This window comes from Daphnia pulicaria, chromosome 4, assembly GCF_021234035.1.
Source record: "Daphnia pulicaria isolate SC F1-1A chromosome 4, SC_F0-13Bv2, whole genome shotgun sequence".
In the NCBI taxonomy this organism is placed as follows: Eukaryota; Metazoa; Arthropoda; class Branchiopoda; order Diplostraca; family Daphniidae; genus Daphnia; species Daphnia pulicaria.
The window spans coordinates 20486570-20602085 of NC_060916.1; the positions used below are offsets into that span (position 1 = coordinate 20486570).

Sequence of the window (115516 nt, forward strand, 5' to 3'; positions counted from 1 at the left end):
CGTTATTACGTCTCTACTCTTTTTTCCTTTTTTTTTGTCTTCTGCGTCTCATAAAATATTTCTCGTTCCACCCGAGGTGATGCCAGCCAAGGGAGAAAATGCATATATAGAGGTCTAGAACAGCACCGGTCCTGTCCGAACTCAAAGAGTGTTGCTGCTGTGACGCGCATGTCCGTTGCGAGTGAATTCAACAAGAGGAAGGCGCAAAAGAGCCGAGGGACTTGTGCCAGCGCCCACGAGAAACACAGCAAACGGATGCGAGCCATCCGGACCGACTCTACTCGCACTCCCCGATTCTTGCTTCCGCATTACTGTGTACATGTAACTGTTTACGCGGAGCGCGATTAAATGTAACGGTGATACACGGCGAAACGTCGTCAGTTTGACCATCCAATCGTGAACGGAAGGCCGTCGGCTTTTCTTGTTTTCGTCGGTCGCGCGAGCAACAAGACGTGAAAAGCTGACACCACACCACATCTGCGACACCGAAAAGTCAGAGAAGCGAAGAAAAAGCCTTACCTCATTTGATTTGCAGTTGATTTCTCCCTCTTTTCGGGTTTGAAAATCGAGTTTTCCGGCGCCACAATCATGTACGGCATGCTACTAGAATCGGTACAACATTTTATTCAGGTGAGAAACAAGTTGCCTTATTGAATTCCCATGTGTCTGGTAGAAAAGAAAATAAAGAAAAGAAAACCCCCAAATCCACTCGGCATATCGGCGCGCACTTAAAATTGGTTTCAAATAGTATTTGGTTATTTCCGTGCAAAGCATCTAACTTGCTGGCAGAGAAGAATAAGAAAAAATCCACATGGCCGCTTGAGCCTCGTTCCAAGTTGAAGTGGTCCATATAACATTCGAAAATTCCGTCGGCCTTTTGCGGCCTTCCGCGCCCTTCCGGCGTGTTGGAAAAATTTCTCCCCTTCAAAACGTATTTGCCCGTCTCGCCTGTTTCTGAAACGCAGCTGGACGTGAAAGACGTTCGCGTTGGCTTTAATCAATTCCAAGTAGCTTCTCCGAGACGCTCACAAGTGGTAGCACAATAACAGCAACGGTTTCTCGTCCATTCTTTGTTGTCCGTCAGACTCGCTATCAGACCAAGAGACGATTGTTAGACGATGGTACACGGCCCGGCAAGATGTTGACGTCTGCTGGCGACGACGTCAGCACGGCGGTTACAAGACACCTTTTTTTTACATTTTACTAAGAGATTCATTCACGCTGTATTCATCCGCACGTGGTTTATCTCGAATGACAACCGTCCGCTCGATAAAGCTTCCCGGGGTAATCGTGTTTATCGGACTGTATGAATTCGCAGCAGATTCAGTTAGACATAGGTAAATGCATTTACGTAGTATATATGTCGATTTTTTTTTTGTTGCCCTGGGGAACGAATCAAGTTCCCTTTCACTCTGGACGATTCTGTGTATGTCCTCCACAATGGATCCAAGTCGACAGAAAAACTTGGCAGCCCACAAGTTTCTCGTTGTTATGTGTCTCACTCATATTGGTGCCTCATGTTTATTTATTTTATTTCGCCATTTTTTTTTGCTATGTGAGATTTGGACATGGTCAGCTCTTATTCAGGTTTCGATCTTTGTATTCTTATTTTTTTAATACGGATATATCACAGCCTGGAAATATGGGATCACCGTGTATAGCTTTTGTGATGACGTCAGACATTGGCAAGAGTCTGATTCCATTTTAGGGAAGTGCAAATAAAAAAAAATATGTTTTCCGTTATTATTATTGCGGACGGACAGTAGCAGAATACCAAATTTATAGAAGCAAAGAGCAGGAATCGCGAGCCGTGAAGAATACATATTACTGGATAGAACATTAGTCATGTATAAGTCGACCACTAAGGGATCGGAGCCAAAAGGTCGCTGCTGTCCAGGACTTTAAGAGAAATCCGATTAAAGAAACTGTAATAAACATTAAAGTTCAAGAATATTTAGAAAGAGGATTTGATGAGGACCTGTGCATAAATCATGTGGAGTGGACAGATCGTGATTCGGGACATGTTTCCGAGTTTACACATTTCCCCCCATAGTTCTTATTGGTTACGCTGTGTGCTTAGGCAAAGACTGTGCTGGGATTAGCGTCATTATTCCTCGCAGATGAAATCTTTTCCCTTTTGTTGCGTACATAAGAATAAAGGTCGTCTTGGAACCTTTATTCACGCTCACGCTCAGGGACCGTTTAGTCACGCTGCAAAGATTCGCGCATTCACTAACTACGTACGCACGCTTGTGGGTTCTGCGAATGGTGTATTTTAATTACCATCGGTTTCGCCCCATTCACAAACAACCCAACGCTTTTAACAAGAGGAAACAAAACAAACAAACCAATAAAAGATTTAAAAAAACAACAGAAGGAAAACAAACTAAACAGCAAACGCAGAGGAAACATAGTCTGAAAGGGTTTTCTTGTTTAAAACACAAAATCTCGTCGAAGTAGACGGCGATCTAATCGATATACAGCGGCGCCTGTTCTTTGCTTCGTTCACAACAGCAGTTATATGGTTCGCAACATTGTACCGGTAACGTTCTCGTCTCGATTTTTTTGCACTCGATTTTTCTCTTTCCCGTTTCACTTGATTGAATGTCCAAGGGAAGGATGACACTTTCCGTACAGATTAGATCCAACAATTGAGCTGTTTAGACGGGCATGGGATCTATTTTTCCCAGTTTCAGAAATAGATCAGCTCAAACGGGTATATACGCTACTGTGCATACAGCCTCATCGCATCAAATTCGAACGCAGATTTCCGTTCTCAAAAAGCATCCAATCTATATGTATTGCAAGTTTGATGATGCACAAGAGACGAGTTATAGGTTAGATCTAAAAAAACAACTTCTGTAAATGCCACATTTTTTATGTAACTTCTTTCTCTCTTCTCAAAAGGAACTAAAAGGTTCATTCTTGTTTTCTCGTTACCTTTTTTTCTATGATAGGATTGCGTTAGACTTTCGTGTAGAAAGAGGCTGGAGCTGGACATCCGTCTGCACACTGTAAGGCGTTTGGAGAATTAGATAGAATATTCCATCATGATATGTATCTATATAATGTGGATAAGAAAGAATTTTCTTTTCAGCTGTTATGACGTCAAAAGAGCCGTCGGAGAAAAAAAAAATAAAATAAGAAAACGGGGAAAAGAATATATATACCATATGAATCTCAGCAGTTGACTATGTATATATACCGTCGTTTGGTGCTGAGACGTGTGAGACCTGCGAAGTACAACTCGTTGGCGGAAAGTTGTGACGGCGCGAAGCATATGACGGGAACAGCGTCCCACCGGAATGGCTGTTTGATGTCCTGGTGACTGAAAAACAAAATAAGCGAGCCCATCATCTACACCATATATATGCAAAGTTCCTTCCCCAAAATCCTCTGTTATACGGGTACCGTTTCGTTTCCTTCGCTCATTGATGGATTGTCGATTCAAACGCTTGATAGTCCATGAAAAATAGAGCAGCTGCGTCCCCACCGTCTCGTCTATAATAGTTTATAAGTAACGAGATTGGGTAGGTACCGGGGTACTGGTCTCGTTGGAATTCCTTTTTTTTTCTTTTAAAAATCATATTGAAAGAAAAGACATGGCTTCTGTGTCACGGCAAACGTCGGACTGAAAATTGAATTATGTGTGAAGCGAAATGCCATGTACCCAGAAAACATCTTCAGCCCCAAAAGGCGCTTAGAAAACGTGTCACGTTTGCATGCGGATGAGAGGAACCAACCCAAAATAAGCCAAAGGATGAAATGAACAACGAAAACGTGACGCATTTTCTTAAAATAAAAAACAAAAAATAATGCGTGTTGTTTGCAAATTGAATTGCGTCTGTTCTTCAAATGCAAATGCCTTCGCAGTCTCGTACAGTTCAGTTCTGCAATTTTTTCTTTCGCAAAGTGGACTGGAATGAATTGCTCCGCCGTTTGAATCAACATTGCACTTAATTGCATCCGAATAGTTTCGCCTGTTTCTCCCATTTTCTCCGTCTTATCTTCACTCAATAAGCGCACACAATTACCGTTTAGATGTGCCGTTGGCGCTCGACGGGCGGTATATATGAGCGGAAGAAGAAGACAGACTGCTGCCGTCCACTTGATTGACAGCCTCATAGATTGCTAACTCGTCTAAACTGGTTTCCTCAAAATAATTTTTCTTCTTTCTTATTGAGCTATACGTTTTTTATACAAGATTTATCAGACATATAATGTGTTAGTCAGGTATAACAACGCCTTGAAAGCTGACAATATTGCCATATTTAATGAGACGATTCCGCACGACTCTTCAGCGGCAATCAATAACGAAAGGAATTCTCTCTACTGTTTATTCTTTTTTGGGATTATTGTTTTTTTCACTCTTGATAGTTGCTTAAACTATTTTCGGTTTATTTCGGCTGTGGTCCGTCCATGGGAATCGGAAGACCGCCAGATGCGTTGATGGGATAGTCGATAAATCGATCACGTCATTTGGCTTCAGACTTTGCTCGAGGATTCCATTTGCGTCCATCCTAATAAATATGGAAGGAGATCACAATCGCGTTCAGTAACGTGTCGTATATTTCCGCGTCGTCGTGAAACCCATTCCCGTCTAGGTGATAAAACTTAAACTTAAAGGATATTTTCGTCTATATGGTCACGGTCTTGAGTTCTTTCTCTCTCCAATCTCGAAGGCACTTTTGCTCGTAGTCGTTGAGCGCATAAATGATCCTGCCTTTTCTTTCTTTTCTTTTCTTTTTTTTCTGTAGCTCGAGTACGGCGAAGAGACATGGCTGGCCATCTTGGAGAGTGTCGGCTACCGGAACACTGTCTTCCGTACTCACCACATCTACCCGGATGAACTGATCATGAAACTGGCCGACGCTGCCGTCACGCTCGTCGCCAACGGCTCAACGCGGCAGGACTTTCTGCGTTTTTTCGGTCGCTGTTTCGTCCGCTACTTCAGCCACTATGGCTACGAGAAATTTATTAAAGTAAGACTTTCTCTCAGCCAACACTATCCTAACTCCAGCTGCCATTTGTATTGGCCTGAAATTGAAAAACAAATACTGAACAGCAGGGATCATTTTGTTTGGCTTACCGTACTTGTTTGCTCTCGAGTATAGCGGTGAATACGTTCAATATTGAATGAGCGTATACGAAGGGGAGAAAAGAAGAGCGGGTATGAGGCGAGTTTCTTCTTCATGCCAGCTTTCCACGCTTGCCGAGAAAAGAGGGAGACGACATCAAACGAACTGAAGTGATGTGTACCGTATAGAGGGAAATTGCGTCTTGTCGGTGGCCAGCTCTAATAGAATCTTCATTATTGGCAGCCAAGCCCCACGTCATCACTGGTCCATACATCCTTTCCTTTAAGCCGGCGAAATATATAAGACCTTTTCAACCGCTTATTACGATCGTGCCTTTTCTTGAATGCGTCCGCGTGTGAGACAGAAAGTTCAGTAACACGCCGAGTGCTGGGCGTTCTCCGAAAACGGACGGAGTCGACAGCCGAAGTAACAAGGTGCGGTCAGTTGTCGCTCTTGCTTTAATCGTTGATTGCAACTCAATAGACAAATTTAATTTCATTCCGACTCGCTAAAAGATTGAATTCGTCGGTGAATAGGGCGCCTGTCAAGGGTTGTGACACTAATGTATCCAGCAATGCCCCTGACAGATATTGATGGTGCACTCTAAAAAAGCTTCTGCTCCAGCCAATGCGAATTGACCGGGCGTGTATGGAGCTGGGCCGGGCGCGGGGTAACCGACAATATATACGTCTCGTTTGAGTTACGTGACCGATATCGGCGAATGCTCGTGGGAGCATATATATAGGATCGATGCCAAAACTATCCGGTGAAAAATAACGACGGCGATTTATATTGGAATCACCTTTCTCAAAAACAACGTCAAGTAGAAATAACAGGGAAGAGGGGGGGAGGAGAGAAAAAGTTGCGCAATTTGACGCGTCTTGCCTCGGCCAGATAACGCTCGATTTCCTCTTGTTTATGTCCTCCGTACGTTGTGTTTGTGTCTCTAAGGTCGGATGAGATTTTTGTTATTTGGTCGTTTCCGATGGCAAACTGTTGTCAACTCGCAACGGAAACATGAATCAAAGTATCGGGACGAGCTATTGTCCCGCGGAGACAGTTTCAAGCCGTTGCCATTTTTCTTTTTACTTTCAGGACATTGGGCCGGGATATTATTTATGGGCATAAAACGCGCTGATGTATAACTTTTCAGCGATTTACGGCAGGTCGTGAAAAACCTTAATCCACCAGCCAAAAACCGTTCGTTTGAAAAGCGCTGGAGTATAAAAAATATCGACATTAAAAACATAAAATTGCGCTGACGTCGAACCTATTCCAATTATTCCAGATTGAGCGACTTCACGTGGGAAAAGACTATAGAAATAAATGAAAGCTCTTTACTATTCTAATCTTATATAGGCTGCTGGGAGGCAGTATACAAAACCTATTAAGGCTATACGATAGTCTGCTGTCTAGATAGAGTACCCATTGACACATCAAGGGAATAAGACGAACTGCCATACCATCGAGAGGGACTTCATCGGGGATCAAAGTCTGTCCAATCTTTTCCTTGACGGTTTGCGTGCGCTCTAAGCAGATAGAGCGCTCTGCTCATCTTGATAGAGTACGTACCGTAGTAGTCCCGAAAGCCAAAAGATTTCCCGGCTTAATATACGACGGCTAGAATAGCTTTTAGCTATATATATAAAGGCAATAACAAGAGAACTCGGCAATAATAAAGCTTCGATAATATACTTGCCGTCTACGTATTTACTTATGGCGAGACGGGGGATATTTATCAATTGGAGTCTGTTGCTCCCTGTCCGTCTTTAATGACACTTTTATTGAGGACACCTTTACTGCCGAACTGATCGCCATTGGTCGCAGCAACCTGAGCACTGTCCCCATCAGCGAGCTTGTTAATACTGAATAACGACAATGGGTTCGGACGTTAATAGGTACTTCACGCCATGGCTTGGCACTTAACTGTTCTTTATTTATATTGGCGTCCGTTATTACTGTCCTGCAGAGTGGATGCGTAGAGAACACAATTAACCCGTCGGGATTTATGTCCAATTCGTTGCTCACAATCCTTGGCGAGTAGATTGCTTAGTACCCCCGTAACCCCCTAAGCTTGTTTTCTTTTATTTGCCATAATATGATGAGATCTTGCGAGCGAGCCCTTGTCATTTCATTTCGTTTGCGTTAGCTCGATTTTCTTCTTCTTCTTCTTTCCCGCGTACTTGCCCGCGTATCGCTATGCTATCGATTTCAGATAAGATCTCCTGGTTCGAAGTTGTTATCCGTTGTTCTAACTGTCGACTCTGTGTTACTACCGCGCAGTGACAATGCAGGAAGCCATTCAACTCCTTTTCCGCTGCCGTCCATCTCTATAAGTTGCGAGATATATTTAATTTCCTGCGTCCGTACATGCGGAAGCGAAAGATATAAAACAACATCAGCGAATTGAGGGTATAGTATAGTCACGACTCGCCCGGCGGGACGAGAAAAAAAAACCAATATCGCGAACCGGCCACCCCGTTATGTACCGCTGTGAATATGTAACCCACATGTCTTTCGATTGATCGAATTCATATATCCCCAGGTGAAAAAGTACTTAGAATGTACTTAAGTAATAATATGAGAAAACTCAAGTAATACTGAAGGATTTTGGGACAAGTACTATATATATATAGGATAAGTACTATAGGCTACCAGTGATATAGCAGTGTGTCTTTAGTAATATTGACATTGAAACAAAAAAAAAAAAATACGCCCACTTGGTGATACTTCTACTTTACTGGGTCCACTACAATAAAATGATAGTTTACTTAAATAAACTATCATTTTATTACAGTGCAAGGCAGTACTTTTTTACCTGGGTCACTTACGACCGTCCGGTGATTGGGAACACCCGCTCAGCTATATATAGCAAGATCTCTATCCAGTATATCGATTTGCCCATCAGTATAGTAGATCCTTGAATAACTCGTGCGTGCGTCTGTTCTTGACACTTTCTCAATCGATATTTACCATTGTCAGGAATCTTTTTTTTTTTATCGGGGGGTTTCCTACGGTACCTTCCCTTTTCTTTTAATCCGTGGATATATATTTGATCGTGAAGCCGTGTGCATATATCAAACGCCTTTCGTTTACTCGTACTGTACGCAGCAGTCAATGGATAGACGCTAGTAAGTCATGCAAATGGCAGGGGTCATGGCATTTGGATGTTGGTTCGTGACTTGTTCCTATATTTAATCGCTTGACTTGTTGTTTTGTTGTTTTTTTCTGTATCACCCTCATTAAACGCAGGTTTGTGGCCGCTACTTCTGTGACTTCCTGACCGGCATCGACAATATCCATTTGCAAATGAGATACATGTATCCGAAAATGGTTTCCCCCAGCATGTACATATCGCACGAAGATGCGGAGGGCGTCCTGCTTCACTACCGGACGACACGCAACGGCTTCTGCCCTTACTTAATTGGTAACGGCCAATAATTAGGTCACGCCTTGTCTCTTTGTGGAATATGTCTCAAGATTGATTGATCTCCGTCTGATATCTCTCGTCTCCTCGCATGTGAACGCAATTATTTTTACATTACGCACTCGGTGCCAACCGGGCGATTGATGGGATTGTCGACTCGAAACCCAAAAAGTTCCGGCTTACACTCTCCAAGATTGTATATAGTTACACATGAATGGTGCATGCCAAAATCCACCCCTAGGGAGCCCGCAACAGTAATTGGGCGTAATTCCAGTCATTCTTGGAAAGTGTAACTTTAACCGAGTCGACAATTTCTGGAATTGGCGATTGAAATAGTTTCACGATCGAATGTCAGGTCAGCTGCACCAGATAGCGCACGACTTCTACGGGATTCAATTGACGGTGGAGGAACTGACTAAAACGCCTTTCAACAAAGAGGAGGGTTATCAGTTTCGGTTCCGACTCAACTTCGATAACCGCGACTACATGACTGGTCGTTCGGCGTGCAACGGCAGTTTGGAGCTGGGCCGGATAAATATCTCCAGCCGCGGAAGCGCCGGCACAATGGCGTCCGAAAAAGCCCTGGCGTCGCTCTCCTCCAGCATCCTGATGCAGCTCTTTCCCTTCACCTTGGTTTTCCGTCCAGATCTCCAGATTATCGCGGTCGGCCGGCAATTGAAGCAAATGTTTCCAGACAATGCCCTTGTCGGCCAAGCGCTGCCTGATGTCGCCAGAGTACGCCGACCCAAGCTCCTTTTCACATGGGACAACGTAATGAATCGACTTTTCCTTGTCGAATTTGTCTTACTATTGGATTTCTTTTGGGTATTTTTAGTTGTACAGCCTCCAAAAAGTCTTGTGTGAAATGGAGTTACTGCCAGCGATCCGAACGGCAAAGAAAAACGCGCGCCACTTGGCTGCCTCCAAAGCGGATTCAAATGCGGTGGCCAATAAAGAAGCGAAAGAGGAAAATCGACGTCTTATGCTGCAGGGACAGTTACGCTATCTGTCGGACTGGAACGCAATGATTTTCCTTTGCAATCCTTTGTTAGTCCCGATTTATTCAAATAATAAAAAATACACACGGGAAAAACAAAAGTTCACTGTTTCCTACTAACCATTTTAAATATTTTTCTATGCGACTGCAGAATAAACAACTTGGAAGACATGGACGGAATGGGTTTGACAATTAACGATCTCAGCCTTCACGGACATGGCAGAGACATGGTGATGGCCGGATGGCAGCACAACTCACGGTCTGTATTCTTCCCTTTGGTACTTTGTATGCTGATCCGCACTGTTAACATAGTCGTCATTAACATGGTACAACCATTTTTTTTTTTAGGCTGGAAGATATGTACGAGCGGGCCGAAGAGCGATCGCAACAGCTCCAGCAAACGTACGAACTGCAAGACGAGTGGAAAAAACGCGGAGACAAACTTTTGTACTCCATGATCCCGCAATCGGTGGCCGACACTTTGCGTAGTGGCACCGACCCAGTTGACACATGTCAAGTAGGTAGAATATGGGATGGTTAATTGAATTAACTTGTTTGTATTTTTTTTAGAAATAATATGATTTTTCAAATCTTGACACAAAAAAAAACAAGAGTGTCAGAGGAATCCTTTGTGTAAGGATTCCGTATAATACATGAGCCCGAATAGGGGGTGTGTGACGTGCCTTTTGTGATACATCTAGGCATTCGAGAGCATCACAGTCTTGTTTGTAGAATTAGCCAACATCGACGAAATCACAGCCACTAATCCGATGGAAGCGGTCAGTTGCATGAACGCAGTTTTCTCGTGCTTTGATAACATTATCGACCAACATAACGTCTACAAGGTGGGTTTAATTTTTATACAGCCTAGCTATAGCCTACTTGAATAACTTAATTACGTCATCCAGACGTCATCTGCTTGTTGGGCGGATTAATTTCTAAAGCTCGTCTGATATGCAGGTGGAGACGGTGGGAAAGGTGTACATGGTCGTTGGCGGAGCGCCAGAAACAAACGAAACCCACGTCAAAGATGTTGCCATGGGTATATTACTCTTAGAATTATTACACACTTAAGTCCCGATTTCTAATTAAAACTTTGTGGATTCCAGTGGCCCTTAGTTTTCGGGACGAAATCGACAAAATGGTGAAAGATACTAAAATGTCTGTTCACATACGAATAGGTATGATTTGATTACTAGCAATTCCTTGCGTGGTTGGTACTAAATTTATAGTTGTGAACAACTTACTTAATTAACTTAATTATCATTTGAATCGCCAAGGTTTCCATACCGGTTCGGCGGTAGCCGGTGTAGTTGGAAAGAAAATGCCTCGTTATTGTTTTTTTGGAGACACAATCAACACTGCTGCACGAATGCAAACCACAAGCTTGGTATAGAATTTTACTAACGCGCTGAAAGATATCGGGCGACATCATATAATAGAAAGAAGAAATATTTAAACAATTGATTTTTTTTCTTTTATTTAATTACTATTTTCAGCCTGGGAAAATTCACATCTCTCAAAACTCCTTTTGTCGCTTGCACAACTTTAACGGATTTGTATTCGAGATGCGTGGGACGGTATTCGTCAAGGTACAGGGCACGGATACGTATACAAGCTTACGATTCCTGGACGAAAGTTGGTTCTCCGTACTTTTGTTTTCTATTCTCCAATTGGTCCCGCACGTTTGAAAGCGCACGACACAAACATGAGAACCGACTTTCAACGACGACTTTACCATACGATTATACTTGACTATACCTTATGCGTATATCCGCCTCTATGGTCGAATAAGTGGATATCAGATATTCATGGTCATATGGCACTGAATGCAACTGTGTCCACATATCAATAGATTGGCTTTGTTCGCACACTCGCTTTTAAATCTGGTATTTCACAAACAGATCATCGTTATTGGTTTATAACAAATCTACAGCTCTACTCTCTAATACTACATATTGCTTGAAAGTCTGCTGCATAAACTTTCTTCCAACTGCTGTTATCTTTTTCTTTTATGTCCTAGGGCAAAGGAGATATGAAGACTCACTGGTTGCTGAGATACGAAGCGCCCGATGGGAATTCGACATGAGCTTTCCGAGACTATCCCAGTACGGGTCCCTCCTCAATCATTCGTCCAAACGTCTCTGATCTGTAAACAAAATTAGAAAGATCGATCTCAAAAATTACTGGTCGGCCACACGTAGGCGTATAATTTGTGAACTATCACTGTTTAGCAGGCGCGTAAAACAAATATATATACTTTAATGTTATTGGCCTATGAGTATAGTGTCTATCCCCGAAAACAAATCAGGAAAAAGAGTCGCCACGAAAAGGCCACGAATAAGTGAAGGACTCAATATTTTAAAATATTTCATGTGTCACAACAAACAAAATTCTTGTAACATAGTTATTGTTCACTCGTCGCTTTGTGATCACTTCGCTGTCTAAGAACTATGGGATTGGCTATAAAAGTTACATTTGGATGATGATGTTGTTCTTGCAAATATATATAAGAACATTGGCTCTATATGCATCGCACAATACACAAAATAGTTTCATCCATCTTGACCGTTTCTTGAAAAGCTCCTTGGTTGAAGTGGCAACTGGCAACAAAAGCTGACTGCAATTCAAAAAGTTCCAAGTGCGCAACCAACGAGAGTACGTCTTCCTCCATATTTGGCGAGTTCATACTGGTTTCTGACACTATACTTTCTACTGACTGTGTCGATCAAAGGTCATTGGAAAGAAAAAAAAACATTGAACTTGACTCGCCCCATTTCTCTTTCCGCTTATTAGTAAAATATTTGGGTCGAGCATTCTTAGTGGAAAATCCAGCACGCACCAACGAGGGATCTTCGTTGAGTCAGTTGCCGTTTGAAAAATTGAACTTCACTCATAAATACCGCTTGTTTTCGAGAATTGTCGATAACACACAGTCAACGGAATGCAACGTAATTTCTACAATTCACCCGGAAAAATACCTCCTGTGCAAACTTGAAGAGACTGTTTCACCTTATGGGGTGGTCTATGGATTGGATGTTGTGTGGTGTTGCTTGCTACTGTTTTTAAAACGTTAAGCCAACGTCTACCGTCAGAAAAGTAAGACATTAAATTAAATATTTTCTTTTTTCTTTGCTGAGAAGGGAACTGCTCGTGTTACTGACGTCACTTGTATCCTTGTTGGGAAGACGTTCATTCGAGATGAAAAATAGAACGACGAGTATTATAGATCGACATATTTGCTGGGAATTTTTCATAGTGAAAACCAAATTAATTTAATTAGGTGATTTTTTTTCTTTTCTCCTTTATTTCAAATAATTCCCACAATTTAATAAGAATTCTCTATAACATAAATTCCGTGGGTTCTTACACTAATAACTTTAGCCGATACATCCATTCCTCTGCTGTGGGCCCCTTTCAATCAACAACCCACAGGCCACGGCTCTTCCGACGATCGAAGCGGATTTTCTTAGAAATATCTTCGGAAATATCCTCTTACAATGTAAGACGTAGAAATCGACTCAAAGGAGTTGCTAGAATTTTCAAAATAAAATAAAAATGTAGAATTTCCAAGTGGCGTCAACAACTTTCAGCTAGTACGCATGCTCGTAGGTAAGAGCTTGAAAGAAAGCAACAAATGGGGTTAGGGGTTAGGGTTCCGTATGGGACGTAAGGAAACCCATCCGTATAGTCCCAATAGCCTGCATAAGGGAAAAGTACGTCCGGTGCAGTGAACTTACAATTCCTCAGCTCCACAAGTTCTGAAATTCACTAGCCCAATTTCTCTGTTATTTTTTTTTTTTTAAATTTATTTCTCCCAAAGGTTTTATAGTTCAATTTTCGGTTATCACACAAACGAGTTATTTTCTATCTTCTTTCTATCGTCTCTAGGGTTCTAATATACACATCGTTTGGTTCGCAGCGCATCACATGTACGGACCTTAAGCATCAGCGACTATTCAAAATGTACGGAATCATTTTTGTGACCGTTGGATCTGTAATTCAGGTAAGGATTTTTTATCTTCATTTTATAGACTTTTTGAAATGATGCAGAGTTGTAACTAGGTTTAACTTAGTTTCAATTTCTCATGGAACTGTATGTATACGTATATCATGCGAGTGAAGGCGCATGTAAATTAAATTGAAATCTTCGAATGATCTTATTCATAGTTAGTAAGATATAATGCAATAAAAGAACAAAGAGATAAAGAACTGGAATTGCTCTTTCTCGTTATAAGTTTGTTAGACTTATAGCGAGAGCATATAGTGAGAACATATATAGCAATTGTTAAAAAAAGGAATTGGGTCCATTAGCGATAACGAACAAAGAAAGGCGTTTATAATGAGCCAAAATGTGATCTTAAATGTTACGAGACCCGACTATTATTCCAACATTTTTAAAAAATGTAACGCTACCCAATTAAATAAAATCTTTTGCAAATATAGGCTTCCCGTCTAAGTAATTTTATAAACTAATGCTACGTATTATGCTTTCACGAGGAAAAGTTAACAACGCGCTTCTTTCAACACTTTATCGGACTTCGCGGAGTAAAGCACTCAAGCCAAGACGATTCAGACACATGTTAATAATTAGACGCTTAACTCTAGTCCACCTATAATTGACCGAATAAACTGAGATCGTGAAGAAGCTGGAGATAGTGCTTGTTAAATTAAAAGTTTAGCCCGAAATAAGTAAATTTGTGCTTGCCGTCCGATTAATAATCAAACTTCTTTTTTATTATTCTTAGACGGAATATGGGAACGATGTTTGGTTCTCGCTCCTAGACAGAGTGGGCTATCGCAACACAACCTTTTGCACTCACAGTATCTATCCGGACGTAAATAACGATTCAAAGAAATGAGTGTCTTTTATTGATAAAATGAATACATGTTGGATTAGGACTTGGTTATGAAGCTGGCCAACGCTGCCGTGACAATAATCGCAAACGGTTGGACCGTGCAAGATTTCCTTGCTTACTTTGGCCGCTGTTTCATCCGTGCAGCTGGAACTTTCGGATACGAAAAGTTGATCAAAGTAAGTCGTAACTTTTTCTACTTCCGTCTTTTATGTGTGGGCCTGCAATTCGTTCCGTTCTGCGCAGTCACGCGTACACATAAAATTGGTTCCGGTTGTCTTAGTGGCTTAGCCGGCCCATTCCAGTAATTCGGTAATTCCGTGAAATGACATCAACAGGATGACATATTGGGCAATTTCTTGAAAGGGAAGTTTGAATACAAGATTAATGATGCCGACTTGAGCCGATTTCTGTTTTAGTGTTCACGTTCCCGAAGGCAGTAAACAATATGTGTACTTGCATGGCTCTAATCTGTGTATTTAATAGGTAAGTAAATGTGTAAACATTTTATAAGTAGCATGACTAGAAATCAATGGCTCAACCATAAAATGTTACCCTGACAGCGCACAGTATTTCGGATAATCTCATGTAATGACATTGTATCTTTCTAAGTGGAATGGGGAAGTATTAAATATTATTTCACTATTGCATCTGCTTCGTCCTATAAACCTCTAAACCGACTTAAGTATTTTTAATTTATTTCATTTTGGTCGGGCGTGTCCGCGCGGGCTAGCGTTGCCCATACAATTGAATGAAGTACAAATTAATATATAGTGTTGGGTGTGGGAGACTAGGATTTGATTCGAGAAGAAAAGAGAGTGGGGGCGCTGAAGGTGATACAGAGGAAGTGGGAAAGCACATCGTAGCAGTGTGCGGCGATGAGAAGGGAATAACAGTTCTAAGAAATGTAAGGATGTGCTAAGGATGCGTGGGTTTTGTACTAGAGATAAGAATAACCGATAATAAGCCCTCTGAGATGTCATTCAAACAATCGCAACACAGCACCGTTATAGTCTTATTGTATTTAACTTAAGATTTCGAAAATTTAATATTGTTTCTTAATTGTTTTAATGTAGAGATGCGGACGATTTTTTTGCGACTTTCTTTCCGCTATCGATACTGTTCATCTCCATATGAAGTACAGATATCCTAAAATGGATCATCCTTTTATTTACGTTTTGGAAGAAGATGCTGAAGGTGCTTTAATACATTACAGGACATCACGGTGCGGTTTTCCTCCATTTCTCTACGGTAATCGTTTTTTTTTTGTTCCCGTTGCGTTGCATAGGCTAATTTTTCTATCCTGAGAAAATTTTGAGTTAGATTCGGTTACGCTATTGCAGCGGCTGGCTTGCATGTTTTTCTTTACTTTGAACCACAACTTGTTGAACGTTGGAAGTTATTTAAATTCACCGCCATCTAAATAGATATTGACGACCGATGATGATTTCTTCAGGTTTATTACGTCAAGTTGCTGCAGATTTCTACGGCCTTCAACTTTCGATGGGCCATGTTCCAGATGAGCCATGTGGTAATAATGAAGGAGGCTACAAGTACCAAATCCGCCTCAACTTTGACAACGGTGATTACATGGCCTGCAAAGCGATTGAACGCGGTGCCAGTATGACACTAGTGCGGAAAGCAAACTTCCTCACCTCGACAACGGCCAACATTCAACAGGAATCGTTGCCTCAACTCTCCAGTTCCATTCTGCTGCAACTTTTCCCCTTCTGTCTGATTTTCCGTTCCGACTTAAAGATAATCGCTGCTGGCCATCAGTTAAAACAAATGTTTTTGTGGCGGATGTTGATCGGACAGATTCTGCCAGACGTTGCAAGATTGCGTCGTCCTAGATTAAACCTTACTTGGGACAACGTAAATCTATTTTTTTTCTCAAATTGATACTCCAATTTGTAGTTAAAGTTATATCTCCACTATTGATTTTGATATTTCTTTTGATTCAGTTGGTCACACTTCAGCGCGTCGCATGCGAACTCGAAATCATGCTGTCTAATAACACGGAAGAATATCAACTATCAAAGATTTATAAAACTGTGCCAGACGAACCGAAGTACGAACAGCCTCTCCGTCTTTTTCTTCGTGGAGAGATGCGTTACGTGAAGGATTGGCAAGCCATCATATATCTCTGCAATCCGCTGTAAGTACGATATCTGAAAGGATAAAACGATGGAAAAGAAAAGCAGTCAGTTATTGGTATCAGCTATATTAACGTATTCCCTAGAATTAACAACATCGATGACCTGTCAGAGGTGGGCCTTGCGCTCAGCGATCTTAGTTTGCACGGACATGGTCGCGAATTGGTGATGACGGGACAGCAGCATAGTTCCAGGTAAAATTGAACTATTGAATTGTATTTGAGAAAATCACACGTTAACTGTATTATTTTAAGGTTGGAAGATTTGTACGAACGAGCCGAAGAGAAAGCTAAAGAGCTACAGGTAACTCATGAACTCCTTGACGAGTGGAAGCGAAGAGGAGACGAGCTGCTTTATTCCATGATTCCCGAATCCATCGCCGAGAGTTTGCGACGAGGCAAAGAACCTGTTGATACTTGTGAAGTAAGGCTTCAAAGTTATCTTGTTAGCTTTGTAAACTTGTACCTTAAAGTTCGATGGAAGCTAGACAAACATTTCCACTTTCCGGAATTTCTGTCCCTTTAACGTCATTTAATTTGTTTTTCCAAATTAGGTTTTCGAATGTATCACCGTCTCTTTTGTCGAAATGACTAACATAGAGGACATCATGATAAAAAGTGCGCTAGAGGCTGTCAGCTGTATGAATTCCGTTTTCTCCGCACTGGACAAGATCGTTGACCATCAGCCTAATGTTTATAAAGTAAATTCACAATTCTCCAACAAAAGTGTTCACTCGTTAGTTTGTGAGTGTGATTAATGCAGGTGGAGACAATCGGAAATGTTTACATGGTCGTAGGAGGGGCACCGACAAGATGCGAGTCGCACGTCAAAGATATATTTTTAGGTACGTACATATGTGGTCATAAGTTCTTAAAAAAAACCTAAATTAGTTTTGATTTTACCCGTCTAGTTGCCCTTGAATTCCGTGATGCAATCAATGAACTATCTACAAAGGTTGGGATACCCGTCGAAATTCGCATAGGTTTGCTATAATTTGCTATTCACATCTCCATCAGTCATTCGTGATGAATATTGATAACAAATTATTTTTAGGTATTCATTCCGGTCCAGCGGTTGCTGGAGTTTTGGGAAGGAAAATGCCTCGCTATTGTTTTTTTGGCGACACTATCAACACTGCGGCTAGAATGCAAACAACCAGTTTGGTAAATAATAGTATTCAGCTATTGTGGCGTAGTAACGTTGTCGTGAATTAATTTTTTAATCGATTTTTAAATGTTGATCTAGCCGGGGAAAATTCACATTTCTAGTACAGTGTACAACCTGATGCAATGCTCTGCCGAATTCCTCTTTGAGAAGCGAGGGACCGTGATGATTAAGGTAATTCATTGCAAGTTATCAGACTTTTTTTTTTAATTTATCGTCAAAAACTTCTTATGGCAAAGAAAAAACTAATCTTTTTTTTTTGCTTCACTCGAATTCGATATTACACAGGGAAAAGGTGAAATGAAAACTTACTGGCTTTTGCAATACCAACCGCTTCCTTATCGTTAAAGGATAAGGTGCACACATGTACGGAAATCTGGATTAAATACAAAAAACAAAACAAAAAACAAAACGAACAAACATTTGACTAATGACTAGCAACGTACTGCTATACCAACTTCGTACCAGGAGAATTCAGGATTCGGGAAACATGTGAATGGGTTATTGAATTTTATTCCTTGTCGTTAATTGTCCCATAACCATTTGAAAATTGAATGATGTCATTTCAATTGCGTACTAACTAGAGGATGCTGGTGGTATCCGACCAGAAACAATAATGAACTGCAGCTGCATGAATATAGGCTATTATGCACAACACTGTCATTACAAAGTCTTTTACTCGTCTGTGTGTGTCTCAATCTGTGCATTTGTAGGTTTACCATTTACACGCTACGGCGCTGAGTTGGGCAAAATGTAGAGACTTTGTAGACTTTGTATTCCGGAACAATAACAACAGACAATAAAGTGTTGAATATTAACTAAATTGAGACTCACGTTTTTGTTCACTGTGATTACTTTTCTTTGTATTTTAGTTTGTAGCACAAGTAAGTTCGTGATTCGAACGTATTCAAGTAGCAGACTGAGTTACACACACAGAGAGAACACTCGATGAGAGAGAAGAGAGGGTAGGGAGGGAGTTGCCAGATTTACACAATTTAGGATTGACAACATAAATTCAACATCCCCACTCAAACCAAAATTGGGTGAACTGATATATCTTCCTTCTTAAGTCCTGGAAAAGCTGGACCAGCAAGCGCCTTCGTTCCGCAAGTTGTTCTTTGGTTCCGACGTGACTAACCACGATACTTCCATCCGTTTGTTGCTCACGAACATAATGATATCGTACGTCAGTATGTTTTGTGTGGCGATGAAATTCAGGATTGGACACCAACTTGAGTGCTCCTTGATTGTCGCCAAAGAATGCCGCAGGCTGCATTTTCGGGTTGCACTCCAACATCTCGAATCGGCGAAGAATCCGATTGGTGTATTGCTCCTGAGAAAGATGAATGACACGGCGGGTGCGATCCCTGTCAATTTTTAGGCCAATAAAGAAGTCTGCGTCCCGTGCTGTGATGTTTCGACGATAAACACACGGATCAGCCAAATTGTTCCTTATTCGGCGGCGACCTTCAAGTAGTGGTTGAAGCTGCCAAGTCTCGTTTAATCGTAGCGATTCCATCACCTCCTCCATCGCTGAAATCCATTTGGCAGATTCTGGGCATGAGATCGCCTCCTGGTACGTCTGTGGTTCAAAAATGTCGTCAGGAGCAACGTTCATAACAGTGTGGCTCAGAAAGTTTGGATCTTCAATTAGCCGATTTGGCTTCTTCCGAATGCGAGACGGTCTTTGAGGTGAGTCCACACTGGGTTCGAGATGGTGATCTCCAAGAAGCGGCTTTTCTGGCTGTTCAAATCCATGGAAGGGTTCCGCAATGATGTCAGAGTCACTTGCAGGTTGACCACACTGATCGTTGGACACGGTGGCACGTCCGTTGGATGCCTCGTAGGCATCCCCACCCACTCCAATTACAGAGACAGTTTCTAGGTCAGTGCGAGGGACAGCTATGGGAAGTAGTGAAGGTGCTTGAATACTTTCATTGAAGATGACATCCCTTGAGATTTTAATTTTTCCAGATGATGAACAGTTGGCGAAATGCATCAAATAGAGCTTTTTCTGCATCCTTGAGCCAGTGGCGACTATTTTTCCGTTTTTTCTTAGCTCCATGCCGTTTTTGTCGAACGTAGCTGTGGCTCCACGCTCCGTTGTGGCTCCAATTGAGAACAGGTTGGCTCCTAGATCTGGGACAAACAAGACGTTACGTAACAAACCATCATGCCATTCGCCATTTACTTTGGTCTTGATGATGACATTTCCAACTCCAGTTGCGTATAATGCTTCGTTGTTCTTTCCCACGCCTTTAATTGTTCGGTCACCACGATTGATGGGGGTGATTGACTGAAAGATAGATTTCTGATCACTCATATGCTCACTGGCACCCGAATCTGCATACCAGCATTCGTTGTTGAGTTGAAGATCTGCTGACTTGAAGGCATAATAATCAAAAACAGGTGCGGTTGTTTTCTCTTTTCTAGGTTGAGCCAGCATTGCTTCTTCACTTCCAGCATCTTGTCTTCCTTTGAGATAGGCCTCTTTTATCCAACAATCTTCTTCACGATGAGATGCTCTACGGTTAAGATTTCGGCAGTGACCACAGACAGGTTTAAGACGATCATGTGAAGAAAAATCTCTTGATTTTGACTCGGAAAAAACGACTTTATTCTTCTTTTTGCCAGCAAAGAATGCTCCATCTGAAGAGTCGACACCCATATCAGTTAGCTTAAGCATATTTTCTTCAACTTGAAGTCTGGACGTTAGTAGAGAAAGTGTTTTGATGGCATCATCAGTACTGTTCCATGCAGACATGAAGGACCTATAGTTGCGATTGCCATTTAGTGGAAGAGTAGATGTGATCTTGGCCATGATTTGATCGTTTGAGATTGGTGAATTCACATCACTTAGTTGTGATGCAAGAGATTCAACTGCTGAAACATGAGACATTATGTCGTGGGTAGGGTCATATTGATATGCCATAAACTTGCCCATTAGTAGATGTTTGTTTTCAACAGAAGCCAGCTCATATTGATTTAAAAGCCGAATCCACATCGAATTTGAAGTCTTACAATTCATAATGGTTCTCATTACCTTCTCTTCCAGAGTAGCAACAATGTAGTTTTGTGCAGCAGTGTCTTTCTTGTCCCATTCACCAATCTGAGTATTTCTGGCGGTGACTGCAGCATTGTTTGAATTATCAGCAAGGAGAACAATGGCCGTGGGTTTTTGTTCATCACCTTCAACAATCTTGAGTAGGGCATGATTCTTCAGTACAAGTTTAAGTTGAAACTTGTAAAAGCTAAATTGGTCTCCCTTGAATTTCGTAATGTGCGACACATCTTTTGCAGAGAAAGTTCCAGTGGCCATCTTGGCTCTGTTCCAGAAACAACTTGAATACTTTTAGCCTATTTTGCAGTTATTACAGTAAGTAGGTAGCAATTGCGAACCTGGGCCCATAACCTGTTGAATATTAACTAAATTGAGACTCACGTTTTTGTTCACTGTGATTACTTTTCTTTGTATTTTAGTTTGTAGCACAAGTAAGTTCGTGATTCGAACGTATTCAAGTAGCAGACTGAGTTACACACACAGAGAGAACACTCGATGAGAGAGAAGAGAGGGTAGGGAGGGAGTTGCCAGATTTACACAATTTAGGATTGACAACATAAATTCAACATAAAGTACACATATTTTTCGTAATTTATACCACAAGTAGTTAGTAGTATAGGAACTGAGTGGTGACGCATACCGTACAGTATGTTTCCCTCGAATATATACACTGCATTGTTGATTTCTTTTTAGCTGTTTACATGCTTATACTCAAACTTAAAGCGTAATTCGCTTGTTTGAATGTACAAAACCAATTCCACTTAATGCTTAGCAATTCTGAGTTTTCGTCAAAATCCATGTGGATATACCTTTTTTACGAAGAAAATTTTCTCCACGGTGGTATTGGTATGGTATGCTATTATATCAACTATGTCCTCTGAGAAAATAATAATCCCTTTCCCGCGAAATCAGACGTACCTTTGCAATACTATTTCATATCGAGTCCAGTTGGTGATGAGCAACTCAGACTGAAAGTTTATAGTTTTATACTGTGTCGCCTGTATTACTGTCGTAGCCTCTAGTCCTCTACATGGCACAAGGAAAATAATGCAGCAAGAAAATGTATTGGGTTACTGTAATTCTATCACTCTTGAATAATTCATGGTCTCTACGGACATTTATGATAGTTGGTCTTTATTATTTTAAAATCTTGCCCGAAGCAGAAACTCATTCAATATTTTCCGGCACGTGTAATTCTAAATTTGAAAGAAAGTTTCACTTTTATAAACGTGGAACTGAGTTCATTCAGCTTACGTCAAAACAAAAGTTCACTTTTGGGTTAGTACAAGAGAAAAATTATATTTCAACGACAAAAATTAGATTTTGACAGTCAGCGATTGGATTTGTGTGTTATAGAAAGTTTTTAAATAAAGCGCGCGTTTTTATCGATTTTCTTCTTTTCTCAGAAAACCCCCAAAAGGTGACATTTTAAAACCCCTTGTGCGAAACTGGCCGTATCTCAGCTTTCACGTGTTTATATTACTAAAAAAAAATGATTTAATCGGATCAATAAACTTTAATCAGACCGTCGTTTTCCATGCCAGTCTATGTCTGCGCACAAATTTCTTATGCACGAATTATGCCTTGATTTAATAAACAGACAAGACAGCCTAATGAAAAGAAATCTTTTCGTCTGCATAGTAGACCTATAGGCTCAAGGAATCAACATAAGCATCTACGAAGTTAGTACGCAACTACGCATGCTCTTTCGTTTGAAATATGGAAAATATATGAAGCAACAAATGTGAAAGGGTATACCGTACCGTACGTATACTGGAAGACCAAGGAATACCAAGATATGGGTCTATACAGTCGGATGCGTGAGTTCCGCGTCCACCAAACGACTCCTATTCCTTGCCGAGTAAAGAACACAATTTCCCTTTTGTCGTTTCAAGGTTTATTTAATAACCTGACATCCCTTTTTTTTAGCTGGGTACTTTATCCCACTTCTTCTTTCACCATTTGAGTTTCTTGCAGTTACAATTATAATTTATAAATAGGCGCGCCAATCCCCATCACCTGGGAAACCCAGTCACTGGGTGTGAAAGGGTCCATATTGTGACGATAGCAACGGAAAAATTGTGTGAAGAACCTAATACAATTTGCCAATATTATTATTCTAGATAGAAACTTGACGAGCATATAGTGAAAGTGAATATTTTTTTAAAAGCGAAATCGATTTTCTCTCTTCTGTCATCAATCTGCCGTCAGTTACTCGGACCCATTCGATATGTACGGACTTATTTTCGAGACCATAGGCTCCATTATTCAGGTGAGAAATATTCTTATTATGTTGTGCTGCGATATAAGCTGAATCGACTCAGCACTTTTGTAATATTCTTTATCATAATTCCCTTATCAACGGTACAAGCTTATTTTTTTATATTAAATTAATTTAAGCAATTGGAGAAAATGAAGGGTGGGGATTAACATTGACTAAGAAGATCACGAGAGTATTGATTATTAAAGTTTGAATCTTTAAATGCGCTTTAGTGTTTGAAAAGCTGCCAGAAGACTTGTGAGATCTAGCCCCATTACATTTAAAAATCAAACAAAATCAGGGATAGAATTTTTGTCAAAAGAATATAAAAAGTGATTAAAAAACCATGGGACCGCGTTCTATTTGCGTTAAGAATTTGCGTAATATTGACGACATAGAACGTGATAAAAGTTGTCGACCAGAATGTAACGCGAACTAAGAATTAAGTTTGCTGATGTAACTGAAAAAAAAAGCAGAGTTATAGATGTCTATAGCTCTGAAAAAAGCGTCCGAAAACAGCAATTCAAAGAATTTTCTGAACAAAGAGGAAATCATGCGTATTTGAACAAAAATTCTCTATATAGTAGGTCTACTGTAAACAATCTTAACATTATTTCAGTCCAAGAAAAACAGTCAGTGGCTCGTGCAAGTTGCACTGGCGCGTGCATTTCTCAGGGGGCTGATCGATGTGACTTATTTATTCTGTCGTAAGTAGTACGTAGTTTGCCTGCTGCCTTGTACAGTGTACCATATGTTTACTCTAAACGGCGTACAGATGAAAACAGGATCACCGTACCTGAAAACCTCCACTGTGAAAGGGCTTCCGTTTCCGTAATCCAGCTTAATCGTACTTATCCTTTTTTCTTTTTTAGATACAACGAAAATTCAACAACTTTTGTTTTTTGATTACGTATTTTCCTCTTGCTTTATTCAGAAATGTATTATACTTGAATTCAGCGTTGTTTGAAGTTTGTTTCAGACTTCTTATTTCACGGTTATGTACGGTGAACTTGCTGATGTATCACAACAACAAGTTAAGTTCAACTTAATGTTGAATTTTTGTTTATGTTTTCTTTGCAGGCAGATTACGGAAATGATGTCTGGCTTTCGCTTCTTGAAAAAGTGGAATACCAAAATACCACCTTTTGCACTCACAGTATCTATTCGGAAGTAATTACGATGCAAGAACTCGCTTTTCAATGAAATTCAAAATTTTTAACTCTTAATTTTTATGGGTATATGTATATGTATAAGGACTTGGCGATTAAAATGGCAAATGCAGCCGCTAATTTAATAGCCGACGGTTCGACACCGCAAGATTTCCTGACCTATTTCGGCCGATGCTTCATCCGCGCAGCTGGACCCTTCAAATATGAAACGTTAATCAAAGTAACTAAAAAAACCATTTCCGTGATATATTTCAAATTAATGTTATAGTCTTTATCCGGCTGAATCGAACACAAACGAAATTGATTTCGGTACCCAAACCATTTCCAGTAATATTTTTGAAAACGCCAGACGTAAGCGGATGAGAGCAAAATTGACAATTTTTAGAAGGAAACGTAAAATGCTGGATTACAGTCGATAGCAGTAGAGCCGATTGTATGCCGTCGTCATACTATATGGCGGTTGAAACTTTTTAAAAAGTATTGTCTGTTTGGAACTGCTACATATCGATTCAAGCTTGTCTAGCGGACGTTTCCGCGAAAGGAAGTCGTCCTAACTTGGCTGGAGATACGGGTTGTGAACGAATGCCCAGAAACTTACCAAAGAACCATGCAGAGACGAGTTGCGTCAAAAAGAGAAATATTAACATGCGACGCTTGTGTTGAAAAGACGAATGAACTGCAGAGTGTGTGTCTTTTTTGCAAGTTCAATTTATGTCAACAAATAAGAAATGAAAAGGAAATGGAAGCCTTTGCGATTGCGTTATCCGTCCTTTATGATGCAGCCTGAATAATATAATGTCTTTTTTTTTCCTTCTTTCTGACGAGCAGAGATGCGGACGATTTTTTTGCGACTTTCTTTCCGGAATAGATAGCGTCCATCTGCACATGAAGTACAGATACCCTAAAATGGATCATCCCTTTATTTACGTCTTGGAAGAAGATGCGGATGGAGTAGTCATTCACTATCGGACATCCAGAATTGGCTTTTATCCATACCTTTACGGTAATCGGTTTTTAGTAAGACGTAAGAAAAATAGTGAAAAGTAAGTAGATTAAATGGGATAAAAAAGCTGCAATGAGTGCTATGAATTTGATTCTCCATCCAATTTCGTAATAAAGATCCACCGATTCGAGGGGGGGGGGGCAAGGTTATTTTGGAATTTTAAAATATAATACGATTCGCAAATACTGCTGTAGTAAATAAACAAAACGAGTATTGTTTCATTTTTGCTTTTTAAAAAAATTCCGTGCTGAGCAGTTCTCATAATTCACATCAGGCGGTATACTACGTAACATCCTTCTCGAAAAAAAAGTTTCCTTTATCGTAATAATTGATTTTTAACAGGCTTACTGGATCAGGTAGCAACAGATTTTTACGGCATTCGTCTTGTTGCTGGAACATTTTCTCAAAATACCTACGACAACATCGAAATGGGCTACCAGTACCGAATTCGGATCAACTTTGACAATCGTGATTACATGGCCTGCAAAGCGATTGAACACGGTGCCATGGCACTAGAGCGGAAAGCAAACTTCCTCACCTCGACAACGGCCAATGATTACCAGGAACCGTTGCCTCAACTCTCCAGTTCCATTCTGCTGCAACTTTTCCCCTTCTGTCTGATCTTCAGTTCTGACTTAAAGATAATTGCCGTTGGCTGTCAATTAAGGCTAATGTTTTCTCGTCGGATGTTGATCGGACAAATTCTGCCAGACGTTGCAAGATTGCGTCGTCCTAGATTAAACCTCACTTGGGACAACGTAAATATTTACCTACATAATATCTAGTATTTAATTTTACTTGTTCCTCCACTATAAAAGTTGGTTGTTTTTAATTTAGTTAGTCACACTGCAACGCGTCGCATGCGAACTGGAAATGATGCTGGCTAGGAATTCGGAAGAATATCCGCTATCAAAGGTTTGTAAAACTATGCCAGACGAACCGAAGAACGATCAGCCTCGTCGACTTTTGCTTCGCGGAGAGATGCGTCACATGAAAGATTGGCAAGCCATCATGTATCTCTGCAACCCGCTGTAAGTTTGAAAAAAAAAAGAAGTGGACGGCTGATTATATCGCTGCATTTTTGCACCCTAGAATTGACAACATGGAAGATATGTACGAGCTCGGCCTCTCTATTGGTGATCTCAGTTTGCATGGACATAGTCGTGAATTGGTCATGACGGCACAACAACATAACTCCAGGTAAAACGTAGGTAGAAACATATTTTTAAAAATCACGTTAACTGTGTCGTTTTAAAAGCTTGGAAGATTTGTACGAACGAGCCGAAGAGAGAGCTAAAGAGTTACATAACACTCATGACCTTCTTGACGAGTGGAAGCGAAGAGGGGACGAGCTGCTTTATTCCATGATTCCCGAATCCATCGCCAAAAGTTTGCGGAGAGGCAAAGAACCTGTTGACACTTGTGAAGTAAGGCTTCAAAGTTATCTTGTTAGCTTTGTAAACTTGTACCTTAAAGTTCGATGGAAGCTAGACAAACATTTCCACTTTCCGGAATTTCTGATATGAATTAGGCTAACACATTTCTTCATTTCTCTTAATTTCAAATGTTTTACGACATTTGGTGATGCCAAATTTTTATTTAGGCTTTTGAATGCATCACTGCCTCTTTCGTCGAAATGACAAACATCGACGACATCATGATCAAAAGTGCGCTAGAGGCTGTCAGTTGTATGAATGCCGTTTTCTCTGGCCTAGACAAGGTTATAGATCAACACAACGTTTACAAGGTAAAAGCGAACATTAGCCAGGCGAAAGTTCGAATTGAAATTATTTCTTGGGTTTCTGGTGCAGGTGGAGACTATTGGGAAAGTATACATGGTAGTCGGTGGGGCCCCGACCAAAAACGATACGCACGTCAAAGACGTCTGTATGGGTATATATTATTAAATATTCCATCGAGGAATGTAGTCTATCATTGAACTATTATTTTCTAGTGGCTCTTGGATTCCGTGACTTGCTCAACGAGTTATCAGCGAATAGCGGCATGCCAGTCGAGATTCGTATAGGTTAGCAATTTTCTTCTTGTTGTTAACTGCAACAACTCTGAAATAAATATCGCGCATAACATTTCCAAGGACTTCATTCGGGCCCTGCAGTAGCAGGACTTCTCGGAAGGAAAAAACCTCGTTACAGTTTCTTTGGTGACACTATCAACACTGCAGCGCGCATGCAAACAACTAGTTTGGTATACCAACATTACATAATCCAGCAATCATATTTTCAAATCTAATTTATCCTGTTTAGCCTGGTAGAATTCAGATTTCCAGTGTATCCTACAACCTTCTGAAATTCTTTGTGGAATTCGATTGCAAGATTCGTGGAACCGTAATTGTCAAGGTGATCCACCAATAATAAGTGGAACTGCTTTATTCGGGTATTTTTCGTGAACGTGTCTGACTACAATTTAAAATTTGTATACCTATTCCACATTTAGGGCAAAGGAGAAATGGAAACCTATTGGTTATTGAGATACCGTTCCCTTCCGCGATAGGTTTGTGAGCATCCAACAGCTCCGCAGTTTGTTAAAAATGTTACCTCAGATATGCTGGAAATTTTGTTGGGCACATTTGGCTGGACAGAGTGGTGCCTTCCGGTTCTAGCGCACTACGTGGACAGTGTCACGTACCCAAATCCAATCTTTAGTCTTTAAAATATGCACTTACCACTAAAAGGTGTATAAAATAAGGTAAGTTTTATGTCAAACTAGTGATCACACAATAATGATCTCAAGTACTCATTTAAAGTCAAATTTACCAGCAAATTAAATTGTCTAATATGTTATAACAACAATATATCATTGGATATTATTATGTCCAATACTCCAATTGTCTTTTTTTATGTACGCATCACATTTGTTTAAATATTAGTTTAATCGTGTTATTTGCGAATGATTTGATTTATTTATGATTAATAAGTCGTTAGTAGATGTCAATTAACGTAACGTTTGTTTTATGTGATGTAAAGAAATTATATGGATGTAAAAATACAAAATGTTATCATTGAAATATGTAATTAGAAGGAATAATAGTTTACATAGTAATTAGTCTTCCGTTTTTCCGACATACCGTCTATAATTGTATTGTGCAACACACGACATCCCACAATTCATTCGATCGACTTCAGCGTTTTTTACAGATCTGCTCGATCCGACCATTTGGATCCGCACCAGTTGATGCGCAGACAGTCGATGCGCATGATCGCTACGGCAGTCATTTGCGTGCATAAGTTGTGGTGCACTTGTCGAGTATAAAAGTAGAAAGCAGAATGAAAGCGATTACATTATTCATTTGCTGGTGCTAATTACGACAAAGCGAGTCCAAATTTTTCAACCCCGTCGACCAATAGTTGAGCCTTTTGCAAGCGGGGAAAGTTGAGTTCAACATGTACGGTATGATTTTTGAGACCATCCAAAATATCTTTCAGGTAAAATACTTATGCGGACGACGTTGCATTCAACCGTGTAAGCTAAATTCATTGGTTTTTAAAGTTGGAATATGGAGAACAACTCTGGCACGCTCTCCTAGAAAAAACCAACTATCGCAACACTGTCTTCTGTACTCACCAAACTTATCCGGATGTATGACAAAACTTTTGTCTGTTACCTTACCAGATCAGTTAAACAATAATTAAAAACAAATTTTCATTTTTAAATTCGTTGTCATTAAGGATTTGGTCATGGAATTGGCCACCGCAGCTGCAGAAGTTGTCGGGAATAGGTTGACGGAGCTTGATTTCTTGAATTATTTTGGGCGCTGTTTTATCCGCTCCTTTGACCAATATGGTTACGACAAGATCATTAAAGTAATTTCATTTTGATTTACAATTTTTTATTTCATTTTTGAGTAGCATAAAATCTTTGCTATTGACACGCAGAGTTAATTAAGTAATTTGTTTGATTGCTTTTAGGCTGGTGGTCGTTACTTTTGCGACTTCCTGACCGGCATCGACAATATCCATTTACAAATGAGATACATGTTTCCCAAAATGGTTTCGCCTAGCATGTACATCTCGCACGAAGATGCTGATGGTGTTTTGCTGCACTACCGAACTCCACGCAGCGGCCTTTGCCCTTACCTCAGAGGTAGAGTCAATTAAGCTTGATTCACAGTTATTGATTGGCCAATAATCGCGTGATTAAAAAGCGTGTAGCGCTGTTCCGCAAAGAGCTAATTGCATGTTTCCCTTTCTTATCTTATTGGTAATACATAGGCCTGCTCCTTCAACTTGCGAAAGACTACTTTAATATCGAACTTCTCGTCGAGGAGTTAGCTAGTGAACCCACTGGGGAGGATGAATATTACCAAAATCGATTCCGTCTTCATTTCAACAATCGGGACTATTTGGCTAGTCGAGAGATGATGAACGGTAGCAATCTTAATCTTGACGTGAGTATGGTATGACGCAAATACATTGGCTGGTTGAGACTAGAATATGATGCAATTTTTCCTTTTCAAATCAAAGAGGGCAATAATGTCTTCAACGTTGTCTAGCAATGCCCTGTTACAACTCTTTCCATTTGCCCTAATCTTTCGTTCTGATCTTAAAATAATAAGCACGGGCAAACAATTAAAGATCATGTTCATGGATGGAATATATGGACATAGCCTTGACGAACTAGTCAAGATGCGTCGTCCTAGAGTTAACCTCACGTGGGATAACGTAAGTAAATGTATATGACATTTATACTTTGTGAACAAATAATTGTTCTTGAATTATTAACGTTCATAGATTCTTGGCTTACAGAAAGTTATGTGTGAAATCGAATTATTTTTGATCTACAAAAAGGAAGAAACAGTAGGCAATAAAACTTTACAGACCGTAGGAAATAACAAATCGGAGGAAAGTCGTCGCCTATTTCTGCAGGGCCAGTTCCGCTATCTCAAAGAATGGGATGCAGCAATCTTATTATTTCTTACAGTTTTATTTAAATTACCTCTATATATATCATTCTTAAATTGTATAGGAATGCTGTAATATTTCTTTGCAACCCTATCGTGAATAATTTAACGGATCTCGACGAACTTGGACTCAAACTCGACGATTTGAGCATGCACGGGAATGGTCGAGAAATGGTTATGGGAGGATTACAGCACAATTCCCGCCTGGAAGATTTATACGAACGAGCTGAAGAACGATCGCACGAATTGGAAAAAACCCACCAACTGCTTGAACAATGGACGGAGCGCGGAGATCAGCTGCTGTACTCCATGATTCCGCAATCGGTGGCTGATAATTTGCGTAAAGGAACGCATCCAGTAGATACTTGTCAGGTAATTTTATACCCACGATATTCAATACTAGTGTGTGGACACTGGTGAATTCATCGCGGTGTGTGTTGTACTTCGCAGAATTTTGAGAGTATTACAGTTCTATTCGTCGAACTTACAAACATTGAAATCAATGCGGACAATGCTTTGGAGATGGTAAAAAGCATGAATGCGGTTTTTTCCCAATTGGATACTGTTGTTGATCGACACAAAGTTTACAAGGTGGGTTCAGTTTGTCACACAATCTATTTCAAATACGTATTATTCCATCAAATGGAACGCTTCGAATTGAAGGTAGAGACTGTTGGAAAAGTTTACATGGTTGTGGGAGGTGCTCCGGAAGAGAACAAGTCCCACGTCAGAGACGTAGCCTTGGGTAAAAATTGCGCATTTAATCGATAAAGATAGAATTTTACTTTCAAAGATTGATTATTGCAGTTGCTTTAAGCTTTCGAGACGAAATCAATGAACTTGTTAACACGACTGGAATGGACGTCCGTATCCGAACAGGTTTTCATTTAGATTCCTGAAGCAATGAGGGTAGAACTAAATGGCTAAGATATTGACGTTAATTCAGGTTTTCACTCTGGCTCGGCAGTAGCGGGAGTAGTTGGGCTTAAAATGCCTCGCTACTGCTTTTTTGGAGATACAATCAATACAGCGTCGAGAATGCAGTCGTCGTGTGATGTAAAGTTCAAGTGCACACATTTCCTAGCTCGTTTTCCGTTTTAATTGTAATTTTAATTTTGCCGCCACAGCCGGGAAACATTCAAATGTCGTCAACCTCTTACAGCCTCCTTGAGTCGTTTTCCGGGTTTGTCTGCGAAAAGCGTGGGCTGGTAAAGGTCAAGGTGGGCATTGAATTGTCAATGTTTTATTCAACTAGTGTGCCGAAGCGAAAGCTTAATTTCAACTCTTTTTCCTACACAGGGCAAAGGCGAGATGCAGACTTATTGGCTGCTTCATCATCAGGAATCCGCAGACTAGACTGTTATTTATTATAGACATTTATAGACATTGTCGGTTAAAAGTATTTCAAGTAGCGATCAGTATAATTAATAACCCATCGTAGACTGTGATGTTCAAGTAATAAGCTTGTATTTCACTATTCCAAGGCAATGTCTTGGGAACAGCGCACATTCCAACGTTGTACCATCTGCTGTTTTCTACCATGGGTATGGTACAATGTTTCTTGATGCACTCCCCAAAAAATAGAGTTAATTTCCTGTTGTTACGTGTTCCGTTTCCGTAAGCAAGCAAGCGATCACAGTAGTTTCGGTAGTTCAATCCAGTTTTGTCGTAAAAGTGAATCGAACCTTTTTCCGTCACTTGTATCCGGTTTGATGTAAGAAAAGTTTCCTTTATATTGGGTTCCAAAGAATAACCGTTACGGCGGCAATGCAATTTACTATCTCTTCAGGTGGGTTTCCGGTTAACACACGAATGTAATCCTAGGACTTCTTTAGTTCATTTTATGTTTTTAAAAAATACAATTCGTTAAGAGATCATAGGCCTACAACGCAGATTACTTTCAACTGTTAACCTTCAATTCTTTAATCAAAATATTTCTTTAATATAACTTTTAAAATCGCTGTTAAAAAACGGAAAGGTGTCGCCTTTTCTTAATATCGACAAATAATAATTTCTTAAAAATAATGAAAAATTATTTTCAGTTTTAGAGAATTAAAAAAAAATGTTTTTGCTGTGTTGGACTTTTATTTCTTTTCATTCCAAGGAACCATCCGAAAAAAAACAACAGCAAAAAAACCTATATTTTTTAAATGCCGAACACAGCACTACCCGTGGGTTCAATGGCATTTGAAGCCCGCGGCGAGGACTCGGGGGAAAGCTGTCCTTGACACTGAGTCCTCGTATTATTTTCCTAAAATTTGACAGTTCGAGTTTGTTATTCGACGAGAGAAGCCGGTATCGACTGGTACTCTGAGAAGTGTTGTCGAGTTGCAACAGCAAGACTGCAAGAATCACGGTAAGGAGTGTTCATTCTGAACCAACACACGAGAGACACGTCATTGTTTCACTTTTCTAGAATTCACATAGTAAACCTTTACATGTTTCATCATTTTACAGATTTCATACTAGTGTATACTTAAGCTGAGTGGGTGGATTCCTCATTGTGCAGCTTATTAACAGTACAGATTCTAGTTCTCTACAAGGTCTTCAATTTTGAAAACTTGGTATGCAATTTGTTTTTATTTTCATTTGTTTCTATTTCCAGTCAAAGCATGTTTCTTTTTTCATTTTGTTTTCTCGCAATTGTTTCTTGCTTGCTGTGTGTTCTCTGTTTCTTTTATTTGCTCGTCAGTAAATGGATTATCACTTGACTTTATATACCACTGGTTTTAGTATCTCTATTTCTACAGATTTTTAAAGCATATGTTTTTTTTTTAGATTTTCCTATTCAAAGATTATAGTTTTGTCCCTTACATTGTACTAAATATTGTGGTACTATTGTAGTATATAAATGAGTTTTTTTTGTTAGGATCGTTTGGAGAAATACCGTCATGTGTCGCCCAGAAACCCGGCACACACCTGTTGGGTGGTTGTACTTCCTGGCAGTGATATGCGTGACAGCACCGTTCGTCGTATCCCATGAAGCGGAAATGCATGGCTGGGATTCTTCGCAAGGAAAGAGAGCCGATGCCCTTGATTCTCTGTTTTCAAATTTAGAAATTGAAAAGCTTCAAGCGCTTCTTAAAAACATCCCACCTGCTGAGCTGCGGAAAGTGGCCAGCCAAGTTGTTGGCGACATCAGTGCAAGCCAACCCACAGAGCTGGAAAAGAGAAGATCTATTCTTAAGGCAATCAAGGAAAAGGGTCTGCTTGAATCTTGGAAGGAAGATCTAGAAAGCTTAATTTTCGACGACAACGCCCTTCCAACAGATGACTCTGATGACAAGGCAAAGAAGTTCCAGAATAACTTGAAATGCAACGAGAAACATGGAGATGGGCCTTCCGTTCCTCATGAACACCACCATGACATGCCAGAAGGTCCTATGTCGAAAAATATTAAAGAATCCGTCGATCAGTTATTAGGCCTTTCAGAATCCAATGGAACACCCTCCTCTAGCAACCAGGAACATATTCTTAGAAATGATGCGGAATATCTGTTACAAGTGGCAGAGGATGAACTTGATGAACCAGAAGAGAAGCTTCTGCCTCCGAAACACGATCCTAAACCTTATCAAACCAGCAAGAAATCCTCTTCTTCAGAAAAAAGAAAAGAATCCAACAAGAAACCATACAAGAAGGAAGAACCACTTGACGCCCTGGTTGGCATGGCCAAAAAGTTGTTGGGACAGGAAGGAAATAATCCAACTCTAGACATCGTTGCAAACATGGCATCTGCATACATTAAGAATATGGACAACTCTGGGAAAAAGAAGAATGCAAATAGTGGTCCTGATCTGAGTGCGATGCTGCAAATGGCCTCTCTTTTCAGCGGTGGTAATGCCGGTCAAGACAATCCTCTGCAATCCATTATGTCTTTATTAGGTAACTCAGGCATGGACATGAACCAGCTTCTTCAAATGGGCTCGGCATTTATGGGAAATGGCTTGGAGGCTCCAGCTAGCCGAAAAAGCAAGTCTTCCAATCCCTTTGCAGAAATGCTCATTCGCATCGTAGCTAACTTTCTCAACATGGATTCTGTCGTTTTGCTGGATTACTACACCGGATTGACTAAATTGACTGAAGCCAAAAGCTGGAATGAAATCAACGCTATTCTACGTAAAACCACTGGAATGGATGTTGAAACCACATTGGATTTGTTGATGAATGACGATGTCCGCCAACAGGTGAGCTTTTGTTGTGTGTTTACCGATCCTTATCCATTCTAATGCGTTTCAATTAGTTGTCTGACAGCGCCACATCTTCATTGGCACACTGGCTCCAAGAATTCTTGGACCCTGACAGTTTCCAGAGTAAAATCACCTATCTCAATGCCTTTGCGTTCCAGAACAAGTATCCACTTGTTGATTCCAAGAATTTCGTCGAATCACTATCTGTGTTAGTGGAACGGCTTTCTGAAGATTACTTAAACGCCAAGATCAATTTGAGACCGTACTTGAAGCAATCTGAAAAGCAAATCAATGCCTTGTTGCACGTTGACGGATCCGAACGCTTGGACTTCCGCAAACTAAGCGAAAATGAATTAGCTTTGATCATCCGAAATACGATGAAAAACGAAGTATTTGATCCTCTAGCGGAACTTTGGACTGACTTCAGGTATGCAACACGTTTTCCAAAATGCGCTCGCACCATTGTTTGCCTACGAAATGCTCCATCAAACTCTGCCCGAAGTTCGCAGGGGCTTAAACAAGGAGTCACTCGTGCTATGAGGTAACATTCTTACCAATAACGATTAAAACTTGTTTTTCACCTAAAAGTTTTGGTTTTTCTAGTACCGTTGTTGTCTGGGCGCTGAGCAAAACCAACAACAGGGGTATGCCACCATTTGATGTTCTGTACAAAGCCGCGTTTGATGGTACTACAGATTGCGAGGTATAAGTTTCATGCAGTGGATACTCCCGATAACTTTTACTGACCCATTGCCCTTTGCTTTTGCAGACCAAATATCGAGAAAACTGTAATCAGATTCTGAACGGACCTCTTCCGTCTATGCGGTTGGACTATGAGCATCACGAACTTTGATTCCATAGTCTTCGTCTGTAAATTCTCCTACTATATGTCTAATCGTGTCTCGAGTTTTTAGTTTGATTTTCTTGATCTAAGAATTTGTATTGCTGCTGATGTTAGTGTTCATTTAGTCAAGATTTTGCTAATATTATTTTTAGTTTAGTTCTAACCCTACAATCTTTTGGAAATTTACTGGTTAATATATTGCGTGTAAATTTAGTTTAATTTTGAACTACACATGCTGTTTAAACACACTGACTTGTATTGAAATATCCAACATAAAATCACATCTCTTACATCACCAGAAATCAAAATAACATAAGATTAGCCAGACGGATGGCTAGAAAGAAGTACGAGAAACTATGAGAACCTCGATTAGAAAACGTAAGGTAAGAAATCAACATTTTTAAGTAGCGCAATTACACGCGCAGAGCATTTTGGAATAAAGAATTAGTAAGGTTCAATTATTATAGTGTCAACACAGGATCGTTTGTTTTTGGCACAACAAACATTAAACAAAGAGAGCGTGAATATCTCAAGGTTTACGATAATCCCAAATATTCAGCAGCTATAAATCTATTCGAGAATGCGGGCAAGACTTTCACTTTTGCTGCGTGAGTGGCGAGCCTGAGCTCCTCGCAATTTAGCTTGCCGAACATCTTGTTGGGCAGCGTGTAAAAGAGTATCGAAATTTTGATTCTGAGGAAAAGTTGCAGAAGTAGAAGCTGTCGCTGTATTCTGACTTGGCGACGCCCCATCTTCCGACTCCTCGGTTCCTTCGTTTGACTCGCTGCTGCCGCTGCTTTGGTTCTCAAAAGAGAAATGAACTTTGCGATCTTGGCTGGCTGTTTTGTTGGCTTCGTTGGCAGGAGATTCAGAGGCTCCTGCTGATGCTGATGACTCCTCTGCTTGAGTTAACGTAATGGCCGAAGAACACATCGGGCACTTCTCTTGGACATAGAGCCACTTAAATCGAGACCAAATTTGGAATGTTAGTGAAATTGATCGTGATTTTTAAATTATTATTTTCTCTACCTTTCGAAGACAATTGCCGTGGAAAAAATGGCGACATCGTGTGACACGTACACTTCCAGTGACATTCATTGTTTGATAGCAAATTGCACAAACGTCATTGTGGGTAGCCAGCTGTTCTTGGCTGGCTGATGGCAAAGCGTTTATGTGTTTGACAGCTTCCCGTCGACGAAGGAAAGAGATCCATCCTGTCTGCAATCGTTGCCATACATTAAAATAACAATGGACAATCAGGACGGCACTATTTGACCACGACCACTGGCCAACTAATGATTCGTGGAAGCCAGCGCAGACGACGAATAACGCGACCATGAACTCCAAGCATCGAACTACAGCTCGCGTGTCTAGATAAAGAAAAGAAGTATATTATTTATTATCTTTCTCAAAATTTTGTAATAATTACAGTAAATGACGTCATCGAGCGCTTCCCATGCATCCTCACGGGTTGAATCGTAAAGGAAAAGACAGTAGATCACTAATAATCCAACAACCTAAAAGAAAAACAATTAATCGATTATCTAGACTTTGAAATGATATTGATGGTGAAACCTTACCTGGACAGAAGTCATCACGCAAGTGGAGATAACTACTAACGTCCAAAAGTTGAGGTCAAAGATGTAACACAAGATGAACGTCATGTAAAGGGGGAAAGCGAAAAGGAAAACGCAGAGTAGCAAGATTTTGACGTGCCTTACAATGTGTCGGTCCTTGTTAGCAGAAAGGGCTAATAACATTGGCTCCGTTGTTTCGTAAACTGACTGAATTAATGAAGCTACCACAACAAACAAGATAATGGAGAAAATCGCTAATCGTTGTGGCATCTTGATACGAATTAAGCCAGTTTGAGCGGCCAAAAGAGCCATCGTGAGACCCTCTGTCAAACCGGTGTGGGGATTTTGTTCTGCTGCGTAAGCTTGATAGTTTTGGATGAATATTTTTATTCCGGCTTGGCCTAGTGCAGAGGCGTAAGACATGGCGACGCACGTACTAGCGAGTGTTAGTGGTGAATCACAAATTTGTGAAATAGCGCAAAGGAAAACCATGTACCACTCGTCTGAATAGACGCCGGAATTCGCTACTAGATCAGGGTGAATGAGCAAAGCGTGAAGTTGGTTGAGACAATGGCCCAGCCAAAACACGAAAAACTGACTGGGAACAAACAATCGCGAGCATACGTCCATAGCCAAATGTGCCAAGCTCAGGGCTTCAACCTCATGGACTGCGTACAAGTACAAAAACCTCATTTCACTGAGAATCGCAGGGACGCAGGACAGAACATAGTAAATAGCGGCTAGGATGATAGCAGCCGTTGCAAAATTATGAACAAGGAGTAGGTCGGACTGGGCGAAACCCGAGAGACGGATTACTATGGGTAAACAATAGATGGCTAAAAATGCCCGCTTGGAGTTTGATTCAACGTCAAGAAAGAAGTTGACGCAGGATACGATAAAGAGTTGAACAGACAAGACGGCTAACTGGTGCAATAAACTAAAACATTCTAGATCCATTTCCATTGGATCAACGATGAGACCAATACCGATGAGAGTACGCTCAGCAAATTGGTACGCTGGAACCTCAGAACTTATTCCAGGAGGTCTAAAATTGGAAGAGAATTCTTTTAATATTATTGCTTCTTTTAAGATTAAAACAAAACTTACCGAAACTCTCTAGCAAATTTCAGGGCATATTCAGGACTGAAATTTATTACTGAAGGTAGCTGGGCTGCTGGAGGAGTCACTGAACCACCACCAGATTTTGTGTATGTTGTATCTTTGTCTAAATCTTGGGACTCGATCAAAACAAAATGCCTCGATAAAAGTGATGCACCAGTTAATGCAGCCAAACTTAGGTAATGCATGTAGATGGTGACCAATTTTGGTAGTGGAACAATGAGTATTACTATTCCATGAATTAACACTGTAACCAAAACAAAAAAAATTGTAATGTTAATTAAAACAATTTTATATTTGTTATAGTTACTTAGATGGAAGATAAATGCATAACATTTATCCATAATATCAGAGGTTTGAGGCAAGAGGCGGTCTGAGCTTATATGACTCCATTGGTCAATCAGCATAAGCCCAGGAACACGAAGAACGACAGATGCGAAGCTCTCAAAATGTTCACCCTTAAGATTAAGATCTAATGCCGGCCAATTTCTCGTAGAAAACATATTGCTGGTCACTGATACACAAAAGGAACAATTATTCACCGAGACTATGTGTCTCTCAAGTTGTAGCTAAAGCAACCGCAAGGAGATGTCGGTTTACTAGCTAGAAATAAATACGAGCCTTCAAACAGTTCAACACACAAATAATGACACAAATAGCGGAATTACGACAAGTTTTTGGCTCCTGCTTGTTTCATTCATGTCCTACAGATAGCAGACGACTCACCTGTCAAAATTCAGAATATGCTTAAACTACTTTATTGTTCCTCTAGATGGGTCTGTTTTCATATTAGAATTAATTTGAAAAAGACTAATAAGACAATAAATATAATGTGATGTTTATTCGTGCAATTAGTACGAGGTTATAAATGATCTTTGTTCTTTTTTCTTTGAATTCACTAAATTTCACAAATCTACTAAATTCCATGCTATATGAAAATCGGGCAATGTTGCTTTCTGCGAATTTAAAATTTTGCTCGAAAATTCATAAAAAGCGATATTATATTAAAAAATTAATTATTTGAAAATATTGTGTTATGCATTTTGCTGAGAAGAGTAAGATTACTTACTTTTCAATAAAATGCACTGCATCGTCACCAAAATAAAAAAAAGTTATGTTTAAAAACGATATTTTATAAGTAAAAACAAACAATGACAAAGTTAGCATGGTCGTTTTCATACGTAAAACTCCAATCACATGAAGGCTAATCTTTTATCGCAAAAGGGAAAAATTCGGCTAATTGAACTTGGTTCATAATTACAAAACTAGGGGAATTATATATAATGCTAGCTGCTTCTGCTTTAGTTCTTACTCTTTGTTATAACGAATAAACACCCCAACGCTATTACACTTGAACTTAGTTAAAATAAGAAAACTAGGTGACGCCACGGTATACGTAAACAAAATCGAAATCGTCGAAGAAACAAAATGCAGTATGATTGTTGCCTGCCAATCACGAAAAGGTTTCTGCAAGAAATCACGTTTTGATAATCACTCTTATTTTTAGAAACAGATTTTATTCATCACTTCCCATCTCTGGTTATATTTCCATATTTAATAAGTAATTTAACTTGCCTTCCCGTTTGTGCCCAAAGGGTAGCCTACTATTCCTCCACGGGTACGCTTTTGTTTATTAGCGGCTTCTTTGATTTTTGCAGACGAACTCATGAACAAGCTGAACAACTTCCGAGAGAAACAGCTGAGCGTTATCCACGTTTTTGAATTTGTGAATTGTGATCACTTGCTTTGCTCAGTCTTCATCTACTCTTCAGTCTTCAAACTCTTCATTCGTGTGAAGTAGTAGAAAACCTCTTCGAAAATTATTAGAAAAAAAAAAACAATTAGTACAATGAAACTGTTTTATTGTGGATTTAATGGATTTGGGCAAATCAAATCAACAAATTTAAATGATAATGAAAAATCAGTAAAAGTTGATTGTTGCTGGCCCACTCTAATTTTCGAAACGGAAACCGATTCTTTTGAAATGTTCCTTGGTTGGTCTCGATTAATTATCACGACAAGTAAGGCTATTGACTTGCATATTTAAAGTGGTCTAACTCATTCTTTCTATGAAATTTAGATGGTGATTGTATTGTGAGTGGATATTGGAATGGAATTTCGGGTTTCATAGGTTCCATCAGCAAAGGAAGCTGTTTAAAACAAGTATATTGTGTGATAGTTTTTTTAGTCACAGTGTTTTTTTTAAACAAAACTTATCTATTAGGTTACATGTACTGAACAGTTTGCTGTGGGTATCGATAGAAAAGGAATGCTAAAGAAACAAGCAATAGATATTAAATCATGTGATTGGGAAGATGTGCACATAGAGTCTGCTGATGAGGATCAATCAAAGCCTGTTAAATTTGTAAAAGTTTTAGGCAGTGAACATTCTGTTATAGCTCTTGATGAAATCGGTATGTTCTAGTATAGCTTAGCCTTGAAGTAAGAATCTTACATTAAGAACGTTTGTGGCAGGCAACCTTCATCTTCCACCTTCACGAATGGAAAACATGCAGTCAGTATTTGTTGCTATTGCTAGTGGAAAAGAACATTTTATTGCCTTAAATAGTGAAGGAAAAGTTTACAGTTGGGGTTCAGGAAGGTCAGTGAAACTTTGATAAAACATTAATTATTTTTTACTTGAAATGTGTCACTTATAAACTTTCCTTTTTTTCCCCTGTTAAGTCGAGGCCAGCTAGGTCACGGTAGCATCGAGTCAAATGAATATCCTCAAGAAATTGAGGTGCTGGGCGGAATCAAAATTGTTCAAATTGCTGCTGGAGGATGGCATAGCTGCGCGTTAAGCGAATCAGGAGACGTTTACGTTTGGGGGTGGAATGAATCCGGTCAGTTGGGTTTACCCTGTCGTAATCTGAGTGGTTCTGCTAGCAAAAGGTAAAACGATACAGTGCCCATCTAGTGATTTCGGTGCAACTGGTGGACACTGAACTCCGGAAATGTACTAAATCTATCAGATCATCGCACTCCTCAAACGCTTATTGATCTCTCCTTTTCTCCCGGGATACAGTGAACATGTCAGCATCCAATCTGAGCCACGTCTTCTGGATCACGCGATGCCATTTTCTTTAGACGAAGCCAACGTGACTTCGATCTCGTGTGGTTCTCGTCACACTGCGGTGACTCTGGGTAAATAGCATTTTGTCTTGTTTGAACTTGGTGTGTCTGTCATGTCCCCGCATTTTCCCATCCGTGCCTTCTTAACTACGCATATACAACCATTGATTTCTTTGTTGGAATGATCTCCCTAGACAATAAATCAGGCTGGTCATGGGGCTGGAACGGCTGCGGTCAATTGGGAACTGGCGACCGACGGTCATATGACGCACCCGTCTGCGTAATTCAAGACGTTGAAAAAGTAATGTGCGGCGCTTGGAGCACGGCGTGGCTTTCAAACCATTGACCAAAAGAGACGTCCGATGGAAGAAGATGGAGAGAGGGAGGGATAACGATGAGAGAAGAACAAGACGAAGTTTGAAGTTGGAGCGAAAAGGAATACGAGACCCTGTGGAGAATGAACTGCACGTCACCATTTCGAAATAAGCGCGGCCGTGGCGGATAGGCTGGACGATCCTAGCCGACGGATTCATGCCACCAGGTGTGAATTAAGATGTTGAATATGCAGCAGTGCCAGCAACCCTATAGCCGGCTGGGCCGTTCTGATCTTCTACTCTATACAGTGAGTCACGTTATCTATTCATCTAATCCTACCGAGTCCTCTGATTTCTATTCATCAGTAGGCTCTTTTCTATTAGTCTGTAAAAAAAGGAAGATAGGGGACACAAAAAAGGAAAAGCGAACATTGCAGCCTCCGTAGATAATTTCCATCGCATAAACATTCGGAGACGACATAATTTCCTTCTGAAAAGATTTTCAAAGATGTTTAATCCGATCCCGTTTCCGTGTCGGGCGAGCATTATGTGACTTAGAGTCTATAGGGAAGAAGAAAAAAACGGAATCGTCCGTCTCTCTTTTGATATTTATGATTATTTCTGTAGGGGGCTTCCATTCAAGTCTCTACCTATTCCCTCCGCCATCCGCTCTGTGGCGCTATTCCCTGTCTTGCCGTCCCCCTTTTGTACGTGTGTGCACCGAGAGAGAGAGAGTATATGGTGGGCCGCTGTGGCTGTCTGCGCTTTAGTAGAGTGCCGACTTTCTCACAGTCAACACGGTGACGGAACTCTTGTGCCGCGCATGTGCATCGATATGCTCCTTACCATCTTTCAGGTATACACATTTGATTTTCCGTTTCTTTTTTCACAGTACCAGCTAACCTTTTATCCCTTACAATGAAAAAGAAGAAAGAAAAAAAAAAGATTTCATGGTTTTTCTTTCATTCAAAACTTTCCATTTTCATGCCACGGCTATTGTTACACTTTTGATTGAGTAATCCGATTCGGTTTGATTCCAAGGAAATCGATTCAAATGCTAAAATGGTGAAATTTTTCGTGACGGAGGTGGTGGGGAGGAGGGGGGCAGCATTCAAAGAGCTTTGTGTGCCGCAGTAGATGTGTTTGAATTTTGGGTGCGGAGCGCGCGGGAAGTGGATTCATTGGACTGAGGTTAAATGGTGTTGCATAAGAATCGACGGTATTGTAAGACCGTTTTTTACTCTCACGATTGTAGCCCTCGTTCCCCCCCATCCTTGTATTCCTCGTTCTCTTTCCGCTCTCCTCAATCCCCCCCCCCCCGTTCCTTCGTCTATATCTGATTGTTAACAATGAACTGGCACAGCGTTTTTCAATGAGATAAAAAGGAGGGAAAAAATGGAGACTTTTAAGTCTTGTCTGACTGTCGCTCTTGCTGAAAAAAAAAAGTGTCCCCTCACTTACGGGCCTGGGAGGAGCAGTAGACTCGTTATCAGTATCTGGAGCGCCGCGTCCGTCAAATGTATGTTTGACGTCCGAAGGGAGCGTCCGTTTACCGTCTCAGCGGATGGCCATTGACTCATCAAATTGTTTCTCACACTTTTGTTTCTTTCTCTCTCTCTTTTCTCAAACAGGTTTAATTTCAATCGATTTCCAGCTCTTGTTTGAAAATCCAAACTTGAAATTCGTGGAACTTTGTCTCCGTTTGTGTGTGTGTCTGTGTGTGTCCGCGCGCGCGCCCCCGAGTATGTGTGTGTGTGTTTAGTTTTGTGTAACAGCTATTTTGAGTTTCCACCGGACACTTACCACCGAGAGTTGCAGAGATTGCGTGAGTGACCGAGTGTGTAGAGTAAGCAGAAGGTGAGCGCGTGTGCGTGAAACACGCCAAACAGTGAAAACGGATATCTCGTCGTAGTTCCAAGTGAAACAAAAAGTTAAAGAAACAGAGAAGACAAAAGCAAACAAACACAAAGAAAGACAAAAAACGACAACTATAAAAAAAAAAGTGAGCGACAGAGTGACTGGTTAGAGTCCAGGAGACTATGCTGTACCAAGGTTGGCTATCTACCGATGGCCGTGCACCAGCACCAGCAGGCTAGATCATCCTCGTCGTCGTCGTCAGCAGCAACAGCAGCAGCAGCCGTTACAGCGACAGCAACAAATACGTGGTGGTCTTCTACGTCTTCGATTTGGTATTCTGAGAGATCCTTGTGGTGGCAAAGCGTCTTGCTCACGGACAAAATGCGAGCCTTTCTCTTCCTGTGGATTTTCGTCCTGCTCCTGCTCCATGTGGCCGGCGGCGGACAGCGCGATGAACCGGCCCGCTCGGCCGGAAAAGGGGCCGGTAGCGATGCGGCCGCCTTGCCTTGCTCGAGACTCTGCCAGTGCGAGGCCAATGCGGTGGATTGCTCCAACCGCGGACTGACTCAAGTGCCGCTGGATTTGCCAAAGGACGCCGACAAGATGTAAGTCAATGCTCCTCATCTCTCCGCTATCGTCGAATCTGCCCATCTCTTTATTCGCCAATTTTTTCTTTTCTCTCGTTTTTCTGCTTTTCCTTTTCCCTTTCGCATCTCGACGTTTTCCAATGTCGTGTGGAAAAATGCGGAAAAATGACCTTTTGTTCTCGATTCGTTCCATCATTTTGGCGTGTTCCTTAAAGCCAACTCACGACTCGATCCCGATCGGTAGGACTTGGGAATTCACGGCATTCCCAGAGAAACGCGCGTCCGACTCGCTGTCTCGTCCTGACAGCCAAAAAGTCGTATTGTTTTCCACTTGATTACCCACACAATGTGCTCGGGTTATTTTTTGTTTGTTTTTGTTTCGACTGCAGCAGTCTGCAAAGAATCGTGTTTTGTGTGTGTGCCTCACGGGTTGGCTCCTCCCTGCTGCCTCTCCCTTCTCTTTGACTTCATGACTGACTTAGACTAGGCTCTTTTTACTTTGGGTATTTGACTATTTTTCTATGGCGTCTCGGTCACGAAATCCCACTCTCTTTCTCGTTGGTTTTACCGTCTCTAAGCGGGTGATCCTTTCACGCCAGGACAACGTGATACGTTATAAGGTCACCTTCTGCCGTACATACAGATGGTGGTCTTAGTGGGCCCCGTATTACATCAACTCTCGGTTGCGCCGAATGAATTATTTAAACAGAGAAAAACTTTTTCCCCAGTTGACATGTGATTGTCGAGCTTTATAGACCGATCGAGCGTAGGGGAACGAATTCAAAGTTTTTAAGGTGACACGCATGTGAATCGTCGTAAAAAAGATTATCATCCATGACGCGAGAACTCTCTTTTGTCGCTCTAGTCTAAACTGCAAACTATTTGTGTGTGTGTGTGTGTGTGTGTTACTTTAGTCTCTTTATGGCGTCATCGTTTTGTGGCCAGATCCGCGATAATAAATTCTCCTTGGCACACGCGGTGTGTTATATAAAAACCATATTACCTGAGTTAATCTACTTTTCTCGGCGTGTCGACTGCCGACTACTAATAGTTCGTTGGACAGTGCAGGCGCTACCCGTTACGAAACCGGTATTATCCCGATTGCATTCATTTTTTGATTGTGTGGAAATTCAACTCTCTGCGGGTCTGGCGAGTTTTGTTGGAAGGAAGCATAGAATTGGAATCTCATAGAAAGGAAACTTTGCTTCGAGTTTTTTTTTTCTTTTGCTAAAATTCCACTCGGAAAAGAAAAGAATAGAAGAAATAAATAGGGACGATATTGAGAGATTTGTGGGGGCCGAACCCGTAGCGAACCGGAGCTCGTGCACCGTTTTTTTTTTTGTGTCGTGATTTTGTGTGTGTGTGTGTGTGTCGAGGGGTTAGCCTAAGCTATTTTTTCCGTTTTAAAAAAATTCATTGGCTATTTAGTATATTCCTACGGGTTTATACGCGCGAAAGGTGAGCAGCACGGAACACGGCCCCGGATTTCGACTCGATTGCCGATCCCGGACGTTCCATGGTGGGCGACGACCCCATTCCTCATTCCCTTCCTCCATTTTTGTCATGACTTTGTGTAGCACACTCTAAGCTCATGATGATGATGATTAGGGTTTTATTTGTCGGGTCTTGTTTACGGTTTATTTTTTTCGGGCTGAATTTCTATTCTATTTTTTATTATTTTGGGTTTTCACGCCCCTCTTGATCCAATCCATTATCTCATCTTCCGTTGTACATATCCGGATGTACATGTTTGGCCGTACTTTTGTTTTTTTCCAGTCGGTAATTATATGGCCTTGTGCAATTTGAATGTAAATCACCTGAATTTTCTTTTTCTTTGCTCGTGCGATACGAGTAACCTATTGGTCACAATGGCGTCATTCTCCTTTTTTAATTCGTTTATTATTTTATAATCCACTACTATATTGTCGTCCATAGTATTATTATCTGAAAGAAAACAGCGTCGTCACTTGGGTAATTTTCCTTTCTTCATCTTCTTACTCATTTCTTTTTATGGCGAGCTTTTTGAACTTGGTACTTGTCATGTACATCATAAAAGTTTACAACAGAGAGAGAGAAAAAAGAGAGAGAGCGCTGGCCAAGAGAAGACGGTAGCTAATGTTTACCTTATATGAACGGATAAGTTTGCTCTGGGAGAACAAGGAATGTTCCTTCTCTTGACTTTGCACACACGAACGAGAAACAGGACGGGGCTCGGGAGCGTCTCTCTCTCTCTTTCTCTTAATACTTGAAAAATCTTAGTTCCTCTATCCCAACATCGTGCACATCCCCCCCCCCCCCCCCACAGGCTCCCACAGGCGCAACAACAGTGCCGGTCGCTGGGCTAGCTGTTTATTATGGGGCTGATGTGTGTGTGTGTGTGTGTGGCAAGAGGAGCTAATGGGATATGATTGTTACAGAATAAATCAAAACACAAAACAATAGGGCAAGAGCCCAAACACAGACTCTCTCTCTCTCTCTCTCCTTATTCCTCTTTCTCTTGTTTTTGTTTGTCGGAGGAGGAAGCCAGAGAAGCTAAGGGGCGCGTGCACGCGGGAGCTTACAGAGTAGCTGGAATGAGTGCTGTCCATTATCTAGTCTGAACGAAGGCCCCCCATCCTAAAGTTCAAGCTCTTGCCCTGCATCTGCTCGGTTGCAAGTGGATCCAGCTCAACAGACACCTAACCTAACACGCCACTGCTCCTGCAGTTAGAATATTGTTGTTGTTGTTGCTGTTGCTGCCACCGCTGCTGCTGCTACTCGGTTCAATATCAAACTTGACGGGCCTTTACCGGAAGCGGATAACACTAAGATTTAAGGGAAGAAGGAAGTCAGAGGGAGAAAGAGAGCCGTCGTCGATGAAGCGATAAATAGTCGTCTAGTACTTAAACACGAGAAGAAGGAATGCTGTGATCGCTAACGGTTTTTTTGGCGGTCATCCAACCGCGCACAAGAAAAACGGCCAGCGACTTCGCGTCCTTCTCAAATGAGCTGAATGACGTCGAAGAAATTATTTTCAAGGAGGCGAAATGGTGAGAGAAGAGAGAGAAAGATGCTTATTATAATAAACGATGTCGATGTGTTATGATCGATGTCGTTTCCCATGTCGATGGACGCTGTCTAGGCCCAGCGGAAATTAACGATCGGCACCCTCTGCGCGCTCAGACTCTTCTTTTGCTCTCTCATTCTAGAAGAAGAAGAAGAGAAAAAAGAGAGAAGAGCTTTTCTTTCTCTTTTCTTCAACAACCCTCGTACAAATTTTTATATTCGTTGGGTTTCACATTTTGTGAAAGGGCGCCCCAATCTTGGATGATGAGGTAGGCGGGGCATCGGAGAAGTGCAAAGGAAAAGAAAACTAAACTAAAGTAGAAAGAATAGAAGAAAGAATAGTAAATGGATTCTACGATGCCCACCCCACTGCATCTAACTAGATTGACCGGCTCTCACCTTTTTTTTTTCTTTTTTTTTTAATACTCGCCACAGCACTGGACGGCCGGTTTGAAATGAGAGATGGTCTTGAAGAAGAAATGAAAATTCATCTAGTAGAGTATATTCTATCCTATTCCGTACAAGGGCAGATCTATGAGTATAGTTACACACACACACACAACTAAGTCGTATTTATTACGCCGCCCTTTGAGTGATTGATACGTTTATCGTTATCAACAAAGAACTGCATTGTGTGTGGAGTCTTTGTGGCGCTCTTCCTTTTTTTTTTCTTTCTTGTGGCTAGCGCCAGTCTGTCCCGGTGGATTACTGTATCATGGAGGAGAGTGCGGCGTGAACCATTTTGTTATTTGTTTGCGAAGATAATCAAAATATTTGACGATCGGTCAATTGGACGTTGGGAATTTTCATGGACAGTCGACGAGTGAACCAATCACTATATAAAACGCGCTAAACTCGGTATCTGTACAAAATAACGTCAGGGCGTCATTCCTTTTGGTCTACCTCGTAACCTAACGTCTCGGCCACCAATGACGTGTTGTGTGTGTGTGTGTGTTTGTATATGTTGCTGGTTCGCCTCAACTCTCTGGGAAAAGATGAGATTCTTATCCCTACTTCTTGTTCCTTTTTTTTCTTTTCTGTTTTCTCTTGTTCTCCTGTGTAGAATTCAGACAGAGGAGTTGAAACATTTGTTTCGACGGGTTTTTATTATTTCTCTTTTGGGAGAAGAAGACGGGCTCGGGGTAGCAGGAAGAAGACGAAGAAGATGGGGTCTAGAGATCAAGTCAGAACTGTCGGAATGGGGCCCCGTTGCACTTGTGTCTCTTCAACACACACAAACGTGGGAGATTGAGCCCGCAGATTATCAAACAAAAGAAGATGAAAAGAACCCCCTAAAAAGAAGAGAAGCGAGCGAGGTGGAAGAAGAAGAATTCAACGCGCCGCGCGCTCGATTTCGTGCCGTGGTCGTATCGTGTCACTTGACGTGAAAGACTACTACATCCACACACACACACACCCCACCCTACCTTTAGCCTACCTAAACCAAATGATTCCCCCCAAAAAAACCTCTGCGTGTGTGTTTGTCCCACGGGTTGGAAGCCGCTCTCCGTCTCCGTCTTTTCCCGTGTTTTATTTATTTATAAATCACAGATTGAGCCAGAGAGAAAAAAAAGGGGCAAGATATTTTAGTTGTTTCATCTCAAATTGGTACCGCCTTGTTGTTTCTTTCTTTTTTTTTCGCCATCATTCCAGTTGCGTTTTATTTTATAGCCGTTTTAATGGCCGGGATAGAAAATGGCAAAGAAGTAGAGAGAAAAAAAGAAGGTATAAATATACGCATATGTGTGTAGGGAGAAAAGAAATGACGCCACTGATAATTTACGATCAAACATTTTTTGGGTTTTTTTCTTTCTTTCTTTCTCATTTCTTCTTATGTCTCTGCGCGGCTGTTGTGTGTGTGTGTGTGAGGAGGTCGAGGCCAAAGGGAACAAAACATTCCACCTGGCCACGAGATTTGAATGTACGACACGACACAAGAAAAAATAAAGGGGGGAAAAATCCACAGTCAAATATCGCCTTCTCGTGTATTTCGTTTTAGGTTAATCGCGTGTAGGTGACGTGAGCAGCTCCAGACGCGTCCATTAAGTGTTGATTTCCCAGTCCGTGATTGACACGCATGTCAACTGCCTTTAAAAAGTTTGACACATGAGCGATAAGAGACGCTCTCTGAGGGGGAAAAGACAGTTTCCCCGTGTCTTCCTTTATGCTTATGTTGTTTCCTTCGACTCGATCCCATCTTTCCCTTTTTGTTTGCGGTCTCATTAGACTTTGAAATACTTCCTCGAGTTGATGAAAGGTATCAGCCCTACAATAGGGATGTTAAAGGGGAAGAAGAAGAAAAAAAATCGGCAATCAAAGCCGCCCTTTTCTTTTCTTTTTTTTTGAACCCAAAATTTCTTTTCTTTCTTGAAGGAGGATTTTTCCTCGGGTAGGAATGCGATGCTAGAGAGGGGGGTTCTTGACGAGGGAGGGACCCACCGCGGTGCTGGTCATGTCGACACTGGCTGAGCTGGCCCCGAAAATGTGCCCGCTCTTCTCTTCTCTCTGCTCGGCTCTCCGTTTCCATGACAAATGGACCTGGGCCGGCCCTTGTTGGGCACCGGTTTGTTGGACATGGGCTACCTTTTTTTCTTCCTCCCCCCCCCTCCTCTCTAGGATCGGATCGGTCGTGATTTACACGATAGATGAGACCTTTTTTTTCTCTCCCCCTTATTCTCTTTTCTTTGTAGAAAGAGATTTTTTTTTCTTTCTTATTTTTAAGTTTCTTTTTTCCCTTTTTTATTCTGTTTGACTTTATTCTTCTACCCCCCTTTAACTCTTAACCAACTATATGGTCGTCTGGTCGTTTCTCCCGATGGTTAACGAAGTACAAGGGAAACAAAATGGGCTCGGGTTATGTTTACTACTGGCATTCTTGTTATTCCATGTTTCCGACTGCGCCCCACCACTTAAAAACAAAAAATGGGACGATAATTAAAAAAACACAAAAAATAAATAAATAAATAGAAAAAATGCGCCAGAGAGAAAGAAAATGAAGTAACGGATTGAAATGTCGGTTGTTTTCAATTTGATTCTAGTCGTAAATCAATCGAGACAGCGGAAATGGGATTCTGGGGTTATATCGTTGATCTAATATACTGGGAATGAAGCTATTTGATATCGTTATCTCGGGCTTGATTATCCGTACCCCTTTCCCCCAACCCTCATTTGGACTCTAATGCAGCCAACATGCGAGAGAGAGAAGGGAAAAAGTTACAGCCCAATCGAAATGACCGAGGTGGATTCGTCGAAATTATCTCGAAACAAAGAAAAGGAAAAATCCAGCGGAATTCCGACTCCCCCCGTGGACAATTTTATTTTAGCGCAGAATAAAAAAAATGCACCTGTAGAAGATTGTCGCTATTAGCAAGCACCCTCACCTTGACGTGGTGTTTAGGTGCTGCGAGTCTAAACAAACCCAAGGGGGAAAGACAAAAGAAACGGAAGGGTGCCTTTTCTTGTTCGTCTTTTTTTTTTCCTGTGAGAGAATTCTTGAGCCTTTTACACGTACCCCACCTTATCACCTCATTGTGTACTGCCCTGGTGCATGTATACATGTGTGTGTGTGTGTGTACTGTACTCGTACATGATTGTTGGCCTCCAATTACTACCTACGGAGTCTTCGGGTTCCACGAAACGAGAGGTCTATTACAAAGGAGAAGGAACTACACTTGTACTAACCAAAGGGAAAAAGAGAGAAAACGATACACGGAGTTGTATAGCGGGGGGGATGCACACGCAGACGAGTCTGGTTGCCTTCTGTGAGTTTGTTCTCCTTTTTTGTTTGGTTTTTTTTTTTCGTCTTTTTCTTCTTTTTCCTTTCCGTCTTTTCCGAAGTGAATGTTTGCTCGATGCTAATGACTCCGGCTGTGTGTATTATAATGTAGTCGGCCGCCTTGTTTCTTTCACAATGGAACAGGACCGTCTTTTGCTCTTTTTTTTCTGTAGGCCGTCACAGTGTTTTTCTTGTTACCGCTCGACCTATTGAAAATAGAATGTTCTTCATTAGAAAGAAAGAAAAGAAAAGAAAAGAAGTAGGGCCCCCATTGTACGATCTGGAGAGATGTTGGCCCAGTTCGCTGCACGCACTCTTAACAACACCAAGCTGTGGGTGTATTAGTTGTCGTTGCGTGATCGCCCAGGAAATCCGGCCAACACTTCTTCTTGTGTTCTCGTCTCCGGTCCTTTCCCACCCGCAAACGGGACGTTGTAATGAGGACGGCGGGAATTTGGTTGAAAGACGGCCAGATATTCACGAACGACGTCTCTCGTCAGGTGACAAAACTCAATTTTGACCGCTGTTGGCTCTCGTAACAGTCGAATGAAATGCGAGTTGAATCGACACTCGAGGTTTCGAATGGTCCCGCGGCAGGGGAGTTGTATAAAATTTTGTGACCGATCCACCGTCAACCCGGTGGTGACGTCAACCGCAGCGCATGTGTCGCCAGTCACGTAGCTGTTTGTCGAACGCATTGTGCAAATTTCTTTTCACACTAACGCATTTGAGAATCTTTAAATGTGTCTCGTTTCTCCTCTCTCGCCAGGTGCCGTATCCAATGTGTCTGTAATCTGTTGGGTTCTTTTTTTTTTCTTTCCTATTCGCCAAAACGAAGAGTCACCAACGGTGGCTGTCACCGATAAGACGGCAATCAAGCGCGAAAATTGGCTAAATCTTTTCACGACACCCGAGACGCTCCTCTCCCTTTTTAGTGTGAAAAAACTTCCAATCGCTAAACAATTTGACTGGAGATCGTTCCTTCTTCTTATTTTATTGGCCTTCGCATTTTAGCGAATGCTACTCGTATCGTGTCTCTTCTTTTTTTTATTGGTTTTATACTTTGGATGGAATCCAGTCACGCCATCCAATCGAATGGCCCATCTGTGAAGGAAGGGGAAAGGGAATTGGAGAAGAGCCCGCAACAAGCAAACGAAGTACGAACCTCCAAAAGCGATCGAAACATGATGACTCTGTGTCGCCATAATTGAGTTTCGAGAGATTTCTTTTCTATTATTTGTTTAGTCCTTTTTTTTCTTCGTAAAAAAAGGAAAGAAAAAAAAAATGTTTACTCTGCTGTTATTACAGACACAGTTAGATCGAATAAAATTTAAATGGCCATGCTCCTTCAATGACAAAAGATTTGAGACTAGCGGCAGTGACTGTCTCTCGCATCGTAAAGAAAAAAAAATAATAAACTTTGTTCAAAAAAAAAAAAAAAATACTAGTTGGGCTGAAGAAAAGACCGGAGGGATAAAACAGATACAGTGTGTTATAGATCATCTTTTTTTTTTAAAGGGTAGAATAAGTTTCACAAAGTTGTTACGATTTGCTCCGGTCTCTCGTGAAAAAAAAGGGGAAAAAATGAAATGAAATATTATCTAGAAAGGGTTCTCTCATACTCGGCGATGATTACCGGCCGTAAATACCCGATGAAGCCTGCCATCGTTATGGAAAGAAAGACGAAACAAACACAGTAAGCTAAAAAAGGATTTTTTTTTTTTTTGTTTCTTCTTTCCCGAAAGAGAGTCTCTATTTCATAACGAGCGCAACGCGGCATCTTTTTTTTTTATTGTAAAAGGAAAAAAAAGGAAGAAGAGTTGTGTGGGCCTGACGGGCGAAGAGCGCTGTGATTGCCATCCTAACTTGTTTCTTCTCTTCAGTCCATTTCGCCAAAAGACGATTCTTCATTTCTCTATTCGGCCTCTTATGCTGTTGTTTATTTTTGTAATTTTTTTTGTTTTGTTGCTGCCCGATCTGCTGGCTGTGCGAGCCCGGCTATAGTCGTGAATCACCGATTGCTTCCATCATCAAACGAATAATATCGTATAGTGCCCGAATACCCCGTCGCGTGACTGGCACGCCGCCTTTTTCTTTCTCTTTTGCCGACGACGTTGTTAATGTAACTCGAATCTTTATGTGGATTCTCGTCTTCGGGTTTTCTTTTTTTTTCTGGTTGTTTCTTAAAATTCCACCGAATTTATCCACAACCGACGCGCAGCCAAATGGGGAAGAAAAAACGGTTGCAAACCAATTTTTTCCACTTTTTGTTTACAGTGTTGTTTCCCTTTTTTTTCTTTCCTTTCTTCTCCCGACGCGTATTATAGTATCGTACAGTATGCTTTATAGCCTACAACCAAGATTGGATTGGTCGACCAGTAGTAAAGACATTGTTTTTTGTTTTTCCGGCTGCCAGCGTGTTTGTTTTTTTATAGCGAGCCATGAACGCAGCGAAAACTTTTCGTCTTCTTCTTTCTTTTCTTCCGTTTTCTGGAAATGGCGTGTTTCTCTCGATTGGTAAACCGTTGAGAGAGTTTGAAGTCAAGCAAAACGCTATACATGCCGTACACAGCACTATAGTGTGTAAGCTGTCTCGATACGAATCGGACGCTTGTCAGTGACGAATGAACTCCCCGGCGCTCGACCTTGTACCTCGGCCCCCCCTCCTATCTTCTTTCCTCCGCGCACTAATTAGACGCGCTGCTTTTTGTTGACTGAGACGTCGCTCTCCGCGGTCTAGTCCGTCCGCCAGGCTCGCACAACTTTTTACTACTACAATTACTACTACCGTCTGTCTCATCCGTGTCAATCCAAACATCTCAATTAGTCCGTCGACGCGCACCGTCACGCCCAAACTCGTTTTATTTTATTTTATTTTTTTGCCTCGCTCTTCTCGAGCGGTTTTTTCTTTTCGCGAAACCGTTTTTTTACTCATTAACTCTTTCAACCAGCACATCCATTTTCGGTTGTTGTTCTTGTACCCCCCTCCACTCGGAAATTGAATTGTAACGAATGGGATCTAGCCGACACCAGCGTTCGCTCTATATAAGGGAAGTACATCGTATAAATTCGACTCAACTCGGTCCGATGATCTTTTTTGGTTGTTGTTGTTTTTTCTGTTTTTTAACCTTCGTGTTTTCGTGTTATTGAACTATTACGTGTGTAGTTCCATCTGATAAAAGGACCTAAATGAAGTTTACCTTGTCGTGAAGGCTATAACTGAGAACTTGTATCGATTTCTGTGTCGATACAATAGTTGGATGCCTGTAGGAAAACATCCTGCGCAATCGGAAAAGATAATAATTCCGGTCCCGTTGTCTTAAATTGAGCGATCGATCGGGACCGAGTTTGTAGGAAAATCAATCAGTTGCCACAGCATTTTGAAATATTCAGTTCGCATGTTGGATGTCAGACAACCGGTTTTCTGTGGGATTTTCGAGAATTCCAGCCGGCCCAAGATTTCTCGATGTCGATGAAATATTCAGCTCCTAGTCTACTTGTGTTCGATTGCTAAGGAACTTCCCCCGAATATTGATACTTGGAGAATCGGAGAAAGAAAACAGAAAAAGGAGGGTCGCAATATCTCGGGCGTTGTTTATTGTTTTTGTGATTGTTGTGATTGTTTTCAGTGATGGCTACTAGGGAGAGAATCGAATTTGGCAAAGCTCTTATCGGGAAAACACTGATATCGTCGGCCGGCCGATATATTGGACGACGGCTTATCCAATCCTAGCTGCCCATAAGACATAACAACTTAGTGTAGTACTGCCCAGCGCCAGCTCCCTAAAAGATGAAGGACAAAAAAGCGGACCTACTGCGTATATAAGTCTTGCTTTCTCGTCGTTTTCTCAATTGCGTCCCATACAGTAAAAGAAAAGCTTTTATATGCCGTCTTTATGTAGTATTACACGCCTATAAAAAAGGACGAAAGAGAAGTCCAGTTGATGCCTGTATATATATATTATTAGATTTGAGTCGCATTTACGAGAGATTCCCAAGGAGGGGTCGAAGGAAGACGTTGGTAACGGTCAGAGATATTTCTTTTAGGGAGGGGGGATATATTTTTGTTCAAAAAAGAAAAAAAAAAAACGGTTGGAGATAAATACCAAATATGTAGATAGATTTGTCAGCGACAATGGTCAGCCTTAACGTTGAATGATGGTGAACCTTTTCTTTCTTGTTTTGTTTCTTTTTGATATGCGACGAGGGTTGATTCAATAGAGGGGGGTGATGGTAGCTGGACCTATAGGAATAGTGGGGGGTGTCTCATTCTTCCCGACTCGGAGGAAACATTATACGGTTCCGTTTGCCAGAGCGGTGCTGTTTAGTGTGTAAAATTCCTTTTGGGAACGACACGCTCCTGCCGGAGTTACGTGCTTCGAATAAAAGATGCTTTTCGGTTTTTTTTTTTTAATTCTTTCCCCCTTTTTTTTCTCTCTCTCTCCACTGCCTACCCCTATTTTTCTTCGATTATTTCAGTATTTTTATTTTTTACTGTTTTTCGGTGAGTCGGTAAAGTCGGTGGCGGGATCAAACCGGATGATATAGTCCATTTGTCAAGTCCTTCTCCGCTTCACGGTTATTTCTATTTTGTGCGTAGGAGCGCATTCCGACAGGGATTGCGTTTGAATCACTTTGAAAAAAAAAATGGAAAAAGAAGCCAGTAGCTTCAGCTTCACTATAAAATAGTCAAATCTCCCCGTCAGAGTTGAGAATAAGCTTTTAACAATAAAAAATAGAGGGGTTAAACCGTTTTGCCGTTTTCCGACTTAACTCGAAAAAATGCAGTAGTAAAATCATTTTAAATTGTTCCTTCTTTGCTTTTGGTCAAAGTTAAATGTGTAAGACGACCAAATAAGGGGATATGTATAGATTATACACCGCGCTTGCTGAAGAATAGTTAACAGGAGTCAGTTGTGTAGTGGTGCGTGTCGTTCGCCTTCTTCATCATCATCATCTTGTTGTTGGTGTTGTTGGTGTTGTTGCAGCTGCTTTATTCCGTTTTCATTTTCGATTTGGTCGTCGCCGTTGACTCGGGGTCGTAAAGGCCGACGAGTTGTTTTGTAGGCCCCAAAAGAAGAAGATGAACAATTTATCACAACTTTTTGGCCTTCGTGAATGGCGCGAGACGCGTTGGCCTTTACGTTCTATCTTCTCCCGATCTCTTGCGTCCAGAATTGGTCTTGGTCATCGTCAACACGAGGGGAGGAATTAAAATTAATGAATCATCAAATTCGAGATGGAAAAAAAAATCTCTCTCGGGAAAGATTAACAGGGAAAAGGGGGGTTGACCCGGATCTTCTCACCTACTTTGATTCGGAAAAAGAGAGAGAGAGAGAGAATCTTGAAGAGTTTTTGTTTGTTTGTGTTGGAGGATTTTTTCCCCCCTCGCTCTTCAATGTCGTGTGCGATGACAAACTCCCGCGTTCGCCAACGGCCATCACCGTCTCTCATCTCGCGCTATATTTACGTAGTATTCCTGGAACTTCTTTTCTGGAGGGGTATGTATGTGTGTGTGTGATGTCATGCGACGCGCAGCTAATCTTAAAAGTCTCCCCCCCCCCCCTACACCTCTCCCGCCCTTTTCAATCCGCAGCGATAATATTTACTCTCGCTTATCTCGTGACTGTATTTTTTTATTTTTTACCGAGAAAGTAACGACGACTCGGCAAGGTCTCGGTGTCACTCGTTTCGCCCATTGCAAATCATATCCTGGCCGCACCTCCCGAAAGTCAACAAATAATATTGCCTTTTTTTACTTTTTTTCTTTCTTTCTTTCCTTTCTCTCCTTTCTCCCCTCGTTTTATTGATGATAAATCGCCAACTAAACTGTCTACTATATAAAGTCATCGTGCCGCTCTTTTCTCGAAACGGCGACGGTGAGTGAGATTGCGTGTTTGATTTGTTTGGCCAGTCTCTCTTACTTTGGGTTTTTGTACGGGGTCCCTCCGGATCAATATTCCACTTGATAGAGACAGACAGATAGAGAGGAAAGAAGGAAGGAACTAGTCATGCAGCATTGACGATTGATATCGATCGAAATCTGTGATGGTCTTGTGTGTTTCCGAGATCCGAGCCACCCACTTTAGATACGCCATCCGACCGAGAGAGCCAATTGTATCAACGGGGGCTAATGCACACAGTTTTTTTCCTCCCTTTTTCTTTTGTCCACCTGGTCTCTAGCCGTACACGCATGAACTGACATTACAGTTCTTTTCTTTTACTTTTACCTGAGCCGGTCAGACAGTAACACAGCCAAGTAGTGTCGCTAATGAAGCCCACCCAGTCTACCGTGACCTTTAACTAACTATCTATCCTCCTCTATCCCTTTTTAAAAAGAAGGGGGACCACTTTTTGGCCTCCTATTTTTCTTTTTGGTCCGTTTTGTTGTTTGTTGCCCCAACTCGCCACTAATTGACGTTGTCCGGGTTTATTTTGAGAGCAACAAGATTTCTTTTTAAAAGAAGCCGAATCCTTTTTTTATTTTTTACAAAAACGCCAATACCCAAGGCGTGGTTTTGTTCGTGCGGTCTCTAGCACTAGAGATTTGGGTTATGCGCTAACCAGATCATGCGCGATTTTCCAAATTGGTCCCTGACTAATTTTACAATGTCAACTTTTAAGCTCCTTGTATGGAGGGCACGTAGTCGGTTGCCTGAATCACCGGTGCACCTGGGATGACTGAGGTTGTCCCATTTTGATTTTGTCTAAACGCAGGGGGGGAAGGGAAATGAATCGGTATATATACGGATCCAACAAGAAAATGGATGGAAGGTGTAACACAATTTAGCCATTCAAAAAGAAGAAAAAGGGCGAAGTTAAAAAGAAAAGGAGAAGGGTCGAGCCAAAAGGAAGCGAATGTCAAAACCCGAAAAGGCAGAAAATTTCACTGCGGGACATCACCCATTTGTCATAAGCCCAAAATGGATTTGGACAGCAGAAAACACTAGGAAATGTGTGCAATAACTTATCTCCTTTTCTTTTTAGAAAAAAAGGAATACTATTTATTGCTGAAAGATAATGTGCATTTTTCTTGGCGAACAAGATAATGGGTTATCTCGATACGTATCCCATCACGTAATGACTCTCTCTCTCTCTCTCTTTCTATCTATACACACTCGAAGCCGCGTGAGTGCGTGCAATCGTTTTCCTTTTCTTCGTCGCTCAGCTGCGAAAAAGACTTTTTATGATCTTTGAATGCATCGACTGGGGCTTTGTGTTGCTCTAATCTCTTAGATGTGCGTGCGTGTGTGTGTGTGTGTGTCTCTTTTCTGCTGCGGCGCTGCTGGTCGAATGCCAGCGCGAAAGAAATCAGAAAAAGAACATGAACTTGATGCCTCGCACAATCTGTCTTGATTAGATCCGTCATTCAAACAGCTGTCGGCCGGGCAGATCGTATCCATCATTGGATACAAAACTTTTTCTCTTTTTTTTTCTTTCTTTTTATTCGTTTCATTCTTTCAATGCGCTGGAAAGTGAATAGAGACCTGATTCGTTGGTCGACGGATCTCCACGGTAGTAGACTGCTGGCATTGTCGCTTTGGTCAGGTGTCATTGTAATCGATCAAGGCAACAACAACAACAAGAAAAGGAGAAGGAAACGGTTCGTGACATTCTATCTGTGTCGATGGATTATGTCGGTTACGGCAAGGTGACGACAAGGGGGCAACAAAAGGAGGGGGGTTGGTGGGGTTTGGACATTCCAGCGTCTGGCGGTGTCGTAAGCGATGCGATGTCTTATTGGCTTACGGCCGGAATGTGGCAACGAGTGGCAAAGTGTCGCTGTGTTCTTTCAGACTCGACTGTATTTGCACCACCACCTAATACCTAAACACACGATTTCTTTCTTAATGATATCGGAGGCTCTGCGCTCTGCCGTCGTTCCCTTAATAGACTATCGGCGGAATTTTCGTCTTTCATGTTTCGCAGACAAATAAACGATGGTTTCGTCCTCCGTGACCCACTTGGGCTCACTGATAGATTGTCTCTCCTGTTCTTGTCGTTATTCTTTCTGTCGAATCTTTTCTTTCCGAGAACACGACGAGAACGTGCATAGCTCTTGCCGGCGGAACGAGACTTAAATCAAAATTACCGACAAGACACAGTCAGTCAACTCGATCGTGAAAATGGATGGGAGCTAGTTCGTGATAAGGGCCTTGTCTTTTTTCCCTTGGCGGAGAATGGAAATTGTCAGTGGGCAAAGAGAAGCTGGAACGAAGCGTTTATTGTCTGTGTGTAGGTCGAAAGGGCCTCGTTTCGTTTGAGCTGGAAACAGGATGAAGCCATTGCGGCCCAGCAGTCGAGGCGGGCCATGCACTCATCTCTATTCTCGCGACCTATTTTTATTTGTATTTACTCTCCTTCTTCTGCCTTTCCTGCAATCTATTCGGATGAAAAGGGGCCGGACGGAAATCGTTTTCAACACGCTGCTTGTTGTCGTTGTCATGATCCAAAAAGGAGAGAAGTTCTGGATAGAAGATGGCAAGTAGAGAGAGAGACTTGACTTGACTGACTCTATCTTCCCGGTTGCTGCTGGCTGCCGTTTTTTTGGCTGCTTCTCCTTTACAAACGCGGATGCTTTCTACATTAGATTGAAAGCATGTTGGAAGAGTGGGGTAGGAGGAGTCGAGGTCTCAAACTTGACACTAGTCCCTCGCTAGTCCCGCGAGAGAAATGAGGAACAATATCAGAGAGGAAAATGGGAGACTCTAAGACCTAAGAGAGAGATAGATAGAGGGGCGAGGCCGTCAATGAAATAATCGGCCACTCGTTCTCCTTCTCCCAGATGATTTCCTCTTGTGGCTCTTGTCATCTTTCTTAAAAGACCTTCTTTCTTTTCCGTCTTTTCCTTTCATTGTTCAACGAATTTATTTTTTTCTTCTCCCCCCTCGGCCCATGTCGTCCGCTTCAATCACAGCCGTTAAATTCCTTCCATTTCGGTCGCTTATCCACAGATGATTGGCTTTTGAGACTTGAAAGGCTCACAGGGGACTCTGTGCTTGTAATTGTATTCCATATTGTGGAGAGTGTGGGGCCGCTCTTTATGAAAGATGTGATCGGAATTTCCGATTCCGAAATGGCCCGTGGACTCGAGTCAAATGGAAGGATGATGAACTGTTTGAAACCAAAGACGCTCAAGCGATTGAAAGCTAAAAAAGAAAGAACAAAAAGAAAAAGAAAAAAGTCATCAGCCCATGGAGAGATGGGTAAAAATTTGTCTCGTTCCGTTGTTTACTGACCCCCCTCCTCTGCCGCAGAGGAATTCATCCGATGGATCTAAAAAGAGACTTTTAAGAGGAACGCGCTTGTATACTGTATACGCATATTGTATAGGGAAAACACGATGGCGCGTCCCTACGTCGCGACAGATTACTTCCCCCCGCCACTGGGAAAGTCGAGACGGACCTAAAAGTCTTTCCGTCTCCGAAATCATCCTCAAACTTTACACACACATATATATATACGTGTCCGCTCTATCTCTGTTTTGTTCGACATCTTCTCCTCTTTTCTCTCTCTTAAGTGATTGCTTCCTATAAGCTAAAACAACGAAATGAAGGAAAAAAAAATATTCTCCTTCTTCTTATTTCTCTCTTGAACCCATCCATCTTTGCCCGGCAGCAGCCACTTGAAGGAAATATTCGAAAAATCACCGACTCCCGACAAAATGATTCCCCCCAATCCCCCCTTCGGGAACGGCGTCGGCCTACTATGGCCGTAATGTGTTATTGAATGGAGAAGCCCAAAAAAAAGAAGAAAAAAAAAAAGGGAAATTAACGTTGGCCCCGATCGATCCATTAGTCTCCGGCGGACGGCCTTAAACAAGAAAAAAAAAAAAATCAAAGTCAATGAGGCTACTAGGATTCAACTGTCGGATAACAGCCATGAGTAACCCTGTCATTCATCGGTCCGAATTTCGCTCTTGTTTAGCTCAATATTACAGTTGGCTTATTTTCTTTGACGTGACCGACTAGCGACTGGTTTTACGATTTGGAGAATTCAATATTTTTCCTTCCTTCCTCCCTTCCCCGCCCAGTATAAGACATCGTTCCATTTTGTGTGATCTGAACTGCGGCCTTTTTTTTTTAAGTGTCACGAACTGTGGTGGTGTCGGACTGATGGCCTTTTTCCTTGTTGAAATTTTGTTGATTTGACTCGTTTGAATGACCGTGTGTGTGTGCTGTCGCTTGAGTGACGACGATCGCCTTCATTGAACCAAAGTGGAGGGCGACGCCAAATGCAACGGAAAAACACCCGCCGTGCTGCGGGCGGATTTCGGGTTTGGCGGTCCCAGTCCTCTTTTTTATTCGTGTGTTTTTTTCCTGTTTCCGTCGAGATCGATCGTCGTGTAAAAACAATGGACAACTGCGTAGTAAATAGTAAAGTGGAGGGACGGTCTGTGGGGTGAACGAGGACACACAATCTGACGGGCTGGGATTCATCAGCGATGGCCGGTCGGATCGTGTTTCGATCGACCGCACCCGCGCCCTATCAAATGATTTAATTGGTCGAGGAGCCAAAAACACGATTGAACAAGAAAAGCCACTCTTGATTGATTGAAAAACAGAGGGTGTATAGCATATAGGATATAGTATGTATGCTGTGCTGTGCTGCTGCTCCGCGCGTGGAGTTGGCAGGGCGGTTACACGACGACGACGGCCAGCAACACATCCAGTGCTTCTTTTCCCCACTCCCCCCCCCCCCCCTCTTGTGTGGAGGACCTCATCAGCCGCCGAGGAGGGACGCGGGCGGGAGTGAGGACGCGGACGGGCGAAACCGAGCGCGCGCGCTTGGTGGTTTTCTTTTTTCTCTCTCTCTCTCTACATGTAGAGAGGAAAAAATCCTAATAAAATCCATTAGTCGGAGCCGGTAAACCAACAAAAGACTGAGAAGAGAAAAGGGAGGAGTTTGAAGTAGAGGAGGGTGGGGAGATTCTGTCTGCTTTTAGCTGGTCTGATCGGGAAACGTCACTTGCTAGTCGAGTGTACATTTTTACGACACTCTCTCAAATTATACAACTTGGGAGAAGTAGAAACTATCAACTCAAACTCGAAAAAGACTACGGAGATTTTCTCTTTTTGTTGATTTCTCAATTTTTTGAGAAATGGAAAAATGAATAACAACGTCAAACGACTCCATGAACGGACGTAGGGGTCTGGGCCGGGTCCCGGCAATCACACGCCGGTGGGAGCTTGGCGTTGTTGTTGCGCATATAGTGGCTGTTGGTGGTGGTGGTTTTTTCGTTTTGGACTTTGGTGTAGAAGAGGATGTCGATTGCCGTTGCGCTTCGGGGAAAGGCAAACGAAGGAGGAAGACACCGGGGCATTTCCACGGTGTGGTGATGATATTGTCGTCGTCTGGGCTCCTTCTCTGGTGGTGGCGGTGGTCTTGTCGGTTGGGTGGCAGCAGACAGTACACACCAATACAACAACCTTTTTACACATGCACTTAGCTAAAAAGCTCTTATGTCTCCTTTCTTTCTATTTCTCTCTGTTTGTTGCCACCACCACCACCACGTCCCGACACATCGGTTGGGTCCACCACGTTGCTACTATCTCTCTCTCTCGAGGAGAAACGGGACATCTCTTGTGTCTGTTATACGGCCGGATTTTGTCGACAAAGAACCTCTTGACCATCACTCGGCCTTTTTTTATATGTATATAGATGAGGGTAGTTTTTTACGAAGAGAAACGTGTCCACTTTCCAGAAATTGAATTTAGACTCTTCAGACGGCCAAATTTCTTATCTATTACCCCACTCACTCTCTGTGTGTTTTCTTTCTGTATTTTATATTTCATTGTCGACTGCGAGTTTAGTACCGTGGCGGACATTTTGATTGTTATTCTTAAAAAAATATATCTATATCTTTATTTTTTCTCTTGATTTATTGCAGAAATTTGGAAGGCAACAACTTGACCAGTTTGCTGAGTTCAGATTTCGAGGGCTTCGCCAATCTACGAATCCTGTAAGTATCTATCGCCAAGAAGCTTCTCTCTTCCATGTTCTATTGTATTACGTCGTGTTGTCGAGACTGCTGCCGGTGGGCCGAGAAAGGGTTTATTTTTATCCGGTGACGTTATCTCTCGCTTCGCTCCTATCCCAATAGTTACCTTGCTTACTTCCAGTTATTAGTTGTTATATATACCCGCCAAATGCGCTGACTGGGCGTGTAGGGTAAGAAGACATAAGAGCATCTATTCAATACGTGTCTACAGTATGTCTTCTCTTTCCTCTCCGTTGGGGGGCTGATCAGGTGATGTGTTTATGAAAAAAAAAAGTCGTTGAAAGCAATAGCATTTTCTTTTCTTTTCTTTTTTACGTCTTTCATCGCCCGTAGTCTTGGTGAATCAGCACAAAAAAAAGAGAAAGAATGAGAAAGATAGGATCAATTAAAATTCTCGCATGGGGCTTTTTAGACAATTGAGTTTGGTGTGTAGGCAATGAATTGAGTGTGTGTGTGTGTGAGACCAGCGGCCTGCGGGATGGACGGACGAGGTCGCCTTACATTGGAGAATTGGAATATTGGGACCATCGTTGGCGCAGTGTGTAGTAGATTTAGTTCGATCTAGTTAGTCGGTCTATTCAGCAAAAACAGCATGAACCACCCTCGACTGTCGTGTAGGGCGTCTATAATCTTGATTAACATTTTAATTAGTTATTGCACCCCTCGGTGCACTCTCCCGCTCTCTCCCGCGATCGTAAAATAAAAAAAAAGGCCGGAGAGGGAAATGAATGGACGGTCCTGTATAGCTTTTGTGTGCGCACAAGATGACGGTTGACGGTTGGGAGAGAGCGAACCTAGAGGATCTATCTGGCTGGCTCATACGTTTTTAACGTTTTCTCCCAGAGTGATTTTGATCGAAGGGCGTCGGCAATAGCGGTGGCGGCGGCAGCAGCAGCGGTGGCTCTTAAATCCTCCCTCCTATCAGATGAGTTGTGCTGTGTGTAAATGGTCCAGCGCTGTTTTTCTTTGTGCGCGAAAAAAATATCCTGCCGGGCCAAGGAGACGGGCCGGTTTTGGGGGGGATTCGGAAAATCATTGATCTGATCTTATAGTCGTGTGTAGTGAATGTTAGTTGCCTTGCCTTTTTTTTTTCTTCTTTCTTCCTTTTGGTATTCATTTCAACCGACTTTTCTATACAAGGGAAGAGCAAAAGATGTGGCCCAGAGTCGTGGCAGCACGCGAGGGTCAATCGAGAGCACAAACGAAAACCCAACAGCAAGTGACAGATGTAGACGAGAGGGGCTCTCCCAACTCCATCAAGAGTCAATCCTTCATCCGTGACTCGGGACGTCGTTTATTATCTCGTTCGCAGACACCTGATTTGTCCTCGTTGTGAGAGCGCGCGCCTCTTCTCTTCTCTCTTTATTTTATCATTTTACATTTCGTTTCATTTCTCTTTGGGTTGAGCTTGGCCAAGGCCAGTGATGGATCATCCATCAAAAATCCAGCTCGACTTGTTCTCATTCTTTTCACATGGCAGAGAAACGGAGAGTTAGGAGCAAGCCAGAAAAAAACATTTTGAATGAAAGGCCGGAAAATGTTTTTCTTTTCAGAAACACACACTCACACACCGTGAATATGGCTGGATGCAAATGAAAATGAGAGAAATGGGCATGAAAAATAGAAATTTCAAAAAATCTTCTTCTTATTCTTCAAAGAAGATTGAATCAAAAATAGAAATTGTCGGCCTCCCTTTGGCTCTGCTTGTCAGTTGTTGGGCGGGGGTGGAATTGTAACAAAATTGATTAGATTTCACACTGGGGTATAAACATACAGCGCTACGCTATTATACACATGTAGATATTGTGTGCTGGGGCGCGCAAGTTCTCCTGCGGTCGGCCTCTTAATATATCTTTCGGGAGCTATACTTACTTTCCCTTAGCTGGTTATTTCTCCATCGCTCTTTTTATCGCCTCGGTGACGTTTGGTTTCAGACACTTCTCCAACGACCCCTCGTGCCTCGGCGGACGTCATCGTCGTCGTCGGGTCCCCTGCGTTTTTGCGCATTCCTTTTCCGCACCTTTTTGTTGTTCTCTCTGTTGAATTGCAGCCAGAAAAGATTTAGGAGAAATTGTTTTTTATTTTTTGCCTTTGGGTTAGTCAGTCGGTCGGTTGGTTGGTCTTCTTCCTCTCCTTTTGCTTGCCGTTTGAGGTACATTGCCAAGTACAACAACAGAGCAGCACCACGTAGTCCACAAGGTTTTCCCGGTCCCGACTTGACATCGTCGAATAGTCACGAGCTCGTTTGGCCCCAGTCGCCGTTGTATAATATACATTTCCCGCAGGCGTCGATATAAGTATTTCTATTCGTCTTCCGCCTCAGCTCTCTTTTCTTTTATTTGTTTATTTATTTAGTTAGTTGGTTATTTATTTATTTTTTCGTTTTGAAAAAAAACAAAAAAACAAAACAAAATAGGAGGGAATTGGGTGTTTGAGCCCGGATGTCCTTTTTGGGACCGTGACAATTGAGCCTCGATCGGAGCGATTAGCGCAGTCAAGCCGAGGCTTTTTTCCCCCTTTGACTTGTATACACAAAAGGGAGGAGTTGATTCGAGCCTTTTTTGATCTGATTCAATTAGATTATTCCAAAGGGGAAGAGAAAGAGAAAAAAAAAAGAAATTTTTGGGATGGAAATTCTCTTTCGCTTTCCTCTTGGCTATAGTAGCCTGAGCAGCAGTCGGTATTACTACTACTATACTGCTGACGCTCTCTTGTCGCTGTTGTAGCCGTCCGATTATAAGCTCACGATTCGACTGGGTCAATCAGCGTGTAAAGGGGCGTTCATATAGCCGCCGGCTGTCGATTGAAATCACGAACTTCGCTCCGGATTATCTCATTCATTCTTCTTTTTCTTTCTTATTCTTTGCTGTCGCTCTTATTTCGTCTGGCTATACAAGGCTCTAGCTGCAGCAGCAGCAGCAAAAACATCAACAAGACACACAAAGAATTATGCTTTATCATTTCTCGTTTTTCTTTGCGTTCCATCCCCTATCCGCAGCCTGTATACACCTTATTTTTCTTGTCTTGTTTTTTTTTTTTTTTTTATTGTTTGCTTTATTTAACTTTTTTTCCGGTTTCTCTCCCTGGAGTCAAAAGTCAAGATATCTCCCTTATAACGAGTCTTTGAACCGTGTCTATATTTATTGACTAGTCCGATAAAAAATAATTTATAAAAAAAAAGAACTTGTACAAAAGACGGTATATGTGTAGCTTCTCGGATTCCCGCCCGCTGGCTCTTTGATTTTCCACTCCAATCATCTTCGATTTATTTTCCATTTTAACTTTTTTCTTCGGTACCCGCCAGTTAGTAGAGGATGCTGCTGCTGCTGTGTGTGATGAAATAACGTAATAACTATAGTCTGGTCGTAAGTAAATTGACGGGCGAAGGAAGGAGCTAGAGGGTCGATTACGTCGTTACGTCAGTGCAGAAACGGGATTGGACCAAGGTCGACACGTATTTTTATTTTATTATTTTTTTCTTTTTTAGTTCTCCCGACTATTTTTTTTTTCTTTTAACGACTTTTATACTAAAACCACTAGACGTATGGAAGGGGCCAGGGGAACCGTCTCAATTGTGATGGACCTTCACGAGCTGTTCGGTCGTTACAGTGAACCATAATCCCGAATAGGTCTCTGGGATTGCCACCGCGCGCAGGGCTTTAGATAACCCTCAAGTGGCTGCTCTTTTCTCTCTTTTTCAACGTCATGGTCTTCTTTTTTTCTTTTCTTGAAATTTTGACTTGTTTTTCCTTCTTCTCGGGTACCACCGGTTTTTATTCCGAGTCTCATTCTCTCTCTCTCGCCTAATGCCACACGTTTTAATGACCCCGAACGAATGGGAACGACGCCAAAAAATCAAAACAAAAAACTGAAAAATGCGACTCTGGAACTCCGAACGTCCGAATGGAAAGGAAACAAAAACTCGATTATGGATGTGCATGTTCACCCGCTGGTGACGCAATAACAGCCCTTTTATTTTTCTTTAAAATAAGAAATTTCTTTTCCCCGAAAGTCTTAAAGAGAGAAATGTGACGTAAAATTTTCTGCGACGTCGTTTATGGCTTATTATTAATTTTATTGATACTTACGTTGATTTGGTTATTTATTGCCTCCCCTCTCTCTCTCTCTCTCACACAGGCGTTTGAGCAACAACCAGCTGCAGTACATCCCGGACTTGGTCTTCGCCACGCTGGGCCACCTCCAACGACTGTAAGTCTCCAATCCTATTTATTCCTATGGTCTCACTTATATTATTATACTACACATATAAAGCCATTATTAGAAGAGAAAAAAACTTTCTGTCGTGTCGCATTATCGTTGTTGTTGTTTACTATGCCCCCCCCCCCAACTCCCCCTCCCCCCCAAACCGGCTCCACCCTTATTCCGCACGCCAACTCTTTCACAATTGTAGCCATAATACCCCCCTCTCTCTCTCTCCTCCAAAGTATTTCCGTCATCCCAGTTAAACAAAACTGTCAACGATGAAAGACGTTTCGTCGCCGTTTTATATCCCCCCACATCTGTCCCGCCGATTGCTCAGGCCAGCTCTAACCCGTTGGGTATCAACCGGGGGCCCGGCTACTATTATGCGATATCGTTTCTTTCTTGGCTCTTCATTTCCTTTTTTTTTTTATATTATAATATTTTAGAATGTGCCCCCCCACCATACTCGTTTTATTCACTGGTCTCAAAACTCCCCAGAGGTTGCCGGCGTCAATGTTTGCCGTCCGGCTCTTCTCAATGACAAATGTCGATTCCGTCGAGTTTAATAGTGAGATGGAAAAGAGAGGGGAGAGAGAGAGAGAGCGTTGAGTCGGTCGGTGATTGCCAGAGCCTATTTTTCCGTCGTTGCGTGTATAACGCGATTTGCATATCGCCACTCGACACGCTCGCAGCTGCTCCTGCTTCTTTTTGCTGGGGCGTTAAAGAACGATCGACGTACAACTCAAAGGCTCTCTCTCTCTCGCGGGGCCTACGCCTTTAACAGTTTCTAGAGCGCAAAACACATTCAAATAAATTCCCTCCCACGTTCTCTCTCCTCCCGACAACTCCTCCGTCTATACTTTTTTTGTCTGCCCCGATAGTGGAAAACAATCGACAGTGAAAAAAAAAAAATAACAATAAGACATAACTACGAAATGGGATGTGCGAAAATCTTTCAAGTTCAATGTTCTTACGGAATATGTGGGGATTCAATTCCGGGGCTTACCGACGAAAAAAAAAAAACTTGGAAGATTCCAGGAAATAGTCGATCGATAGACAGTTGCATAAACATTACACGGAAGCAGCTTTGAAAGAGAAGTGGGGGATGGGAAACGTTGGTTGCTTCTTTTCCATCTTATCTTATTTTTCTACTACTTTCAGTAGTGTATTGTGTTTTGGTTTGCGGCTCTTTTTTTCTTTTTCTTTTCTCCCCCGGAATTGGAATGGAAATGCGGGAAATTCTATTTCAATCGCTACAAACATTTCGTTCCAACTTACTGTATACGATTTACTATATGCCCTCGCCAAAAGCTCGGAGTCGTTCGTTCTTTTTCGTCTACTTTTTATTTTGTTATTTTTTTTGTTTGTTTTTCTTTTGTTCTTGTCTTCCTGGGCCTTTATTTTTTTTTTCTTTCTTCGTTTCTCTTTTGTTTGTGTGTGGGCCGCCTGATGACCGTCTTGGTGGCGTCATTGGCTCTGTCGTTCCGGCCCGTGTGCTTTATCGGATTGTCGAAGACCTTTTGCCTCCAGTATAGGCAAAAGGTCTTTAGCTGTCTGAGATGGATGGATATTTGGGGGTAGAAAGTCGATCCGAGTTGAAAGGAAAATGAGAGGGGGGCCTAGTTAGAGTAGAGAGAATGGTCGACATTTTCGATGTGGTCGATGGCGTGCGACGGAATGAATCGGTCCGACAGCGATTCCAATCTGTCTGTCTATAGCGGCGCCCTCCTGGTCCATTCTCCTTTTTCGACATCGGCAAACCCACGGCAAACACCAAATCGCCATCACAACAGCGCGCCCACCCCGCGCTCGGCCGTTCTCACTTTTTTAATGATGACGAAAACGGTCTAAACTTGTTCCTTAACTTCCTAATGGAGGCGTTAATGGAGGCGGTCTCTCAATCCACTCATAATTCAATCCAGCCAGTCAGCCAGTCAGCCAGAGCGACAGCAGAGACGATCGGGTGAAAACCAAAACAGTAGTAGTGGGCCGACCTCCTCACGTTTTTTGACAATTTGACGCGTCGATTGTGTGAACAAGAGACAAACAAAAAGGGGGGAAAGAAACGAATTTTGTTTTCATTTCAGGGAAGAAAAGGCAGGCCCGTTAATGACGGCGTGATTGCATTGATTGACTGGGGGGAACCTTTTACTTTTTTCTTCTTTTCTTGGCCGCCCATTGCCTGCGTTGACGGACAGATCACGCTGGCAACCTTTCTAGCCCTCTTCAGTCAGTCAACAGTCTCGAGAAGAAAAAGAAAAGTTTAGTCGCTTCTCTCTCTCTCTCTCTCTCTCTCTCTCTATTTATATTTGTGTACGTCCCATGTGTATTGCACCCCTTTTTGGTAATATCCGTAAATATTCTCCGAGTCGAGATGAATATATATTTGGGTAAACAAGCCGGAGCCGTGAAGCTTGCGTCAGCCTCTCAGTATACTAACATCAAAGCCCAATCTCGGGACCAAGGCTCTCTCCTACTCGACTCCGGCCCTCTTTTCCCTCCTTATTTTTTTATTTTCTTTCTCTGATATGTCTCCCCAATCTCTTGACGTCTCAACCATTTTGATTTCGTCCTTCGAAAGCGACGCATGCAAACGAAAAGAATGGGCGCCCGCCCCGTATACAACAACGACAGCAACAACACACAGTTTACGTACGCATCAAAGTGTGTATGTGTGTGTGTTGCCCCCGCTGTACGGAGTGCTCTCGGTACGGAGGGGTTTTTTTAGTGCCAGCTACAGTATGCAAATGTCTTGATGGCGTGCGTCACGCCATCAGGCGCTATGTCACACTCGGTAACTGTCCGGACGTGTGACTTGTATTCTCGTATATGTACGCAGGATTGCTTGTAGAAAGAGAAAATAGACAACAGACAGATAGGGAAAGAAAAAAGGCAAGCGGGCAAGATGTACCGAGGTGCAGCTCTCTCACCTTTTTTTCTTTTTTTCTCTCTTCTACCCCATGGGGTGCAATATGGGTCTTTTGTTATCTCTGCCAGATAGGTGCATAAGGGGACCTTGCGATGGATGGATATCTTTGGTTTGAGTAATAATCAAACAAAATCCAAAAAGAGAAAAAAAAGTTACGTGTAGTTTACATAAGCGCACACTGTTGAATTTACGATTACGAGGCAATCTTTCTTTTCGTCGAGGTCGAGAAGAAATCACGCTTCTTTTTTTTTCTCTCAATGCCGTCTAATTGAGTCGCGATGTAAACGTGTACGTTTAAAGGGGAAAAATAAAAAAGTAAAATCTATGCAGCCCCGGTGGTGGTGAATCCACTGTCCGTTTCCTCGGCTGTCTCCCGCACCTGGCTTGAAAAATTCAAAAAGTGGGAAAACATAACAGCTGAAAGTATTTTTATTTTTATTTTTTCTGGTTGGCATTTTTTTGTGTTTGCGTTGGGCCTGGGAAGACACTTGAGCGAGTTATGCGCAAAGGGGGCTTTACCTTTGGGTCGTACATTTCAAGGAATGAAGACTCTAATTGGATTGAATTATATGCAAGGCGATCTTCTTTGCTGGTTGGGAGAAAGGAAAAGTTACACGACATGAAATAAAAAAGGGAAGTCGAGTAAAGTCGAAATAACAAAATCAGTTTTTTTTTCTGTATTTGTCGTGAGGGGGCAAGAGGGAAAATGCCAAGAGTTTGGCTCTCAGCACCTGTTTGGTTTTACACTTACAACCGACACGAACTCCCGAGTCGAGTCGTCTTGCGGTCGCAGCCCTTGGGCATCTCACGACCGACTTGACAGTCTTGTCGTCTACCCCTGTGAGTGTGGGATGGGATAAGGAAAACAGAAAAAGAAGAAGAAGAAGTAGAAAAAAAGATTACGAGCCAAGTTAAAGAAAGAGAACGGGAAAAGATTTTCCTGTTTGATGGGAAAGATTCCAATGGCAATAATAATAAGCGATTCAACTGATTTCAAAATTCAAAAAGTCCTGATGATGATGAAGCTGGGACACACGATTGGCCCATAACCCTAACACGGGAATTTTTGTCTTGTGTCTTAGATTCTTTTTTTTTTTGTTTCGTTTTAATATTGGATTCAATCAATTTATCAAAGGAAACTTAAAAAAAAAATAACGACAGATTGGAATGTAGTCAGAGATATTTCAGAGATTGGGAATATTGTAAAAAAAAAGAAGAAGAGACTCCGTCCTCCCACGGAAAAGAAGAGCTCCTCGTGACTATTGTTGGGAGTGCACGAATGCGGTCGGCCCCCTTGTCAGCTCGAAGGGGGGAGAAAGAAAGAAACAAAAAAATAAAATAATACGGGAAAGATGTATTATTTCTTGTTGTCGTTTCCTTTTCTCTCTCTCTCTCTCTCTTTTTTTTTTTAAGATTATTTGTAGCTTTTGTTGTTGTTGTTGCTGTTGTTCTTTACGATATCATTCTTCTTTTTTTGGTTTTCCTGTTGTCGCCGTCGCCAGGGCCGAGCTCAATTAGATCAGTTGCCTGGAGGTGTTTGCACTTTGTTGTTTTGTCTCAAATGTAGGGCTTGTTTTTATTATTTTCTCTCCGTCATTTTCCTCGTCGTCGACCGAAACTTATTTCGGGCTGTGGTGGCGGCGGCGGCGGCACTGGCACTGGCGGGACAAACCTGCTACACCGAATCGTCAAGGTGTCGAGGCTTGAAAACACCTTGTGTTTTGCTGGCTGCTCTCGGTTGTTACTCAGTTGCCCAGAAGAATACAAAAAGAAAGAAAGAAAGAAAAAATAGTTGAAAAACAAGTGCCCAGGTTTGGCCGTGAGCGACTCGGCCGGCCGTGCAACAGAGTCGAAACAAGAGGTCGAAAAAACTCTTTGGAGCCAAACGAAACGGAATGGATGGCTTGTGTATTGTCTTGGGCACGGCAGCAGTGCTGTGCTGTAAGGTGCCCCGGCCAGCGTGTTTATTTGTGTTGCTGGCTTCGCCTCGTTCGCTCTGTAATGAACGAGACATGGCACCGCCCACTTTTGCACGTGTTACTACTACCTAGTATATTACTCGTTTCTATTGAATAGCGACGCTTCCACTTGTTCATTTCGTTTCTTTTTTCTTTCTTTTTTTCTTCTTCTTCTTCTTTTTGTTTCCTGGCGGCTACACTTCACAAATTAAAAAGGTGAGGCAACGCAGAAGAATAAGAAGAAAAAAAAAAAAAGAAATGATGATAATAATAAATAAATAAATATAAATGAACACGGCATCTCGACTCGGTTGTTAACAGTCGTTGGCCTCTTTTTTCATTCTTTTTCTTTATTGAACATTTCGTTTTTTGAGATCGCTTTTCTTTTTCTTTTCTTTTTTTTTTTCTTTCGTTTGAAATTTCCAATTAAAATGACCGAAACAAACAAACGAAGCCACTAACAACAACGAGGAATGAATGGACTTTTGTGTCATGTCATATAATTGGTTGGACATTATTTAGTTACACAACAGCCAGCCCAGGTATACTTCCCTCTGACATTTCGTTCCCGTTCATTTTCAGCAATTGGGTAGTATTGGACTCTTTTAACTCTCCCTCCCAGAAGGTGTTCAAAAGAGAGCAAAGGGGGGATTGAACCGAATGACCTGGAAACCTTGTAAATCGACTCGCTTTACAATTAGATACGCTCCATTAGCAACGTGTTAATCGCTGCGCCAAAGATCATAGCGATTCACCTTCTTTCTTTTTTCTTACACGGCCAACAACACTTTGAGACCTCTCTTATTCTTCTTCCTTTGAAATAGTAGTACAGCCTCATTCACAAGCAGATGCCGTACCTATACCTAATAATTTCCCCCTTTTTTTTTGTTTCTTTTTGGTTTCTTTTATCGTTTCTGTCCATCTCTGAACAAAAAAAAATATTTTCGTACACGTCTACCGAACTCGCTGTTGTTTTATTACCTTCAGATTTACCATCTCCGTTGTCTGTTGTAGGGTCGGTTATTTTATTTTTTGTCAGCTTTTTTTTTACAAAGCTGCCAGACGATCGTGATCGAAATCCCGCGTGCGCGCGCGCGTTCGACTCCCCCATCTACTTGTTTTTTTGCATCACTAGCGGCACGAGAGAAACGTAAGGTCGTCTCTCTTTCTCTGTTGCTGCTGCCGCCGCCGTCCCCCCCAAGATAAAGATGACGGATGACTTGTCACCTCTCCACCGATCGCTACCGACTGATAATCGGAGAACCAGAAGAAGAAAGTTTCAAACCGAAATTTGTGTTCGATGGCGTTCCATCATTCGGATATTTCTTCTTTTTCTAGTTTTTTTTATTTTTTATCTTTTTATTATTATTTGAGCGAAACCCCTGACGGAATTCTTCTGTAAACGTCGCGAAGCTTTCTTCCGTGTTGGTAGGATATCTGTCGGAGCGTTAATATGTTGATAAACGACGATCCGTTCCTCCTTCTTGACATTCGGTCCGTCATCTTCTAATCCCATCTCTTATTTTTGGAATGGGTCGCTCTCTCTCTTTGATACTCCTCTCAGAATTTCAAGTCGTAGAAACATTGTTAAGTTGTAGTGCAGCAGAACCGGAGAGTGGTAGAAAATGTCGAGTTTTCACCGTGAAATGTCACCTGAGGCTGGCCGTCTCTCCCGCTTATTTTTTTTCTTCTTTTTTATTTCCCCCGCGCTATTCCGTCAATCAGCCTCAACGATAGGCTGTGCTTTTTCGTCCGTCTCTTTCTTTTCTTTCCTCTATATCTAATCTCTTTCTTTTTTTTTTCCTTCTTCTCTTTCTATGAGAACTGTGAAACATTCCAGCCGCGTCATGCAATCCGCTTCTTCTTTTCTCCCATTTTCTTCCTTTATGAGTTGAGCTACTATACGTAGAGAGAAAGGGAGATGTGTAGGGGCTGAAGAAGAGAAAAGTGAACCACCAAAATCCTCAATGGCTCTATAATTACGGCCGTTTTTCTTCTTCTCCTTCTCCGGTTTGGACGGACGGACCGGGAAATGGAACAACAACACATCCACATTTTTACAAGGAAGAAGTAGCGCGCGTGCGAGGAGCCAGCCCTGTCGAGTTATCTCCCTAACCGTATCACTTAATAAATAAATAAATAAATAGAGAACAATAACAATATCAACATCTGGACGGTTGGTTAAGTAAAAAAAATCTCTTTCCTCTGTCGAGAAGACGAGGGTAGCACAGCCCATCTAAGAAAAAAGAAAAAAGAGAGACGAGCTTCCTGATCTGAAACTGCTGTTCTTTGTCACGAACCTGACAGTCGACTCTTCGACCACCCTCCTCGCGTCTTCCTTTTAAATTTTTATTATTTTTTTTTTCTTCTTCGTGAAACACTTTGCGTGTTATTTATATTTTTATCCGACCGAGATTTCCAGATCAGTTTGTCTGTGTGTGTGTGTGTAGGTAGTCATTGAGACGAGAGACCACCTGCATCAAGACGTCTGTCTAGAAGAGCGTCGGATACGTCTCGCAGTTTCCATAAAAAGAAGTGTTAAAAACTCCTCGGCAGCGATAAAAAGAAATTGAATTATAAGCGGACCAGACGAGAAAGAAAAGAAGGGGGGGGGGAATAAAATAAGCCAAAGATCTCACAAACAACAACACAACAAAATACACGGGAATGGAAAGAAGAAGAAGAAGTAGAAGAAGAAGACTTACGGTCTAGCCCTCCAGGATAGAAAGAATGTTGGATGTTGTTTTGCTTCTTCAATTTTTGTTGTTGTTGTTTCTTCTTGGCCTTTTGTTTTGCTTTGCTCGTCAGCGACGAGACGACCGCGCGCTCGTAAATTATACGGAGAAAAAGATGAAGAAAAAGAAATAAGAAAAGGAGGAAAGATTACTCTTTTGCCGAAAAGAAGAAGAAACCAGCTTCTTATTTCTCTTGCCGTCTTTTGATGGGCCTTGGTCTCTCCTCGGATGAGTTTCCTCCTTCGGATATTTTGGTTGTTGTTTTTTCGGTTTCTCTTATCTGGAGGGGTCGGCAGTTAGAGCACGCGTTCTTGGACCTTGGTGAATCTATCCATTGCGCCCAAGCATTGCCTAGCTGCTGCCAGTGAACACACACACACGGTAGTGCGTGATTTCTAGTTGTTGTTCAGGCTGGCGAATTATCATCATCACCGCAACACAAGTCGATCATCTTTTTTTTTTCGGTTTCTTGTTCCAGGGAGTTGTTGTTTGTAGGGAAACCTCCCGCGGGACAAGAACTCAAAAATCGGGATTGTGAAAAGCTATCATTATTTGATGTCTGTAATCAGTCAACGAGGAGGCAGCAGCAGCATTAACGAGATGAGTGTATATATGCGAGAGTCGTTGACGGGCCCTGATTTTTCAAAGCCAATCTCTCCCTCCCGTTTCTCCGGCAACCGCCAAGCGGGAGCTCAGCTCCCATACCGTTGACGTGATTTGTTTTTGATGTTGATGTTTCAATCTATACACAAAGACGGGTTACCGTTACCCGTATCACTGCACCTTTGCGTGACAATCGGCACTTGACTTGTTCCTCGACTTCTTCTTTCTATCTCTCTTTCAATTTCGTCGCCGTGATTTATTGTTATTCGTTCCCCCCCGTTTCCCCGGTGACACTGGAAACCCCCTTCGTCACGCCCGTAAGCGGTCGTGTCTATCCTCCTCGCCGGCGGATCGAGAGATGAGAATCACGGCAGTTTTTTTTTATTATTTTATTTTCTATTTATTTATTCGTTTGTTTGTTTGGTCTGGCGAACGCTGCCGAACTGCGCGCCCTTGTTGTCTTGTCTCTGGCGTTGTGCTTGTAACTGAGTCGATGGTAGCGAGTTGATTTTCGCGCGATTTAGTGGCTTGTTTCACCCACACAACGATAATGGAGCGTGCGGGAAACGGGTGAAAAACGTACTACTGTGTTTGGTTGCCGTATAACTGTCATCCTTCATCCGTGAATTGATTATTCCGTGTTGGCGTTGGTATAAGGTAGCAGTACTCTATTTCATTTCCCCCAGACTTTGGGATTTATTCGTGTAGAGAGGAAAGCAGTCGAAGCTTCTTTTTTCAAACACATTTTTCATCGTCGTTATGTTTTTTTTTCTTTCCAGAAAGGAAAAAAATAAAACTAAATAAGACGGCGCAAATTGTATTTTCCCCCTCTAGTCTATACATCATTGACTTTCGCCTTTCGGGGGGCCCTATATTTGGAATTTCCACCCCTACGTGTGTGTTCCATCCTTTTGTGAGGAACTTGTGACTCTTCTATTACTACCACTACTTCTGCTACTACTACTACCACCTATTGATGTTGGCAGACTATGTGTGTGTGCAGTGTGTGGACGCACACACGGACGGATGGATGGATAGGGTTTTTTCCTCCTCCTTCTACCCCATTTCCCACACATTTTATTTAGACTGCGTTAAACGGTCGGACTCTAAATAACCTTCCACTGTTGTGTCTGTGTCTGTGTGTACGCTTTTGCGGCTGATGTGTGTGTGTGTTTCCCCTGTTTGAATGCCCGTGGTGAATGCCTTGGCTCGTTTTTCTTTTTCTTCTTTTTTTCCGCGGGGGGAGACTCACGATCGTTAGGTCTGTATGACTTCACTGATGGGTGTCGCGCGTTATCCACGCTTCCCCTCTTTGGGCCAGCCAACTCGGCTCGTCCAGCTCTTCTCAAAAACGTTAGATACATTTCTCGTTATCTCTTTATATTTGGGTAGGCAAGGCGGAGAAAAGAAAAGAGGAGAGACGAATCTGTGCCCATCAGGCCCCGTTGGTTGGTGAATGAATCACGGGCGACATTTACGGCTGGACACAAAAACTTGAACATGTCACAACTCTTTTCGTTTTTTTTTTTTTGAATCCCTTGCTCGAATCGTGCTGAACCTTTTTCAAGCTGTCGGCCACGAATGGATGGTTTATCTCTCCCCCCGTTGACTTTTAATTCACTTTAATTGACTTTGACTCGTGTCAGGAACTCTTTTATAGAAAAAAAAATAAGAGAGTCAATGAAGCACAGGGTAGTAAGAAATAGAGAGAGATAGAGAGAGAATGAAGGGAAAAAAAGTTAAATAAAAAAGTATCAGAGGAATGAATAATAATAAAGCGAAGCTCGGAGTCAAGCTGTTGCCCGAAGATTCTTTGAGGGTATATCAGACATGTCTTGTAATAATAAGAAGGGGTTTTTTTTTTCGTAAAAGTCGAATTTCACTATGAGAAAGAGAGAGAGAGAGATTCTTTGTAAACGATCTCGACGGGCGGTTTAGGGCTGCCCAGGGTATATATAAGTAACATGATTCGATCGGAATCATCGGAGAGCTGCTTTTTTTTTGTGGCCCGCTGGAGAGAGCACACCGACGCGACCACAACATACACCACCCTCGGCTTTTTTTTTCTGTTTTTGTTTTCCCCCTTTTCTTTCTGATGATTCTTTTATTATATTCCTTAAAAAAATATTTTTCCTGAAACAAAAGCTTCCCTCGGATGCCATTTATTTCATTTGGAATGTATTTATACATACAGTAGTAAATATATACGCCCACTAACCTGGGGGGTGGTGCACACAGTCTTCGGACTTCGGTTCCAAGATGTCGATAAGGGGGGAAAACGGGGAAATCTAGATCGCATATGAATATTCCCTCGTAGATGCATCTTCTCTCCAAGACGGTGTATACACATACACGGTATATATCTACCTAAACTCAATACGTATGCATAGTGTGTTTTTGTAGGAAGGAACCTTCGGGGCGTATCCGTCCACTTTTCCCTTATGATGGATTGATGAATGGATGGATGGACTGTTGATTTATTCCGTTTCTGGACTAGTCGGTCCGAGGTCCCTATCTCTTTTTCCGACCATCTTTTACCCCTCGACCACTGACAGCGATTAGCGAAAAAAAGGTGGTAGCCGCTGGACAAGTTTGTCTGGAATGGGCGCACGCAGGTTTGGCTTTTTCTATCACAGCAGAAGCAGCAGCAGCAGTCGTGCCACTCTTCTCATTCTTCTCATTCTGGAAAAACTGTCGATGACAACTTGGCCGGCCATTCTGTATCGGTCCTGTCTCGCCAGTGATGTATCGTCTCGGCCACCGCGCATGCAACCGCTCTAGCGTGCAATGAACGCTTGAGTGATTCTTCGCGTTATAGGTTGAAATTTGGCGATGATCAAGATGTTTGGTTGACTCTCTTTTGACTTTTTTTTTCACAAACAAAGTTGCGTCGCAGGAAGTTTTCGATTTTCCGAGTTTCCTGCTTCCTCCCTTTTTTTTCTTTTTGAAATCGTCGACTGATGATGACGGATGACTTTTTCTCTCCGAGCGGTTTCCACAAACCCTTGGGCTGGACCGATTTCCTGTTTCTTTTGTCTGCATTTTTTTCTTTCGATAGTCCGAAAAAAAAACAATGCTTAACAAAAAACCTCGTTGGATATTGAAAGAGTAGCCGTTTAAACGCCAGTATTAACATATTAATTGCGGCATCAGTCCTCCTCCTCGAACGTGATGAGCGTAAACCACAAAAAATTCGGGGGGAGGAGGAGGAATGAGCAAAAAAAACACGAAATACAATCACGATAGAGCCAGAGAGAGACAACGAGTGTTGTACAGAGTCGGACAGACATTCGCTCCGACAGCTGCAGACAATCTCGACAGGCAATCACTACTGTGATGCAGCGTGAAATTCGAGCAAAGCACAAGGGCCCGGAATGAGAAAGGGAGTTGGAAAAAAAAGGGTGTTTCGGGGGATGGAGAGAGTGAGAAACACCTCTGAAAGAAGCACAAGTAGAAGAAGAAGAAGAAAAAAAAGCAGAAAGAAATGAGATGGAGAGATAGATAGATGGAACAACTTATATACGCGCAGCAACAATTTTCGGAAGCGTTGAATAATGCATCCGAATGGGTGCGCTCGAGCGCTCACGCCACGCACGACTCATTTGCATTTTGACATCGTCGTCAACGACGCGTTTTTCTTCTTTTTCTGGATTCTTTTTGATTTATTCTCATTTTTTTTTCTACCGAGTCACCAGTAATTCTAAAAGGGTTGTTGTTGGATTATATAAAAACACGGAGAAGAACTTAAACGAGTTAAAGAGCCGGTTCCCCTTTTTGGATTGGATTTCAGCCGTTTGTTCAATTATAATCCTTTCCCCACCGATTTTCTTCATCAAATGTTTCGATTAGGGAAAACTTGTTTTTTTTTTCTCTCTTTTCGGGGAGGTCGATCAACCGTTTATTTGGGCTATTTTCAGGTTATTTATTCCACGCGTAGGATTACCACAGCTTATCAAGTAGGGTGTGAAAAAGAATAAATATGTTGAACTAAAAAAAAAACGAAAGAAAAACTCTTAAACACCCAGTCAAACTCAGTCAGTCAACCCCTGCGTCTGCGTTATTCGTTAACATGACAATGCGATACTTGAGTCGAAGCCATTGTCGCTCTCGCCATACCCGGATGCAACACGTGTTGAGCATTTCGAACGTCCTGGGTTTGTGTCTTTTCTATGTGGCTCTGTGTGTGGGTAAATATCGCCACGCCTGTCGCACCATGTCAAATCACAAGTGAGTGAGCTCGGGGCCATATTCAAATACTCTCCGAAATAGAGTGAGAGAGAGAACCGGTCTCTCGTTATATACTTGTCTACTTGTCTAGTATACATGTATGAAGTATTCCGGGTATATTAACAATCAAAAAGTGTAGGAAGTTGAGGGGGGGCCACAACGACGAAAGGAAGAAAAAAAAATGGAGCTGTCCTTTACACTACGTTTGTGTTGTATGTACGGTACACGTCCTTATATATATTAAAAAGTCTAACTTTATCTCTGACGAGTTTCAGAACACTTTGATAGCGGGGCCCCTGGCTGTGATCCGAGACTCTATATAGTAGATTTGGTAGTTCCTCTTCTCTCTCTCTCTTGTAGGTTCATGCGTGTGAACTGAATCGCACACAAAGTAATAGAATATAGCCATCGGGGATGAAAAGAAGAAGTTGTTGTTATTCGCTGTCCTTGGTACTAGTACGCAGAGCCGTATAGGGGGGATATTTTGTATGGTGCTGCGTAAGAAGTTTGAACAAAAGTGAATTGAGAAGGGAATTTATTCCGTCCGTTCGGTTGCCTTGCCACATTGAGCGGATTATAACAAGCGCCAAAAGAAAGAGAAGGAAAAAAAAAGTAGAGAATTTCTTTCTTTCTCTCTCTCACTCTCTCTTTAGTCCTCGTGTCCTTCTTAGCAGGAATAAATTGCGGTGCTTTTTTAATCCCGGCCGCTGTGTTGTTGCGCACGTTTCCTCCATAGAATAACACCATAGAAACAGGAACCCTCCATTTTATTAGATGCGTACGGTAGGATGCAGGATCGAGTAGAATGAATTTTTCCTTTTTTTTTTTTTGAAAAAAATAAATGTCAAGGCCTTACACAGCGATTTGTCAAAGTCTAACAAAGTCTAACAGATCTTTTTCGTCCCCTCCGTGTTCCACATTTTCCTCGTTTTTTTATTTATTTTTATTTTTATTTTTCACAAGTAAAGTTGGAGGATGTGTCTTTTGTTTGGAATGCTTTCCGTGTTAGATTTTTTGACAAAATAGAAAGACACAAGAAGGATCGGTCGGTCCATATCACCTGACGCCCAGCTGTTTATGTTGTTGTTGTTGTTTCGTATTCATTTTCCCTTTCATCGGAGCGAAACTAGAAGGGCCTTGCTTGCCGTGCTTGCGGCAGCCAAATCGACTATGACTAGACAAGTATTTAGCCGCGAATAGGTCACCAAACTCGTAGAAACCATTTCAAACTCGGCGGATGGTGTGGAAATTGTCAACCATCTGTCACTACTGGACCGATTTCTCGTTGGAAATGTTCCATAATGGTCCAAATAGTGTGGGAAAATGGTTGGTGGCGGTTGGTTGCCGCTACTGCTGCTGGAGAAAATGTCGTCGTTATGCGTGACCAACTCGGTTCTCGTGTTTGAGAGTCAATGTGTAAAGTGTCCATCAGAGAAAACGAAAAAGCGTCTTGGCGTTACGGATGAGCCGGAGAGAAAAGTGACGTCTTGTAAGGTCTTGTAATCATCTTCTTCTCTCTCTCTCTGTAAAGTCTGCCTTGAAGACCCCGGCTGTATGAGTGAGCTACCTGTCTCATCTGTCTGACGGGCTAATTTGACTCTTCTTCTTATTCTTATTCTTCTTCTTTTTTCTCGGAGGCCCCGACCGACCGAGAGAAATAGCTGCCCGAAAGGCACAGCAGCTCGACAGAGTAGAAGAAGAAGAATGAAAGGAAAAGAAAAAAAAAATTATTTCCCTGGACCTCTTAGTCCTGCTTCGTTCACCAAGTTACACCTGGCGCTCCTCTAGAGTCCACGAGAGGAGATAAACGCGAGATGGTCCCGGACTTTTACTCTAATGGGGGGTGAATGTTTTCTCTCGGTTCCGTGTCGACGTGGCATGCAGCAGCAGCAGCAGAGCGAAGGCCATTTTTTAAAGAAAACATGTACTTGTTCTATTACGACGACTACTATATATTTTATATGTTATGCCCTGTGAGGTCCGACCCGTTTCGGCTGATTAGCTTCGTTTACAACAACAACAACAACGGCAGCGGCGGCGGCTGTAGAAGTCGGCGTGTTTCTTTTGATTTTCCTGGAACTGGATCTCTCCAGCGTGTCTGGATGAGACTCCCGGCCGCTCCAACATGTTGCATCTCACGCTATCCGCCAATATGGCGGAACGACACAACACCAACTATATCTAAAAAAAGAAAATGTAGCAATTACTATTAGCAGCCGTGACCTGGCCGCCACACAGGTCCAGCAAAGAAAAAGAAAGAAAGAAAAAAAAGGTGGTAACCAAAAAATGATCTTCTTAGACCACAATCAACTTTTCACGTCATCCAAAAAGATGAAGCAAAACAGACCTGGCAGAGCAACTGGCTAGAGAAAAACGTTGTCGATGGCTCTAACGGACCGCCAAGTCCGTGTTATATTTTTATAGGCCTTTCTTTTGTGACGGTGAATGCAGACGTATAAGAAAAGTCTCAAAAGTATTCCAACTTTTAATATTTTTTCAAAATGCGTGCATATCTCTGATTTTCTATTTTTGTTGTTGTTGTTGTTGTGGCTTCTCTTGTGCTTCAAACCGAATAGCTCTTAAACCAGATTTTGGGGGGTCACAAGACGAAGAAGGTTTAAAAAAAACGTCTTTGAAAAGTTCCGTGAAGCTCCGCAGTGTGGGGTCTTTCAACACGATGTCTCTCGGTTGAGACTTTTCAGAGATAGGAGAGAGAAAAAAAAGTAATAAGAAAGAGCGGCAAGGAGCCCGTCGAGCGTCTCACCTGGAGACCGAATATCTCTCGTACTGTGCGACAGCCATCTCCCAAACAAAAACAAAACAACAACAACTAAAAAAAACGGGGAACTTTTCCCAAAAGTCAAAAAATGAAACCGATGCCCAGAGAGAGTCAACCCTATGGTACATGTCATTTTTCTTTATGCTCGACAAAGTCCCTCCATTTGATTTCGATTCCCCTTCGCTTCTTCTTCGACCTTTTCTTTTCTTTTTTTTTTGTGAATCTGGAATAATGTTCGAACGGTTTCACCGAAACGAATGCAGACGCGGCTTCTCTACGTTTATTTTATTTTTTATTTTTTGTTGTGTGCATCTCCCCCGGTATCTATTGAATATTATTATTATGATGTGATATCGAAAGAGAGGAGTGAAGAAGATGGAAAAGTAGAAACTTTGTGCTTTGTGTGCAGCAAAGAGTCCGTGAAAAAAAAAGTTGAGTTCGGGATGTATTATATCGTTGGATGATAGAGAAGGACCTCACATGGTGCAATGGGAAACTGACAGTGCGGTGTCCACCTCCATTCCCGCCGCTTCATCTTTCAATCTACCAAAGAAGAAAAAAGTAAAAAGAAAAAAAAAGGAACTCCGGTTGTGCCGAGTCGAGAAAAAGAGACCCGGGCCGCGGCACACTGGAGGAGGTGTCTTATGGATTATGCATTAGCGCTCGCTGTCTATATCTATCGCCTGCCAGTCTCGCCCATCACTCACCTTTTTTCTTCTTCATCTTCTTCTTCTCATTTTTTCCTTTTCTAGTCCGGAAAACTTGCCACTCGTACGCGGTGTATATCGGACAGATACTGCAGCAGCATGTAGTTTATAGATAAGACTATCATGTTATAGATATATACTTGTGTAATATCGAATGATGATTCCAGTTGCCTCTGGCTGTTAGTGGATGGTACACCATTTTGATGGAAAACGAAATAAAAGATCGTGAACGCGGAACGTGGGAAATATGAAGAAGAAGAAGAGAAAAAGGGCAGGCGTCATTTTCCCGTGTTTGCCCTTGGAGGCAAATGAAAAACGAAACAGCACCGCTGCGGAAGAGTGAGCGCGGAAGTGGAGCGTGATGAAAGAGATAGCCCCCACTACTACTACTTCTACTAGATACCACTCTCTTAAAGGGCTGCTCCGAGGTGTTGTTGCGTGCACGTCGTGACCGAGCCGCTCGGCCAAAAGTCGTGAATCAATTCCCACCAGGTCTTTTATTACTACTGCTACCACTGCTGCCACCACCACCACCACCACTACCTTTTAGAATCCGATCTTCTCTCAACGGCCGTGCAAGATGATGATGAACCCCCCTTAGAAAATAAAGAAGTCAGGTAAAGGAATTTATTTTTCTAAATGGAAACAAAATAAATCCATCAAACCGAAAAAAAAATCAAATATATATAAAGAAAAGGCCGAGGCTCAAGAAAGAAAATTTCACCCTTTCCAAAAAATAAAATAAGAGAAAAGTCTTGACTGGGGGGAAATGTGAATGTAAGACGAAATTAAAAAAAAGTCCAGCCTCCCAATCTCCCTATCGAGACATGTTATTACGCTTGAATGGCGGCCGCGCTGCGCGTTAATACCAGTGGTTTGGGTTGATTTTTTCTCCCTTCTCTTTTCTACATCTCGTCAGGGAGTACGTACAGAACCGCAGACACTTGCACACGCGTGCCCGCCGACCGAATTATTTTTTTTGACCATGAGTGGCGGCGACATGTACAGTACTACAGTGACGGTGCATGACAGCTTGAAAAAAAAATTGTCTCAAATAAAGGAACCCGCCTCTCCTTTCCGCATTGTGATCGGAACCCTTTTTTTTTAATTCGTGTAAAAGGCGTACGCCAGTCAACAACAACACACAAAAAAAAAAGTGATGAGCGGCCACTGATGATGACGGAAACCTGACCCCAAAAAGTTAACAACTATTTTCGATTTCATGTTGGGAAGAAAAAATGTTTTATAAAACAAAATTATTAATAAATAAATAAAAATAAATAAGCAATCATATCCGTCATCATCAGGAGCTCGTGTTGCGCTCGCTATTTGATCGGCTTGATATTTCCACGAGTAGAAGAAGAGCTGGTGAAACGTTAAGTAGGGGCTTTGAAGATCTATTGCTGATGCGGTTTCTCTCCGCTTTGATATCGGGCCGCTGGATCTTTTTTCTCAACTGTTCTTAAATAGCCGAGGAATTAGGAGTGTTGTGTGTAATCAGTGCGACAATCTTTCACTTGCCCAAAATGCCTCTCTCTCTCTCTCTCTCTCTCTTTGGGCTGCATAATTATCGGCCTTTAGATGATTATCAGCCAAAATAGGCGAGCGTAGAGCCTATGGCCTTTGAGCTAGGAAGGCGGAGAGGATCTGTTGGGGAAATGTGGGACTTTGTCTTTCTAATTCCCCCCCCCCCCCTTTCGTCTTTGTCTTTCCTCGTTTCGTTCGGTTTCCGAGCCCGAAAAGTCGTTAACAGACGCTAACGAAAACAAACGAAAATCCGAAAACAAAGTTGAAATTAAAACTCAACACATTAGAGCCGCGACTGACCATCGATCAATCGGGCCGGCTGCTGCGGTTGCTTCTGCTCCGGCTGCTCCGGCAATCTAGTAGAGAAATCTTTGACTACCACCGTCATCATTCATTATGAATCAGACTGATTGAAATTCTATCCCGTTTGATGACGTGATGGCTCTGGACTTTCTCTCTCTTTATTCTTTGTCTGAATAAAAACCAGACGGTTTAGGGAATATGAGACCGCCAACTTTAAATGGCAGCATGTGGGACGACGACGACGACGATCAGAGAATTGTGGGACCATTGAGGACAATAATTATCCATCCATCCTCCCATTCTCCGCCCTCTTTTGATTTGAATCCTGTCCAACTTGTTGTCGAGTTCAAAGGGAGGGGCCCCTCTCGTATTTTTATTCTTTTCCTTTTTTTTTCTTTCGGGAACGCTCGTTGCTGTTCATTTGAATTTCCTTTTGTCGTCGGTCAAGTTTCTTTTGTTTCACGCCGCGCAGTAGATTCGAGTGAATATCCAACTACTATACGGTTCCCCCTTTTCATCGCCAGCGTCTTTTGATTATTTTCGGTATTATAATGTCGTAGTTATATTCGCTTGGTATTTCCCACTCTTTTGTTGTTGTTGTTGTTGTTTATTTTTCTCCTAGAAGAGAGAGAGAGAGAGAGAGAAAAATAAAAGACGAATAAGAATATAAGGGCCAGTTGTTGCACGGCTCTGTGTTGGAAATTAGAAACCTCGCCGAGGTAATCTGCGCTGTTGATGGCCGAGCCAACATTTTCCACGTAGACAAATGCTTTTGATCTAGAAGACGATGATGACGGTGATGTTGTTCTGATGAAGAGTAGTCGGTCATGGGTCGCGGCTTTGGGGTCAATTATCTACAAATTCTTTCAAGTGTAAAGACGATATTTCTATTTCTTCAGGGAAGAATAGAAAAAAAGGAAAAACCAGTGCTTTTTTTTTCTTGTTAAGATTTTTCTGGTGAAATGGATTATAAGAAGAAGAAGAAAAAACCTTGCGGGCGCCCTCGTTAAACATATCCAAATTCTTTTGCTACTTTCCTATAGCATCTCTCGGCTTATTCTCTTTGGCTTTTTTTTTTAAAGTTTTGTATAACGAACCCAGCGATTTTTGAGCCAACGACCAATAGGCGAATGGGTTGACTCGACTGCGGTTTTATGGTTTTTTACGACGGTCACTATCAGGTGATCAGGAAAAATCGCGCGTACGAAAAAAATAATAAAAAATAAAAAACGGAAAATATGAGAAGAGAAGGGGGTCCAACCGCGACGGAGGCCAGCACACAGTCCTGAGGAATAAGAAAAGAATCGAAAAAATTCCGTCTGACAAAAGGAATCGGATCTCTTTTGGCGATTATCATCTCTTATACAGTATATGTATACTGTGTAAAGGTGGGCTGCTCGTTTTTCGGGCTCTCTAGTTTCTCTTGTCTTCACTTTGGCTCTTGTTGAAGAGGGTGGTGGCAGTGGTTTTCTGGTTTGGCTGTTGACTTTTTTTTTTGTTTTCCCTTTGATTTATTTTGTCTTCTTTCGTTGCCCGTTTCTCTCGCTTTCTCAATAGATGAAATGTGGTCAGCGGCGGCTGAGCAGCAGCAGGACACGGCGGCATACGAGAAACAAACCCCGTTTGCCGAGGGATAGATAGAAAGAAAAAAAAAGAAAAAAACAAATCAGAAATAAATAGATAAGAAACGAGAAGAAAAAAGGGATAGCGGTCTCTGGTTTCACTAGGTATTTGTGCTCGATACAGACGGAACGCAATCAACCGTCCCATACACACACAACACCTCTATACTATAGATCTACACACACATTGGAAGGAAGAGAACCTTTTGTGTGTGTGTGGAATGCTTCATCTCTCTTGGTGTACACTGTGGCTCTATAATTATAAGTTTCTGGTTGGATCGCTCTTGTGTGCCGTCTGATCGAATATTCATCGTATGCAAGATGAGGAGTCTGTATGTCAAGAGTGAATATGTGTATCTTCTTTAATTCTATACACCGAGAGAGAAAAAGAAAGAAGGAGAGAATATACACAGAGCGCTGGCATATATCCATATTGGAGCCGCAATACATATAGAGAGGGGGAGGGGATTGAGAGAGAAGACGAGACGAGACAGACGCAAGAAAAAGAAAAAGAAACCGGTCTTGATCTATCTGTCAAAACTCTCACAGTAGTTTCGTGTTGTTCAAATCCTCCGGCTGGCTTCCCATTTAAACCGACAAGATTTCTTTCTCATTTCTCTTGTTGTTGTTGTTGCTGTTGTTGTTGCTGTTGTTGTTGCTGTTGTTGTTGCTGTTGTTGTTGCATAGGCTACACTCGTCTCTTTCCACCAACGACAGCAGAGATCTCATCCCACTACTTTGCCTACGCCGGGGCGTATTTGATGGTTACATAATCCAGTGTATAGAATGGAAAGGGATGTACAATAGAGAAAGAGTTGGGGCTCCGGACGATGGCATTCCACGGCTGCTGCTGCTGCGTGAATGGACGACAAGATTGGATGATGGGGAAGAAAAAAAAACGGGGGCCCCCAAGAACACCGTCCCCCTACTCCTTTAGCCATCCACGTTATTCACATGTGTGACGTGAATCAGAGACAGCTTTCCGCAATTAGCAGCTGCATTCATGAGTCGTCGGACGAACGCAGGGAATATGAAGCGTCCCGAGCTTTCACGCCGACGAACAACGACTAATTACAAACACCACCACCTACCATCTACCACCCACCCCCGTATGCTGGTGCTAGTGATTATCGAGGATGTTGAGTCTCTTGTACTTACTCCCGCTGGAGAAGAAGAAAAAGAAAAAAAGATGGGCGCGCAACTAATAATAACCAGGGGGGACTCAGCAGTCTCCTTTCTTATCTCGGCTCGTATACTATTGTTATCGTCAGCTCTTTTGTGTCCTTCTTTCGTATGTGTACAGTCTCATCGTAATCATAGACATGTACTACTACTACGTCGTACGCACGCCAGAGTGTGTCTGTGTAATAGGTGCGTGTGTGTGTGTATGTTTTTTCGGGCAACGGGACTTGTTTTTTTCCCGACTTTTGTCGGGACACATCAGACGCAACTTTTTTTGTTTTGTTTCTTGAATGCAAAAGAGTTTGCCGCTTGCGCCGCCGCCGCTTGTGTAATAGGTAATAGCTGAGTGAAGTACTTTACTACGACGACGACGACTACTAGTAGTAGTAGTCGTAGGTAATAGCACTAAACTCCCTGTACTCATCTACTGGCCGGCTGGGCACACATACACACACACACACACACTATTTGGGCACCCATCATCATATACGACTTGAATGTTTTCCTTCTGGACGCGGGGCCCGGTGTGAGTGCGTGTCATTATCTTTTTTCACCATCTCTTTTTGAGTTTTGCCGCCTGCAGGGGGTTCACTGCAGTGATTGCCCAAACAGATGAAAAACGCCCGAGTTCTCCTTTTTTTTCTTCTCTTTTTTCTCTTTCGTCGTTTCACACACGAAGTAAACAATAATCTGGAACAGAAAGACGAAAAAAGGACGTGCTCTTAAAAAGTTATTTTTGTTTCATATTTTTATTTGAAATTTTTATTTTCTCTCCTAAATTTTTTTTTGTTTTTGTTTTTCCCATTCTTCTCTTATTCTTTTGGTGTTTTCCGTTTTGGAGGTCGAGCGGGCGGGCTGGAGCTGTAAAATACATGAACGGACGGGCGGACTTTGACAAGTCGCTGGTCGTTTTCTTGACCGTGTATACGTACCAACGTACGTACCGTATATTATACAGAGGCGAGTGATGAACGAGTCTCCAGCCCAGCTGCCCAGCCCCATTCCACACCATTTGATATTCGCACGCCGGTGACTCGGGCTATATAACGTCGCTATCGCTTCGACGTCCTAGATCTATACGCTTCGATCGCTCCGTTTGTAATAAATGAATGGATGTCAGTTGGCTGCCCCCCTTTTTATTCTTTCTTCTTCTTTTCTATCTTTCGTTTTCCCCACGCTGCTGTTAGTGATGGTCATTGTCTCTTTTCAACTCGGGTCTGGGGTGATTGCAGACTGGAGTTGAAGAGAGATAAAGAACATTCACGTCGCCATTTATCTACATTTGGCAACAAATGGCGATGTTTTGAATAAGTGGCGGGACGAATCACTCCCGCCTCTCGCCCGCCGGGTGGGCGTTCATTCTCCCATATGGAAGCCCCCCATCCACTATATCTATCTCTGCGGTGATTATCGTGATTAACATGCTGGCGATGGGAAATGAATGAATAAATCTCTCGCCGACGCAAAAAGGGGAAAAGGAAAATGAGGAAAAAAATGGTTTGAATGGATTTCCATTTTCGTCTGTTACCATGGAGATCGGAGATATATTATCATACTCCCGAGTCCCGACGAGGCATTTTCAAGGTGACTTCGTGATTTGAGCCCGAGAAGAAGAAGAAAAGGGGCCGGAATTGCTTGTAATTGAGTTTGATGCATTGCCTGCTGAGATGAGGAAATACGTATAGCCCCGCAATCAACTAGTCGAAAAGTTGTGTTTGCTCACGATAATGAATCGTTGAATCACGAAGGTTTTTTTTGTTTTGTTTCCCATCCCCTTTTTTTGTCTTCCACCGATTGTTGTCGAATTTAACAACCAAACAAATGAGCAAAACAAACAAACAAACTAATAAAGCTGAAAATTGTTTTTTTCCTTAATTTTTGAAAATTGTTTTCGGCGTAAAAACTAACCGAATCGACCGATGGTGGTGGTGGTGGTGGTGGTGGAAAAATAACAGCATTTTCCCTCTTTCGAGACGTTAACGAGTCACCGGTGTGCCGGTTGTTGCGGGTATAGATATGGGTGTGTAAGGCATCGACTCCTTTTGGGTGGTGGTAGTAGTGGTGGGGGGGGGATAAAAATCGACTGCAGAGTGCCAGAGACAACGGTACGGGTTGATTACACATAACTGTCGTCGTAACATCGACCATTGGGTCGTGTCGTCGTCCTGCTGGGCGTTGGGAAATGTTTCCCCGCGTATTTTTCTCTTTTCTCCGTTCCTCCTTCTACTTCTTCTTCTTCTTTTTTATTGTGTGCCCGTACTTAAAAACAGGCTTTGAATCAAGATGACATATACCGACCAGTCTATACCATATAAATATCACAAAATAAATCTATATCTATTTATTATCATCTCTCAAAACTTGTGTGTGTGCGCGCTGCGTCGTATATAATGCAGCGCTGCTGGTTTTCTCCTTGGCCACGTTTTTATGGACTGCGCCGCACACGAAGCGACGGAAGGAAACCACAATATATTTTCGATGGAAGAGAAGAGAAGTAGAGAACCCAAAAGATGGACGGATTCGTCCCCCCCCCCCCGGCGGGTGAAGATGCGCCGGATGTCATCTCTCTCTCTCTCTTTCGTTCTGGCCCAATAGCGGTTACTGTTTGCGTGTACACACACATGTAGAAAATGGCTTTTTTATTATTTTCCATTTTTTTATAAAAAAGAAAAAAGAAAAAGCATGAACACGTAAAGAAAAGGAAGAGCTGGAGAATTGCTCTCTTTGTCTCCAGCTCTCCAACATAACGAGAGCCAGCCTCGCCCCTCGTCCCATGTACAGAAATCGATCAATTCTCATTGGGTGGGCCATCAATTGAATTTGAGAGTTGTATGTGTGTGTATCTGCGCTACGTGCGGGAGTAGGGGTGAGATAATGAAGGTGCCGAGGACGTTATTATGGACTCTGGCCGAATAAGTCACTTCTTCTCTTATCCACCACATGTAACACATAATGTACGTACCGTACACTACTACTACTGACTAACTGTATGGACTGTACTCTCCGGAGAAAGGGGAGATGTTGGGCTAATAACTTTGAAAAGCGTGTCCCTCTAAGTGTGTCAACATGTACACACACACATACACATTTGGTTGAGTAGAACCAACAAGGAAAGCAAACCTCTTAAGATAAAGTGAGATTAGGGTGTATAGGAGATATATATGTGCTGGATTTGAAATAGCTGGATGAGAAAGGCGGAGGTATACCCTACGGCGACGGAATAAGCAAGGTCAACATCGTCGCTGCTGCCTTGCTGGAAATATCCGCGATCAATTCTGGCGTGTTTAAACTGCTGTGAAATCACTTAGAGTGGCCCAGCAGACTCTCTATATATATGTGTGTGTGTTAGGGTTTTGGACGGATGATGGCAATCTCCCCGTTGCACGCGGGACTCGCTATGAAAATCCCCCCCCCTCTTCTTCCCGTGTGCGTGCTCCTCAAATAAACAAGCTCTTGCCCCCTCAAAAGTCTAATTAAATCCCAGTTCGTCTTTGCTGCCTTCTGTGTCCTTTCTCAGTCCTTCTTAGTCCCTTTTCAGCCCTTCGCCGTAAAGAGCTCCGAATGCAGATTGCATCATATATCCCCCTTTCCCCTTCCTCTTTTACCCACTCCTGGACCCAGTCAATTCAACTTTGAGCGAAAGCACCAAGGCAACAACTTTACTCGTGAATTACCTAGTTATAACTAAGTAATAACAATTAAATTTGCCGTTATTTATCGATTTTTCGTGTTTTAAATCGACCACCTTAGTTGGCACCCCCTTTTTGGGTGGTTGTCGTTGGTTGTTGAGAGTTATTTGTTAGGAAAATTTATATAGAAAGAAGGAACTAAAGGGGTTGACACATTGATGGAGACTTTTTTTTTTTAACCAATGCGACCCCGGTGACACTGCCTATAACAATTTGCATATTGATAAATTTAGATGCCGTTCAGGGTTTTTTTTTTCGGCCCTACCCATAATCTTCGCGGCCTCTCAGCCGCGGCTGAATATCCTATACCTTTAACATTTTTTTTTCTCCTTTTTCTACCCCTTCTCGTGTTGCAACTCCTTCGTGACCGTCCCATAAATTATCATTAAGCTCCTTGTGCCCATGGAAGGCAAACACAAGAATCTTCGAGTCAGAGAAGAAGAAACGATTCCCGCCCGAGACTTCTCGTTGACTCTGCCAGTCCCGACGACCGACCTCTGGGCCCTTGCCTGCCAGTCCATCATGGGGCGCGAGAGTTTGTGTTACCAGCCGTAGTGTATCTCTTTTCTCGTGCAAGGCAAGACTTTGCTTGGCCCGAAATTGACCCCGAGACTCGAGAGAGTCTCGGGAACTTCCCAGTTAGCAGCCTGGGAAATCAATCATGAAGAGAAACGCGGGATGGTATAACTGCCCGGCTAGTCGTGGAAGGCCTACAAGGAACGGCCAGGTCAGTCGCTGGTGGCGGCGGCCCGACCTGGAGGAATAGATCTCTTTCCTATAAGGAAGATCGGATGGATCCCCTATACCCCCCTCAAACTGCTCCCACATGTCTATAGCGGGATAGAGTAGTATCCAACACGGTCCGACGATCTCCTCTCTATCCCCCCTCCTCTTGCTCTTATATAAATACAAACACTGCGTACATAGCTATAGTATATACATAACGTGTTGATAGTTATGCTAATGCACAACTCTGTAGCTCTTCTCTCTCTCTCTCTCCGGCTGGACGGACGAGGCTGAGCGCCCCAGCCGAGAAACGACAATCTACATCGGCGGGGGTCTAATGGATGCCTGGGCTCTTTTTTTTTTTTTTCTTTTTTCTCTTGGCATGCACTTGGACCCCCCTTCGATTTTGGTGGTCCTATATAGGGCTTATAGGCTCCTTCTTCTTCTTCTTTTTGTAATATATTTGATTTGAATTCAAAGTCTATCTAGCTTTGGCTCTCCTCTCGAATAGGACGGGAGAGAGTTGATCATCATAAATCCGTCGCAGCGCCGCGCTCCCGGGCTGCTGCTGCTCCGATCGATGACGATCACGCATCCACCCGACACTTTGATTCACTCTTCCATGCAGATTCCTCCTCTCTCTCTCTATCCTCTTGGTCTTTCTCTCACACCATTCCTGATGATTACGACTCTCTATCTCTCAGATAGCCTCTCAGCTCTCTCTCTCTCTCTCTCCTCTCTACATCTAATAATATTTTCGGGGGTTTTAAACCGATGGGCCTCGTAGTGTACTTACGGAATTCAAACCCATCATCTGCATTTCCCCAGCGCTATATACTCTCTCCGGCCGATAATCGCGTTGGAGTCCGGCTTCTGCTGCTCGTTGCATATCTTAGCATTGATTTGATTTCATTTTTTTTTTTTTTGGTTCTCTTTTTCTTATTCTATCTCTCTCTCGCTCTCTCGCTCTGCCGAGTTGGAGTCAAATAGATGGCAGAGAATTGCCTGGAATGGGAAAACAAAGGAGATAAATTGAGGGCGATCCGGGTTGGCTGGGAGATGATCCATTATTTGTTCACTCTCTCTCCTTCTACCCTTCTGTATTGTATATACATATAAAGCCTTATGCTCTCTGGTGAATAGACATGTTTATCGACAGAATCAATGGCCATTCCGTTTCCTATTTAATTTTCGATTGTATGAGGGTTTTTTTCTGTTTCTCTCCTCCCCAGTGAAACGGGAAACCCAATAACGAATTGATCATTTTCTTTCTCGACTGATTGATGATTATTTTCTCCTTTTTCCTTTCATTTTTCTTAACCACATTTTTTTTTTTTTTTTTTTTTTCATGTTTTGCAGGGATTTGAGCCACAACCAGTTGACTGCTGTTGGCAAGCGCACCCTCCGAGGACTCAACTCGCTGCGCAATTTGTAAGTCAATTTCTCCCGTCGATCCTTCTTCTCCTTCGTCTTGGTTCTTCTATTTGCCTTGGAACATATTTCCACTATACATGTATCGTAGAGATAGAGAGGGGAGAAGAAGGAAGAAAAAATCACTATGCGTACACAACCTTTTTTTTTCTTTTTTCTTTACCGGGAACCCTCATGTGCTCACAAAATAAAAATATCATTGCACAGCGGGGTGTTCGGAAAAGCTGCTGAATGATTGTGTGTGAAGAAGAAGAAGAAAGAAGGAAGCAAATGGAATACGCAGGAGGAGGATGCGTATAGTAATAATAATGCAATGTTTTTTTGGGGGGGGGGAGGATGGCAGCAAGAGAGAGAGAGAGAAAAGTGCATCCAGGCAGGATTCGTGGGAAGTTTGAAACGATCAGTACAAACAGAGAGACAGACACGGGATTGAAGAGACCAATTCATCTTTCCCATTTCTCTCTCTCTCTTTCTCTCGCTTGTCGCTGTCGAATATCAATTCGTATGTGCAGCAGAGTGAACGACTCTGCCGACCGACTCCTGCGTGTGTTGTCCATGTTTGGTCTTTTATTTTGTTGTTTTTTCCCCCTTCGTCGCTTGTTGGCTGTGCTGGCGACCGCATCGGAGATTTTTTAATTCTGATATTTGTACAGGCAACTGGATAACAACCAACTGACATGTATCGACGAAGCAGCTCTCCGCTCCCAGAAGGAATTGGAGATTTTGTAAGTCAAAACTTGTAGCGGAGGGGTTCAAATATAATCAAATAATCAAATAAAAACATATTTTTTTTTTCTGATTGGTCCAGGACTTTGAACAACAACAACCTGACGTCGCTTCCGCGCGACCTGTTCGAACCGCTGAGTCGCCTACGCGTTTTGCGCCTCTCGGAGAACAAGTGGCTCTGCGACTGCCATCTCGCCTGGCTGGGCCGCTTCCTTCGCCGCCACGCCCGGGCCGGCTCACCGCTGGCCGCCAACGGCTACCTGCCCCGCTGTCACGCCCCTTTCGGCCTCCGCATCAAAGCCGTGTCGGAGCTTCTTGACACGGAATTCAAATGCACAGGTAAGAGTGTCAACCGTCAAAAAAACTCTTCTTTTTTTTTGTTTTTCCTTTTTCCCTTCTCTTCTTTCTCTGTATATTATCCCAGCGCAAGCGCAGCCGCTGGCCCGCTGCCGGCCCCTATATATACAAATATGCTAGCTGGGCTGGTGGATGGTGGTGGTGGTGGCACCTGATGATTTGTTTGCTGGGGTTTCAATTTCCTGGAGAACTCGGCGGTTGTTGTTCTTCTACTAGACTCCCCGCGTTAGATTCTTCTCTCTTCGGGTTATTTCTGGGGTTTTTATTTACCATCGCGAAAGCTTCGCTTCCACGGATCGTATATCACCGACAGCCATAAGGTTCCCGGCGTTGGAGAAAAAGTAAAAGAAAAAGAAAAAGGAAGGAATTACCTCTTGTCTCGATTCCTCTTCTATCTTTGTCTGCTTTATGGATATACACTTCGACAGCAACAACAACAACGACAACAACAACAACAACAAATAAAAAAGGATATGGAAAAGAAGAAAAAAAAAACAACAAGAAATCTTAGTGTTGAATAGAAATAACGGGGAGGCATGGAAGGAGGAGGAAGCGATTGAAAATTTACATGTAGATTGCATGTTTCACGTGGAGGATAAAAGATGGCGAGTATCCTTCATCCCATCAGACTTTAATCGTTTTCAAAGTAGAAATCTTCACCGTGAACCGTTTCCAAGTCATTTTCCCTTTCTTTTCGGTTTCCGTTGCTCGTCTTTTGTTTCTTGGGTTATTTTGTTTTTTTACGACTTTTCAGCTGCGGATTGGGAAGGCAACCGATTCCATCCCACTCTCACATTTGTTGGGACTATATAGCCGTTGTGTGTGCCAGTGCATTTGTGGGCCGAGGGTATTTAGTATTTAAGGAAACCCACTGGATTCTTCGCGACTTGAATCCAACATAAATTAACCTGCTCCCACCAACAACAACAGCTGCTCGATTGACAAGGCTCTTTTTTGGTTGTTGTTTGGTGGGAGTCCCACGACGGACGTTAAGAAGGAAATCGGTTTATCTGCTCATCCCCGAAAAAAGACGAGGCAAGTGAAAAAAAAAATAAGAAAAAAAGGTAAAATATAATAAAGTAAGAAGATGAAAAGTAGAGGGTTCGTATATCATCTTGCGGAGCTAGACTAGGTAGGTAGAGAGTAACATGATACCGAGATTTATGCAGGAAATGATGCCCTTGTCGTCCCGTTGTGACATGCCCCGCTATGCAAGCGCATACGCATATCTATACCGCCAATCTATAGAATGCACAGGTGCCTGTCAATTCGGTCGTATTTTTTTTTTTTTTTTTCATTTTTCTTTTTTTTTTTTTTTTTTTTTAGGAGTCTTTCATATTTTTATACACGGCGATCGACGTGGAAAATATTTTTTCTATGACCGTGTTGCCAGAAGCACCAAGAGCCATTCAAAGTTTCTTTTTTTCTTTCCCTTCGTCCTTTCTTTTCATAGATGAAAAACGAATATAAAAATCAAGTATTTATTTATGGACTCCCTGCTGGTGGCGACTCATTGACCAGTCAATCTCTCGCACGCAGAAAATGCCTTTTGATGGGTCCGTCTCTCTCGCTCTATCGGTCTGTCCCTGGCTATTACTGTATCTTTTCTCTCAATTTGGCCAAACTCTTCTTTCTTCTACTTCTTTCTTCTTCTTCTTTTTTTTTTATTTTTAACTATTTCTTCTCCTCATCGAATTGGCTCTTCCATCTTCGTCCTTTTTCATTCTTGTTGGCCGTCCGTTTTCCAGCAAAGCATTGTTGACACGTCTCCACTACTGACAGGGCTATACTCGGATGACGAGCGGGTTTTTTTTTTTTTTTCAAATAGTTTTTTGACCGAGTCCGCATAATTTTCTTGGGCCTTTCCTATTTAGAAAAAGAGAAAAATATTTTCTTTTTTCCCCCATTAATTCTGTATACTCTTTCGTTCGTTTCAAAATTCTATTTTCCGTGTTTATCTTCTTTTTCGAATGAGGGAAGCGATCTATTCAAGCCGCGTCACAAGGCGCCGAGTGTGCGCGTGCGGGTGTCGCGCTGAGTTCATCGCGGATGAACGATTAGCACCGTTGGAGATCAAATGGAATCAAAGACGTTTCATTCATTCGTTTGGACAGCACCAAAGAAAAAAGAGAAACAAATTTTTAAAAAGCCCCTCCAAAAGAAACGATGATTTGGTCGATTTTGGAATGTAGGGTCTTGAACCGCAAGGAGGTTGAGCCAACAATATCTTACTGTCCTATCACCGTAAAATCACAATCATCGCCAAAAAAAAAAAAAAAAAAAGTGAAAGATGACACATTTCCAGTGAGAATGTATCTCTCTCTTTCGCCTAGCTTATATTCTCTAGGGCTCCTATATACGTTTTAGACATTGTTCAGGTAACCGAGGACGATGGCTCCGCATACTCTTTCCCTCCCCCCCTTTGGCCCGACACGCTGCCAAAGGTCTGACAGCTGTCACTCCCATCCGCGGAAGGAGAGAAGACGAAAAGAGAATTTCGGTGTTTCATATTTCGCTGTTCATCAAAAAGGAAGAGGAGCTCAGCGCCCCCAATCCTTTTGTAAACGGCTTTTGCCATTGTCACGGGGTTGGAAAGAAAAGAAAAAATAGTCGTCCCTTCTTCTTTTTTTCTATTTTCATGTTATCACCTCCGCGTTCGTTGTGTATGAAAGAAGAAGAACGGACGCGGATGGTCTAGAGGGGCAGCAGCCGGGGTACTATTTTTGCTGTGTGTGCTGAGAAAATGCTGCTAATTGCACACCCGGCGATCTATCTCTAAAGTATCTCTCTCTCCTTTTCATCTATTGCTGCGTCTGTGTGTGTGTGCCTTCTGATAGAAGAAGAAGAATGTTTGTATTTATTTCCCTTTTCTTTAAAAAAAAAGAAGAGAAAAAATAGTTCTTTTTTATTCACGGATAGATTTGTAGAGAGATGGGGAGAGAAAGAGCGATTGGGTGTTGGTGAGAAAAAAAAAGATATCGAGAGATACTGCGTACGTAGTATTCCGGATCCATCCGTCTTCTATTTCGTTCCTTTTTTCTTTTTCTTTTTTGTCCTCCCTATTATTATATGGCCAATGATGTGGTGCCATAGCCAGACGCAACTTGTGCCGACTGTAAATGAAATTTGGGTCTCGATTACAGTGCTGTACATTATATATTATGTAGTATGGTATATACTGTGTACGCCTGTGATGGATGAAAAAAAAAGGATTTATTTTTTCTTTATTTCTTTCGTTCAATTCCTTAACACTGGGGAGTGACTCATTTATGTTTCGGCCAGTTGCCAACGCCCAAACAGGCCGGCTCAGTGGGGGTACGTTGAGTGTATGTGTCGAATACACCTGAAACGGAGCAGCAGCACATTTGGCATGTTAAATCCTCGTTTAATTCTTAGTCATGGACAAAAGCTTTAAAGAAGAAATTTTTTTAAAAGAGAAAAAAAAAATCTCCAAGTCAAGAAGGAAAAAAAAAGGATTTCAATGTGACATGAGCGGATGAATAAGATGAGAAATGGAGTTGAAATAGGTCGAAGGAACAAGGCAGGGCCAAACGAAAGAAGGAAAAAATGGTGCGTATGTGTCCGTCTGTCTGATTTCGACTTGAACGGCCTTTAGCCCGGGCGAGCGTAATGTAACATGAAAAAGACGAAGGAGAAGGAAAAATGACCTCGTCGTGTGGCTTCTACGTGCAACTCTCATCTCTCTCTCTCTTTCTCCATCTGAAATTTTTTCGTTTCCAAAATCTGAATAATGATGGCTCTTCCTCTCTTCGTTCGGGTTATGGCTCATCTGAATCGCATTTTAAAGCTTTAGAGTAACATGTCATTTTTTTTCCCCCAACTCTCTCAAATGGAGACATGCAGGATATATTTAGTTTTTATTCCATCCTCTATTAAAAAGCATTTTATTTATTTTTCCTTGATGATCTCTCATATTCCTTCTCTCTCTGCTCCTTTCGCTATTATTAGTAATCACGGAATAAAAAGGATCAAATAAAACGTTAAAAGAAAATCTAATAAAAAAGATACCGTAATGCGATGGAAAGGACCATCCCACTCGCAGACAGAGGCGACTGTCGGGCAAAATAAAAAAAATAAAAATATCTCGTTATTTCCTCCGGCCGGATGAACATTTTTATATTATATTGCATATATATACATACACATATATATACAACACAGACACACTGGCTCGTATAAAATGTGTAGATAGTGGCCGATTAGAAAGTCTAATTTCCCCCTCTTCTCCCACCCTCTGCTGTAGTGTACACACACCATCGTTGCTACTTTTTTCGTTCTCCGGCAGAAAAATATGCAGTGCCGCTCAGTGCTGTTGTTGTTGTTGTCGTTGTTGTTGATGTGCGTTCCTTCCAGCAGCCACTCATCGCGCCGATTCTTGTTTGATTTCCTCTTGGTGCTGCATAATGATGCGCCGGAAGAAAATAAGAAGAGAAAATATGACTACAGCAAATCTGCTCGACAGACAAGACACTCTGACAACACGAAAGATGTTTGATTTAGGGGATAGGGCGGCTCCCATCTCCATCTTCCCATCCGCCGATGCATCCACAATCATTTCGGCAATATTTTCCCGTCGTGTAGTCGTCGGCAAGGGAAAATTGACGTCCTTTTGTTGCCGTTCAAAAAAAAAAAATCCTTACGGCGTGAGTCCCCCCCCCCCCTCCCTCCATCCCTGTTTGTATTTTGCGATTCAATCATCCGTCGGCTAAAGAAATGTTGTTTATTGTTTGCCAAAGTGAATGGGCACGTTTGGAGGGCCACGCCATTTCTCTCGGAGCGAGCAAACAACAACAATAGTCGAAGGAAATATACGTCTTTAAGAATCCCTCTCTCTCTCGGATGCAAATTCACGAAATGCGCACGCTCTTTTAGTTAAAAAAAAGAGAGAAAAAAGGGTCCCCCCATCTTTAAAACCGTGATGAAGCATCTTTTTTTTCTTCTTGTGTTGTTGCCGTAGTTGAAAATCGTTCCGTAGAATCGTCTTTATAATGAGGATGATTTACGGGACCGATCATTAGTGTTTGAATAAATCATTAGCGATGAGGTTGCGCAATCTCTCTCTCGTCGATGCTGCCAGGAATCCACCGTTTAATTCTATTCTATTTGATTCTATTCTTCGCTTTCCCTCGTAATTGATTTGCTTGTCTTTTTAATTCGCCGTCGTTTCGCCGGTCTTTCATCTTTGTGTCTACATATTTTTTTTTTCTCTTCTCCCCCTTAACCTTTTGCCATTTCTTTTTTTTCTTTTCCTGTTTGATCTGTAGGAGCCGCCGAACGGCCATCGGAGGAATGTTCGGCCCAACCCGGCTGCCCGCTGATGTGCCGCTGCGCCGATGGCGTCGTGGATTGCCGAGATAAATCTCTCAGCCGAATCCCGCCCTATTTGCCGGACAGCGCTACTGAACTGTGAGTGAATTTTCTTTTTCTTTTTATCAACTCTTGCGAGAGTTTTCTTAGATAAGTGTAATCATTTAAAAATTTAGCCTGCATAATATTTTAATAAACTAAATGGATGGCGATAGCGTCGACGTCTGTAAAAGGAAAAAGAAAAATTGACAGCGACGCAGTAGATTCCTCGATCGCCATCGATCGCATTGCCATAGCCGGGACTGTGATAGAATGAATTTCAAATCAATCGATGAATTCGAACGAAGCGAACGAAAGGAGAGAAATCGTTTCCTCTGCTAGGGCGTCAACCTTTTCGCTCGTGAAGAATTTTTTTTTTTTCCTTTTTCCAAATTGAATTGAAACAGAAAAGAGAATGGAACCGATTCTTAAAAACAATTTGAAAAGTTCAAGGCGACTATCGAGAGAACTCACGATGGGATAAATTAGTGCACACCTGCTGTCAAGATATTCTTTTAATAACACCTTCATTTTGATGGGGAACCAAATTGGGAAAGAGAAAAGGGAACCGCTAAATGAACTGACGTCGTCGCCGTCGTCGTTATTATTGATCATCAGCCGGCCATTCCCGCGTGAATACTTTGTCCGACTTATCCGCGAGAGAAATTCCACTTTGAAATAATCTTTTCCTTTTTTGTTTTTTTGTTTTTTTTCTTCTTTTCTTTTCACGAATTTATCCCGTTTAGCCGCTTGGAACAGAATCAGATAACCGAAATTCCTGCCAAAGCGTTCGCAGCTTACAAGAAACTCAAGAGAGTGTAAGTATAAAATTTTCGTTGAGACATTTTGTCGGCTTGTGTTTTTGGCATTTATTTATACGAGTCGAATTCTCCGCATTTCTCTTTGTGTGCGTGTGCGCCTTCACGGAATGGTCACGTCGTGCAGGGACTTGAGCAACAACCAGATCAGCTCCATCGCCGGCGACGCCTTTCACGGATTGAAATCGCTAACATCGCTGTAAGTTTGGACGTTCTCCTCCTATCTCCTTTTCTCTCCTTCCATTCTCCCTTTAGATATCTTTTATCTTTGGATTCAAATGCGTTTCCCGCATCTGATTCCATTTGGCCGAGTCTATAGAAAACGAGCGAGAGACGAAGCAAGAGCGGATTTTCATTGACACAAATTTTGTTGCCATGTTCCACCCTCTCCTTCTCTCTCAATAGGATTTTATACGGGAACCGGATCACCGAACTTCCGGCTGGCATGTTCCACGGTCTGACGTCGTTGCAGCTCCTTCTACTCAATGCCAACCGTATCTCCTGCGTCCGGCGAGACTCCTTCAAAGATCTTCACAATCTCAATCTGCTGTAAGACACGAACTAATCCTCAGACTCTCTCAGACTTCATTTCTTTCCTTTCCTTTTTGTATTTTTTCATCCGCCTTTTTCCCTACATACTCAACTGTCTGCTTCTTCATCAAACGTTCTCATCGTATGTCTAGTCTCATCAAGAAACTTTTTTTTTTCTTTCTTTCCTTTTTCCATTTTTCTTTTCTCGAGTGTACGTAGTATTATGTACTTAATTTCCCTTGATTTGACTTGGCCTCACCCGGGCGCGCGCTCCGGTGTAAATAGAAAAAGAAAAAGTCGAGGGGAAACGATCAAGGTGGAGTCCGGCAAATACTCGTCTTGTCGAATTACGACGACCCTTTCCCATTCGGCTGACTTTCTGACGGTTACTTGTTTGGTCCCTCACCCACCCAAGCTGGTCGGGTCTCCCACTAATGATCACCCCCCTCGATCCCTCGATAGGACGCGCCGGTCTTGTCTTGCTCTCGTCATCACACACAACCGATCAAGCCGGCTTCGGGCATCCAGCCAGCCAGCCCGCACCATATACATATATATAATATGTGTCTAAAAGAAGAAGAAGAAGAAGAAGAAGAAGAAGAATAGAGTATAGATAAAAAAAGGGGTGGCGGCTTGTCTTGCACCAGGGACGGGAGAAAAGTACCGGAAGATTTTTTTTGTGTGTGTAGTTGTGTATTTCTTTTTCTTTTTCTTTTTTTCTTTCGTCGATTGATTCATGCCCTCCTATTGCGCGTAGGAGTGGATAGTAGCCTTCGCTCCTGGTGGGAGTAGTAGCTCGACACAGAAGAAAAAGACAAAAAAGAGGAGCATGAGAGATGGGGTCGCGCTGGAAGCGTTCCGGAAACAAGAGTGCGTGCTATAAATCCTGGCTGTCTCATTGGGTGCTGATGAGTCCGAAAAAGAGCTAGAAGAAGAAAGGGGGAACAAAAAAGAAGAAGAAGAGGACGGAGCTCCAATCTGAGCGAGAAAAAGTGGAGGAGACGAAGCGAGGACAAAGGCAATCTCGGGCGGTTGTGTGTCTCTACGTCCACCGTCGTGTGTCTAGTAGCCAACATTTGTGTAGATATTTCTCTTTCATCTCGTCCCGCTCTTAGTTATAGACGCTCACGCTCAAGGCCCATTTCTCCCGGGGTCGTCATTGTGTTTTTGAGGAAATGTTTACAGTCGAGGCTTCTCTCATCCATATAGCTTGGATGTTGTTGATAATAAATCCCTTGGAAGAGCAAATTCTCTCTCTCATCCGCCTCCTTCCTTCCGTCGGCCCGTTCGGCTGCTGGTGCCCACCTCAAATTCAAAGACTTTTTTAAAGAGCGGAGGAGATTGGCCCGCCGAGATTGGGGGATCTTGTGACCTGTTTGTATATAGGAAACGCTTCAACCCCCATCCTGTTTGCTTTGCCCCCTGTCGTCTTGCACACCCATTCACACGCGGCTGTTTTGTTTCTTCTTCTTTTATTTGTTATTTTTATTTTTGGTTAAATTTTTGACTTTACTCTTTTAACCCTCTGGTTACACAAACTCCCGCTAGCCAAGTTTAGGGGGCAAAGGTATCAAGAGGCGTGGCGTTTAGATGGACGGATGGATGGATTGGATGACCCTGAGAGCATTTTAAAGCCTCGAGTATTGAACTCCCAAGTTTCTTTTGAAGATGGCTCGAATTATTCGACATTTTTTTTCTCTCTCTCTTTTCCCGAGCTTAGTTTTGTGATAGAGCCCACCGATAGGACTGCGCAGATGAATATATCCTTTATGAGGTAGTTCGATCCCGACACGGAACTGCATTCACCGTCAAGTGGATGGAGTCCAGTCACGCCAAGTGGCCAAACCCCCGCGCTCACAAAAAATTTAGAGAGAAGATAACACTCGGCGGCATCAGCGGAGCTTGTGCGCTCTTCTCCCCCTCCCCTGGAAAAAAAAATTTGATTTAATTAGCGTTGCGGGACTAAAAGCCTGCATTTACATAAGACCTGCGCCTCCGCCTCCCTTTACTCGCAGAGCTTCTTCGGACAGGGGCCGGCCCGTCTTGCTCATCGTTTGCCCAATGTCGATATCCAATTGTGGCGGCTCTGGCGGCACAGCGAAATTCCGTCCTCTCTTTTTTCAATTCATTTCCTCATTTTTTTTTTTTCGTTGTTACCGAGGAGGTCCAGCAAGAAGCGTCCCACCAGAAAAGAAGAAAAAAATAATAATCATAATAATAAACCAAAAGCTTCGTCGACGACCTAACAAGACACAGGGTCCACGCCTACTAGGCTGGCTGCTGCCTATATGCAATTAGTACCCGAATCCTTATGCTTGTCGTACGTTGACCTCTTGTGGTTTCTCTTTTGTTCCATCCTACACAGATCGCTTTACGACAACAACATCCCAACGATGCTCAACGGAACGTTCGACAGCTTGCGCAACATTCAAACGCTGTAAGGAAACCCCGTCATATTTATTTATTAATTAATGCAAATATAAGGCCGTCACCCCGCTCGAGAGTGTAATTTTATTTTGATTCATTTCATTCCAGGCATCTTGGACGTAACCCGTTCTTGTGCGATTGCTACCTGACGTGGCTGGCTGATTACTTGCACCGCAAACCGGTCGAAACTTCCGGAGTCCGGTGCGAATCTCCGCGCCGGATGCAGAGGCGTCGCATCTCTGTCCTGCGAGACGAAAAATCGCGCTGCAGTGGTAAATCCAGCCCTCCCTTTTTGTCCCCGTGACGTTGATTGAAACGACTAATTGAAATGCTGAATGATTTGCATTTGATTGCGATTGGCAGATCGTGACTTGGAGCGCAATTTGTTGGAAATCAGCCCGTGCGAAGATGATCCATCCTGTCCGACTGAGTGTTCCTGCAAAGGAACCATTGTCGATTGTTCCAATAAAGGACTAAAGGAAATTCCGCGTGAACTTCCTCTTTACACCACCGAACTGTAAATAATCATCTAACCTTTTCGATTGTTATTACGACGCATTCTATTATTCCTTTTTATGTTCCATTCCTGACGTTTTTTTTTCTTTCCCACAGGATTTTGAACGACAATCAAATCGTGAGGATCAAGGCGGATGGCATGTTTCGAGATCTGCCCAATCTCCTTAAAGTTGATTTGAGGCGGAATCAAATCTCCGCCATTGAGAACGGAGCCTTCGAAGGGGCCAACACGCTGGTTGACTTGTAAGTTGTTGTGTCGTGTCGTGGAAAGATTATATGAAAGAAACGCAATAACAGTATATACCTCGGGCAACATCATCGCAGCAACGCAAGGGATCTAAGTCTCTAACGCAGTTGTTGAGCGGATTAAAAAAAGATCGTTTCTTTCTCCGAGTCTTTTTTTTTCTCTCTTATTCTCTCTCCATACAACTGCGTGTCTTTCCTTTTTGACTGTTGTTGTTGTTGCTGTTGTTTATTGTTTTTGCTCTCTGGCCATCAAGCTGTTGTTGTTCACAACTACTGGGCAATTCGAGACGCGTGATTAACGCATGACAGCGGCTTTGTCTCGCACGGATGAGTCCTAGTCGTGACATCAAGATGGGTTTGCGCCCGCAATAATCCCGCTTTATATGACTGGACCACGGCCGTTATTTTTATTTTCTTTATGATTAAGACGAGCCTATAAAGTAGTTCGTGACCTCGCCTTGTCCTCGTTCCGTGTCTCTTTCTTCTTCTTTTGTCTAATTGCCCCGCGTCTCTAGCAGCCCCGGTAATTCAATTCTGCATTCTCGCAATTTATTTCTTAAACAGAAACTTGGCCGAGAATATGATCCAGGAAATCCACAACAAAATGTTTACTGGCCTGGTCAGCTTGCGGACTCTGTAAGTCGTACCCTTTTTTTCAAAAATAATTGTATTAAAAATATTTTGTTATTTTTGTTTTGTTTCGTATCTTGAAGAAGGAACACGCCGATTAACACCCATTTCCTTTTTAGGTCGCTGTTCCAAAATAAAATCACGTGCGTCACCCCGGGGTCGTTTGATTACTTGAGATCTCTCACTTCGCTGTAAGTATATCTTAGACGTCCGTGAATTGGTCGGTGCCGTCTTGATCGGCACCGTGTTGATTGCCTTTGGTGACGTTTTGAAATGGATTGGATCAACAGGAATATTTTGAGCAACCCGCTGCACTGCAATTGCCACATGGCCTGGTTTGGCGATTGGTTGCGGAAAAAAGAACAAGAACTGAGCACTGGAGCGCCCCGCTGCGCCAGCCCGGCTCGTGTCAAGGACATTCCATTGCAGGACATGCCATCGTTCGAGTTTCGCTGCTCCGAATTGGATGATCAGGGATGCCTTGGTGAGGATTACTGCCCGCCAAAGTGCACTTGCACCGGCACCATTGTTCGCTGCAGCCGGGCCAAGTTGCGTGAAATTCCCAAGAACATTCCGCCGGAAACAACTGAACTGTACTTGGACGTGAACGAGATCCAGTCCATCCAGTCGGAGAGATTGAGCCATTTACGGTCGCTGACTAGGCTCGACCTGAGTAACAATATGGTGTCCGTCTTGTCCAACAATACTTTTGTCAACTTGACCAAACTTTCCAGCTTGTAAGTTTCGGGTCGCCTTTTGATTGCGGCATGTGCCAAAAAAAACTCGGTCAAGCCTGACGGTTCTTGCATTTGATTTCTTGATTACAGGATCGTCAGCTATAACAAACTACAGTGCGTGCAAAGGAACGCCTTCTCCGGACTGCTCTCTCTTCGCATACTGTAAGTCTGATTTTTTCGCGTGTCGTTGCGTGAGCATTTGTTGGTTTAGCAATTCGGCTTGAGTGAAATCGAGATATAATGCGTACGTGCCAACGCAACGTGACTCGTTGTTTCTAACGTGTTGATTGCCATTTTCTTTTCTTCTTCGTTTTATTAAATCTCAGGTCGTTGCACGGAAACGACGTATCCATGATCCCCGAAGGCGCTTTCACTGATCTGCAATCCATCACCCACTTGTAATTTGAAATTTTGATTTCATTTTCTGGGCTTTTCCATTTCTCACTCGTCCCGACACACGTTTTTTTAATGATTGTATTTGAACGTTCCAGGGCTCTTGGCTCAAATCCATTCTACTGTGACTGCAATCTTCGCTGGCTGGCCGAGTGGGTCAAACGAGACTACGTCGAGCCGGGCATCGCCCGTTGCGCCGAACCCATCTTGTTGCGAGACAAACTTCTTCTCACTTCGCCCGCTGATCACTTCCAGTGCAAAGGTAACTGACCGACGAAATGAAATTGAGTAATTTGCTCTTCCACCAATTGCATTCTAATTTTTGCACTTTTTTCCCGCTTTTTCTCCAATAGGAAAAATTTCCAACGAGGTATTGGCCAAGTGCGACACTTGCTACACTTTCCCTTGTAAGAACGGCGCCACTTGTCGGCCGACGGGCGAGAGGGATTACGAGTGCCTCTGTGCCCCCGGCTATCACGGAAAGTTGTGCGAATCCGCCATCGACGCTTGTTACGGCAATCCGTGCCGCAACTCTGCCATATGCAAAGTTTTGGAAGAAGGTCGTTTTAGGTATGCTACTGCCTCGCCTCCTTTTCACATAAAGTTTACAGTTTTAACAAAGCGCTTGCTTTTGATTAATTTAGTTGCCACTGCTCGGCCGGCTACGAGGGGGATCGTTGCGAGACTAACATCAACGACTGTCTCGATCACAAATGTGTTAATAACGCCACCTGCGTCGATCAAGTCGAATCTTACCGCTGCGATTGTCAGAGCGGATACACAGGTATTGATTTATTCAGGTTTACTCTAATTTCATGTTCATTTTACGTAATTTAATTTTTTTATTACCCCCGACAGGAATTTACTGCGAAAAGAAGATCCAGTTCTGTACCAAAGATTTCAATCCTTGCAAAAACGGAGCTACATGTGTGGATCGCGGCGATCACTATGCCTGCCAGTGCGCTCTTGGTTTCAGCGGAGAAAACTGTACCGTTAATAACGACGACTGCATCAGCCACATGTGTCAGGTATGGCCCAGAAAATTATTAAACCAGATTTTATAGCGAATCGATTTGTTGATTGCACATTTTGCAAATCAAACACTAGAACGGTGGGACCTGTGTTGACGGTATCAACGAGTACACTTGCAAGTGTCCGCCTGAATTTTCTGGCAAGTTTTGCGAGGCCTCTCCGATGGTCAGTCTGCTATACCCTCAAACTTCCCCTTGTCAACAGCACGATTGCCAGAATGGCATTTGCTTCCAACCTCAAGGATTGACCGATTACATTTGCAAATGTGCTTCGGGCTATACTGGTAAGATCCGCTTTCAATCCGTTGTAAAATTTTGTAAAATCTTTGAATGTTTGCTCATCCAGGAAAGCGATGCGAGTTTCTAACAAGTGTAAGCTTCGCCCAAAACGGCTCCTACATTGAAATGCCTTCGCTCAAAACCAAACCGGAAGCCAACATCACGATGATCTTTTCAACCGAAGAAGAGAACGGAATTTTGATCTACAACGGCGAATCGCAGCACATAGCCGTCGAATTGTTCCGCGGCCGCATTCGCGTCAGCTACGATGTCGGCAACTATCCCGTGTCCAACATGTTTAGGTTTGTAACCGATTTGCATTTGTCTTTTAGCGTTTTAAAACTAATGTTTACTTTATCTTCGATTCGTTTAGCTACGAAACAGTGTCCGACGGTCGATACCACACAGTGGAGTTGCTCTCACAGAAGAAGAACTTTACTCTACGTGTTGATCAGGGCAACGCTCGCTCCATGATAAATGAAGGAGAACACGAATACTTGCGTCTAAGCACTCCCTTATTCATCGGAGGCCTACCAAACGAAGCGGCTGAGAAAGCCGCTCGACAGTGGCAACTGCGAAACACTACTAGCTTCAGGGGATGCATAAAAGGTTCCATTCTTTTTTCATTTTTGGTTTCCAACCCGCTTGACTTTATTTTTTCGTGTTGATTGTTTTTTTTAACAAAATCGTGTTTCGTGTTTGTAGAATTATGGATCAATGGTAAGCTGACAGATTATGCTCAGGCAGCCACAAAACAAAATCGAATCATCCCTGGCTGTGCTAACTCTGAATCCGAAGAAACGGCCGCCGAAATGATCAAGCCTAAAGCGAACAATCTAAAGAAGGACAATGCACAGCGTGAAGTGAAAGACAGTGCCGCACAGCCCCAGAGCTATGTAAGGATATTTTTTACAAACATGAAAAGATTGTGCCTTTATTCTTCTTTGATTTAATGTTTTCTTTCTAGATGAACACGCTTAAGACTTCAGTGCTGACTTCCTACGACCCGTGCAAGGATCATCGATGCCGCAAGGGTCAGTGCGTGTCCAAGAAAGACGGCAAGAATTACAGTTGCAAATGTCAAGCTGGATGGGGAGGCAAATATTGCGACACCGGTGAGTGTAGTACGAGTCCATGTAAGAATCAACTTGTGAACTAGTATGTTGACTGACGTCTTGCAATATTCCCACAGCCCCCACTTGCCGGAAAGAACAATATCGCGACTATTACATGGAACACGGATGCCGCTCCACCAAGCCTGTCCGGAATTCCGTTTGCAGCGGTAATTGCGGTTCCGATTGCTGCCGACCTCGTCGCTCCAAGAAACGTCGCCTGAAGCTCATCTGTAACGACGGAACTCGCTACACCAAGGAAATCGAGATTGTCCGCAAATGCGGCTGTTCTCGAAAGTGTCTCTAATCGACGTGCGACAGGGACACGCAAAATCAAGTGCAGTAGCCGAACGAGGGTAAACGGTGACAAAATAATAATCGATGAGTATGTAACAAGTAACCATTTTCTAGCAATTTGACTCTTTTTTGTTATCCTCCCTCTTTTTCTCTTGTAGCCTTTTATTTTTTAACCCACAATATTTTCGTTTATGTATTGCTTCGTTTTTATCGGTTTTTTCCTTTTATTCGAGCTATATGATGTCTGATAGCAATTCCTTTCCATGTCGCTTTTCTTTTGATTCCCTTCGAAGTATAAATAATTGGACATCGGTGTATATTTAGCTAATCGAAATCAAGAAAAAAAGAACAAAAAAAAAAAACACATAAAACCAAAATGTCAGTCCGAAAAGGCAAAGAACAAGAAAAAACGTTGACTGAAAGGATCCATGAATCGATCCAAAGTCATGACGCATAATGATTATTTCGGGTGTAGTTTTTTTAAATGTATATGCATAGGAAAGGGCACCCCCAGAAATGTCTGTGCTTACGCTGGCCATTTTGTTGCCACTTTCACACTCACTCACACAGTGACATTTCCCCCCTAAATCCCCTCCTTTTATTTCTGAAAATCATTTTTCCCGTTGGTCAACTCCCGTTTTGGTATTGATTTCACTGAACTAAGTACATATATATGCCTTTTTTCTTCTTCCCTCACCATTTTTTTATTGTTTTCTGAAATCCCTCGTTATGTGGGTTTCCTTTTTTTTTGTCAATCGGAAGTTTGAATTTAAATATTATTACACGGTAGCGTTGAGCAGCGGTGCCAAGAAAAACAAATGCTGTAATCGCCCGTTCATTTCCTTTTCCGCTCCCCCCCCCCCCTACTTCACTCCTTCTTGTTTGACATTCTTGTGTTACCTTTAAAAGCCGAACTTTGAACTTTGTTCTGTCAGGTTTCCACTTCCATTGGATTGCTGCCACTAATACTCATACCTCTGTTTTCTTTTCCTCTTCCCATGTCATCGTTATCTGTAGCCAACTAGACACAATATTCATCAGAACATCCTGTCTCTTAATACATCTATTACTGAACACGTAGCAATTTCATTGTTGAATCATTTAGGCAAGTAATAATTAATATAAAATTGATGAAATTAGGTTTTCACAGAGCTATATGGCCAAGATCGGCGTTGTCGGATCTGGTGTCCAGGGCTGACGATACGTATGTACGCTAGTTGGAACCATAGCCATTAAAATCACGGCCACGCATTAGTACAGTCAATCTGACCAAAAAAGCATCAAATTTGAAACTACTAATTAATTTTAAAGTTCATTTTTAATATTTTAAAATTCATATTTAATGTTTTAAAATAGAATAAACAAAAATAAGTAATACAAAATACATTTAATTTGATTTTTTGGCGCAAATTTCAAAAAAATGCGAATTTCAATCACAAATTGAACATATAAAAAATTGCCTAATCTACATGAATTAGGTATTAAAGGATAGCTGGAATGAAATAAAGCTTAAATGAAATTTCTGGCCTCATTGATTAATAATTTTATATGATTAAGAACGAAAAACCCCTATTTTTGCTATACCCCCGAGAGGCGAGGGGCCCACTAACCTAGCGAACCTGGCGGGGAATCTTGGGACCCTTTATTGAACACCCGCCGTTTCTTCCAAGAGACTGGGATAGCGCGAGAGTGTACCTTTAATTTTATATCGTGCTTAAACTATAAAAAAAAACCTATCAAATAGCTATTTGGGTTTTATAAAAATATTTAAAGAAGTATGAAAAATTTAAAACTAAACGTCCAAAATTTTTTTTCCGATTCGCATTTTTTTGTTTTTCCCATAAAACTCTCAAAATTAATCAGAAATTCAGGAAAAAAAGTTTAGAGGATAAAAAAACATCAGTTAAAATACGCTGTATTTATTTCTGAATTTTTAAACAAATTGTACAGATAAAAATGCCCTGTACATTTTAGCCCCGTGTCCCACATAGCCCCGGTTTGTGAGTTATAAGTGAAAATTTTTTTCACAGAAATCAAGCAAAAAGTTTAAACTAAAATAAGTACATTTTAAAGGAACGTCATTAAAAAACGAGAACATTTTTGTTTCACAGAAATTTATGCATTTTACTCATAATTTTACACGATTTGTGCACAACTAATGGATAGGAAATAAAATTTTCTATTCAATGGCTATCTCAGTTTTTTTATGTATTACTCAATTATAGCTTAAAAATAAAAAAAGTGAATTGTTCCAAGTTGGGGTAACTTGGAATCGCTCTTTTTCTCGTACGACAAAAAAGATTTATTAATTTAAAAAATTGTAGTTAATTACAGGGTTGAAACAAATTAATCCAGAAAAAATATTTGAAGAAGAGAGAAAATTCCCTATAACAAATGTAAAAAAAATGGGAAATCCATGTAATTTTGTACTACATAAAGCAGTTTTAAAATTTTTTAAAGATTTTGCCCCACATAGCCCCAGGTAAATAAAAACCTTACTCACTCATTAAGGTTATACTTCTTCAACACTTAATGATCACGATCCTGTATTTTATAATTTTAGAACTATTGTTGTTTGAAAACAATCAGAATAGTTGGTTGCAGGAAATAATTCCGCAGAACCAAAATGACTTGAATATTCAGAAGATGTATGGAGATGCTGGTGTGCTTGAGCTGAATGCTGGAGCTGGAATTCTGGAGCTAGAATGCTGGAGATGCTAGTCAATGGTCAATTGAGTCAGTTGATGTAGACGAATCTCTTTTATTTCCCTCTCCAGACTTCCCACTCCTAAATTTTGAAAAATCAATACAAAATAAACAATGTAATAAAGCCCCTTGGGCGCCTTCGGAATTTAGAGTTAGTTAAATTTTAGATGTAAGTTTGTAATTTAAGATGTGGGTGGGATTGACCTAACGTTAAAAAAGGTCACTCTATTTTAACCGATTCTTACTATGGCTTTTTGAGGGGTTTGATATTTACTTAATGTAGCGCCATCTGTTATCAGATCTGGGAAAATCACAGCCGTCAAAAAGTAAATGGCCGCTACTCACTTTTTAACACTGAGTCCACCACTCAATGAGGCGAAAATTGGGGTTTTTGGGGGTTTACAATTTTCGGAAAAGGGTGACGAAGGCATCGCAGTCAGTCCCCGTATAAACCATTTTGTGCAGAATTTTACGGAAAACACAATGGTGAAATCTGTAATGTTCTAGCTAGCATAGTTTATAAGTGATTAAATGAAAACTAAGGGACCCCCCTGAAATTGTAGCGTTTTTACTGATTTTTGACATCAGTTTTCGGGCAAACCAGACCTTTAATAACAAATCTAATTTTTTAGAATGAAAGATTTTGCCCCCCTCCAGATACATCTCTCCCCGTTTTTATTTTAAACGGTTATTAGCAGAGATATTGGCAATAGAAAATCTTGAAAATTTTTCGTCATTTTCTGAAGATTTTCGCCATTGACAGACGTCATTTCGCCACGCTATCTAGCGACCGATTTTCAAAAAAGCAAGGGAGATCTACTATTCTTCTGGCCATTAATTTTTTTTCCGAACTCCAACTATCGATAGCCAACCAAGCCCAGCTTTTTACATCGATTCCATTCTTTTCTCAATTATTCAATCATTCAATCAATCAAAAATTAATGGCCAGAAGAATAGATCTCCCTTGCTTGAACAAGTGTTAACTGTTAAGTGTGTGTGTAATTCAGTGTTTGAGTGTTAAAAGCAATTTGGCAACCCAGCAAAGTCCGCCAAACTGATATTTGGCATATTCACTTAACGCACCTCAGGTGAGTAGGGTTGGGACCGCAGCGGCTTTTGCGCTTTGGTACAACACCGCTAGGGTGTCAATCCTGACGCACGGCAACGTCAATGACGCGTCGTATGCCATATCTCCAATTCTCTCTCTCTCTTATCTTGTCACCCTACCAACCACGGGTGGATGGGTGCTGTTTGAAGAGGCCTGGGTGGATGGGTTCGTTACCAATTCAATGGGAGACAAGACATGGGGATTTGGACAAGACTTGATTGGAGACAAGACTTGGGCTCGTTCGCATCGCGACAGGTCGCATTTCTCTCTCTCACATACAGAACACATTTCGACATCGCTACCACAGGTCTCTCTTTCTCGTCAATTTACCCATATCTTTCGCTCACAACGTAATGTCCGAAACTGAAATTGTACTCAATACATTCGGATTGAAATTAAAAGTCATCTTCGTTATTTCTCGACACACGTCACCTAGGACAGAAACGGCATTAACTTGCCTTGAGGGAACTCTTATGCCTTTTCCACGGGAAAACTTGATAGATGTAGACTAGAACGGGAGACTTTAAGGTATGCTCCATAAAGGGGTTTTCCATCAAAATTGCTATCGGACTCTTCTGCGTTTCTAATTAATTCGAATATGATTAATGCGGATCAAATATTGCCATTGTCCCATCTTGCCTTGCAAGTTATACGTTTGATCGGGCAGTATATTTCAAACGCTTTTCTCAGAATTTCTATGGTAATTGAAGACGGGAACCAAGGGGTACAATTTTGTACCAACAAAATCTAAATTACAATAAAAGAAAGGAAATTGTACAGGCAAACAAAAAAAATTTTCGATTGGAAATACTTAGTCTTACTTAGTAAATAAATAGAAAAGAGTTGTCATTTTCAGCCAAAGTTTGGAAAAAGTTAAATTTTTATTGATAAGCTCAATAAAAGTTAAAGATGTTTATCCCACTCAGAGTTGCCGTTCGCTCACCATTTGGTGATCAACGCTCTCGATCTTGATCACTTGAAATTTATGGTCAATTCGCTCCAATCGCTCGATCGTTTATGAAGTGATCAATCGCTGATCGATATTGCTCAAATCGCTCACCAAAATATTGTATTTCTGGAATGACTCCACTGTCCATCAAAACAATTACAAATCTTGTTACACAGTTATTTCCTGTTACTTCTAGTGCTCGTTTTTGATGGATTATAGCCGCTAACCTTCGAAAAGAATTTTTCTGGGACGGTGACAACATATTTCCTTTTCGTTCCTGACTTCCCTGAAGAGTTTGAGTTTTTATCTTGACTTTCAGTTTCAGTTCTAGTAAATTAGTAATGGAGATAATTCAAAAAAGAAACGAAAGTGAAACTTGGTATCATAGATATGGCAATAAAATAACCATTTGCAAAAAAATTGTTTTTCAACTTACAAATCAATAACAGGGTCATCTTTTGATGTGGAAGGCGTGGGATCCATCTCATAATTGTTCGTTTGCTAGAAAAACTCTAAAACTGTCAATTAAAGAGAAAAGTGTAGCAATTTTCTAAATCGTTAGACTCGTGATGTTCTCGTGGCGTCTTCAATGGAGACCACTTCTTACAACGGAAAAAGGCAACCGTTCAACGTTTTTATAGATCTTTTAATTGCGACCGCTAGATGGCGCTGAAGTTACGATCGATATCGCTCAACACCATTCGCTCTTGATCTCGCTCTCGATAAATTGGTGCGATCAATCGCTCGATCTCGCTCGCAAAAAAACGAGCGATCGCTCAATCGCTCTCGATCAATCAATCGCTCGCGGCAACTCTGATCCCACTTTAACATTGCAAGGAAATGATCGATCCACCCCCCTTAAAAAAATTGGAACTTCAAAATTTGCGGAAAATTTAAGGTTATCCACTGAAGTACGCGTCTCCACTGGCACCACCGCCACCATTTCGTTCAAGAGAAACTTTCCACCCTGTAGTTGTTGCACGTATTGAGAAAAATCGTTGAGGCCTTGAATATAAAAAGTAAAAAATATATTACTAGCACAAGGGTATAGTCCAGAAATAATGGGAAATAGAAAGTTAAAAAAAAAAACACAGTAACTCGGACAGAAACAGCACCAATAACCTGCAGTGGAACATTCCATCCTTTAGTCGTGGCTCTTGCAGGGGAAAATTGGATGATTTGGTCTAAAATCTTGTTTAGAAAAGGTTACATCCATAATAAGATTCAAAATAAATTGAAATAAAAGTATAACATTATTTTAAAAAATGGAAAAAAAAAACATCTTACCTTGAACCAGAAGGGCAGCAACCTGCCTTGATGGAAGTCTTACCCCTTTGTCACGGGTCGACTTGAGTAGAATCATGGGAGACTTAAAGGTATGCTCCGTAAAGGGGCTTTCCATCCAGATGGCTTCTGGTCTCATCTACGTTTTCCATTGATTCAAAATAAATTAATGCTAATCGAAGATTTCCATTGTCTCATCTTGACTTGCGTTTTATACGAATGTTTGGAGCGTATACTTCAAACGTTTCTCGCAAAATCTCTATTGTAATTGGAGATGGGTACCAATCGGTACAATTTTTTACGAACAAGATCTAAATTATAATTAAAGAAAGGAAATTGTATATTTCTTTAGATCAGAAATACTTACAGCAGTCATTTTCAGCCAAAGTATGAAAAAAGTTAAAGAGTCAGTTTAACACCGGATCACACTTGGTCAAATCTGTGAAGAGGAAAAACAGAAACAATGACAATTTCTGCAACGAGTTCAACTATATGTAAAAAGTACGTTAAATATTGTTTACTTTGTAATTTTGAGTTGAATGCAAATTATGCCAACACATTTCCAAACAGTTGAAATAATTAATAGCTTTTCACATTTCTAAGCTTAGATTAAATTTAACTTCCAGATAGCATGAAAAACTATACAATTAAGTCAGTTTAACACTAGGTCACACTAGGGCTAATGGGGGAAGAGGAAAAATGACACATATTTGCACGACCTATTTATGTAACAAGTTCAACTATGTAAAAAACACCTTAAATACTGTTTTTACTGTGTTATTTTAAAACTAATATACACATGATGTCAACGAACTTCTAGGCGGCAACTGAAGTTTAATAACTATTAATTTCTTACCAGATCCTGCACTAGTTTTTCTTGCAATGAAGGAACTGGTGCACTTTCTTGTTAT

At 42.0% G+C, this 115516-nt stretch overlaps 8 protein-coding genes across 15 annotated transcripts; 7 read left to right on the top strand and 1 right to left on the bottom strand.

The window, feature by feature from the left end:
• Nucleotides 1-221: 221 nt before the first annotated feature.
• On the top strand, nucleotides 222-12047 carry LOC124335905 (soluble guanylate cyclase 89Db-like). 4 transcript variants are annotated; one of them, XM_046789396.1, is made up of 14 exons: nucleotides 223-630; nucleotides 4758-4982; nucleotides 8331-8505; nucleotides 8861-9276; nucleotides 9341-9552; nucleotides 9654-9761; nucleotides 9851-10019; nucleotides 10115-10135; nucleotides 10204-10347; nucleotides 10463-10544; nucleotides 10612-10683; nucleotides 10783-10892; nucleotides 11002-11094; nucleotides 11526-12047. In XM_046789396.1, exons 1-14 carry the CDS (start codon nucleotides 589-591, stop codon nucleotides 11589-11591), a joined length of 1935 nt encoding a protein of 644 aa, XP_046645352.1. In that variant the 5' UTR covers nucleotides 223-588; the 3' UTR covers nucleotides 11592-12047. The 4 variants fall into 4 exon arrangements, with proteins under 4 accessions (XP_046645350.1, XP_046645352.1, XP_046645351.1 ...); XM_046789394.1 differs by having other exon boundaries at nucleotides 222-630; nucleotides 11002-11618; XM_046789397.1 differs by lacking the exon at nucleotides 223-630 and adding an exon at nucleotides 4357-4604 and having other exon boundaries at nucleotides 11002-11618.
• A 291-nt stretch (nucleotides 12048-12338) lies between these two features.
• LOC124335906 (soluble guanylate cyclase 89Da-like) lies at nucleotides 12339-18334 on the top strand. Its single transcript, XM_046789398.1, has 15 exons — nucleotides 12339-12601; nucleotides 13394-13508; nucleotides 14251-14340; nucleotides 14403-14537; nucleotides 15435-15609; nucleotides 15815-16233; nucleotides 16323-16516; nucleotides 16601-16708; nucleotides 16769-16937; nucleotides 17068-17214; nucleotides 17277-17358; nucleotides 17425-17496; nucleotides 17568-17677; nucleotides 17760-17852; nucleotides 17967-18334. The coding sequence occupies exons 2-15, from the start codon at nucleotides 13467-13469 to the stop codon at nucleotides 18024-18026; spliced, it is 1896 nt and encodes a 631-aa protein (XP_046645354.1). The 5' UTR covers nucleotides 12339-12601; nucleotides 13394-13466; the 3' UTR covers nucleotides 18027-18334.
• Nucleotides 18335-22642: 4308 nt separating this feature from the next.
• On the top strand, nucleotides 22643-28166 carry LOC124336669 (soluble guanylate cyclase 89Da-like). 4 transcript variants are annotated; one of them, XM_046790454.1, is made up of 14 exons: nucleotides 22643-23011; nucleotides 24080-24169; nucleotides 24254-24388; nucleotides 24997-25171; nucleotides 25514-25929; nucleotides 26009-26202; nucleotides 26264-26371; nucleotides 26430-26598; nucleotides 26775-26918; nucleotides 26983-27064; nucleotides 27126-27197; nucleotides 27267-27376; nucleotides 27436-27565; nucleotides 27626-28166. In XM_046790454.1, exons 1-13 carry the CDS (start codon nucleotides 22970-22972, stop codon nucleotides 27541-27543), a joined length of 1845 nt encoding a protein of 614 aa, XP_046646410.1. In that variant the 5' UTR covers nucleotides 22643-22969; the 3' UTR covers nucleotides 27544-27565; nucleotides 27626-28166. The 4 variants fall into 4 exon arrangements, with proteins under 4 accessions (XP_046646410.1, XP_046646409.1, XP_046646408.1 ...); XM_046790453.1 differs by having other exon boundaries at nucleotides 26983-27058; nucleotides 27436-27528; XM_046790452.1 differs by having other exon boundaries at nucleotides 22644-23011; nucleotides 27436-27528.
• A 205-nt stretch (nucleotides 28167-28371) lies between these two features.
• Nucleotides 28372-31907, top strand: LOC124337834 (soluble guanylate cyclase 89Db-like). Its single transcript, XM_046791847.1, has 14 exons — nucleotides 28372-28614; nucleotides 28679-28768; nucleotides 28858-28992; nucleotides 29098-29272; nucleotides 29401-29585; nucleotides 29653-29850; nucleotides 29920-30092; nucleotides 30155-30461; nucleotides 30540-30680; nucleotides 30753-30834; nucleotides 30897-30968; nucleotides 31036-31145; nucleotides 31217-31309; nucleotides 31389-31907. Exons 1-14 carry the CDS (start codon nucleotides 28573-28575, stop codon nucleotides 31443-31445), a joined length of 1860 nt encoding a protein of 619 aa, XP_046647803.1. The 5' UTR covers nucleotides 28372-28572; the 3' UTR covers nucleotides 31446-31907.
• Nucleotides 31908-32313: 406 nt separating this feature from the next.
• On the top strand, nucleotides 32314-35368 carry LOC124338169. The gene is made up of 6 exons (XM_046792242.1): nucleotides 32314-32445; nucleotides 32547-32653; nucleotides 32959-34273; nucleotides 34330-34817; nucleotides 34880-34979; nucleotides 35046-35368. The coding sequence occupies exons 3-6, from the start codon at nucleotides 32981-32983 to the stop codon at nucleotides 35127-35129; spliced, it is 1965 nt and encodes a 654-aa protein (XP_046648198.1). The 5' UTR covers nucleotides 32314-32445; nucleotides 32547-32653; nucleotides 32959-32980; the 3' UTR covers nucleotides 35130-35368.
• LOC124338168 (RING finger protein 145-like) lies at nucleotides 35356-38553 on the bottom strand. Its single transcript, XM_046792241.1, has 6 exons — nucleotides 38127-38553; nucleotides 37805-38063; nucleotides 36701-37742; nucleotides 36550-36637; nucleotides 36150-36490; nucleotides 35356-36080 (listed from the first exon to the last, which is right to left on the bottom strand). The coding sequence occupies exons 1-6, from the start codon at nucleotides 38317-38319 to the stop codon at nucleotides 35691-35693; spliced, it is 2313 nt and encodes a 770-aa protein (XP_046648197.1). The 5' UTR covers nucleotides 38320-38553; the 3' UTR covers nucleotides 35356-35690.
• Nucleotides 38554-39665: 1112 nt separating this feature from the next.
• Nucleotides 39666-40715, top strand: LOC124337835 (E3 ISG15--protein ligase HERC5-like). Its single transcript, XM_046791848.1, has 5 exons — nucleotides 39666-39837; nucleotides 39897-39979; nucleotides 40041-40230; nucleotides 40292-40418; nucleotides 40502-40715. The coding sequence occupies exons 1-5, from the start codon at nucleotides 39666-39668 to the stop codon at nucleotides 40713-40715; spliced, it is 786 nt and encodes a 261-aa protein (XP_046647804.1).
• Nucleotides 40716-41246: 531 nt separating this feature from the next.
• LOC124335774 (protein slit-like) lies at nucleotides 41247-109638 on the top strand. Of its 2 annotated transcripts, none has more exons than XM_046789233.1 (30): nucleotides 41247-41513; nucleotides 42837-43667; nucleotides 62360-62431; nucleotides 66608-66679; nucleotides 93020-93091; nucleotides 93745-93816; nucleotides 93900-94156; nucleotides 99460-99601; nucleotides 100288-100359; nucleotides 100487-100558; nucleotides 100765-100908; nucleotides 103256-103327; nucleotides 103426-103589; nucleotides 103681-103834; nucleotides 103930-104076; nucleotides 104644-104715; nucleotides 104829-104900; nucleotides 105000-105446; nucleotides 105537-105608; nucleotides 105773-105844; nucleotides 105938-106101; nucleotides 106193-106409; nucleotides 106484-106623; nucleotides 106698-106867; nucleotides 106947-107154; nucleotides 107217-107451; nucleotides 107523-107758; nucleotides 107855-108045; nucleotides 108117-108264; nucleotides 108342-109638. In XM_046789233.1, exons 2-30 carry the CDS (start codon nucleotides 43273-43275, stop codon nucleotides 108566-108568), a joined length of 4578 nt encoding a protein of 1525 aa, XP_046645189.1. In that variant the 5' UTR covers nucleotides 41247-41513; nucleotides 42837-43272; the 3' UTR covers nucleotides 108569-109638. The 2 variants fall into 2 exon arrangements, with proteins under 2 accessions (XP_046645189.1, XP_046645188.1); XM_046789232.1 differs by lacking the exon at nucleotides 41247-41513 and adding an exon at nucleotides 41961-42061.
• Nucleotides 109639-115516: the final 5878 nt, after the last annotated feature.

Excerpts from the sequence above, each read along its gene's own strand:
- LOC124335906 (XM_046789398.1), top strand. The coding sequence starts at position 13,467 with ATGTACGGAATCATTTTTGTGACCGTTGGATCTGTAATTCAG. Across the intron at positions 16,234-16,322 it reads TAAACCTTACTTGGGACAAC|TTGGTCACACTTCAGCGCGT; the intron begins GTAAATCTATTT and ends CTTTTGATTCAG. Across the intron at positions 17,853-17,966 it reads GAGGGACCGTGATGATTAAG|GGAAAAGGTGAAATGAAAAC; the intron begins GTAATTCATTGC and ends GATATTACACAG.
- LOC124335905 (XM_046789394.1), top strand. The coding sequence starts at position 589 with ATGTACGGCATGCTACTAGAATCGGTACAACATTTTATTCAG. Across the intron at positions 4,983-8,330 it reads GCTACGAGAAATTTATTAAA|GTTTGTGGCCGCTACTTCTG; the intron begins GTAAGACTTTCT and ends CATTAAACGCAG. Across the intron at positions 10,020-10,114 it reads ACCCAGTTGACACATGTCAA|AGTGTCAGAGGAATCCTTTG; the intron begins GTAGGTAGAATA and ends AAAAAAAACAAG.
- LOC124338168 (XM_046792241.1), bottom strand. The coding sequence starts at position 38,319 with ATGTTTTCTACGAGAAATTGGCCGGCATTAGATCTTAATCTTAAGGGT. Across the intron at positions 37,743-37,804 it reads AAATTTGCTAGAGAGTTTCG|ACCTCCTGGAATAAGTTCTG; the intron begins GTAAGTTTTGTT and ends TTCCAATTTTAG. Across the intron at positions 36,491-36,549 it reads GCTCGATGACGTCATTTACT|ACACGCGAGCTGTAGTTCGA; the intron begins GTAATTATTACA and ends TTCTTTATCTAG.
- LOC124335774 (XM_046789233.1), top strand. The coding sequence starts at position 43,273 with ATGGCCGTGCACCAGCACCAGCAGGCTAGATCATCCTCGTCGTCGTCG. Across the intron at positions 100,360-100,486 it reads TACAAGAAACTCAAGAGAGT|GGACTTGAGCAACAACCAGA; the intron begins GTAAGTATAAAA and ends CACGTCGTGCAG. Across the intron at positions 104,716-104,828 it reads CTGGTCAGCTTGCGGACTCT|GTCGCTGTTCCAAAATAAAA; the intron begins GTAAGTCGTACC and ends TTTCCTTTTTAG.
- LOC124337835 (XM_046791848.1), top strand. The coding sequence starts at position 39,666 with ATGAAACTGTTTTATTGTGGATTTAATGGATTTGGGCAAATCAAATCA. Across the intron at positions 40,231-40,291 it reads TATAGCTCTTGATGAAATCG|GCAACCTTCATCTTCCACCT; the intron begins GTATGTTCTAGT and ends CGTTTGTGGCAG. Across the intron at positions 40,419-40,501 it reads TACAGTTGGGGTTCAGGAAG|TCGAGGCCAGCTAGGTCACG; the intron begins GTCAGTGAAACT and ends TCCCCTGTTAAG.
- LOC124338169 (XM_046792242.1), top strand. The coding sequence starts at position 32,981 with ATGTGTCGCCCAGAAACCCGGCACACACCTGTTGGGTGGTTGTACTTC. Across the intron at positions 34,274-34,329 it reads ATGACGATGTCCGCCAACAG|TTGTCTGACAGCGCCACATC; the intron begins GTGAGCTTTTGT and ends CGTTTCAATTAG. Across the intron at positions 34,980-35,045 it reads ATGGTACTACAGATTGCGAG|ACCAAATATCGAGAAAACTG; the intron begins GTATAAGTTTCA and ends TTGCTTTTGCAG.
- LOC124337834 (XM_046791847.1), top strand. The coding sequence starts at position 28,573 with ATGTACGGTATGATTTTTGAGACCATCCAAAATATCTTTCAG. Across the intron at positions 29,273-29,400 it reads CCTTTGCCCTTACCTCAGAG|GCCTGCTCCTTCAACTTGCG; the intron begins GTAGAGTCAATT and ends GGTAATACATAG. Across the intron at positions 31,146-31,216 it reads GAATGCAGTCGTCGTGTGAT|CCGGGAAACATTCAAATGTC; the intron begins GTAAAGTTCAAG and ends TTGCCGCCACAG.
- LOC124336669 (XM_046790452.1), top strand. The coding sequence starts at position 22,970 with ATGTACGGACTTATTTTCGAGACCATAGGCTCCATTATTCAG. Across the intron at positions 23,012-24,079 it reads CCATAGGCTCCATTATTCAG|GCAGATTACGGAAATGATGT; the intron begins GTGAGAAATATT and ends TTTTCTTTGCAG. Across the intron at positions 26,919-26,982 it reads ATCAACACAACGTTTACAAG|GTGGAGACTATTGGGAAAGT; the intron begins GTAAAAGCGAAC and ends TTTCTGGTGCAG.